Source organism: Peromyscus maniculatus, chromosome 8 (genome assembly GCF_049852395.1).
Source record: "Peromyscus maniculatus bairdii isolate BWxNUB_F1_BW_parent chromosome 8, HU_Pman_BW_mat_3.1, whole genome shotgun sequence".
Classification (NCBI taxonomy): Eukaryota; Metazoa; Chordata; class Mammalia; order Rodentia; family Cricetidae; genus Peromyscus; species Peromyscus maniculatus.
This window is the reverse complement of record NC_134859.1, coordinates 37396099-37525000: the sequence shown is the minus strand read 5'-3', so window position 1 is coordinate 37525000 and position 128902 is coordinate 37396099. Positions and strand designations below refer to the sequence as shown.

The window sequence follows — 128902 nt, the reverse complement described above, 5'->3', positions numbered from 1 at the left end:
GAGGGAGGAGGATCTGAGGTTCAAGGTCACCCTCAGCTGCATGGGGAGTCTGAGGCCGAATAGGAAACGTATCAACATCGTGTTAGCTTACTCTCCTTGTTGTGATAAAAATACAGAGGGCTGGAGAGATGGCTCAGCAGTGAAAACCATTGCCTCCTCGGACAGAGGCCTCAGATGCATTTCCTAGCATTCCCGAGCGAGACAGCTCCCTCCCTCTCCCCCTCCCTGTAACTCCAGCTCCCCTGGTTCCCACTCTGCCTTCTTGCTTTTGTCCGGGAAAGTCTGTGCTGCAACTTTGCAAACCAGGCCACGGTTGCACAAACGGCCAGCACTGCCACTGGCTGTGTTTGCTCAGTCCATGCTCCCTTGACCCAGTGCCTGCGAAACACTTCCACCGGGCACAAGCGAGACTGAGTGCCCGTGTGCACGAAGTGTGCACGTGCAGACAAGTGTCACACACACACACACACACACACACACACACACACACACTAAAAACAAATATGGTTTTAATTGAGGGGACAAAGAGATAAAAAAAAAAAAAAAAGGAAAAGGAAAAAAATAACTCTCTAAGACAAGGTCTTGATAAGTTGGCCATGAACTTGCCACCCTCCTGCCTCAGTGTCCTAAATAAGAGGGATTCACAGGCCTGGCTGCTCTGAACACTGTACGTGCAAAGGTGCATTGAATCCTCATACAACCCCATGAAACAGATATTAACACCATCTCATCTTAGGAAAGGTGAAGAGTTCAGAGGTTAATTCATTTGTCCCAAGTTACAGCCAGGATCCCCAAAGCTGGTGAGTTTAGCTCACCTCCTCCCTGGGACCTATCCTACACCCGAGCTCATCCTGTGACTGCAGTGTGTGGTAAGAGAGCAAGCCTTGCTCTTCTGGGGGTCATTTTTGCTGATAGTGGAGTCATGGGCCCTTCAGGCCCAGGAAGTGCTCAACGTGCGCTCAGTCAGTTCCTAAGAATCTGTCACCTTTGTCTCTTTCAGCCCTTTACACACGTATTTCCCAGGCGCCGCCGGTCAAGGGCAGGGACACTGGTCCAGGCAGGGACAAAATGCAGGCTTGCGATGCTTCGTGCAATCCTCCACTGACTTACAAAGTTGCAGCACAGATCTCCCTGGAGAGTGCTGAGGGATCTCCCTGGAGAGTGCTGAGGGATCTTCCTGGAGAGTGCTGAGGGATCTCCCTGGAGAGTGCTGAGGGAGCAGCCCTCTGACCAACAAACGGAAATCTGCTTTCGTTTTTTATTTACCTCTCTTTCCCACTTTTCATGTGTGTGTGTGTGTGTGTGTGTGTGTGTGTGTGTGTGTGTGTGTGTGAGAGAGAGAGAGAGAGAGAGAGAGAGAGAGAGAGAGAGAGAGAGAGATATGCATGGGCGTACATGCATGGGTGGTTTTTTTTTGATGTGTGGGAGAACGTGTAAGAGTGTGTGTGGTCTAGTGAATGTTTAGGCTCTGATATTTGGTGTCAAGAACCATCCTCAGTCACTCTTTTACCTTATTCATTGAGGCAGGGTCTCTCAATCAAAGCCAGAGCTCCAGTACATGACTAGTCTTCCTAGCCAGCTTGCTCTGGGGATCCCTTGTCTCTGCTGTCTAAGGCTGGAGGTGCAGCTGCTGCTTACTCGGGATTTTAGGTAGGTTTCTGGGGACAGTCTCGCACGGCAAGCATTTTGACTACTGAGATGTCTCTCTCCCCTCCTCTTCCCCCTTTTTAAGGCAGGATCTCTCTACATAGTCCTGGATATCCTGGTACTCACTTTGTAGATCAGGCTGGCCTTGAACTCACAGAAATCTACCTGCCTCTGCCCACCCCCAGTGCTGGGATTAAAGGTGTATGCCACCATGTCTGCAAGAGGACAACTTTTGTGAGTGAGATCTCTTCTACCTGTCCATGATTTCTGGGAACCCAATGCAGGAAAGCATTTTTACCCACCGAGAAACCCTGATTCAGGGGGGCGGGGGGAGAAGAAATAATATGGGGTTTCTCTGTGTTAACAGCCATGGCTGTCCTGGAACTTCCTCTGTAAAGCAAGCCTGCCTCTGCCTCCCGAGTGCTGGAATTAAAGACATGCGCCACCATCTCCAGCTCAAGATTTTATTTTATTTTATTTTATTTTTTATTTTTTGAGACAAGTTTTCCCTATATAGCCCTGGCTGTCCTGGAACTCACTTTGTAGACAAGGTTGGCCTCAAACTCACAGAGATCCCCTTGCCTCCGCCTCCCGAGTGCTGGAATCAAAGGCTTACACCACTACCACCCAGCTCAAGGTTTTTATTTATTTATTTATTTATTTATTTATTTGGTTTTTCGAGACAGGGTTTCTCTGTGTAGCCATGCGCCTTTCCTGGAACTCACTCTGTAGACCAGGCTGGCCTCGAACTCACAGAGATCCGCCTGCCTCTGCCTCCCGAGTGCTGGGATTAAAGGCATGCGCCGCCATGCTTAGCTCTGCATTATTTCTCACAACTACCTAGAAACCTACAGCATCTCAAAGTTTAGGTTTTAGGAAATCAAATCCAAAATGAGATGCTTCCTTCAGCCTGCTCATGTAGGGTTCCCCGGTGTGCATTCCTCTGCTGAAAGGAATTGGGGTAACACAGGAAGGTGACATGGTTTTATTGGAGCTGAGGACACTGGACTCTGTTCTTCGCCATGCGTGGCACCTAGCCTGTATGCAGTGTTCAATCAATATTTATTCAGTGAGTTCATTGTTTCTGAGAGAGCCAAGATGCCAGGCAGGCACAGGCTATAAAGGACTTGTAACACTTCCTGTCACATAGCTGGACATGGAGAGACACCTGCACCAAGGGCATCTATAAACGGCCAAGCCATTCATTCACAAAACTTATTCTTAAAGCAACAGATGCCTGAAACACACAGCCTACCCTGGCCTTCATGTCTAATTTATTCAATTATTTTATGTACTAAAGACAAAGAAATGCTGTGTCGAGCCATTCATAAAAATCTTGCTCTTTCAGGTGTCTGGAGAGATGGCTCAGTGGTTACAAGCACTTTACTGCTCTTCCAGAGGATCTGTGTCCAATTCCAAGCACCACATAGTGAGTCACAACTATTTGTAACTCCAATTCCAAGGGACCTGACACCCTCTCCTGGCCTCTGCAGATACTGTACACACATGGTGCATGGACAGGTCAAACTCCTGTACCACATAAAATGTTAAATCTTGCTCTCCTGATAGACACTGAAACAATCCTGGTCTTATTAACAAAAAAAAAAAATGACCAATAGAGTAATTCCCCCTTCTTGAAGATTTTTATTTATGCATATGTGTGTATCTCTGTGTGGGTGCCCTCAGGAGCTGGAAGAAGACATTGGATCCCTTAGACCTGGAGTTTCATGTGGTTGTAAGTGGCCTGGTATGGGTGCTGTGAACCAAACTCAAGTCCCCTGAAAAAGCAACAAGGGTTCCCGACTGCTGAAATCTCTCTCCAGCCCCACTCCCCTTTCTAAACTATAGGGTTGCATGGATTCCCAGGCTGGCCTTGAAATCACCATGGAGCCAAAGATGGCCTTGAACTTCTGATCCTCTTTGCCTCCACTCCACAAATGCTGGGGTTACATGTGTAAGCCATCTCATGTAGTTCACGCATTGCAGAGACTAGACCCCAAGGCCTTGTGCATGCTGGGTAACTCTATCGTCCTCTTTATCCACAATTTGGCTTCATTTTCAGTGACCACTGGTCAGTAAGGTAACAAAGTTGGCATCAATTAAAGGTGGCAGCGGGGTGGGGGTGGGGGCACACCTGTAATCCCAGCGCTGCAGAGGCTGAGGCTAGAGACTAGCCTGAGCTACATAGTGAGTTCCAGGACAGCCTGCACTTTAGAGTAAGACTGATCTCAAAAACAAACAGAACAAAACAAAAACAGAACAGACCAGGCAGTGGTGCATGACTTTAATCCCAGCACTTGGGAGGCAGTGGCAGGTTGATCTCTGAGTTTGAGGCCAGCCTGGTCTACAGAGTGAGTTCCAGGACAGCCAGGGCTACACAGAGAAACTCTATCTTGAAAAAACAAAACAAAACCCCCAGTGTTTGGGAAGAGGGCTCAGACAGTGAAAGTACTTGTGTAAGTCTGAGGACCCGAATTCCAGCCCCAGCATCTGTGGGAAGAGCCAGGCTCAGTGGCCTATGCCTCTAACCCCAACGCTGGAGCAGGGTCAGAAACAGGTGGAGCTCCTGGACAGCCAAGGCAGCAGAATCAGAAGCGGCTTCCAGGTTCAGTGGAAGACCTTGTCTCTGAAGACAGAGACGGACCGAAGATACTCAGCACTGATCTCTGGCTTCCACTTCCCGCCCCCAAAACCCACAAACAGAAAATTAGTGTGATTTTCTCCTTTGCAAGTTCATATATGGAAGAATTGTTTTTACCATGGGTCTTAGCAACCTTAGCAAGCGATTCTTTCCTTAAGTCAAGAGTGTTCCCCTTTTCACTTACGGGAGACAGACACTTGGTAGCTTCTTAGACCTGACTGCATTCCCTGCCTCTCTTGCTCTTTGGAGCTGTGACAAAGTAAACATTCCTCACGGAAAACAACAGGACAACAACAGTGAACTGAGCTGGCACCTGAGACAGAATGGTTCGTATTGATTATATAGTTATAACTATTTTTAGAAAATCTTTTGAGATTTATTTCTATTTTGTGTGTACGGGTGCTTTGCCTGCATGTATGTCCATGCACCACATGTCCAGAAGAGGGCATTGGATCCCCTGGAACTGGAGTTACAGATGGTTTGAGATGCCGTGTGGGTGCTGGGAATAGAACCCGGGTTCTCTGAAGAGCAGCCAGTGCTACTATCCGCTGAGCGACCACTCTATCCTAATAATAATTCTATTTTACTAGAAATTATTGCTCATCTCTTACTATGTCACTCTGCCCCACTTATTGTTTTTCAAGAAAAGGTTTCTCTGTGTAGCCCTGGCTTTCCTAGAACTGGATCTGTAGACCAGGCTGGCTTCGAACTCAGAGATCGGCCAGCCTCTGCCTCCCACAAGGTGGGATTTAAAGTGTGTGCCACTGCCTCATGGCTATTGTACCTCATTTGAATTGAAGATTAAATTTGGTGTTATTTGCCTGGGAGCTGGCTCAGCAGTTAAGAGTGCACACTACTCCAGGAGATCCAACAACCTCTTCTGGTTTCTCTGGGCAGTTACACCCAAGTACACACACACACACACCCATACATAGACACACACATACATATACTTAAAATTAAATTGATTTAAAATTTTTCTTAATGATTTACTCTTATTTTATGTGCACTGGTGTTTTGCCTGCATGTATGTCTGAGAGTGTCAGATCCCCTGGAACAGGAGTTACAGACAGTTGTGAACTGCCATGTCGGTACTGGGATTTGAACCCAGGTCCTCTGGAAGAGCAGCCAGTGCTCTTAACGGCCAAGCCATCTCTCCAGCCCCTGATTTTGTTTTAAAATTAGTATTACTGAACCAGTAAGAAGGCTTAGAAGGTAAAAGTGCTTGTTGCCATACCTGATGACCGGAGTTCAGCCCAGAGCCCTCCTAGAAGAGAGCAGACTTCAGCAAGCGTCCTCTGAGAACTGTGTGTGTACAATAGCATACCCCTCCCCGATAAATAAATGCAAAAATATTTAAAAAACCAAACCTAACCATTATCACGAATATGGAAATCTCGAAGCTCACACAGGATTCAGTGGTGCATGTGGACTTAGCCTTCTACTGTGGGGCTTGGAGCATGCTTCCCAGAGATGGATGAGGGGCACGATTGGACCTGTGGCTGAGGCGGCTTCCTCCCATGTGAAGAGAGCCTGTTCCATTCTTCCACTCTGGTGAAGGTTGAGGCATATGTATTCCTTGATAGTGTTTTGTTTGTTTGTTTGTTTTTTGTTTTTTTGGTTTTTTTTAAGGAACAGTTAATGAGTAAGGTAGAAAGTCTTGCTATTGTTTCCATTCAACCAGTTTATATACCCTAACAAATACTTGAGGGACTGACATCTTCAAAAAAATATTTAAAGTTTTGTTCTTTTTTTGTTTATTTTGTTTTTTTTTTTTTTGTTTTTTTTTTTTGACTTTTCAAGACAGGGTTTCTGTCTGTAGCTCTGGCTGTCCTAGAACTCACTTCAGGCTGGCCTTGAACTCAGAGATCCATCGGCCTCTGCCTCCCAAGTGCTGGGGTTAAAGGACGATAAAGGACTAATACCACGACAGGCAACAATATTGAACATCCCGTCCAGTGTGGGGATTACATATCTGTAATCCTAGCACTAGGGAGGTGGAGGCATGACAGGTAAAGACCATCTTTGGCTACAGAGAGACTTCCAGGACAAGTCTGGGCTACATGAATCCCTGTCTCAAAAAAATAAAAACCCAAACAAACAAACATTTTAATTTCACTTTGTCATTTTATATATGACTTTGCTACAAAGTTAAAATGAAAGATGCTTACAGGAGCGTTCACAGACGCTCCGTCCTTTCCCAAGCCCGTCCCGTCCCCCTTCTCTGTGTAACTGGACACTTTCTCCTTTTCCCCACAGGCTGTCTGCAGTGAGCCCTAAACTAGCCTAGCCGCTGCCCTTCCAGCTGACACAAAGCATTCCCACACAGATAAGAGCAGGAAACTGGAGGTACCAGAGGCTCCATCCCTGAGCATTGTCCCTCTGCCTTCCGAGGCCCTCGGCACGGTGAGGTGACGGCTTATCTCATCTGGACTAAATACCAGAACCCAAGGCATCTATTTAAGGCTGCTGAAGCTTCCTCCTTGAATTTCAGATTTAAATCTCCGATGTCCGTTCTCATCCGTTTTCTACAGTGGTGCCTTTGAGAAGAGGAACTGAAGCAGGGTTAGCCCAGAGGAGGGAGGCGATAGGGAAGTGAGCACCCCTCAAGTGTATGAGAAACTTGGACGTTTGTAGTCAGGGGCTGCAACAGCCCCCAGAGAGTCACACTGCCCTGGGATACGAACACAACTACGTTTACAAATGAATTCTAATTTTGTTGTTTTGAGATAGGGTCTCATGTAGGCCAGGTTGTCCTCAAAGTCACTCGGCAGCCCAGGATAAATCTGAACTCGGGTGAGGCAAGAAGATTGTGAGTTGGAGGCCAGCCTGGGCTACATGAGACCCTATCTCAACTCCCCTTTCTGCCTAAAAGTGTTGATACATAATACATTGAAAATATTACACTAAGTAAAATAAGACAGATACCAAAGAACAAGTCTTGAGTGTGAACATGTGTAGGAGATCTCAGGAGAGGCTAATTCATAGACGGCACAGAAATGGGGCTTACCAGGGCAGGCTAGCACTTCATGAATGATGTTTGGTTTGAAGGAAAACTTCTGGAAATGGTGGTGCTGGTTGGGTGGTGTGAATGCCAGTTAATGCCACTGAGTCATACACTTAAATATGGACAATGTGGTAAATTGTTATAATAAATGTATTTTATCACAAAAAAGGTGAGAAGAGGGCTGGTGAGGTGGCTTGGCAGGTAAGGGCACCCATCATCAAGTCTGATAATCCTTGGTTTGAACCCTGGGACCCACAAGATGGAAGGAGAGAACTGGTTCCTGAAAGTTACCCTCTGACCACCACACACACCATGGCATGGGCATGCCCACACACATATGCGTACACACAATAAGGAAGTGTAATTTTTGGAAACAGGGTCTCGTTATGTGTCTCTGACTGGCCTGGAACCCACTGTGTAGACTAAGTTGGCCTCCAGCTCACAGATCTGCCAACTGAGTGCTGGATTAAAGATGTGCACCACCAAGATTACATAAACATAACTTTAAAAAAGATCGCCCCGCATAGGTGATATACACCTTTAATTCCAGCACCCAGGAGGCAGAGAATCTCTGAGTTCAAGGCTAGCCTGGTCTACATAGTGAGTTCCAGGACAGCCAGGGCTTTGTAGAGAGATCCTGTCTCTAAAACAAAACAAAAGAAATAACAAAAAAGTGCAAATACAGGGACTGGAGAGATGATTCGGCAGTAAGCACACTGGTCGCTCTTAAGAGGACCTGGGTTCAGTTTCCAGCACCCACATAGTGCTGGCTCTAGCTCCAGGAAATCCAGCACCCTCTTCTGGACGCTCTGCTCTGTGGTTACCAAGAATGAAAAAAAAAATTACCTTTTAGATTTAAGTGAAAAGATAACCCATAGAATTGGCAAAATTTTGGAACCCATACTTTGAATATGTAAAGAATTCAACTACTAAAATACAAATGATCCAATTAGGAAGCAGGTAAAGGGCCTGAAAAGAACCTGACATTTCTTTTTAAAAATTTATTTTTAACCACAGGTGTCTGTTGGATTCCCTGGATTTACAGGTGGCTGCGAGCAAAACCCACACAGATGCTGGGAATTGAACCCAGGTCCTCTGGAAGAGCAATAAGAGCTCTCAGGAGTCTCTCCAGCCCCAGAGAAGATAAATGCTAATAAAGGCACACAGAGACACTCCAACATTATTGTCTTGAGGAGGATGCTGACTCAAACCACACTACACTGAGACACTATTTACATGCCTCTGGCTGGAATCATCATCATCATCATCAACATCATCAGAGTAAGAGGATTCAGGGACCTCAAGACCTTCCTACAGTGTTGCAGCTGCTTGGGAAAATAATCCAGCATGTCCCCAAATGGCTAAAGAGACACTGTCCAGTTACATGGTAGCATACACCTCAATGGATAAAGAGACGTTCACTAGCTGCATGGTGGCTTACACCCATGGTCCTAGCACTGGGAAGCTGAGGCAGGAAGATCCTAAGTTTGAGGCCAGTGTAGTTTACAGGAGGTATGGTGGCACACATTTTTAATCCCCATACCGGGGAGGCAGAGGCATGGGTATCTCTGAGTTTAAGGCCAGCCAGAGCTACATAATAAGACCCTGTCTTCTCAAAAATAAAAGGATGCTGGGCAGTGGTGGCGCACGCCTTTAATCCCAGCACTCTGAGAGGCAGAGCCAGGTGGATCTCTGTGAGTTTGATGCCAGCCTGGTCTACAGAGTGAGTTCCAGGACAGGCACCAAAACTACACACAGAAACCCTGTCTTGAAAAACATAAACAAATAAATAAATGGGACAGACTACATAAGCCAGCAGTTCTCCTAGGGTATATCCAAGAGAAATGAAACACAGACCTTGTTTGTATTACTAGTCACGGTAACAGAAATGGAACTGGGACAAGGGCTCAGAGGTTAAGGGCACTGGCTGCTTTTCCAGAGGGCTTGGGTTAGAGTCCCAGCTCTCATATGGATGGACCACAATTGTCTGTAACTCCAATTTGAGGGGGTCCATAGCTCTCTGTGGGCACCAGGCACACACATGATGCAGACATACATTTAGACAAAACACCCACACACATGAAATAAAAATAGCAAAAAAGAAAATGAAGTACTCGGAGAGATGGATAGCTCCACCGTCCTTGTTGCTCCTGCAGAGGCTCCCAGCTTCCACTTGGTGGCTCAGAAGCAAGTCAATCCAGGTCCAGGAGATCCAGCACCTTCTGAACTCCACGTGCACCAGGCACGCACGTAGTGCACAGACATACATGCGGGCAAAGCACTCAGATACAGAAATAAAATAATCTAAAACATCTTTAGAAATCAGTACCTCTAAGTCGCTTTCACAACAAAAATCCCATAAAAGCCCCTGGGTCCAAAGCAGTCACTGCCAACTTCACTCAGTAGGAAGTGAAGAGCTGAGCCCACCTGGAAGAAGTCCAGGCAGGAACTGAGGGAAATTGGCAAAAAGCAAGCCATCAAAGACAAAAATAAACAACAAAAACAATAACTCGAAACTTCCTTGGCTTCCTTCTATCAGGCTAGAAGTTTTTAAAATATGCAGATGAAAATACTTTTGAAGTCTTCAACCCAGAGCTGATGAGAGGTTCAGAGGGTAAAGCCCTTGTTGTGCAAGACTGACGACCTGAGTTCAAACTCCAGAACACAAATGGAGGTGGACAGAGAAAACGGACTTCAGAAATTGTCCTCTGATCTCTGCATGCACACTGTGGCACACATGTACCCTACACACACAATAAACACATTAAAAAATCTTTAATATACATGCCTGTGATCTCAACACCTGAGAGACAGAGGCAGAAGGATCAGGAGTTTAAGGGAACCTAGGGCTACTTAGTGAGTTTGAGGCTAGCCTGGGCTACATGAGACCCTATCTCATACAACCAAAAAACACCCTAACAAAAGTAAAACCAAAGCTTAGGGCATACAATACAAGGTACATTATCCCTATGTATAAAATTGTGAAAGAACAAAAGTAGTTTTTAATCGAACAATGGGGCTGGAGAGATGGCTCAGCAGTTAAGAGCACTGGCTGCTCTTCTAGAGGACCTGGGTTCAATTCCCAGCACCCACATGGCAGCTTATAACAGTCTGCAGCTCCAGTTCCAGGGGATCCGACAAGTTCACACAGACACACATGCAGGCAAAACACCAATGAACATTGAAGCCAGGCATGGTGTGGTGTACACCTTTGATCCCAGCACTTAGGAGGCAGATTCTGAGTTTGAGGCCAGCCTGGTCTACACAGTGAGTTCCAGAGCAGCCAGGGGCTATATTGTGAAACCCTCCCTCCCCCTCCCCCTCCCCCTCCCCCTCCCCCTCTCCCTCTCCCTCTCACACACACACACGTTAACATAGATTTTCATGGAAAAAAACAGAAAGCCAAATTCCCTTAAATGAATGGGATGTTATTTTATGTGACTCAACTGATTGCTGTAAGCCAGCCCTGAACAGAATTAACATAATACTCATCCAAGTCACACTCAGTAGACACTGCCCATCCATCCTACCTATAGTCTCATTGACTCTGTCTTCACCAGGATTCAGCAACAAAGTTCTCCTCCATCTGAAAAAGAGCTGACGTCAAGACAAGGCTGGTTATCAGAAATGCCTCCTGTGTCCTCCAACGCTCAGATGAAAGTGATCTTTTTAGCTAGAAGCTGGTGGCGCACGCCTCTAATCCCAGCACTGGGGAGGCAGAGGCAGGCGGATCTGTGTGAGTTCGAGGCCAGCCTGGTCTACAGAATGAGTTCATAGAGAAACCCTGTTTTGAAAACAAACAAAGTGATGTTTTAGCAGAACACATACAATTTATGCCATCAACAGGAATTTATTCAGCCTTCTGTCACATAAAACCACACACTCTAAAGTGTTCACAACTGCAATTCCACTCAAGACTTATGCTAATCAGTTTGTCCATCAAAAACACTCATGGGAAGAGAAGGAAAAGGGAGGTCTCCAAACAAACATTTCACTTGGTTTGTGGCAACAACCAGTGTGTGTCCTTTATACCCAGAAATGCTACACACAATGTGCTCATCCCCCACACACTGCCCCCTCACACAATGTGCACTGAGTGACATGGAGCGATTGCTGGTCACATGAAGCGCTCTGCCCAGGCATGCTAAAGCCCACAGGGTTGGTTCTGCCAGACAGGTTTGAGGTGCTGGTGTAGAGGGCCCGTGCTAACGACAGGTACACCTCGTAGCTATCATATCTTCGTACTCTTTGTAAGCAATGGAGCCGTCGGGTTCAATGGTCAACACACTCAAGGGGCTGTATTTGCCAGGCACACACGAAGGCCTTGGCACTGAGGGGTCCAGCTTCTCATAGATGATATTCTGGACCAGGGTGTGGACAGGAGAGCCGTACCGATGTCTGACCGCTCTGGGACAGTCCCCTTTGCAGTACCTAGGGTTGTATCTGTGTGGAGCCACGATCCAGTTGTCCCACCTGAGCTGACTAAAACTCAGTCTGAAGTCGTGGAGTTCACACTCGTTTTCGGGGAAAAGAAACTGTTTGAAGTATTCGCTGAGATTGAAGGATGCCGTAAGATGTGGCTTCTTGGTTTCTAAACTGAGGGCTTTCTGCCCTCGACGGTGCCGGGCAGATCTCTCGACCTCGGCAACCTCTTCTTTCCCCGGATAGGCAGCCACGTTGCCCTGGCCAGGATGCTGGGAAGGCCTCCAGGTGGAGTGGAGGGAATACCATGAATGGTAGGCCTGAGCGCTGGTGTCGTTGAGGTATAAGATGAGCGAGGGAGGCACTGACAGAGGCATGTTAAACACACTGTCCCCCGGGGCCTGGCCTTTTGTGCATGTAAAATTGACAGACATGTGAATGCTTCTCTCGCTGGAGGCCACCAGAGGCTGAAGGAGGGAAGTCACATCCATCTCGATCCATCTGTGTTTCTTCAAGGTAAAGGAGTATGGCACTCTTGGGGGAGCCTTGCCGGAAGACGTGGGCTCCTTTACCACAAGGTCCCCCACACAGGTCACGGTGGAGGAGGAGGCAGCCGAGTTGTTCAGAGTGTACAGCAAGACTGACTTGAGTAAGTGTTCCATGGCAGTCACCCGGTCCAGGTTAAACAGCAGGTCCACCATCGGCAGGGGTCCTGGGAAGAGAAGCCACCAGTGAGTAGTGCTGGCCGACACCCTGCAGGGAGCAGGGAGCGAGATGGAGGAATCAGGACAGGCCAAAAGCAGTTTCTCTTCCCTCTCCTCCCCTGCTTCTTTAAACCTCAAAAACAAAGGGAAGAAGAGGCTAATGAGGAAAATACAGCGGGTCTGGGGATGCAGCCCAGTGGACGAGCACTGGCCCGGCATGTGCAAGGGCCTGTGGTCAGGCCTTGAGTTGGGTGGGGAGGTGTTTGTGATGCCGTCACTTTGGAGGATTGCCATCAGTCTGGGATATGTAGTGAGCCTGACACACACACACATACACACACACACACACACACACACACACACACACACACACACACACACGGGAGCCGGGGTGGGGGTGGGGGGTGGGGGACCACACTTGGATTACATAGCAAGTCTGAGGTCAACCTGGGTTGGGAACACGAGACTGTCTTTCAAAAGTCACCCACCCACCCCCACCTGCCTGGAGCCTTGGAAAGTAGAGGTAAGAGGACCAGGAGTTCAATAGCCCCTTTGGCTACAAGCTGAGTTCGAGGCCAGCCTGGGCTCTATGAGGATGTGGGCCAGTCAGTGAGCAGAGCACAGAGCTCAGTGAGTAAGGAGGATGGCTGCTAAGTTTGAGGGCTTGAGTTTGAACCCTAGGATCTACATGATGGAGAGATCCAACTTCTGAAAGCTTTTCTCTGACCTCCATACATGACCCCCACCCCCAATTCACTCATGCAAATACATTTTATCGCCATAAAAGTGAGAACAGCTTTGCTGGAGAAGTGAAGGGAGAGCACATCATTACACCCCCAGTTTCAGACCCCCAACCAAGAGTGTCTCCCTTGGGTGCCATCCCTGCAGACACAGCCAGGAGACCATCGGAAGCGACATTCCTTAGGCCTGGCTGGAGCATGTCAATTGCGAACATTTGACTGAAACATTAATTTCACCACGTGAGATTGGAAACAAATGGAGGTGGTAAGATTGCTGCCGGAACACGGGCTTGGGGGGGGGGGGAGAGGGGGTGGCTTTCAATAGCCACACACTGCACAGTTATGATGGTTTTCTTTATGCCGGAACTGTGTTGGTGAAGGCGGGGGAGTAGTCCATGGGCACACACTCTGTGGCACACACATGGAGTTGAAAGACAACATGTGGGTCCTGGGAACCGAACTAAGGTTGTCGGGCTTGGTGGAGGCCTCCACCCGCTGAGCCACCCCCAAGGCCCTGGGGTTCTTGTTTGTTTTGGTTTTTAAAGCACCTACTTCTTCCTTACCAGACTGTCCTCATTGTTGATGAATACTTTGAGGTTTGGTTTTTCCATCTGTTTTTGTTGTTGAGACAGGGTCTCACTGGGTAGCCCTGGCTGGCCTGGAACTCACTATGTAGACCAGGCTAGCCCTGCCATGAACTCAGAGACCGGCCTGCCCCTGCCTCCTGAGGGCTGGAGTTAATGTCATGGGACACCATGCCTCACTTGACTTTTGTTGATACTGGAGGCCAAACTCCGGGTGTCTGGCATACCGAACATAAACTGTACCGTATCTCAGCCATACAGATTTTTTTTTAAAGGATGTACTGTGCCAGATGGAGACTGAAATTCTCCTCTCACAGGAAAACCAACAAGAGGGAAATGTCCCATTCACCACAGCCGTCCGTCACTGGCTCAAAGGGAGGTTTTAGGCACAGTGCTAGGCCAACAGCTTGGTAGAATAGAAAGAGATGGCTAGCTACTTTCCCTGGCCTTTCAAGACATTACTCTCTTTTAACCTTTACATATTGAGCTAGTGTGCGGGCTAGTGTGCTGTTACACACCTGTAATCCCAGCACTAAGGTGACTGAGGCAGGAGGGTCACTGCAAGTTTGAGGCCAGTTAGAGAGAGAGAGGGGGAGAGAGGGAGGGAGAGAGAGAGGAAGGGAGGGAGGGAGAGAGAGAGGAAGGGAGGGAGGGAGAGAGAGAGAAAGGGAGGGAGGGAGGGAGGGAGGGAGGGAGGGAGAGAGGGAGAGAGAGAGGGGGGGGAGAGAGAGAGAGGGGGGGGGGAGAGAGAGAGAGAGAGAGAGAGAGAGAGAGAGAGAGAGAGAGTTAAAAAATCTATCATACTAGATTCCCCCCCCCCCAATACAGGGTTTCTCTGTAGCCTTGGCTGTCCTGGAACTCGCTCTGTAGAGCAGGCTAGCCTCTTAACTTACAGAGTCTTCCTGCCTCTGTCTCCTGAGTGCTGAGATTAAAAGTGTGCCACCACCACCCAACCACACTATTTTCTTAACTAATGATGGCTTAGGCCAACAACAACAACAACAACAACACACACACACACACACACACACACACACACACACACACACACACACACATCAATGCTCCTGGCCAGGGATGTAGTAGCAGAGGGCTTAGCTAGCATATGTGAGTCCCCCAACCCTATTTGATCCTTAGCACCACCACACCAAAAAAGAATTCAAGAACTTAGGAAAAAATTGAAGCTAGGCGGTGGTGGCATATGCCTTTAGTCCCAGCACTAGGAAGGCAGAGGTAGGCACATCTCTGAGTTTGAGGCCAGCCTGGTCTACAGATCGAGTTCCAGAATAGACAAGGCTACATAGAGAAACCCTGTATTGAAAAAACTGAAAAAAAGAAAAAAGAAATTAGTATGATAGATTTTGTTTTGTTTGAACTTTCTTTTTTTCCTTCTGTTTCTCTCTCTTCCTTTTTCTCTTGCTCCCTCCTCTCTCTCTCCTTCCTCTCTCTCTTAAGACAGCTAGCGCTGTTACATAGAGAAACCTTGTCTCAAAAAAAAATTAAGCGCTAAATTTGTTTCAGTTGCATACTGAGAATTATGCAAAATAAAATTCTCATGATGATGTAAACCTGCGTGATCCTAGTACTCAAGGGGCTGAGGCAGGAGGATGCAGAGTTTGAGTATAGACAGGGTGACAGGGTAGGATCTTGCCTCAAAACAAACCCAAATCAAAGCCTGGCTCCTTTTAGTAACAGAAACATTGACGCTCCCCTCTCCTCTCTCCACCCAGTTGACCAATCTTCTCTCACCCACCTGTCACCTGGTTGCCAGGAGCCTGCTTGTGGTTGGCACAGGGGCTGAAGAGCCGCACAGTGTTGTAGAGGTGACTTCTGCTGGGTTTAGGAACCCCTTCTTTGGTAGCATACGTCTTATAGAGCTTTTTCATGTAGTAGAGTGCTCTGGAGTCGGGCTGCAGCTTAGGGGCCTCACCTCGCCTATCAGACAGGACCTTAAAGAGGGGAGGCAAGAGGTCTGCCCTGTCGGTCCCATCTCCAGGCAACAGCAAGGACCAAGGATCTGCCTCCGACTCCAAAGCTGCACTGGCTCCAGTCTGGGCTTCTCCCCTAGAAGCCTGAGAGCTGAGGCTAGGAAGAAAACACAGCCAGGCAAAACAGCAAAATCCAAACAGGAATTTGCTGGGAAGTGCCATGGCTTGGGAGAACTAAGAGGGAACGCATCTCCCCATGCCAGTCTTTCTAAAGACTGGGAAGGCCCCGGTGTGGTCCTTAAATAAAATCTAGGCGTGGAGAACCAGCCTCACGTCTGTAATCAGATCTCAAGGATGCCTAGCTGTAAGTCATTTTATCAGCTCTACAGCAGCCATCTGTTAGCAGGTTTTTATACAATGTGTTCTCATTAGACACAGATTTATCTACTTATTTAGCCTTGCCCCCCTGTCTCCCCTGACATTTACTTCAAACCCACCAAGTATCATTACCCTCATGGACTACTTGAAACCCCAAGAGAAACCACAAGAATTATAAAACAGAATCTCTTAGGGCTGGAGGTGTAACTGCAGAAATATCAGGTCTGTTTTTTCTCTTGATTCACTATCTCCACAGCCCCCACCTCCTTAGTACTGATTGCTTACTGCATAGTGAGGTGGAGACACAGAAAGGAACCCTGGGTACAGAAATTCCAGAGGGATGTCAGGCTGTTGAGCCTGTCCAGGTGGCTTAGTGGGGGATGGAAAGTTGGCACAAGACAACTGCTACTTGCAGTGTGCTTTAAAAGAGGATGGGGGTGGGGGGGAGTGTGGTGGTGCACATCTTTAATCCCAGTGCTCAGGAGGTACAGGCAGGTGGATCTCTGTGAGTTCAAGGCCAGCCTGGTCTACAGAGGAGTTCTAGGATAGCCAGTGCTACATAATATGGAGACCCTGTCTCAAAATAAAAAGAAGACATCACAGGGCTGGAGAGATGTCTCAGTGGTTAATGAGCACTGACTGTTCTTCCAGAGGACCCAGGTTCAAATCCCAGTACCCACACAGCAGCTCTCAACTGTCTGTAACTCCGAGATCTAATACCTTCATACAGATATACATGCAAGCAAAACAACAACACACATAAAATAATAAAAATAAATAAACTATTAAAAAAAGAGGACATCACCTTTAATCTTGACTAATCTAAAAATACAACATCCTGGGACTGGAGAGATGGCTCAGCAGTGAAGGGCAGTGGTTGTTCTTCCCAGAACAAACTATATGGTTCATGGCCATCTGTAACTCCACTTGCAGGGCATTGAACACCTTTCTCTGGCATCCTTAGGAATATAAACACCCATTTTTAAAATTAAAATAAACAAATTAAAATGAACACCACAATAACTATCTGGACAGCAAGATAGCTCCAAGTGTAAAAGCACCTGCCACCAAGCCTAATGACCAAAATTCAGTCCTAAAGACCTGAATTCATTCCCTAAGAGCCACATGGTAGAAAAGGAGAAGAGACTCTTAACAGGGTGTCCTCTGACCTATACCCACATGTGTGCGCCCCGCCCCTCACATACAAAATACATATTTTATTTTATTTTTTAAAGGAAGCTTTTATTTGCTCAAAGGAATCAATTGATGTAGAACAAAACCCCCAAATATCCCAACTACTGTCAATACTTTCAAAACGAGCATATCAAGCTCAATTTTCATTAGAATGATATTTTTCCACACTAGTAATTCAAAACCCAAGATCCAGATTTTATATATGTACACACACACACATGCAAACAATTATTGTGCCTTATCTTCTGAACAAGAAAGCCACATCAGTTTCTCCTTATAAAGGCAATGACAATCTGAGGACATTTCATGTCACATTCGCCTCCTTTGCCAGCATCAAGTGTGCCTAAGTCCTTCCATTTCCTGAGAAGCATTAATTCTCCACTGCTGGCTGTGGCACCGATTTTTCGTTCAGGATCAGAACCCTTGGCAAAGCCCCTGGGTCTGTCAGCAGCAGCTCTTTCTTCCTCGATTGCTATCATCCGATTCACTGTCAGATGAAGATTTCCTTTCTGTACCATCTTTTGCTTTACCAGCTTTTGGAGAACTAAGAAATGCTTCAATTAATTCTGGACAATCTAAAAGTTCTTCTGGCTCCCAAGTGTTCTCAGCATCTGTGAACCTCTTCCACTTGAAATACTCTGCCTTCCCATTCACTACATGGCGGCCCAGCATTTTTTCTACAGTACTTTTCCTACCACAAATTCTTCAGGCTCTGCCTCTTCAACTGTTTTGCTCTTTTTTTTTTCTTTCTTTCTTTTTTTCTTTTTTGGTTTTTCGAGACAGGGTTTCTCTGTGTAGCTTTGCACCTTTCCTGGAACTCACTTGGTAGCCCAGGCTGGCCTTGAACTCACAGAGATCCACCTGCCTCTGCCTCCCGAGTGCTGGAATTAAAGGCGTGCGCCACCACCGCCCGGTCCTGTTTTGCTCTTTCTATATTGTTCCTTTCCCATTTTTTGCAATGTAGTTTTACTGGAGGCCTTTTAATCACAGACTTGAAGAGTTCCCCACTCAGATGCTCCGGGCCACAGATCCTGCAGAATCTCCTGGCTGCATGCCTCAGCTCAGTCACATCCGAGGTGTAAAATACATATTTTAAAAAGTAACGAAAAGTACAATATCCTGATGTCCTTGTTTTGGCCTCCAATTCATGTGATCATGCTCTGGTTGAAAGGTTTTGAGATATCTGCAAGTGCTATTAAATGAAAGTCTTATTTATTCTACAGATGGTAGAATTCATCACAGTATTTTAGTCCTTGACTAAAGTATTTGTGTTTCTGCCTTGGAGCTGAGACCAGGCTAGATAATGTTTTAGGAAAACCAGGGGCAGGGGTACCATAAAAGGAGGGGCTCCTCAGTGGCCCTCAGAAGGTGACTTTCTTCTGGGAGAAAGTCACCCCACAATCACAACACAGGATACCAAATCAGTTTGTGCAATGCCAGATTAATAAAGCCGAACCCTTGCAAAACTGGAGCTCACTGCCAAGCCGCCCCAGTTTGATTGCCAGATTATATACTAGTCATGCCATTTACAGGCACTGGGAGGAACGGAAGGGTCCGTGAGTCCCACTGGACAGTATCAGTTAGGAGAATGCATTTTAGGGGGAACACAACAGCTCCCTAGAGAGTGGAAAGAGCCTGGGCTCCATGACACACCCTGCCAGAACGGAACGCTCCCCTCCATGGCTCCCACCACCACGACCAGCGTCCGATAACTGCCAGACGGAGAGATGATGACTTGGGACTGAACTGGGAGACACGTTAGTGTCACATCCTCCACAAGTCTTCAGGGTGCCAATGGCTTGCGAGGCAGCGTGTACGGAAGCCCTAGACCCATGTCCCTAATTAAGTACTGCAGTGAGGGTCTGACAACAGCTCTTGGATCCCCTTTTGGTTACGGGGACCCCATACACCTGACACTCCTCCGCTAAGGGACAGCCAGGAGGACAAAATCCCTTTTTGTTCATCTTTGGGCAGCTTCCAGCCCTGGTATCCAGAGAAAGGGCACTGAGCAGAAAGCACCAGTCTTGGAATACCCATTTGCTCCTAAGCCCCGCCCATTGCCATCAACCACGCCCTACGCACCTATAGACCCCGCCCCGTGCCCCCTCTAGGCCTGAACCTCGCCGATATATCCACCTAAGCCCCACCCATTGCTCCGCAAAAACCCGGGCCACGCACCTACCAAGACCCCATTCCTTTCCAAGCCCCGCCCACACGCCTTCTACGCCCCGGCATGGCACACACGCCCCGTTAAGCCCCACCCAGATGCCTCTTTCTGCACCTGTAAGCCCCGCCCCTGGCCTCTAGGCCCCCCCGGGCCCCTCCCACCCGCCCGGAAGGCCACGCCCACACAGGCCATTTTCTCTTTTGGTCAACGGCGTCTCCCCCTGGAGACAGAAAGAAAATGGTAGTCCCCGGAAATGACTTCACGACCTCCAGGACCAGCTTCCGCTCCTCCCGGAAGTGACATTGAAGCCGGGCGGCTCAGTGCGGTGTAGGTAGAGGTGACCTGGTGCCGAGGGGCCGGTACGGGGCAGTGGGCGTTCCCGGTGGGCCTAAGCCACGCTTGTGTCCTCCCTCCTCAGAGCCGCCGCCACCATGGGCCGCGAGTTTGGGAAGCTGGCGCATATTCGGCACGTGATCTCCTACAGCCTGTCGCCCTTTGAGCAGCGCGCCTTCCCAAACTACTTCAGCAAAGGCATCCCCAACGTGCTGCGCCGCACTCGCGAGTGCATCCTGCGCGTGGCTCCGCGTGAGTGCGGGGCGGGCGGGGGAGGGACGGGCAGCTTTCCTTCCAGCATCCTGCACGGACGTGGAGTTCTTCCCATATCGGAATGACTGGCCTAAGGTCACTTGGATGACTCCAGCGTCTCCCTCTGAGGTCATCGCTGTCCACTATCGGCGATGAAGTGCTGATGCAATGTCTTGGGTTAGATATGCACCGATTGTGCTGACGGTTTCATGGCGTTGGGGATATGCCAAGAACCCGTGGAAGGTACACTTAGATTTGGTGAGGTCGAGGCCCGAGCTTGCTGTGCAACCCAGGCTGGCCTCACACTTGGGATTTTACTGCCTTACCCTGGGGACTGCTGGCTGGGATTATAGGCATGCGCCAGCAGAGCAACTTGAAATGTACTTTTAGAACGGCGAAGTTTATGTTAGGTGAATTTCATCTTCGGTTATCTCATGAAATTTTTCATTTAGTGTTAAGTAGGAGAGAGACTAGGAAAGTCAGGGCCATATCTTCTGGGTTGACGTCTTAATTTTGTTTGCTTATAAAATGGATGTGTAATTGTAACCATTTTTAACCACTTATTAAAAGTAGTTTCTGGTCGTGATGGTGCCTGCATTTAATCCCAGCGTTCCCGAGGCAGAAGACGGTGGATCTACATAGTTTGAGGCCAGCCTGGTCTACATAGAGTTCAGGCCTCTAAGGGCCATATAGTAAGAGCTTGTCTCAAAACAAAACATAAACATAGGGCTGGAGACGCCTCAGCAGTTTAAAGCACTTGCTGCTCTTTCAGAGGATCTGGTTCCGTTCTCAGCACCTATATGGTGGTTCACAACCACCCGTGACTCCAGTCCTATGGGATCAGACACTCTCTTATTACCTCAGTCACGGGGCATGCATGTGGTACACAAAGCACACATACAGGTAAAACACCCATAAAATATGAAGAGCAAAGGCCGGGCAGTCACACCTTTAATCCCAGCACTCAGGAGGCAGAGGCAGGTAGGTCTCTGTGAATTGGAGGCCAGCCTGGTCTACATAGTTAGTTTCAGGACAGGCAGCTAAATAGTGAGACCTTGTCTCAAAAAACTAAAAACACCTGTAATCCCAGCACTTGGGAGGCAGAGACAGGCAGGATCCCTGAGTTCAAGGACAACCAAGACTACACAGAGAAACCCTGTCTCCAAACCAAACAAAAAAGTTAAAAGCTATGGACAATAGAAGGGCAGGCAGAATAGTTGAAAGTCAAAAATGGTGCATGACAGAGACAGGTGGACCTCTCATTTGAGGCCAGTCTGGTTTACATAGACCATACCCCGCCCCCCCCCCCCAAAAAAAAAGAGCCGAGAGATTATGTGTCCCATGTGCTCACAGCCTACTGTCTTGATTATTACAGCATTCGTAGCATTTTATCTGATCTACACATGGGGGAACCAGGAGTTTGAACGGTCCAAAAGGAAGAATCCAGCCATGTACGAAAATGACAAGTGAGCCGCAACGCATCTGGATGCCAGTTCCCTGCCTTTGAAAGACCCTTCTCTGGGAGAGGAATCTACATTGTAGTGTCTTGAAGACACAATAAACTACTTCTGGGCTTTCCTGTTGTGACTTGGTTTGCTTATTTGAGACAAGGTCTCACTCTGTGTACCTGGATGACCTATGAAATCCGACTGCCTCCGCCTCTGCCTCCTAAGTCATGGTGTTCGACATCATGCCTGGCCCCACTTTGTTTTACAAGCAAATATCCAAGTCATGATGATCCATCCCTTTCCCAGCACAAGTCCTGAATGGGGTCTGGATTGCCAGCTCTAAACCCTCTGCTCCCATTATAACTATAAAGTCTAGTAATGACACTGTGATTAGGATGTCAGGTGTTCTTCCTAGACACATTAAGGAACTTTTAACTCACGGCAGCCTTTGAAGGAAGCACTGGACTCTCCTTGCTGATGAGGAACCACAGTGGAAGTACTTTGCCCAGAATCACATGACAGTGGTTGGTAGAGCCAGGTACCAGTGTGTGCTCTGCTGCTGCCCTCCCCAAGGAAGGCCTTCCTCAGCCTGAGGGGTTTCAGCTGTGGAAGGCGATGATCCAGTCCCTTGGCTGCTACAGCAGGTGTCAGTCAGGGGACCATGGTTGGCTCTGTGTCATGGAGCCAATCCGGTGGTGGCTTTTAGTTTGTGGACCACAAAGTCTGAAAAGACTCTATAGAGTCTTTGGATGCCCCCATTTTCTCCTTACCTGGAGAAGATAGGGTGGGCATGCCTGGCAGTCCTGAGCTTCTGGCCCTGTCAATCACCTAAGGACACCTGCTGCAGACTAGCAACTCATAGTGCAATGTCTGATTGGGAGCTGGTGCCAGAAGTCCTCAGAGCAAGTGACTTCCAACAACAGGAAATCTGGAAATTGCATGGACTATGAGGCAGATATGAGAAATGTGTCTGGTAGTCTAATACCCTTGCCCTTAAACCAGTGGTTCTCAACCTTCCTAATGCTGTGACCCTTTAATACAGCTCCTCATCTTGTGACCCCGACCATGACATTGTGTTCATTGCTACTATGTAACTTTTTGCTGCTGTCTCATAGTGTAAATATCTGTGTTTCCCAGTGGTCTCAAGTGACCCCTGTGAAAGGGTTGTTCGGTCCCTTCCCAAAAGGGGTTGAGACCCACAGGTTGAGAATCACTGCCTCAGATGGTCACTTCTGGAGCCTTAAATGTCTTATCTATAAAATATGCCAACACAAAGTGCTTGAGTTAGCTGTAGTGGAGATGCTGAAATGAGTGAGCCCAGGGAAGTTCCCGGAGTTGTTCCCATATCCAGTCCAGTTGTGCCCTGTTTGGCTCTGTCCAGATTTACTCCTGGGCCTTAAAATCCATGGGTCATAGACTCCTTTAAGAATCTGAAATAAGGCTGAGTAGTGGTGGCACACTCTTTTAATCCCAGCACCCAGGAGGCAGAGGCAGGCGGATCTCTGCAAGTTTGAGGTCAGCCTGGTCTACATAGTGAGTTCCAGGACAGCCAAGGCTACACAGAGAAACCCTGTCGAAAACCACAAAGAATTTGAAATAAGGGGCTGGAGAGATGGCTCAGCGGTTAAGAGCACTGACTGGTCTTCCAGAAGACCCAGGTTCAAGTCCCAGCACCCACATGGCAGCTCACAACCGTCTGTAATTCCAGTTCCAGGGCACCTAGCACCCTCACACAAACATAAATGCAGGCAAAACACCAATGCTCATTAAATAAATCTTTAAAAAAAGAAAAAAAAAACTGAAATAAAACCAGGGTGCTGGTTGCACACGATTCCCCCCCGCCCCTTGGTTTTTTCAAGACTGGGGTTCTCTGTGTAGTTTTGGTACCTGTCCTGGGTCTTGCTCTGTAGACCAGGCTGGCCTCAAACTCACAGAGATCCGCCTGCCTCTGCCTCCCGAGTGCTGGGATTAAAAGAGTGTGCCACCACCGCCCGGCTTGGTTGTACACGCTTTTAATCCCAGCACTTGGGAGGCAGAAGCAGGCGATCTCTGAGTTTGAGGCCAGCCTGGCCTACAGGAGTTGAAAAACAGCCAGGGCTACTCAGAAAACAAAACAAAACAAAACAAAGAAACAAAAAGACAGGAAAGCTGCAGGCCCCGAGGGGGGAGGTGGAGGTATAGCCGCATAGCTGCACCCGTCTTGACTTTGGACACACCAGCTCAGAAGACTAGCTTCAGTTTTCTTAGCCCACAGCAGGAGATGAACCTCTTGGTCTGACCTTTAAAAAATATATATATTATTGTATGCGTGTGTCCATGTGCCACGGTGTGCATCTGGAGGTCAGAGGACAACTTTGTGAGGTCACAAGTCCTCCGTTCTCTGTTGCACCTTTATCTGAGTTCACCGGGGATCCAGCGTCGCTCCTGGATGGCAGGGACCTTGACTGCAGAGCTGGTCCTCCCACCCCGGGAGTGCTGAGGGGACCCTGCTGTAAGTGCTTTGATGGTCAGACGCTCTGCTGCTGACCGCTGAGATGGTGAAAGGCCGCCTTCAGCCTGTCCCTCACAGTTCCCCCGTTGAGCTTGAGGGCCGAGGGCCCAGCTGTGTGAGGGGTGCCCAGACAGTGACTGACTCTTTAGAGACTTGTTCTGTTTGTAGAGATTCATAGAGGACAACATGAATCACCCCACTCCCAACCCCGCCCCGTTCACACGGTGTGTGCGTGTGCGCGCGTGGACGTGCAGGCAGGAGGTTGACATCAGACGTCTTCTATCACTCTCCACTATTTTTTGAGACAAGGCATTGAACCTCATCGAGTCAAGCTAGCCGAGCTGGCCATGGAGCCTCGGGGATCCCCTCTCCACCTCCTCTGCGAGGACCGCAGAGCTGCTGCCACACCTGGTTGGTTATGTGGGTGCTGGTGATCTGAACTTAGGTCTTCCTGTGTGTGTGGCAAGTACTTTACCAGCTGAGCCATCTCTCTAGCTTGAGTCGAGCCTTTTAAGGACAGAGATAGCGCTCTGGGCCCATGTCTTAGATACCCACAGCCTGATACTGCTCTTCCGGCTGCTGTGATGCAACCATTTGCTCCACTTGACTCCTTTTGGAAAAGCCCATGTCCCCCCCCCCCCCCCCCGCCTCCACCCCCCATGGGCTGCAATCTGGGAAAGGGAGCTCTCTTCATTCTGCTGGTATTGTAGTCAGGGCATGGGCCTCTCTAGTACAGGCCCAGACACCTGCCAGTTCCAGCCAAAAAAACAAATGCACTTTGACCCTTTGTTGAAATTTTACCTGGAAACATTTTCCCATTTCCAAGTCTTTCATCTTTTATTAGGCACCCCCTGTTCAGGGACAACACAAAAGTGTCCCATTACCGCCAAACCTTAATGATCCCGTCTCCACCCTGCACGCATCCAGACACCCGTGTGTCTCTACCCTTTCTCCTGTTTCATTCTGGCACTTTCCCCTCAATATCCCTGGGGTTGTACCTGGCGTGAGCAGACTCTTGCTAGCAAACCTGTTTGTCTTTCTCTTCTTGTAAATTAGTCATTTGAATCCCCAGATGTGCCCATGAGGCCCGAGGCCGCCTCTCATCTCACTGTCGGAACAGAAGACTAACCCTGAAGAGGGAAGGGCTGGCCTGTGGTCAGACTTCGCAGTCTGCAGCTGCTGCCTCCTGGTCAAAAGTTCTTGCCTTACAGCTGAAATCCGGGCAGCTGAGGCCTGTGAACTGGAGGAAGGAGCTTGTAGCTCTTCAGTCATTTAACAGCATCCTTGCCAGGAGAGAACAGCTGGATTGTTTGAATTTCAGGCACAGTGTCGTTTTTCACAGGCAAGGTATACCATGGCTGTGGATAAGTGGCAATTCTGCCGAGGGCTTAGTTGCTGTGTCACCTCCCAAAGCCTGAGAGAGGAGTTTCTCTTTAGTACTAGGGATAAGATCCAGAGCCTTGCACAGACTAGACAAATACCTGACCACTGGGCTACTTTTCCTTTAAATACAACTTCCAGCTCCCACATTTCCTTTAAATACAACTACAGGTTTTGTTTACATGTTTAGTAACTTGCCCCTAACAAGTCATTCCTTGGGAAAGAGAGCTGGCCTGCAGGTGGCCTGAATCTGGGGGCCTTGACCAGTGTTGTACTCATGAGAATTAATCATCTTTTTCCTGTGCTCCTTCCCTTGACTGGGCTGTGATGAGCTTTAGACACGACACAAAAGGCTACCTTGATTCTGCTCAAGGAAAAGGACAGCAGAAATGGGAGCCGGGAGAAGAGCCATCTTTTGGATGTTACCTGCCACTGAGAGCTGGTGAAGGAGAGACTGGCACCGAGTCCCAGGCCCAACTGCTGCTAGGACACACGTTGTTCAGTCTTGCTTATCTAATCACATCGGTGTTCTTACTCAATGTTCACTGGGCCGCTAAGAGCTTCTCCCCAACTCTGCAAAGTTCCCACTGAGGCTCCTACTTGAGGTCATTCAGTATATAACCTCATGGGGCAGGAGGGGGGCTGCTGAACTGGTCCTGAACTGGTGGACTGTCTACTCAGCAACTCTTGTACTGTGGAGCTCCCCACCAGACTTCCATTTTCTACAGAGGACTGGAACCAGGGCAGACAGATCTGCAGTTGAATCCCACCCCTTCCCAGCTCTGAAGTCTAGCACACTTCTCCCTTGGCAAGTAGCTACACTTGCTTTGCCTCGGGATTGGTGACCATGCTGCTACCTTTGGCACAGCAGCAGTCCCTCCATTTTTGCTTGGGACAAAGAAACAAAAACAGGCTTTTGTCCAAATGTCCAATCATGAAGATGAGAAGAGCCTTGGGAAGGGTTATCCGTGAGATACAGACCAGGGAGAGAGAATCTATTTGTAATTTGTGTGTGTGTGTGTGGTGTCTTATGGTCACAGGGAGATCTAAGCTCTTATACATGTCCTGAATTTGAATTCAGCTTTCTCCCTCAAACTTATTAAAATACCCATGGCTGGGTGTGGTGGTCCACATCCAAGATCAGGGTGGGACTGTGAAATTGGGCCAGCCTGGGCTATGTTGTGAGATGTTCTCAAAATCAAAGGTCTGGTCACATAGTACCCATAACTACTCACATCAGTACAGTTGAGTGTTAATCTAGGAACCCACAGAGATTACTACTAAAGCCAGTGGATGTTTGGGCTTCAGACTTAGCCTAACACCTGCTGCTGAGGCTGCTGGAAGGAAGCGCTCTGCCGAAGCGCCAGTTAACTACTAAGGATAAAGCCCATGATTCATTTGGTATTGTCAGGACATAAACTGTAACGACAGAGATTTAAGAGCTTCTGCTACCTCCTCACTCATGTGTTCTTAAAAACAAAAATCTATTCATTCAGTACATCTGTGGTTCAAGCGGCAGTCCATTGCCTGTATCCTGGAGGAAGGGTAGAGTTTGCGTTCTTCACAGCCAGGTCTTCACTAAGATGGTGGTGCACATTGGTAGGATGACAGCCCCTCTTTATGAACGGGGGAACTGGACACTGTAGACGGACTGTCTGCTTAAGGACCCCACAGAAGGAACAGAGGGCCACATCCAATGGCCTGTACACAGCAGGTCAGTGGTTTTTTGCCTAGAAAAGCTCAGGGGTCAATATTACTTCTGAAGACTTTATAAGAATCCTGTTTTGATTACAACCATCTCACAGTGATATTTTAGGACTTTTTCTTGGTTCTGGAATTGAACCCAGGACATCATACTTGCCCTCACTGTTAAACCCCTAGCCTGCTATTTTAGAAGTATGGCCAAGTTCCTGGCTTTCAGAGGGAAGTCGGACAATGCTGATTTCTGATAAGATGGGTGTAAGGGTCCAGACCAGCAACATCATCAAAGTCCAGATGAGGGATCAGTAAGTGCAATGTGCCTGAAGTGTAGCCCTGGATTACATTCTTTGGGTACACATTAACCTATTAAATCGATCCTGATTACAAACAAACTTTGCCCCTACCTCACCTGGCAACCATGAGAAAGGCAGATAGATGTCAGTCTATAAAAGGAAACGGGAACTGCCCCCGGCTTTCAGGCTCCAGCATCTTCCTTTTGCCAAGATGTTACTGCTCAAACTCTTCGTGGTGCTCATGACTTGCCTGCTGCTGCTGGGCCAGGTAAGCAAGGGAAGACATGTGTGTGGGACATAGTAGCAGCAGTGGAATTCAAAGTCCAAGAGTCTCAGCCCTGAGAAATGCTGTTAAACCTCCTGCAACCTGGGTATGCAGCAGAGGGTGGGTGCTTCCCCACCTGAAGTGGATATGCCTTTGCTCTGCAGGTCAATAGCTCCCCAGTACCAGAACTGAGTTCAGCAAAAAGATCCCGGAGAATGACCCCATTTTGGAGAGGGGTTTCCCTCAGGCCCATCGGCGCTTCATGTCGGGATGATTCGGAGTGTATCACAAGACTGTGCAGGTATTTGACAAACCTGGGTGCAGGGTGGGCAAGAGAGCTCTGGGAAGCTGGGAGAGGTGAGATCAGAAAACAGAGATCCGAGGGTAAAGCTGAGACAGGGGATGGGGGGGTCGCATAGGGATGAAGCTGCAAGTTCCATGTAGGGGAGTTCCTTGACAGCCAAGTACCATTCAGATTCCTAACACTGGGCAGATGAAACCAGGGACAGTGGAGGCAGCAGAAGTGGCCTGGGGCACCTTAGGTCTACATCCGATCTTAAACACTTCTTTTCTCCCGCCCCCTCCCCCTAGAAAAAGACGCTGTTCTTTAAGTGTGGCCCAGGAGTGATGTTCACACCAGGGGAAAAGTCAACTCCAACAGTGCTCCGTTCTGTGGAATATTGGTTAACTGCATTTGGGCTGGAGATACTTAAGTGAAGCAATCTTGTGTTTTTAATATTTAAAGACAGATGCTTGCTTTAAACTGGCCTCCATTTCTTCTTAGAATGTTGTTGGTTTGTACATAGACGTAAATAAGTTTGTCAGAGTTTATTTTTCTACAAATACTATTAAATGTCTCAAATCCAAATTCTGGCAGTCTGGAATTGACACTTGACTCATTTCATACCTTATAGGAAACAGCACTATCTAACGGGTGGTACTGCTCCATCTGGGAGGTGTGGAGAACACTCACTCTTCAAAGAATCTTATACCGAGCATGATAAGCTTAACAACAGTCAGCTCCGCAGATCAGATCATGGCTCTTTACTCTGCAAAGAACTCTTCAGGCTGGCATGTGTCACCTGAGGATGTGCAAAAGTTGTCTACAGCTTTATGAACATAAAACAGAAACCAAAGAAAAGTCTGATTTAATAAAAAAAATAAGCTGGGCATGGTGGAACATGCCTTTAATCCCAATACCAGGGAGGTGGAGGCAGAGGCAGGTAGATCTTTGTTGGGTCAAGGCCAGCCAGGTCTATATAATGAATTCCAGTCTAGCCAGGGATACAAAGTGAGACCCCGTCTCAGAAAAACAAAATCCAGCAAATAAATAGTATACATAAGTAATGAATGGAACAATAATAGCCTATGTCTTAGAGCATAAATAAAGGACTGAAGAGCCAATGGTGCAGGACAATTGAGATAGATGGACAAGGACCCATAGCCATAAGTCCAAAATTTCTGTAACCAGAAAATGAGACCTGTGCTGGTGGGACAAGACCTTTACAGAGTAAGATACAAAAGAGCAACTCCAGGAGAAGGTCACAGTAGGACCTGAAGAAGTGAGAGCACATGCGTATAAACGTTATACAGAAAAGCTATCTGATATTTATTAAACTTAGTTTCTCCAGCTATGGTTTGGCATTATACAAAGCATCGTAATGACACAGTAGAGTTAAAAAGTTTTACAAATTGAAATGTGATACCCTTGTTTCCAAATATTTTAATTGCCATAAATTTGTTTAAAAATACACATTAAACGCATGTTTGACACTCTAAACTTTCTATAATCTCAATACCACAAAATACATATAATATACTATACAGATGTGGAAAATCTAGTTAGTATATAATACTTTGCTCACCATTAACAGCTTATTATGTGAAATGCACATACTGACTTAGAAATTCTAGCTTTTGAGCCCCAAAGTACCTCTGAATTTTAATGTATTGCAACAAATAAAAATCACAGTATACAATTGAAATTTTGGTTGAAAGTGTCAGATGCCTAGATGTTTTGGATAAAATAAACGTAAGACAAAGATTGGATCATGTACAAGATGAAGGCCTCCTGTCAGCCACGGCGCCTTTCTGCAGAGGCAATAGGCCTGTACTTCATCAATCATGTTACCTTCCCTCCAGAACCCTCCCCAAATAGCAAACCATTATTTACCAAACGATTTTAATTTCAAATAAAAAGATCTTCAATAAATATATAAGAATTTCCATCCTCCATATATAAAATTTCTCAAAATCATTCAAAACGGAGGCTAGGTAGAAATTTCCCTAACTGTGCTTACCAACTGGGCATCTGGCCCTCAAGTGTGGCCTTTGCGGGCCCTGCCAAGTGAGCCAGCGCTGTTGGTGAGCCCCACCCCCCAGTACTGTTGACTGCTCATGTCAGTGATGTGCCAGGTGTGTGCATAATGGGGACACCTCTGAGACGACAACAAGCTCCACAATACAGAAGCCATGGCATTGGTTTGAAAGACAGCCCTTCCAAACTGATGTCTTCCAGAGAGGTACAGAACAGGCAGAAACCCCAGTGGCTAAAAGCTGAGAAGAAACCTAACACAGAAGCAGCAAGGTCAAAGCCAAGTGTTACTAGGATTTCTGGGTGGGAGCTTGTCCACACTCATCTGCGAGCTTCTCCGTGTTTAAGGATGATGAGTTCAGCTGAGCAACGGCAGCAAGGAGAGAGGCGCATGCGGACATTTCTGAAAATCAACTTCTTCAAAATTAGCTATTTGAGCTGAGCCCTCTGACTTAGTTGAGACTTCACCCCAACGCCTTTTCTAAATTCCATCCACAAGACAGATGTAGCTTCTGTTTCCATGCCCTGCTCTGGAGACAGCAAGTTCTTGTTAATGAACCCTGGGTTTAGTTGACGAGAACTGCAGGAGTTCTGCAGACCAGTCAGTCCTCTTACTCCACTCCGCTTCTCCCCACAGGGTCCCTCTAGGTAGTGCGTGCTGGGCTCAAACTGATAGTCCAAGTGCTAGATTAAAGCACGCACCACCACAACGGGTTCACTGAATGACTTCCAAATGTATTTATTCTTGGAGAGTGGGTCTCAGTCGCTCAGGCTCACTACCCAGCAAAGGCTGACCTTTGCCTCAGGGTATGACCAGCACTCCTGGCCTTCTCTAACCTTAAGGACTTATGTTACTTGCTGGCTTGGTTTCAGGGTCTGAAAGTCGAAGCTGAATGCCTCCACTGTTAAGTATGTGAAAGGTACATTCACAAATGTGGCAACTGGGCCTGACCAGTGCATCTTCCCAGTCACTCAATCATAATTTTTTCTGCTGATTTTACTCACAGCAACAGTAGGTGTGCAATACTACTGGGAAAGAAGTCTGCCTCTCCAACTGAGATGTGAAGATGGAAGGGATTTGTATTCCACACCCTAGGGGACTATGAGTTACAGGAGTCTGCAGACTTGAACAAGGTGCTCTGGCTCCCCAGTCACTTAGGTCTCATCCACCCATCACCACCCCCGGCCTAAAACAGTCAGCCTCAGTAGATGTTCTTGGGGCCCAGACACCCATAGACTCCCATAAATCAAAATATATAATGGAGCCATTTTGTTCACTTAGCTATTGGAAAATGAACATCTTTCCCACCCTGTAAGAGCCCTATTACACTACAGAAGGGCTCAGATATATTTCAAAGTTAATTTACTACAAATCATAGTAATAAGCTTTAACAATCTAAAGGAATACACATTGCACCCTTGAATGTTAATATTCAAGGTGCCAAGAACAAAGTGTCTTAGATCAATTTAATAAATAATGTGGAAATAGTTGCACTAAGCTAAAATACTAAACACACACATTTTGACAAACTAATTCCATGTTTTCATACATACATACGTACATATATATAAAGTGTGTATGTGTACATAATTTTAAGATTCAAAGTTGCATACCCTCAGACCTAGAAGAGTGCACAGCATCTCCCTTCTCAACTGAGCTAGGCATCCTCTGATGGAGCTCTCATCGGCTGCACTACAAACTCCTCTGAGCACTGGCCTCAGGCAGCGCTTGTACTTCTGACAAGAACCTTTGTAGGCCATGGCTACACAATGCAAGCTCATTCATTAAACATCAATGTACCAAAGTTTCAGTGGTTAAATACAAATGATGCTGCCTAATCTAGCCAATTAAATCTTTAATGAAAAGAAACAAAGAACAATTAAAAACAAGACAAAACAACAAAAACAACAACGGCTACTCTAAAGCCACAAGTGTGTCATTCAAAGTGCAGCCCAGATGCCTATAACTCCCTAGTGCAAGAGCTTCCCAGAAAAACAGGCAAGTGCGGGCACGTGCACACATTACTCTGAATTGCTTTTACATTGGAGAATTAAATCAGTAGTGGTCAATCTTCTCCCTTCAGCAGCTATATCTGTGAATACATTTGAAGAATCACTGATATTAAAGTGACTTCATAGCTTCTTGCCCAGAAAAAGGTGTCACTGAGCAAGGAAAGGGCTGGTGTTCTCCAGCCAGAATGGGGCATGGGCTAGGCTGTGTAATCTTGAATGCCCAGAGGGGACTGCTCCCCACAGCCCAGCCTCTCCCAGGCAGGACTACTGTGACAGTTTTATCACTGAAATCGTGTGGGATGCTTGTCCAGAGTCTAACGGTGCATGCTGCTGCCTCCTGGCATAGGAGTGTGATCTTCAGAGCAGTGAACTGAGTATTAAAGATAGTTGCTATTCCTATTACTAACTATACACTGAATACAAGTTTCAGACTAAGTTTGTAGCCACTTGTCAAATCAGTTTTAAATGGCTAAAAACCACTGAGGGCACCTACTGAGAAGGGAGGAATGGTCACTTGTAAAGGAGTCAAGGTATGTGCTGGACATGACTAAGACAAAACGTTTGTAAAGAGACACAGAGAAAGAAGAGACTGTATTCTCACACACTATGACATCAAAATTCAATCACCTAGGATCGGATTTTGATCCATTGCCCATTTCTAACTGGTGGGGAAAATCCTCCACAACAAAAGGCTTAACAATTTCATTCTCCAAGAACTGACAGTTTTAAAGAGAAAATATCTTAAAGCAGCACCATAAAACATGTGGAAACTCTGCTTTAACATGACACCAGTGTCACTCCAGAATGTGCTGGCCGCCTAGCAGGACACACAGACCAGAGCTGGAAAGCAGAGGCCAGCACTGCAGCTGCTGAAGTCTAAAAGCCCAGAGGGCGCTTGTTCCACTTCCAAGACCTCGCTGAAGTTAAGGAGCCAGAGTGAGAGAGAAGGACAGGACAGGACAGGACAGGACAGGACAGACAACTGTTAGACCATGGAAGTCACTAGCACAAGAGAGGAGACAATGGCCTCTGAAGAAAAAGTATTCCTTAAACACACTACAATTAAATTAGCAAGGTATCAGAGGCAATTTCTCCAAGGGAAACATGTGAAATTCAGCATAAGCTGTAGACACCAACCCTCAACGGCATGTAAGAATAATGAGGTACAAAGCAGTTAAGCTCTGTAAATATGAGACTGCAGGGCAAGGTTCACTATCTTCAGAAACAGGTGGTGAGAGAGACTAGAAGAGAGGATTCACGACACCACTGCATGTGAGGATATGCTATCTCTCTTCCCCTTCCCCATTTCAAGCTGAACAATCATCTCCTAATAATAGGGAATTTTCTCCCCAATTGGATGGATTTTTGGAATGAGAAGGAAAAGCCATTTTCTGAAGCAGCATTATAGCCAATTGATTATACTAAGTCAGGTACCAAAGCACTAGCTTTTCTGAGGGAATCTGTCTTAATGTGACTCTAAAGGAAGATTTAAAATCAAAGAGAATTTAAAATTATTATTGTGGAGGACCAACCATGAACGGCTAATCTGGTCCCAGCGTAAAACTTTATCTGTAAACAATCCATAGAGTTATCATTAAAAGTTAAGATTTAAGGCACACCAGACATGACGGGGTCATTAAAAAGAAGTATAGAGGAAGAGAGACATCCCTCATCCTTCACTGCTATACGCACCTTGTTGGGAACAGTAGTTTGATAAGGAATTGTTACAGAGCTGGCTTCCTAAGCACTACCCCTATTATTTTCCCCTTTCCAAGAGAGCTCATACTGAGCCAAGTTAGGTACTTTTCTAGTATGAATTTTCTTTTTCTTTTTTTTAATGTAACAAGGCCTCATGTAGCCCAGGCTAGCCCCAAACTCACTGCCTAGCTTTATGTAGCCTGAGGATGACCCTGAACTTCTGATCCTTCTGTCACCAATACCCAGTGCTGGGATTACAGGCATGCACAACCACGCCCAGAAGCTAGTGTGAGTTTTCAGATCCCATCAGAAGCATACATCACTGATGAGGGTCTTCGGAAAGAGAAATTCATCATCTCCACATTAGACGTTGGGACACCTCCTTCCGAGCTCCAGTTACTGCATGGTCATATCTGAGCATCATAATCTCTCCACCATAGGGGAGATCTGCAGACTTCAACCTTCAACCATTACCAACGAAACAGGCTGCAACCTTCAGAAACTGGATCACCGTTTTCTGTTTGTTTTTAGGAGTAACTTACTCTGCTTCAATTAAGTGTCAAATGAGTATAAAACAAAACAAAACAAAGAATCCAAGGTTTTAATAACCCACAGTTAGATTGTCCTTTGTGAAGCCATTCAGTATGATGTGCTTCCCCAGCAAGTCTATCTGCTTTGCTGTAATGCATTAGATGCACCGTAGTCACCTTGTGATTGCTAGTGTTCCTAACACACATTCACAGTTTTGAAATAATGCATATCAAACCAGACCCACTTCATTTTTGCACCCATGTAGAATGCCACTCATATTTAAGTGACTTTTTCCATGTGGAAGAGCATCCTTATACCAAGCATACGTCCTACCATAGTAAAACTGTAGCAAGACTTGAAATAACATCAGGTAATTAGCTGTAGAAAGAACATGTCCTGTCTTGGACAAGCCAACTCTTATCTTAGAAGACATTAAGTAACACAACTCCCCAAATATATAAATAAAATGCCTACATTAAATTTATGCTAAATATTCAACAGAATAAATTTATAGGCAGGAATAATTAGGCTTAAACAAGCTCCAATCTGGGAACTTGAAAAAAATGAAAATAAATAGAATTTTACTTGATTATTTATGAATTGTAACTGGAATTCCAATTACTGAAACCATCTTGCTGATGTACTGCAGGTTTAGAAGCATTTAAATACTTGTCACATTGGGAATATTGGAAGGGTCAATTGATATGATGGCTTTGGGTTATAAGAAACAACAGTATAAACCAAAAAGGAGAAAACCATTCCTCATTCTTAGTGTCGACTAGGTGGTGTGTTATGGCAGTTTTCCTTTGTGATGTGACACAGTGTTGTGGAAAAAATCAGAGGCAACGAGAATATGTTCAGTTCAAGATATCAACTTGGCATCCTGCCGAAGCCAATGCAGTCCCTGCCGGGTGTAACGAGCCAGATCTGTCATGATGCTTGCATTAAAGATGAGAGGGCCCATGACTTTGTCCAGTTCAGCAAAGAATTCTAGAAAATTCAAAACAGTCAGTAAGCATCACATATTATTTTGAATCACAGGTTTTCTGTAAAACAGCATGTCTCTCACATTAAAGGCCTCTATGATCTCTCAAGTTCCTGAAGTCATGCATCAGTTTAAACAGAAGGTACAGTTATGAACTCCAAACTGAAGTTCCAGTGATGACAATGGTTAACTGCTATTACATTAAAGTGGAGTCCCCCCAGCACACGTGCAGCGCCCCCACTGGGTTACTCAAAGCACTCTGTCCATGTTATGTCTGTGCAAGCAGTAGTAGAAAGAGGAAACAGGCCTTTAATCCCAGCATTCGGAGGCAGAGCCAGGTGGATCTCTGTGAGTTCGAGGCCAGCCTGGGCTACCAAGTGAGTTCCAGGAAAGGTGCAGAGAAACCCTGTCTCAAAAAACCGAAAGAAAGAAAGAAAGGGAGGGGGGAGGGAGGGAGGGAGGAAGGGAGGGAGGGAGGGAGGGAGGGAGGGAGGAAGGAAGGAAGGAAGGAAGGAAGGAAGGAAGGAAAGAAGGAAGGAAGAGAGAAAGAAAGAAAAGAAAGAGGAAATAGTCTTCGCATGCTTCCCCCACTGGCCCCTGTGTAGCTCCACTGACAGTTTATAACCAACCTTTCTGCTATAATCAGATGCTATGCACCACTAATAAATCCCTTCTTCTTTTTTTTTTTTTTTTTTTTTTTGTGACAGGGTTTCTCTGTGTAGCTTTGGAGCCTGTCCTGGAACTAGATAAATCCCTTCTTTTTAAAGGATAGAAATAAAAGTATTCTTCCCACATGAACGAAAAAGGCTCATGTCAGGCAGGCACAAATGAGAAGAAAGGACAAGATCCTAGGATTTGACTCCACTGCAGTTTTGGAAGCAAACAGGGATGCGGTACTTGGATACTTCTGAAAGCTTTTAGACATGCAGAGAAAAAAAAGGTTGTTAAACAATTACACACTAACCAAACAAGGCAAGAAGTGATCAGACACCTGAGGTGAAATGTCTCTACAAAAATTCCAACTAAGAAATGCAAAAGGAATGCAGAGCAGAATACTGCTGGTGGTTTTCCATTCCCTTTTTCCTCTGGGATAGGGTTTCAAATAGCATAGGCTAGCCTGAACTCCTTATGTAACTGATGACCTCAAACTCTTGATCCTCACTGCTTCTGCGCCCAACTGCTGGAATCACAGGCAGGCACTACCATGCCTGGTCCATAATGAATTTTCTATCTCCTAACAATGGACCTAGGCAATGATCATAATGGATGTCAAAAGTGTAAGTTAAAGTTTAATAGGAAATGTTGTATCATGCTCATCAGAGTGACACTACATAAATAACCTATGGACCTTAAAAATTATAACAAAGTTTTTTTTCTTTAAAAACAGGGTCTTGCCATGTAGTTCAGACTGGCTTCCAACTTGTGATCCTTCTGCCTCAGTCTTCCAAGTTCTGAGACTATAGGTCTACTTCCCATGCCCAGGTCTGATGAATCTTACTTACTTTACTTACTTACTTACTATTTATTTGGGGTTTTTGTTGTTTATTTATTTTGAGACAAGGTTTCTCTGTGTAAAAGCTCTGGAAGTCCTGGAACTCACTTTGTAGACCAGGTTGGCCTCGAACTCAGAGATCTGCCTGCCTCTGCCTCTCTAGTGCTGGGATTAAAGGCATGTGCCACCACTGCCTGGCTCGGGTCTAACGAATCTGAACATCAATAAAGGGTAAATACTTTAGATAACTAGGTGTATCCTAAAAAGATGCACAACCTAGAATATATATTATCTAAATACTGAACTAATCTAATCAATAAAAGGGAAATAAAGAAACAGAAGAGCCGGCGGTGGTGGCCCACGCCTTTAATCCCAGCACTTGGGAGGCAGAGGCAGGCGGATCTTTGTGAGTTCAAGGCCAGCCTGGTCTACAAAGTGAGTTCCAGGAAAGGCACAAAACTACACAGAGAAACCCTGTCTCGAAAAACCAAAAAAAAAAAAAAAAAAAAAAAGAGAGACAGAAGAGCAAATGCAATGACAGTATGAGGACGTTCCCAGTCAAATGCAGAATGAAACATAGTCTATGCTTCATTTCTTCTCAACATCAATGACATGGCCAAATGAGGGGAATAGGTAGAGAGGACTCCTTAAGAGACTAACAAAATGTAGCATTTAGACAGACCTAGCCTGGATCCTATATGAAAGAAATCCAACTGCTGTAATTTTTAATGGTTCTCTCTTTTACATTTATCTGTCTGTATGTCTGTGCATGTATCACAGTGTACTGTGTTGAGTCAGAGGAAAACTCTGTGGAGCCAGTTCTCTCCTTCCACCAAGTGGGTCCTAGGCTTGAACTATGGGTTGGTGGCAAGCACCTTTACCTACTGAACCATCTAGCAGACCCAACTATTGTACTGTTTAAGGTATAGTTGAGACTATGAGGGAAAATTGATAGTGGACAAGGTGCTGCCTACTGAGATACAGTCAACCTGCCAGAATAGATGCATATTTGTCTCACATCAAGAACTACTTCCAGTTTAGCATGTCACCAGCACTACAAGAGCTGTTTGTCTGTGTCCCTTCTCACACATTAGTCCATCCATTCCCTGTCCTTCATACTAGGGACCAAACCCAGGGCCTTATGCATGCTGGGCAAGAAATCTAACAGGGAGCCATGCACAGTCCAAGGGTATTTTTAATCATGTCTAGTCACATTTAGTATGCAGCTAGTCAAAGGATGCTATTAGCAAATTGATTATAATTCCTTCTAAACCATGAAATAAAGTAAATGTTCTCCACATAGTTAACTAAATCACAGAAGTTTCTTTTAACAATCCCATCCTCAAAGTTTATCCAGAGCCCAACAAACCTTTTTGTTCTTTGGAAAGCTGTTCAGCTTGGTCCCAAATTTCAGTGGCATAGAGGAAGTTAGAAGTAACCTGGACGTAGCTTGCTGCCATCTGGTGGATCTTCTGTGGAATGGTCACTGAAGAACCACTTGCTGAGGCACTACTGCCCCCAGAAGAATAACTTCCAGAATTGCCTGGTGACAGCTTTGGAGAAACAGGAGAGGGCATCCCAACGGCTTTGCTACACACAAAGAGAGACAGGATGCTTATTCACACACATATCGTGAGCACTACAAAATCAGCATACTACAGGCCGGAAGGCCATCCTGGGCCAGCCTGGTCTACAGAGCGAGATCCAGGACAGGCACCAAAACTACACAGAGAAACCTTGTCTCGAAAAACCTAAACAAACAAACAAACAAACAAATAAACAGGCTGAGGACACTGCTCAGTGGGAGTGCACTTGCTTAGCACGCAAAAGGCTCTGGGTTTTACCTCAGCCCTGGGGATGGGTAGACAAGGGAAAATAAGATGGAATGCCAACTCATATCAACATAAGAACTCAACAAATAGACTCAGAAAATGTAAGAGGTTGCACAGTGTTTGTTCTGTTTTGGGGTGTAGTTGGGAAGGGCTAATGTGGTAATTGAAGATAAATCACAACCATGCCACTATACTCTGGCAATGCCAAGATCTTAGTGAAGTTAAAAACCACAGTAACAAGTCTAAATAACCGTGAAAATCAAACTGAGAAGAAGTGAGGTCATGTTAAAAACTCAAGCTATCTGGGGGCTAGTGAGATGACTCAGGGGTAAGGGGGCTTGCCACCAAGCCTGACAACCTAAGTACCATCCCAGGAACTTACATGGTAGAAGGGGAGAACCAAACCAAACCAAAAAACGAACTCAGACATCTGTTGGTGGCATGTCTCATTTCAAACATTTTAAGAATTATGTCCATTATATTTTAAGTTACTAGAACTGTAACTCAGTGGGAGAGCATGCAAAACACCCAGGTTCAATTCTAAACATCAAAAAATAAAATTTTTAAATACTTTACTAGAGATTTTAATCTTTTAAAAGTAGCAATTACTTTTTTATCCATTCTACTCTGATCCACAAATAAATTTACCAAAAATATTTCAGAGAACAAAATCGTACCTACCTCCCCAAGCCAGGTGAAGGTGCTTGAGAATTACTGTAAGAATTCTGCAAGGAAAAATAAATTTATTTAACAGCAATATTACACACACACACACACACACCACACACGCACGCACTCGATATCTTCCAAAGTATTGTGCTAGGGTTGATCTTCAGAACTTTAAAATCATCCTTGGCTACCCAGCCAGTTTGAGGTCAGTTTAGAGTACATGAGATTCTATCTCAGAAAAGAATGGGGCTGGAGAGATGGCTCAGTAGTTAAGAGCAACTGTTGCTCTTCCAGAGGACCTGGGTTTGGATCCCAGCACCCAAGTTAGGTAGTTCACTCTAGCTCCAGGGCTCCAGGGGATCTACGTCTTCCTCTAGCTTCTGGGAACAATGGGGACGGACACACATGGACACGGACACACGGACACACACACACAATAAATCTTTAAATGTTTTAATATTTTTTGTGTGTACAGGTGTTTTTGTCTTTATGTATATCTGTGTATTACATGCATTCCTGGTACCCTCAGAGGCCAGAAGGGGGTGTCAGATCCTGTGGAACATAGACAGTTGTAAGTGGCCATGTAGATCCTGGGAATCGAACCCAGGTTTTTTGGATTTTTTCCCCCCCGAGACAGGGTTTCTCTGTGTAGCCCTGGGTGTCCTGGAATTCACTCAGGCTGGCCTCACATTCAGAGATCCACCTGCCTCTGCTTCCTGAGTGCTGGAATTAACGGTGTGAGTGGTTAGTGAGCCACTAACGCCCAGCAAACCTGGTCTTTGGAGAGGGCAGTCAGTACTCTTAACCACTAAGCCATCTCTCCAGCTCAAAAAATTTTTAAAAACAAAGTGTGTGTGTGTGTGTGTAACAGAAAGAAGTTATTAAATGAAAGCTAGGTTGTTCTAGACGACTTCAAAGATGACACAAAGAAACAATAAGTAGCAGAGATGGATGAAAGGAAACAAAAAAGACACAAGGAAACAAGTCATAGTATAAACAAAAAAGACAGAAAAGAAAACCTGCATGACTCATCTAGGTTGTCTAAGGAGTTTAGGCAAGAAATAACAGACCCTTGAGGCCAGGCCTTGAGCCTCTAGGCAACAGTGAGTTATGGAGGGGTTCTAAAGTCCTAAATACAGCAGGGTTTGTGGAGAATTTATATGGTACTGGCTTGAATTTTTTTTTTTTTTTTAAAGACATTTTAGGAAACTACAATAACTTTGTCTGGGTTAGATGTGTGGTGGTTGGAAACTCGCTTAGCATGTACAAGCCCTAGGTTCAGTCACCAGTAATGTAAGGAACAAAACAAAACAAGATAACAATCTGATGAGGGTTAGAGGTGAAAATGCAAAGAACATTTCTGAGGATAGATATGGCTGCTGTATGCAGCTATAAAAGTTCTGTAATCCGCCGGGCGGTGGTGGCGCACGCCTTTAATCCCAGCACTTGGGAGGCAGAGGCAGGCGGATCTCTGTGAGTTCGAGGCCAGCCTGGGCTACCAAGTGAGTTCCAGGAAAGGCACAAAGCTACACAGAGAAACCCTGTCTCAAAAAACCAAAAAAAAAAAAAAAAAAGTTCTGTAATCCAATATACACATTTGAAGGCTTTTTCAAGAAAGCACTAACATTATCTGAGAATTTTCAGGCAGTAGTTTGCTCGCTCATCTCTTGTTATGTTTTACCTAAATATGAGAGCATCTCTGGGACAGGGATGGGAAGGTTTGCACAGTTTGTCTCCTAGGCAATAGACTCTATTACACATATTTATTTACCTTCAGGTGTTCGGTCAGTGTCTTGGAATACTTCAGAGCATTCTCCTTCTTCAGTTTGAACAGCCTCAGGTACAGCAATGACTGACATCTCAGGCTAGGCAATGGGAAAGGGCAGTGTATTCAGACATGGCGACATCTATAAGCAATCCTTCCATTGTGTAGGAATACAGGACTGACTTCATGTAAGCAACCATAGCCTAGGCTTAGCACTACCTCTTAGACAAAACTACAAGGTCAGCTTAATATGGAACGCACCCTAAAGAAAGTATAGTTGCTAAGAAACTTAGGACTAACATCCCCTTAGGTACTGACATTAAAACTACACCAACATATCATAATACAAAAAAGTTAAAAACTAAAAGTAGAAAACTGAAACATTAACATTACAAGTGTGATGGATCATACCAACCTTCATCCAGATCACACAGTTCAACCCACAGAATTATTGTTCCTGCCCACATACCCAGTAAAGCCTACTTTCACATTCACTGATCTTTCATCTCTGTAAAATTCCCCATTTTCCCCCACCATCCAGCCCTTGCCTATATTGGCACCTCCAGAACAAGTTTCCCAATTCTCTACTCTTACAGAGTAAGAGGATTTTTTTTTTTTGAGACAGGGTCTCTATTTTATGTCTTCCTAGATGTCTTGAAACTTACTGTATGTAGACTAGGCTGGCCTCAACTCAAAGAGATCCACCTGCCTCTACCTCCTAAGTATCAAAGGTGTGTTCATATATATTCACATGATTGGTTACTTTCTGTCTCTCCACACTGAAGTACAGACCCCATAATGAAGAGTATAATGTCAGACTTAGTTCACAGCTGCATTTCTAGTATAAACACAGTGCCTGGTCAAGTATGCAACCTGAATAAGTGAACAGATGACTTCTCTCTGGGACAAAGCAAACCAGAGCATATATAGAAAGAAGAGCCTAGAAAAGTGGTCACCTGACTCAATGAAGGGTTCTACTATCACTCCCACTCCAACACTTTCATCAAGAAGACAGTGGATTAGACTGACAGGAGCTAAAACCTTTCACCAAAGATTCTGAGCTATTTCCTGTTTGACTGTTAAGAAAAGACTTTATGGAAGACTGATTCAAGGCTAATACTCAGAAAAGCATACACAGCACAATTCATCAAGGACTGTCTGTCACCCAGCAAGGAATACACAATACTTACCAGAGTACTGTGAGTCTTTTGTCTGCAGCTGTAGCATCTGGTGCCAAATAATTCTTTAGTTTCATAGTGTATCTATGAGTTGAGATAAAAAAAACAAGTGACAAATAGAACAGAATATTTTACCTTGATTGTAAACCTTCCTATGTTCTCAAAATATCAGAATCAAACCAAAATAAAGCACCCACTAAAATTCTTCCCTAAGGAATAAGCATCTTCCCAGTTCACCTTATTCGGTTAACTAGAAAACAAACTCACAATAATAAATGATAAAGTTATTCCAACAAAATGCCAAGTTTCCACTTACTTGATGAGCTCCACAGTGTCTGAGTACATTGGGAACGGGGACTTGGATTCCTGAGCATTCTTCTCTAATGCATTCCCACACTCAATGAAAGACACTACAGCATCAAGGTAGTACACTGCTTTCTCAAACCTATCAGACTAAAGGAGAACAGTGCTAAATAAAGACTGACCCACTGCAAGCATAAACAAGAAGGACACTTTAGCTTGATGAAGCACATTATGAAGAATATTTACGTACCAAAGCATCTGCATTGTGTTTGAGTTTTTTTGCTTCTTGTAAATAATGATCTGCTGAATAATTTCTGCAAAATAAATTTTCTTTATAAATAAAAATGGTCAACATTTCTTAAGATAATTACTAAGTTATTTTAGACTCTAGTATCTTGCAGCTTTCACATTCTCAAGAAGTGAATAATTATAAAACATTTCTGTTTTATGAGAAATATATATAAAGAACATAAACTATGGGCTACTGTGTCAAATCTTCTACTCAAGCCCACAGAGATCAAGCCCCCTAGTATTCAACATCAGCTTCCTCAAGTTGCTTTTTCAAATCAAAAGTAAATATGATGGAGGGAAGAGAAGTACCTTCTAGCAGAAGGCAAGAGAAAGCAATATTGTGTATCTGAGAAGACCTCTGTTATCCACAGTGCACTGGCAGTAGGAGCAGCTCCAGGAAGCACACCTTTCCTGTCTTAGGGGAGCCACTTGTTGTTAAAGTAGTGGCTGGACTAGCTTTTCAAGTTAGAACCTGAATATTCTATAGGTCAGATACAAGTACTAACCCTATAGGAACTGACATATTTAAATGAGTTTCTTACATGCTGACTGGAATTTCTTAAATGCACACACAAAAGTATATTTTTCTCTTTACAGCTGGCACACTGTTGCATGCTTCTAATTCCAGCACTCAGGAGGCTGAGGCAGGCCAATCTCTAAGAGTTTGAGGCCAGCCTAGTCTACATAGTGAGCTCCAGGCCAGAAAAGACTACACAGTGAGATTCTGTCTCAAAAGAACAAAAACCAAACATGTCTCACCTGTCATCAAAGGCAAGCTTTGTTCTCCGAGGCTTCGAAGAATCAGGAGTTGGTGTAGATGGAGGACAATTAGAAGAACTATTTGGAGCCTTTTCCTGACCAAAAAAAATATATATATATATATATAACTAAGTTGAAAATTGTCAGGAGACTAAAAATGAAGCTAATCTCACTTTCCTCAGCCACTGCTAAAACAGAAACAAAATTCCAGTCTTCAAGTTTCTTTGTTATTACAGTCCATAGTACTTACAAAAGAGAGATTGGGTCCATTTTATATAACCAGAATACTATTCTTATATTTACTAAGACTCTACTACACGTGGGCACTTAGGCTAGGTACTTGTTAAGAAGACACAAACTGAGTATCAATGTGGCAGCACTGGGTTGGGGAGATTGGCTGAGTGGGTAAGCACATGTGCAGTGAAGCAAGAGAATCTGAGTTCAAATCCCCGGCACCTGCACAGAAGCTGGGCATGGCTGTAGGTTCCTGGAACACCAGGGTTGTGGGGCAAAAGCAGGTAGATCCAGGGAGCAGGGGAGCTTCAGGTTCAAAAGATAAAGGGCTGGAGAGATGGCTCAGCAGTTAAGAGCACTGGTTGCTACTGCAGAGTACTTAGGTTTGGTCCCAAGCACCCACATGGTGGCTCACAAATCGTCTGAAATTCTAGTTTCAGGAATCCAATGCTTTCTTTTGACCTCTGTGGGCATCAGGCACACAAGTGGTACATATCACATATACATGCACGTAAAACACTCATACACATACATTTTTTTTTAAAGCATTTAAAAAGAAAGCATTTTAGCCAGGCAGTGGTGGCACATGCCTTTAATCCCACCAGAGGCAGAGGCAAGCAGATCTCTTTGCCCAGGCCAGACTGGTCTACACAGAGAAACCCTGACTCAAAAAAAAAACAACAACAAAACAAACAAACAAACAAAAGAGATAAGTTCAGTAGGGAATGATACCTAAGGCCCTCCCCTGGCCTCTGTATACACGCATAGGCACACGCCTAAGCCTACACATACACATATACACACACACACACACACACACACAGACACACACACACACACACTCCTTTAAAAAAAGAATTAAAGGGCAGTACCACTCAGGAAAACACAAACTGGGTGTGATGGCACAGGCCTTTAATCTCTACACTCAGTCAGGAGGATTTCTCTAAGTTTAAGAACAGCCTGGTCTACACAGCAAGTTCAGGTCACTCAGGGCTATACAGTGAGATCCTGTTTCCAAAAACAAAACAAAAACAGAAATTCATTAATAAAGCCTAAGTTAACTACTTAGCATGGTTGTTCATTCTTCAACTATGCTACGAAATAAGTGTTAGGGTTAGATAGGTTTGTTGCTGTTGTTTTAAGGTAGTCTAATCTAAAGGGCTGGAAAGGAGTTTCAGTGAATAACAGCATTTCTTGCTCTTCCAGAGGACTTGAGTTTGGGTCCCAGCAGCTCACAACTGTCTCTAACTGCAGCTCCAGGAATATTTGATACCTGTGGCTTCCAAGTGTAGATATTCATGTCTACACAAAATACACAGATACATACTCATAATTTAAAATGGGAAAACAAAACAAAACAGTCTGAATACAGGGGTAGGGACTGCTCCTTGGGACACAGGCAATACTATACCCTGGGGTATTAAGAAGGATCACAGCTGTGTCATTTCAGTGGGGCACTGGTTTTCAGCTCTTTCCTTCTCTGAGAAGATAATGCTCAAACTTCTAGAAACCCAGTACCATTCAGCTCTGTTTCTATCAGCACCCGTCTGTGGTGGTGCCATGGCAACTTTGGCTAACGAATACAATCATAAGCTCACTAGACGGCTCAGGTTGAACTTATGATCTGTCTTGCAAAGCTCTGATGCTTTGTTCTTTCTATACCAGTGGTGGTCTCTTCTTAACCAACATCAATGTACTACTTGTACGCATTTATTTAGCAAGAACGGCTTACTGACAGTATCAGCTAAGACAGTATTTACTGAGTACTTACACGTCACCAGGTAAAGAAAGCATCACGTGAATCAGTTGAAGTAAGCAAAGGGCTAAGTAAATAAGTCAGCTATTTAAGTTCTACTCCTGACTCTAGGCTTTCTTTAAACTTCACTTCCTGTGGAAAAATTCAAAGACTCTAACTCAGACACCCACTCTAAGATTTGCTATAGGGTTCTATGTTTACTTAATCATGATTCACTATTGATCAGTCCCAAAACTGCTGGTTCCTCTCTCTCTCTCTTTGTTTCTTTCTTTCTTCTTTCCTTCTTCCCTTCTTCCTTCCTTCCTTCCTTCCTTCCTTCCTTCCTTCCTTTCTCTCTCTCTTTCCTTCCTTCTTTCTTTCCTTCCTTCCTTTCTCTTCCTTCCTTCCTTTCTTTCTTTTCTTTTTTTTTTTTTTGAGACAGGGTTTCTCTGCGTAATAGCCCCAGCTGTCCTGGAACTAGTGCTATAGACCAGGATGGCTTCAAACTCACAGAAATCCTCTGCCTCTGCCTCCCAAGTGCTAGGATTAAAGGTGTGTGCCCCATGGCCCAGCAACCTACTGATTTCTTACACAGAAAAAAACTACACATTTTCATTTCTTTCTTCTCACCACCTTGTAGAATACAGAGTGTGCTATATGTAGTAAATATTGTTTGTTGTTCTCATCGGGGAAAAGAGTAGTATCAAGGAGAGTGAGTAGCCTCTGTAAAGGTAAGTTCAAGCAACTCAGAATTGCATTCCTGCAATCTGAATTTAAAGCCCAGGTCCAACCACTTAAATTTTATTCTGCTTCCCATTAATGTATGCTTTCATGCAAGGGTTGTCTTTGAGGTGAGTGTGTATGGTCTCTCTAGTCTGTCTCTCTCTCTCTTCAACTCTTTCTCACCCCAAATGCCTCCAATTCAGTGCCATCTTTGATAAAATGAAGACACACTTCCCCATAGATTAGTAGAATGTATGAACGGTTCTAAAGTAAAAAAACCTGGGGACTAGAGAGATGGCTCAGCAGTTTAGAGAGCTTGTTGCTCTTGCAGAGGCCCTGGGTTTGATGCCACCCAAAACTTCCAGGTGACCATGTGGTACACATTTATACACATAAAATAAATATTGAAAAAAATTTTAAGTAGAAAAAATTGGTAATACATCAACTTATTACTTGTGCTGAAAAATCTGTTTTCAAAAGAACTAGAGAGTATTTCCATTCCACCTATTACAGTTTATGCCAAAGAATAAAAGTCTTGTGATGTGAAAACATGGTCCATTCTTTATGTTAAAGTCTGTGTGCTCCCTGAGCATGCTGCACTGTAACCTGCTCACAGGCTCTTTCATATTTTATACATAGTTCTAAAGTCCTTACATTCAGAATATAGTAATAATAGTAATTATTATTATTATTTGAGATAAGGTTTCACTGTGTAGTCCTGGCGCTGTCCCGGAACTCATTCTGTAGACCAGACATACAGAGATTCTCTTGCTTCTGCCTTCCCAGTGCTAAGATTAAAGGCATGAGCCTCCATGACCTGACCAAAATTTTATTTTGAAAAGAAAATTCAACTTTCCTGAAATTTTTTTTTTGGGGGGGGTGTGGTTTATTTCAACAAACTTTTTATTTATAAAAATCTGTAACTCTGGTTTTTTTTATATTGTCTAATTTTTCTTTGGTTGACAGTAATAACATCAAGTAGGTTTTTTTTTTTTTTTTTTTAAGAAAAGAGGATCTAACACTAGCATGTTTTCTGAATTACAGATTTTTCTTCAACAAACATATACATAATTGCCTGAATTATAAACTGTCAAGACTAACATTAACAACTTTAATAACTGTTAAATGTTGTAAAAACATGATATCAAACTAGTAAGGGCCTGTTTTATATTTTGTCAAAAATAATAAAGTAGCCAGGCAGTGGTGGGGCACATCTTTAATCCCAGCACTTGGGAGGCAGGGGCAGGTGGATCTTTGTGAGTTCAAGGCCAGCCTTGTCTACAGAGCGAGATCCAGGAAAGGCGCAAAGCTACACAGAGAAACCCTGTCTCGAAAAACCAAAACAAACAAACAAACAAACAAACAAAAAAAACAAATAAAGTAAAAGGTAAAGGGTAAAGTGATAGTAAACATGTCTATAATCCCATAATTTTGGAGGCTGAGGCGAGATCAACTCCCAGGTCAGCCTGAATTCTATGATGAGACTCTGATCTCATATACAAAATAAAACAAAAACCAATAAATACCAAGTATGACTCAACATATTCAACAAAAGTATTTCCTAATTTCTTAATAAATTAAACACTGGCAAAAACATTAAGACATACAAATTCCTGCTTTCAAGGACAAAGTTACTGAAAGAAGCCTCCTTTATAAAGATAGTGACCTCTACCTATAGACACAAGAAGCCAGATGAATGTGAGCTAAAGGAATGCACTTTTCGAAAAAGTACTAATTTAAGAAACTGGTGTGGAAACCTCAAAATCCTGTATTGAAAAAGATGAGAAATGGATAAAAAGCTGGTAAGCAGGTAAAAACAGGAACAGTGAAGGAGGCAACAGAACAGTCAGTGTCCTTGGGTGCTGGGTGAGCTCCTCAAGTTACTAAAGAAATAGGGTGCTTATTTAGAAAGAAATCCATCTGTACAACTCAGATTGAAAAGCTCATAATTTGACTTAAAATATTTTTTAATAATTAATTTTAGTTTATATGCATTGGTGTCAGATCCCCTGGAACTGGAGTTAAAGACAACTGTAAACTGCCATGTGGATGCTGGGACTGAATGTGGGTCCTCTGAAAGAGCAGCTGGTGCTCTTAACCACTGAGCCGTCTCTCCTGTTCTTAAAATCTTTAATTAATGCATTTAACAGCCTGTAGCAGTCTAGTTGATTTCCAAATTTTTGTTAACTCAATTAACAACAATCCAGCAGATTATATTTTTAAAAACTTAAATATTTTCTTAATTTTCACTTTAATACTGTAATGTCATGAACTTGCTCTTGACCAGAACAGCTTAGAAAGCATATGAACAACCTGGTCATTTGGGAGATTGGGACAGTTGGATCAGGTTTTTTTCACATCCAAGTCAGGATACATAGTGAGATGCTGTCTTAAGAAAAAAAAAATAAAGATAATATCATAAACAGATTTAAGTCTACGAAAGACAGCTTTGAAAAACCTTCTTGGACCAAATCTTCATCAGTAAATACCAAGACTATTCAACTATACCATTGCTATGTTAATAAAGACGACCATTTGAAGCCAGGTGAGGTAGCACACACTTTTAGTCCCGCATTCAAAAAGCAGAGGCAAGTGGATTTCTTTGAGTTCCAGGCCAGCTAAGGCTAGCTACGTGGTGAGACCCTACCTCAAAAAAAAAAAAAAAAAAAAAAAAAAAAAAAAGCCAGATGTGGCGGCACAATCTGCAGCTCTGCCTACTCCTATAGAGGAAAACTGCCCAGAAACTCCAGCCCAGCTAACCTGGGGTATACAGCACTGCAGCAGCAGTAGAGAGAGCCTCATCAACAAGATGAGAAATGAGAACTAATTCCTGAAAGCTGTCCACACACGCACGTGCACGCTCACACTCATTTTAAAAACACCTTTTTAAAAAACGAAACAGGCCTCTAACTTTAACGAGACGCTTACAACCCTGAAGAAGACGTGGCAGGGGGATTTTCAAAGGCTCAAGCCCTAGCACCATACCTTGGCCTCTTTGGAGCTGCTGGAAACCTTCCCTTCGGTCTTCTTCTGCTTTGAAGTCGAGGAACTACTCTTGCTGCTGCCACTATTCTCCTTGTTGTTGGTACTGCTGGATTTTAAGGAAGATGACTGACTGACAGTCCTCTTCCGAGAGCCATGCTCTGGTTTTGCATCTTTTGAAGGAACAGGCCCAGCAGGTGAAGGTAGCAAGTCCTTTTCTTTTGTACTACTCTGCTTAGATGACCTGTCAAACAAAACAAATGCCCTCATTTCTGCAGAGTGAGATGGGAGTGAAGGATTTTCCCACCTATTTCACCAGCCTTTAGGACAAATTTGCAAAGGCATTCTCCATATGCTTGCAAAACAAAAAGACTGTAAATTCCATAAAGTAGTCATCTGGTTTCTTCCTCCACCTGCCCAATTTACTTATTTTCTCTTTTCTACAATCATGCCCAGGGCCCGAACAACCTGCCACACAATAAATATTCTGTGCTGGCTAGTTTTATGGCAACCTGACACAGGCAAGAATCATTTGAGAGATGGGAACCTCAATGGAGAAAATGCTTCCCTAAGTTTGGACTAGCCCTATAGAGAATTTTCTTAATTAGTGATTGATATGGGAGGGCCCAGCCGATTGTAATGATGTCTGGGCTGGTGGTTCTGGGTTCCATTAGAAAGCAGCCAGAGCAAGCCATGGAGAGCAAGGAAGCCAGTTAGCAGCACCCCTCCATGGCCTCTGCATCAGTTCCTGTTTCCAGGTTCTTGTCCTGCTTGAGTCCCTGTCCTGACTTCCTTAAGTGATAAAATAGTTGAGGTGATGAAGAAGCATAAGCCAAATAAATTCTTTCCTCCTCAAGTTGTTTTTTGTTTTGTTTTGGTTTTTGGTTTGTCGAGACAGGGTTTCTCTGGGTAGCTTTGCGCCTTTCCTGGATCTCACTCTGTAGACCAGGCTGGCCTCGAACTCACAGAGATCCGCCTGGCTCTGCCTCACGAGTGCTGGGATTAAAGGCATGTGCCACCACCGCCCGGCTCAAGTTGTTTTTTGATCATGGTGTTTCATCATAGCAATAGTAACCTAACTAGGATATATTCTTATCTCACTATAAAAAAGAAGAGAGTAAATGCTTCCCATTGCTATTAGCTAAAAGCAAAGCTCCTACTACTTCTGCATGTGCATATATATATGACATTTGGTTATTAAAAAGAATACTCTGAAGTATGTCAAAAAGTACCCAACAACAACTAGCCAATAATGGCATGCAACATGATTTGGGGACATACTCTCTGTTGCTGGATGGCTTGTGGCCTGATGAGTTCTTGTCCTCCATTTTGGGTTTTTTGCTCTCACTGGCTCGGTTATCATCATCATTCTGGACAAAAACAGAAACAGTAGCATGAGAAGGGTGTCCTATGTTAGATCCACACAGCCTAAACACTATTAACAGATTTCCCTAAAGTCTTAGAAGGTGTATCTCTTTTATGTTATAATTCTAGAGGCAGACAGATTCACAGAAATGTAATTAAGATTTAACTCACAAACCATAAAATCCACCCTCTAAAAGTATATAATTCTGCCAGGCGGCGGTGTGGCATACAACTTTAATCCCACCATGGAAGGCAGAACCAGGCAGATCTCTGTGAATATGAGCTAGCCTGGTCTACAGAACGAGATCCAGAACAGGCACCAAAGCTATAGGAGAAACCCCATCTTGAATAAAACAAACAACAACAACAAAAAGTATATAATTCTCTGGCATTTACTCAGAATTATACAGTCATCATCATAAGCAATTTTAGAACATTTTTATCATCCCTCAAAGTCATTTGTGTCAGTAGTCAGTTCACAATTTCTTCTTCTCCAAGGCCCTGATAATCTTTAATCTGCACATTTAGTCTTACTAGACCTCACAAATAAGCGGAATCATATAATGCGGTCTTTGATACCTGGATCCTTTTTTAACATACTCTTTTAATGATTCATATCATTTATGGCTAGATAGCATTGTACTATATAGCTATAATATATTTGATTTATTCATCAGTTAATAACCAATTTTTGACTAATTGATCGTTCAGATATGGCTATGAGCTCTATAGTAATAGTTTTGTGTTTATATTTCCATTACTTTCTCGGACATATACCTATAATTGGTAGATCATAAGGTAACTGTATATTCAGCTTTTTTGAGAAACTGCCAACTGTGTTCCAAAGCAGCTGCATCTCCCAGTTCTACTAGCACTGCATGGAAGTTCCAACTCTACAATTTCATCAGCACATGAACATACTGCTACTTGCTAACAGCTACGCCCTATCATATCAAAACTTCTTGGCCGAATCACAAGTGGAAAGCCTAACTGCTGTTGATGTTACTTCCATAGGTAAATCTAAGTTTTCCTCTTGCTTCAAGTAGTAAGCAACAGGAATGCAAACAAATATTCTACCTCTACTGTAACAGAAGTCTGCTTGACACCAAAAGATTAAGTTCAGATAAATGAAAACATGAGAAAAAGTCACCTACCAACTGCTTACCAGTGACTGGGTCTCCTCCCAGTATTATCAGCACAGCCTCCAGGAACTGCACCGACATTTTACCAAAATAGCATTTCAAAAATCCTAATTCTTGGGGAATGGCTGGAAAGATGTCTCAGTGGTTAAAAGCCACTGGCTGCTTTTGTAGAGGATCTGGGTTCTAAGCACCTACATAGTGGTTCAATCATCTCTAACTCAAGTTCCAGGGGATCTAACACCCTGTTTTGACCTCCTTGGGTACTAGGCACAATATGATGCACATACATATATAGAGGGTCTATATAAAGCTGATCTTATATACTATGCTTTGTCTTTAAGTTTGAGGGATGAGAGTGAGCTATGTGCCAACAACTTTCTTTCTATGTTGGACTGCATCCAGAGCTTCACACATGCTTAGCAAGAGCAAGGCTCTGTCACTGAGCCGTAGGGAATGTTCTCAGTTCTGACCTTTGTTAATGGAAAAAAAGCTAGGCGCAAGGTGTGTATACATTCTCAAGGATGTACATGTCACAAAATTAGTGAGTCAGTTTTACCCACATTACTTACAGTGACTAATGTAAAGGCAAAACAGCAAGTACTTGGGGATAGAGAGGTTGATCAGCAGTTAAGGGCACTTGCTACTCTTCTAGCAGGACCAAAGTTTGGATCCTAGTAACCATCAATGTCAGGCAGCTCACAACTAGCTATAACTGGCTCCAGGGAATTTGACACCCTCTATTGGCCTTCAAAGGAACATACACAAGCATGAGTATATATACACACACAGAAACAGACACAAGACAGATAGACAGACAGACACACACACACACACACACACACAGCATATACTCACAGACACACATAAATAAAAATTTTTAAAAAATAGCTAGTGTTTTAATATCAAGATGTTTAAAGACATGGAAAGTGGGAACAAAATTATTAAAAAAAAAAAAAAAAAAAAAAAAAAAAGAACCACAACCCCTTACATACCTTGTGTTTCCTCTTGCCTTTGTTGGAAGCCTTTTCTGAGGTTTGCTTCTGTGCCTCTCTCCCGTGTTTTTCTGGCACATTTTTCTTTTCCCCCTTGGGAGGTTCTGTTTCTTTGTAAGGCTTTCCTGGTATTCTAGTCAAGAGATTCAGGTCAATCTTGACAATAAGTGGGTACCTGTCATCGGGCTCACTGAGTGGGGAAAGGAGCTCCTTCTCTTCCATAGGAGAGAACATTCGTTGCCGAAAAAAGCTATCTTCTTCCTCCACGGAGGAGGGCTTGACAGGAGTCCTATTGCTTTCGGGGTACTTGGGAGTCTGTGAGGAAGGAGGGGGGCTCTCACTCTCATCTGAATCTGAGGACGAGGTATCTGTGTCTATGATTTCCCTAGATTTCTGGGAGGATTTACTTGATGACTTGTATTTCTTTTTCTCTGCTATAGGTCGAGGAGAGGATTTCGATTCCTTTTTGATGTTGGGTTTCCTCGAGCCCTTGGTGGCGGCTTTGTGCCGGCTGGAGGGCATGCTGGTGGCCATGTCTACAGGGGTTTCACTTTCTATCTTCAGGCCTCCGCGGGGCTCTTCAGCAGCTGACTTCTCAGCCTTTTTGGGTTGCTTTTTGCCGACAGTTCTCCTCTGTGTGGTGCTGTCACTCTGTGCAGGAGACTTTTGCCTCCCGCGTCCACTTTCTGATCCCTTTTGGATGGTTTTAGAGTCTCGTCCTGGAGTAGCAGAACTTGTTTCTTTTGGTCCTCCAGGATCAGTATAGTTATTCCCAGCACCCTGTTCTCGGCCTTCTTTTTTGTAGGCTTGAGATGATGGGACATTACTGTCTACAGAAGAAGCTGGGGACACTTTATGTGGGTTCACTTTGTTCAACCAATTATCAAGTTGCCACTTGTTTGTTGGTGGTGGTTCAGGCTGGAAAAAAAAAACAACAGAGAAATATATAAATGTAGTTTTTTTTTCCCCAATATTGAAGCCCCTCCCCCCCCTTATAAAGTCAAGTAAGAGGAAAAAGAACAATGCTTAATGTAACAAGCATTTGTTTGCCCAGTTTCTGCCAGGATTAAAGCACAGGTAAAATACGATTACCTCTAATCACTTGGCCTCCTGAGTGCTAGATTACAGGTAGAGCTACCATGAACAGCTTATTACAAATGGCCTTTAAATGACCAATATTACAGTAAGAAGTTCAATTTGAAAGGCAGTATTGCAATAATTCTAGAAAGTAAAAATGATGTTGGTACCAGGAGAGACTTTCAGTTGCACCTTATCAATCTACAAAACAATTATACAACATGAGACTCACTTTATTCACAGTAACTACATAACATAAATTCCCTGTTAAGAGGCAAAAGTAAGGACTAAATCCTAATTTTTTTAAAAGTTGTTTTTTTTGGGGGGAGGGGGCTGAGGACCGAATCCAGGGCCAGCGCTCTACCACTGAGCTACATCCCCAACCCCAAGTTTTTTTAAATAAGAAGAAAACCGAACTGGTTTAGGTTTTCTGTAAGATAGCTACATGGTTCCACTGCCTTGATCAGACTCTGCGGTGACGGGCTGGGTGGATCTCGTGACAAAGCTTACGGAAGCAGCCCCCCCCTCACCTCAGGAGATGCGTCCTGTGAAGGCTCATTGGCCTCGCTGTCACTGGAGCTGCTCTCGCTCTCCGAGTCGGAGCCAGAGCTGCTTTCAGATCCACTGTGGCTGCTCGAGTCATCCCTGGAGTTCTCTGCTCCCTCACTGTTATGATGTGAAGGCTCAGAGTTACTGAAGGAGAGAAAATAGAAATGATAAAAGTTTCCTTTACAATGGCAACAGAAACTCACCCAAACCTGCAACCAACCTGAGTAACAAAGTGTGCCCACACTGTTACATTTAAAAGAACCCAAAACTTCTACAAACAGACATCCCCCAAAAGTTTCTTATATATCACTCACCTAATAATACTCACTTTTAACATACATTAAAATTCACCCAGTCTGAGTACATAATTTAATAAATTTTAGTTAATTAATAGAACTACAATCACCATCATAGCCGACATTATTTATAAGGCCACTTATGATACCACCACAATGTTAAATCAAACCAATCTCAGCCATAAAAACAAGACCACAAAATAAAAGGATCTCTACCTTCCTGGTGTACTCCTTGGCATTGTCTTATCACAATCCTAAAAGTAAAGCATAAGAAATATGTGAAATGACAAATAATATGAATGTCTGAACTCAAAAAACAAAAACTGGCTTCTCTAAACAATAATGAATTAATGTTTACTTAATAGAGTGATTAAAAAAACAAAACCTAGGCCAGGTGGTGGTGGCGAACGCCTTTAATCCCAGCACTCAGGAGGCAGAGGCAGGCAGATCTCTGTGAGTTTGAGGCCAGCCTGGGCTACCAAGTGAGTCCCAGGAAAGGTGCAAAGCTACACAGAGAAACCCTGTCTCAAAAAACAAAACAAACAAACAAACAACAACAACAAACAAAAAAAACCTAGTCCATCATAGCACTCAAAAGGTGGAAGCAGCAGGATCATGAGACTGAGGCCAGCCTGGGCCACTTGATGAAACACTGCCTCAAAACAAAACCAATAACCAAAGCACCACAAACAATACCAAACCAGGATCCTGTGTTTACTTAAAGAAGTAGTGCTTGCCTACCTCAGTCTCCAGTAGTACTCTACTACAAAAAAAAATTCTCTAGGATAAGACTTAAAAAGTTGGGGGGTTGGAGAGATGGCTCATCATTTAAGAGCACTACCTGCAAGTACTCTTGCAGAAGATCCCAGAACCTACATGGTGCTCACAACCATCTGTAACTCCAGTTCCAAGGGACCCATTTGTATTAAAAAAAAAAAATCATTTTTTAAAAACTTTTGAAAATATTTCTTGTAAGTAACCTCCTGCTTCAAAAGTATGTTCTGGTCCATAATAAATGTTAAGGAAAAGTCAATTAAAATAACAAAAAGGGAAGCTTAATGACATTACAGAAGACTACAAACATCCAGTATAAGAAAACTTACAGGAAAATGTACTGATCTTAAAAACTACGACACAATCAAACAGTAAGTATAAAGGACTGACAACAGACTGTATAGTAGACACACCTGTTCCCCATCACTGTCTTCACTGCTGCTTAGTTTTAAGTCATCTTTTAACATACTAGAGGGAAAAGGCAGAAAGGAACATTAATCACAGCAGGCCAGAGTACTAAATATTTACCATAATTCTAGGACTAATCATTGTGTTAGCCAAAAATTTAATTGAAATACACATGCACACACTGTCTTTATCCTGTTTAGATTTGCTCACATTCTAGTAAAAAATTTAAGCCAGGTGGTGGTGGTGCACGCCTTTAATCCCAGCACTTGGGAGGCAGAGGCAGATGGATCTCTGTGAATTCGAGGCCCGCCAGTCTGGTTTACAAAGTAAGTTCCAGGACAGCCAGGGCAGTTACACAGAGAAACTCTGTTTTGAAAAACCAAAAAAAAAAATTTTAAAAAAAGGAAGAAATTATCCATTTTTATAACCTCAACTTTCCATGCATTAAAAAAAATTTTTTTTTTTTAATTTAAGCCAGGTGATGGTGCACATGCCTTCAATCCCAGCACTCCGGAGGCAGAGGCAGGTGGATCTCTGAGTTCAAGGCCAACCTGGCCTACAGAAAGAATTCCAGAACAGCCAGGGCTACACAGAGAAACTTTGTTTCAAAAAACAAAAACAAAAATTAAAGAAAGCAAAATGTAGCATTCTGCAAAGAGAGCAGTGGGCATGGTAGGACGGTAGGAACAAAGCTGCTGCCTCCACTAGTAACATGCTCACTTCCTTTTCTAGTTCAACTCTCACATGCACTCCTGTTACAACAAACTTGTCTCTCATTGGACACAGGCATGAATACTAACACAGTTACTAAAGCGTGATCTACCCTCTCATTGGACACACGCATGGATACCAAAACAGTTACTAAAGCGTGATCTACCCTCTCATTGGACACAGGCATGGATACTAACAGTTACTAAAGCGTGATCTACCAGATATGAGTCCTAAGGAGAAGCAAGAGAGAATGGAACCATCAAGCAACTCCTCCCTTGTCTCCAATGGTCCATGAAGACAAAGAGCTGAGTGACTGCTGGCAACTGGTTAACTGAAAAAAGTTCTGGTTCACAATGCCTTGCTATGAAGACAAGTGACACCAGCACTAGAGTTTGGGGTAAGAAATGGCTTTGTATGAATTTTTAAATCCAAGTTCTAAATCTTCCTTCACCGAAATTTAAATTGAATTAAAAATATATAAATACAATAAGCTGACAATTTCTACAATTTTTTAAAGTAAAATCAAAGATTTAAGTTTTCCTTAAGTCCAAAATCATTAGATTTAAATAAAATGTGAGTAACACGAAACATTCTGTGGTTTTGGGGTTTTTTTTTCATGAAGGAAAAATTAACATAAAGTTTGGGAGATCTGTATCTAGAAAATATTGACTTCCTCATTACCTTTCTTTTTAAAGTGTTGTGAGTCTCCAATCAGTAGGAAGAAGTCTTCTTTCACAGCAGTAACTACTTGTACTCTCCCCTCAAAGCCTAATCTGCATTTCTAAATCTGACCCCCAAATTCGAAATACACACACACACACACACACACACACACAATCACCTGAAATAAGTAACCAGATGACTATGTAATATGAGAAGTGGTTTAAAATTAGTTCAGTAAATGGAATTTTTAAAAAGTTTTCTTTGAACAAGGGCTTAGCATATCTCTATGACTGATCCAGTAAGGAAAATGGACTTCCTCTGAATTCTCTCAGCCCTTATGATTTAATAATGGCAGCTCAATGAACCTGTTTACATATGTAAGTATGTCAAAGCCTTTACGACACCTCTCTAGGTCCAGCATGTTTTTGTTTCCTCAGCAACCAAAGTGGTATGCCCATATGGAGCAGACAAGCATTATTAGTTTTTGGCATAAAGATATGATAACAAAGACATAATGAGTTTCTCAGCAGTGTATGGAAGTTGTTTTTGTTCATGTAGTTTCTTCTCAGTCCTCCTTTTGTTACATGAAGAAGCTGTTAGGCTGAGGTTAGTGCTGTGGTCTGTGGCTGTGGTACAGGAAGCCACATAATTGCTGTTTCTTTGGAACTTTGTTCTAATCACTGATTTAAATGGTTAATCTCAGGATTCAGGTGCTCACACTCTAGATGTAATTTATTATCACCTAATACACCTACCCCTACTGTGATACATACTTCTGATTCTACCAACAAAATATAATAAAAATATGAAAACTTCAAAAAAATAGAAATGATGCTGCATTCAGTGGCTAAATGGAAGGTTTACTAAGAAGAATCCCATCTTTAACATAATTTTTTTTTATTAAATGTGCAGTGCTGGTGCATGCCTTTAATCCAGCACTCATGAAGCAGAGGCAGGAAGATCTCTATGAGTTCAAGGCAGCCTAGTCTATAGAGTGAGTTTCAGGACAGCTAGGGATACACAGAGAAACCCTGTCTCAAAAAACAGGACACGGACACACACTCACACACAAACTATGAACTCAGAATAGAGGTGGGCAAACCACGGCCTGCATGGCAAACTTAGGCCACTACTGTTTTTTCTTTTCCTTTTGTTTGTTGAGATTCGTATTGTTTTTGTTGTTTTGAAGAAAGGTATTACTACATATAGCCTAGATTGGTCAAACTTGCTTTTGTAGTCCTGGCTGGCTTTAAACTCATGGCAATCCTCCTGACTCAGTCTTTGGGAATGCTGGGATTATAGACAAGTATTTCCATAACTAGTTTTTCACTACTGTCTTGTAAATAAATTTTTATTGGACTGGAGATATTGCTCAGTAGTATGTTACTTGCCTAGCATGTGAAATAACCTCAATCTCTATTACCACAAAAAAGAGAAAACCCAGGTATAATGACACTTGCCTATATATAATCTGAATACATGAGAAGTAGAGGCAAGAGGATTAAGTTCATGTCATCCTTGAATACATATGGTAAGTTTGAGGACAGCCTAGACACCATGAGACTTGGTATCAAAAAACAAAAACAACAAAATTAGTATTATTAGATGGAGCACAGCCATGTCTGTGGTCTGTACAGCTTTTATACTGTAATGACAAAACTGAGTACTTAGGACATAAAATCTATTATATGCTCTCTGGCCCTTTACAGATAAAGTTAGCTTATGTATGCCATAAAACATTAGTGTTTCTAGATGGGGATGTATGTAGTTCAATGCACAAGGCCTCTGGTTTCACAGTGAAAACAAAACAGATCAGTAGTGGGTAAAGGGGCTTACTACTATGCCCAACAACCTGAACTTAAGCCGAGACCAGAGAATGACTCCCACAAGTTGACCTCTGACTTCCATATGCATACATATACACATACAAAATAAATGGTTAATTTAAATTTTTAAAAAACAAAAGAGTAATATTTCTAGCATTTAAAATATCCATCTATTACAGATAACTTCTAGGAAAAAAAAGAAACCCATTAAACATTAAACTTACGATTTTGACTGGTGCCCATTTGATGTTTTAGCAGAAGCACTGTATCTTTCTAAAACAAAAAGATATAGAAGTGAGCAACTGTAATTGGTTATTTAGATTATAAAATGTCTATACAAAATGTGTATCTTCAAAAATATAAATCAAAATAAATACATTACACATAGTGGACAGGAGACACAGGCATTCTCATAAGCAATGATCTTTCACAGCCATTTTAGAAGGTAATATGCTCACATTATCTTATCAATACTGTAACTATCCTGCTACTGATCTAGTTCAATGAAAGGAATCTACCCAGTATCTGGAGGAATGCTCACACATACATAGAAACATGATATTAATAATATGGCTTTACTGATATTTTTTTGAAGATAGGGTCTCACTACACAGCCTGGGCTGGCCCAAATTCATAATGCAGAGCCTGGACCGGCCTTGAACTTACAATCTTTCTGTTTCAGCTCCCCTAAAGTCAGGGTTCTAAGTGTGTGTCACCACATCCAGCATTATAATAGCACAGCTTTAACAACAAAAGCTAGGAAATAAAATACATGTCCATTAGTAGAAGGCTAATTAAATAACTGTAATTATTTCATGTAACATGGTTTAATGTTACAAGAGAAAATTAGAATTCATACTGATAAACATTTAAAATAAATTTAGTATTGGGGTAAAGATGGTGCAGAAATTATGGGAAGGGCCAACTAATGACTAGCACAGCTGGAGACCCATACCCTGAGGAGTTCATCCCTGAGGGCCAGGAGCTCCCCCCCAAAAAAAATAAATAAAAATAAATCCAGTGAAAAATACAATTAAAATCAATTAAAAAAGATGAAGTTTATGATCCCATTTGCCATAATTAAACACTGGGGAAGTAAATGAAGGTGGAGCAAAAATAAGGAGGAGATAGTTTTAAGAGAATATCAGAAACTTTTGGTTTATAGCTAGCTATTTTTGATGTATCAATATGTCACAGATGGGTGTGGTGATGAATGCCTTTAATCCTAGCAGTCCAGAGATAGAGGCAGAAGGGTCTCTGAGTACCAGGACAGCCAAGGCTACACAGTGAAATCCTGCTTCAAAAACCACCGTCCCTTTTACCCAGAACTACAGCTGTAAGGTAGAACTAAATAGACATACAGATTTAAAGTTTGACTACTATAAGTTGTCTTGTGACCTCCACATGTATACTGTCGCATTCCCATGCCTTCTACACACATGATAAATATATAAACAGAGGAGCTTTTTTTTTTTTTTTTTTTTTTTTTTTTTTTTTTTTTTTTTTTTTTCTGAGACAGGGTTTCTCTGTGAACCAGCTCTGGCTGTCCTGGAACTCACTCTGTAGACAAACAGATAAATTCTTGTTTTATCTCTTGCATTAAAATCTCACACACATACACACATACACACACAAAACCAACTAGCAAAAGGTAAAAAAAAAATCTTATTTGTATTTTTCAGAATACTCTTAGGCCAGCATAAATCTATCTAATGGACTGTTGTTCACAGAATTCCTTTTCCGTACCGGAGTACATGGCACCACTCAAACACCTGCCCTGACCTTGACCTCAGCACTATCAATCTGCACGTTTCTTGGTTCCACATATATTCTCTACAGCCATCTTCCACAAGAGTTCTGAAAAGTGAAGAATGGAGGTGAACTTGAGGCTGCAGAGGACACCAGGCTTCCTATCCAGATCAGAATGCATAAAGAGCCTGTGGTAGTGCTAACATAACCATTTCTGCCTTTGGTTTTATCACCACAAAACCAGTACCATGAAGGAAGTGGAAAGACTGAATGGCTCTTGACTTTGTGAGGTGTCCACCAAACTGATTTTATGAAATTTCAACTATTAGTTCAGATAAGTAAGTTTATTTTGATTTTTTGTTTGTTTTTTGAGATAGGGTCTCTCTTTACATAGGCCTGGCTAGCCTGAAGTTCACTCTGTAAACCAGGTTGGCCTTAAACTCACAGAGATCCTCCTGCTTCTGCCTCCTAAGTACAGGGAGGGACTAAAGGCATGTGCCACCATGCCCAGCTTATTTTGATTTTTAATGACTTATAGTTTTTGAGTTTTCTTAAGACTAAGCCTGGGGCTGGAGAGATGGCTCAGAGGTTAAGAGCACTGGCTGTTCTTCCAGAGGTCATGAGTTCAATTCCCAGCAACCACATGGTGGCTCACAACCATCTGTAATGAGATCTGGTGCCCTCTTCTGACATGCAGGTGTATATGCAGACAGAACACTGTATACATAATAAATAAATAAATAAATAAATAAATAAATAAATAAATAAATAAATAAATAAAAAATACTAAGCTTACCTTGTTATTTTTTTATCAGATCATAAAATCAGAGTGAGAAATATAAAAAAAATTAAACATACTATAAGGCATGGCTATATTTAAAAAAAAGGCCCAATAAATAGGCTAATTTGAAAACCAGCAAGAAAACAAATACTTACTTTGTTCCCCAGGGCCAAAGTTAGACTGCTGAGACTCCTAAGAGAAAGGAACATAAAATTATACAAAATAATGGCACCAGAGAAAGATCCATTAGTTGAGAAAAGCTCCAAGTGATAAAAATGCTTCAACATATATGAAAGAGAAAATACTGAAAGAATGGAATGGCTGCATCTAAACAAAAGACTTTACCAGAGCTTACAGAAATAATACAAAGCTACTCAAGAGTCTCCATTTCTTTTCAGCACACCTATGATACTCATAATCTAATTCAGAGACCTACAGAGTTCAAATAATTTCAAGATTCTTGGTCTTGGGGCTAGAAAGATATCTCAGTGTTAAGAGCAAGCTCTTGCTGAGGATCTGAGTTCAGTTCTTGGCACCCATCCATATTGAAGGATCACAACCCTCTGTAACTTCAGTTCTAAGGGACATGACATCTCATAGTCGTCTTGGGCACCTGAGGCCACTTGCATATACTACACACACATACTTTTAAGCAAAAATAAATTTTTTATTCTTGGTCCTGACAAAATGCTTGGACTACAGGTGGGAATAAGTAGTAGACAGAACTCATTTACTATACTCCAGGTCCTGGGTTCAATCCCCAGTATCCAAAAGAGGAAAGAAAAGGCTTAATTTGAAAAAAGAGCTAGGGATTTAGCTCAGTTGATAGAGTACTTGTCTAGAATATGTGAACCCTGGGTTAAATCCTTCAAACCCCATAAACCAAGTACTGTGGCTCATAACTTTAATGCCAGTACTTGGAGGTAGAGGTTAGAACACTGGAAATTGAAGGGCATCCTCAGTTATATAATGAGTTCAAGGATAACCTGTGCTACATGAGAGCCTGTCTTAAAAAAAAAAAAAGCATACTAGATAAAAAAAAATAGCCGTGTAATCTATAATACATTAAAAATCTACTACTTCTCTATTAAAATATAAAGCCTCCACAAGGGTGTCCCATGCAACTCTACTCCCTTCCCACCTTCTGTCCCTAGTATCTTACAAGACCATTAGCATTGTGAAGAAAACACTGTCACATATGTCTTTTTATTATTGGTTTGTTTGCTGTTCTTTTCAAATAGGGCCTCACTATGTAGCTCTGGCTGATCTGAAATTCTATGTAGACCAGGCTACCCTCAAATTCAGAGGTCTTCCTTCCTCTGCCTCCCCAACATCCAGCACATACTTTTTTAAAGCTCTACAATAGTATAGAACATGGCATTAGAGAAGCTTTAGCAAACCAGAAACATAACTTTCCAAATAACTTCATGTAGAAAGTGTTAAGTCTGCACTATAAGATATAATGTCAAATTATACACAGACTCATATAAAGTCTACTTAAAAATAAGCATAATCTTCCTTCAAATTTCTGGGAAAAAAAGCAACCCAAATAATAAGAAAGCTAAAATATACTGGTCTACAGAGCAAGTTCCAGGACAGGCTCCAAAGCTACATAGCAAAACCCTGTGTCTAAAAAAATCAAATAAAAACAAAACAAAACTTTTTAGCTGCTGTTAAAAAGAAGTCAACTAATTTTCAAAGAGGGTGCCAAGATCACTCAATGAAGAAATAACCTTTTCAACAAATTGTATCAGCACAACCAAAGAGCCACAGCCACAGGAATGAAGTTAATGTGAAGACTAAAGAAAACAGTGCCAAATCCTAATGACTTTGTATTCAGCAGAGAATTCTTATTTACAAATTAGATACACACAAAAACAGATCAACTGAATTTCAGAGGCAGAGGCCGGCCTGGTCTATGGAATGAGTTCCAAGACAACCAGGACAATTACACAGAGAAACCTTGACTCAAAAAAAACAACCAACCAAACAAACAAGCAAACAAAAAATTCAGTCTCTGTGGCAGTATGAATGTACTTGCCCCATAAGCTCATAGGGAGTGGCACTATTAGAAGGTGTGGCTTATTTGCGTGGGTGTGGCCTTGTTGGAGGAAGTGTGTCACTGTGGGGGTGGGCTTTGAGGTTTCCTATGCTCAAGATACCACCCAGTGTCTCAGTCGACTTCCTGTTGCCTGAAAGATGTAGGACTCTCAGCTACTTCTCCAGACCATGTCTGCCTGCACACCACCATGCTTCCTGCCATGATAATGAACTGAACATCTGAACTGTAAGCCACCACCTCAATGAAATGCTTTCCTTATAAGAGCTGCTATGGCCATGCTGTCTCTTCACAGAAGAGAAACCCTAAGACGATCTCCAAAAAGAACACAAAGTTAAAAGCCCTGAATTCTAAGTAATCACTGAATCCTCTCTCACCTTTGACAGCTGTCAGCTAGTCACAGAGCATTTCTACATCCTCTCTAAAATACCACCAAGATGCAAAACTACCTCATCTCCTTCGGCTATCTTTATTTTTCATCTCAGATGGCTATGCAATGGATCTTCTTTATTGAAGTGTCCTCCCCTTTCACTCAACTACGGCTTCCATTTTGTTTTTTGCAAACCCAAGTCTTAATGTGTCATCATGGCTTTCCTATTTTTCACTCAATGTACCATCATTCTTTGTTTTTCCTAGGTATAACCCCTCAACCTTCTTTTGGAGACAAGGTAATCCAGGATGACCTTGAACTCCTTGACTGTCTCAATCTTGAATGAGGGCTAGGATTGCAGGCCACCTTTGCATCATATGCACTCAAAGAGCTAGGTACCAGTGAAACAGAATAACAAAAAGTGAGAAGACATTATTAGCCCTATGAAGGCCTTATCCTCAATGACTCAACTACTAATAAAAATAAATGCAGCCAGGCGGCGGTGGCGCACGCCTTTAATCCCAGCACTGGGAGGTAGAGCCAGGCAGATCTCCGTGAGTTCAAGGCAAGCCTGATCTACAGAGCAAGATCCAGGAAAGGCACCAAAACTACACAGAGAAATCTTGTCTCAAAAATACAAATATATATATATATTTTGTTTGTTTGTTTGTTTTTATTATTTTTGATTTATGTTTATGGGTATTTTGGCTGCCTGTATGTTTATGTAACATTTGCATGCCTGTAGGCCATAAAGGCCAGAAAAGAGTGTTGGATCCCCTGGAACTGAGTTATTATAGGTGGTTTTTATCTGGTCCTCTGGGATAGCAAGCCAGTGCTCTTAACCAGAGACATCTCTCCAGAGCCCCTCCCCTTGTATTTAAATATCCCCTTTAGTTAGAGAGGAATGTATCTAAATGGTGTAGTGTTTTGCCTACAGCACCCAGAAAACTACCCAGAGGCCACTGCAATAAGCAACAAGTGCAGCCAAGTGTTAATAGCCTCTAGACTCAAACTGGAAAATCTAACATGCTAGCCCAACTGTACCCAAGGACTCTGCCTCTTCCTGTGACAAAGGATGACCTAGTTGTGCTCAGATTCAAAAGCTACTGTCTTCTATGTTTGTACCAAATCTCAAAGCCTTTTAAAATTTTCCAAGGTTACCCTCTCTATTTCATGTATCAGTTGATTTCCACTTTTCACCACATCATTATGCTCATCATATAAATATGACTAAATATTCTATTCTTGTAAAATCATTCTCAATATTCTGCTACTAGCATATTCAACTGATCTTCTTTTATATATCCACCATCGCCCAGTATCTTTGTAGCTCGCTGCAATCATTTTGTCCTAGCTTTCTATTAGATATGTTTGTAGATTGGTGTGGTGTCGAATATCTTTAAACCTAGCACTTGGGAAGCAGAGGCAGGTGGATTTATGCATAGTAAAACCCTTTCTAAAAAGCAAGCAAGCAAACAAACAAACAAAAAACATTGTTTAAAGAGGTTGTCATCAACAAGAATGATGGTCAAATCTAATGCTTGGGATAGAACTTAATATGTTAAATAAATAAATAAAAAGCAGAGATTTAGACGTGTAAACCCTACCTGAGATCACAATACATAACAGAGATCAACAGCAGAACCTGATGGTATTGCAGCAGAAGAAATATAAAATAGAACAACAAAACAGAAAACTGCATTAACTAATTGGAGTCCTTGAAGCAGGGAGAAGGAAGGAAACATAAAAGAACCTGAGTACTGAAAATAACTGCAAAGGTATTCCTAACTTGATAGAAACTACAAATCACAAATATCAAGCTCAACAAACCTCAAGCACAAGAAAAGAATGACATATACATATAGACTATTCAATCCAAAACATCTACAAGTTAGAATTCTATAACCAGAAGGGAAAAACAATAACAAAAGAAAAGCCAAGCTTGGTAATACCTGTAATCCCAGGGATGACACTGGCAGGAGGACATCAAGGTCCAGGCCAACCTGGGCTCTAGAGTGAGGCTCTATCTAAACAAACTAAACAGCCAGGCACTGTGGCGCTTGCCAGTAGTCCCAGCTACCTTGAGAAACTGAGGCAGGGGATAACTTGAGCCCAGAAATTCTGGGCCAGGCTGGATAATAGAGCAAGATAATATCAGCCCCTACACACAAAAACATTAAAGATTTGTTTTAGGTACATAGCAAAAAGTACAGAAGGATTAGGGAGGACAGAAAGAACTGGCACCAGATAGAAAGCTCAATGAACAGAAAGGAGTGAGAAGGAAAACAAATACTGGCTACAGGGGAAGTGTTTTTATCTTTGATACTGATTCTAGATAACAGCCAAGAATGGTGGGGCATACAACCCAACACTTGGAAGACAATGGCAAGAGGATCAGACCTTCAAGGTCATTCCTATCTATATAGAGTCTGAGACCAGCCTGGGACATGATGGAAGATGAGAGGTTAGGTAGGGATGGGGGAAGGGAGACAGAGACTATTAAGAGGACATGGAATGAGAAAAGAGACCCCATTCCAGAGTCTCGCTGAAATTTCTCATCAGAACCAATAATTCCAGCACCATTAACATTTGCTGTGCGATTGTTTACACAGAGGTAATACTCCTTTTATGCAGAGCTATTTTCAAATAAAAATGTTAAAATAGCAATGAACCATTTTTTTTTTTTTTTTTTTTTTTTTGAGACAGGGTTTCTCTGTGTAGCTTTGCGCCTTTCCTGGAACTCACTTGGTAGCCCAGGATGGCCTCGAACTCACAGAGATCCGCCTGGCTCTGCCTCCCGAGTGCTGGGATTAAAGGTGTGCGCCACCACCGCCCGGCTCTGCAATGAACCATTTTTAAGGGCTGAGTATATATGAGTTTTTATACTCCTTTCACAGATATAAATGTGAAAATTTCTAGAAATCATATAAATAAATCTGTAAACTTTATAATAAAAACACCTTAATTTCCTATGATCTTTGTGACCTAGGATTTTACCTTATCAACAGAAATCCTATTCATCACCAGAACTCCTCTATGATCTCACTGACGTTCCTTAGCAACTGCTGGGATAACTTTAGAAGCCACCAAAATGCAATCTACAGCTAATATGAGCTTATGGGAGAGTCTTCAGAAGCCTACAACCATGCTCTTGGATGTGTTCCCTATGTTTCCTGAGTGTATCTCTCTCTTCCTAATGTGTATGCTTAACTCCACTTAAAATTTTCTTCCTAATACAGTCCAACTCTGCTTCATTCTGAATTGTACGGAAATTCCTTTATAAGGCCAAAAAATCTTGGCTTCACCTGAGTACAGGTCACTGAAAAAAACCCAGGCTGCTACAAGACAGAAGCAGAGCTATTGTTCTAGCTCCTGCCCCACTGCTGCTGACAAAATAACAGAGAAAAACTGTCTAGCATTCTAAATCAACCTGGCTTGGCACACACAGAATACTCTATGCAGCAACAGCAAAACATATATTATTTACAAGTGCACAGAAAATATTTACAAAAAAGGAAAATATTCTGGGTCATTAAATAGATCTTAATAAATATAAAATGATTCAAGCCATGTAAAGTACACTTTCTGACCCAAATGGAATTAATCTACAAATCAGTAACATATGTGGAAAATCTCCCAAATATTAACTATAAAATATTTTTAAAAAACACTTCAGCCAGGCAGTGGTGGTCCATGCCTTTAATCCCAGCACTGGGGAGGCAGAAGTAGGCAGATCTCTGTGAGTTTGAGGCTAGCCTGGTCTACAGAATGAGTTCAGGACAGTCAGGGATACACAGAAAAACCTTGCTTTGAAAAAAAAAACAAAAACCTAAAATCAACCAACCAACCAACCAACCAACCAAATAAGCAAACAAAATCTTGAAATAAACCATAAAAAAAAGTTATTAAAACACAGGACATTAAAATTCGTGATGCTTTGCTTAGAAGCATATTTAGATAATAAGGAAAACCACATTTTAATGACAGTACTTTCCATTTCAACCAAAATTTTTTTTTAAAGAATAGTAAATGAAAGCAGAAGAAAAAGCATAAAAAATTAGGGTAGAAAAAAGAAAAACTAGGGAAAAATATGAAATTTAAAAAATCAACCAGAGAAACCTTGTTGGGGCGGAGAAGAGGACAACTCTTCTTCCATTATGTAGGTCCCAGGAATCAAACTCAGGTCATCAGGCTTGGTGGCAAGCACCTACTGAGCCATCTCCTTGGCCTCAATCCTTGGTTTTGTGTATTTCTCTATTTATTCATTTTTTTCGAGACAGGGTTTCTCTGTGTAAAAGCCCTGGCTGTCCTGGAACTCACTTTGTAGACCATACTGGCCTCGAACTCACAGAGATCCGCCTGCCTCTGACTCCCAAGTGCTGGGATTAAAGGTGTGTGCCACCACTGCCCAGCCAGTCCTTGTTTTTTTTTAAAGATTTATTTATTTATTAATGTATACAGTGTTCTGCCTGCCTGCTGTAAGTCTGCAGGCCAGAAGAGGGTACCAGATCTCATTACGGACGGTTGTGAGCCATCATGTGGTTGCTGGGAATTGAACTCAGGACCTCTGGAAGAGCAGTCAGTGCTCTTAACCTCTGAGCCATCTCTCCAGCCCCCAGTCCTTGGTTTTATATTTTCATCTTTGTTAAATGTATTGGTGACTTTTCTTGTTGCAGTGACAAAATATCTGACCAAAGCAATGTTAGGAAAATTACATACCTAACCTTTTATGATGGATACAGTCAAAACGCCAGGAAAATAAAGCCCGGTGTGGTGGCCCACACCTTTAATCCTAGCACTGGGAAGGCAGAGGCAGGCAGATCTCTGTGAGTTCTAGACCAGCCTGATCTACAAATTTCAGGAGAAACCCTGTCTTGAAAAAAAAAATTGCCATCAGGCTATGTGTATAAGTTATATATGAAACATAAATCAATTTTCTGTTCATACTTCAGTTCAGAGTGCTCATTTCCTATATGAAAGTATTTTAAAAACACTAAAGTCAGAAACACTTCTGACTCCAAATATATAGAATTATTCAACCCATATAGGAACAGTCAATAAACATAAGAAAAAAGATGGTTCTACATCAGTCTTTAAGGAATTCTAAATTAAAATAAGAAGGATGGACCGCTAAAATGACTAAATGCAAACAGACCAAAACCAGTGAGCTGGAGGCACAGACAGAACAAGTGGACTACCATGCACTGGTGAGTGGCAGAGGGTGGGGGTTAAAGCAGGAGTGTCACAACTACCTACCATAGAGAACAGTGATCAGCTTCTTAACAAGGTAACACACGGTTACTGCATGACTCAGCAATTCTTTTCACCATATAATCTAGTATTTGCCCATGGGAAAAGAAAACAGCCAGGCGGTGGTGGAACATACCTTTAGTCCCAGCACTTGGGAGGCAGAGGCAGGTGGATCTCTATGAATTCCAGGACAGCCTGGTCTACAGAATGAGTTCTACACAAAGGACTACACAAAGAAACTTTGTTTTGAAAAAGAAAGAAAACATAAGTCTACAATATATACAATAATGTTTATCGATTTTTTTAAGGTTTATTTATTATGTATACAAGTATTCTACCTGCATGTATGCAGGCAGACCAGAAGAGGGAACCAGATGGTTGTGAGCCACCATGTGGTTGCTGGGAATTGAACTCAAGACCTCTGGAAGAGCAGCCAGTACTCTTAACCTCTGAGCCATCTCTCCAGATCCATTTATAGATACTTTAACAACCTAAAAGTAACTTATAGGTTCATTAACAACTGAACAGGTAAAGAAATTTTGGTATTTTCATTAAAAGCTTACTAGGAAAAAAAGCTACTGATATACTCAAGAACAGGGAAGACAGCTTTTTTTCACAGGCCTGGGTTCTATCTCAACACACACACACACACACACACACACACACACACGCGCACGCACGCACGCACGCACGCACGCACGCACGCACGCACGCACGCACGCGTGAGGATGGCTGTAATGACAACAGTAAAATAACTGGGGCTTGCTGCCCACTAGCCTAACAGAAAAACAGTGAGCTCTAGATTCAGAGAGAGCCTGTGTCCAGGGAGTAAGGCAGAGAGCCATATAGGAATAGGAGGAGGACATCAATTTTCTCTCTCTAGCCTCTACACACATGAATGGGTGTACATACCTGCACATACATGTGTACACACACAAGCATACATACAAAAGAAGTTTAAGATCACTATAAGCTACACCAAGTTCAGGGTCAGTCTGGGCTACATGAAACACTGTCTCAAAAGTAAGAAACATAAAGTAGAATACAATAGAAGAAGACATTGATGCAGACCCCAGCTTCCACACCCAAGTGCACAAGATGTGCACCCCCCCACACACACACACAAATGTATACACATGCTCAAAACACACACACAATAAAAAAAAAAAGTGAGAGCTGGTGAAATGGCTGGGTGAATAAAGGTACTTGCTGCCAGCCTGACAATCTGAGCTCCATCCCTGGGACCTACATGGTAGAAGGAAGGAATCAGTTCACAGAGCGCGCGCGCGCACACACACACACACACACACACACACACACACACACACAAATAAATGATTAAAAATGCTCACAGTAATTAAAACTGATAGTAAATTAAACACCAAAGAGAAATGGCTAAGTAAAGTCAGATAATTCATACTTTAGATGAACTTAGAAGACATTAAATACCTCTAAGTAAACAACATGGAAAGGACTCCCAGACTATAAGCTGACAGATTAATGATATAAAACAATTTATCTGAGTAGAAATAGCATATTGATATGGAATGGGTCCACACTTATGAGTTTGTTTGTACACATGCATGCAAGTGCTTATGAAAAGGTTTGCAAAGACACATGAAATTGGATGAGCTAGAGAACAAGAACCAGGGAAGGGCTGAGAATGTCTTTTTGTCTGATTATTTGCGGGAGAATTTTTGAACTCTGAAAATGTAACCAGGTTGGCCTTAAACTCCTAATCTTCCTGTCTTTGCTTCCATGGTACTGGGGTTCCACATCCAGCCTTGTGCTTTTGTATTATTTGTGTGAGTATAAATTCATGTTTAAAAAAATTAATCTGCAGATGGGCTAAAAACTGCTGTGTGAGGGCCTTTTCTCATAGTATGTAAATAAGTTTGTGGCTAGGTTCTGAGAGGCTCCTCAGAAAACAACCTGAATAGCCCTAACCACCTTCAGAATAGAATATAATGAGTTTGCAATAAATATCAATCAATATCTCTCTCTCTCTCTCTCTCTCTCTCTCTCTCTCTCTCTCTCTCTCTCTCTCTCTCTCTCTCCCCCTTTCTCTCTCTCTGTATTGTCTTCCAAATTTTAAGTACCTCTCAGTTCAAGATGTTCTCAATTCTATTATTAGTTTAAAATTTCTTCATAGAAATCATTACTACTTAAAATTATTTATTTTTTTAAAGTTTATTTATTATGTTTCCCACTAGGGAAAGGTAAGACAATTTGAATTTATGTGATTTTAGTTGAGCCATTTAGAGTTTTCTTACATTATCAAAGACAGATTTTATTTACTTACCTTAGTTGGAAAAGGAAATTTGGAAGGTTCTGTTTTGCATGGTGTATGAATAGCCGTTAGAGGGGGAGGCCATGAATGCGTCATCTCCTGAAATGTAATTATTACAGTTTGTTTTCAACCAGGACAAGGTTACAAAACTATACAGCTAAAAACCAGCTTTGTATTTAGAAATACTGGTTTTATGACTGTCCTCCAAAACTATGCATATTGGGTACAATGGGCATTAATAAGGCACAACTGTGTGCAGGCAGTAGGGCTGGCAGCGGGGCAGAGGATAACAAATTCTCTCGGACTTTAAGGGGTATATGGGTAGGATGATAAAATCTGTGGACAGTTATGAAGGTCTGATGGCTTTGTTTGCTTGTTTTTTGAAACAGGGTCTCATTACATAGCCCAGGCTCCCTTAGCTTGTTATGTAAATCAGACAGGCCTTAAATTTGTGCTGATCCTCCTGCCTCTGCCTCCTGAGTTCTAAAGTAGAGGCATGAGCCACCATGCCTCCCAAACACGTATTATGCAATACTGCTAAAAAAGATCTTGCTATAGGAATGGAAGGAAGAAGATAACAATAAGAAAAACAGCTAACATTAATCTTTACCATTAATGGATCAGAAATGATGCTAAATGTTTTGCTTGTCAATCATTTCTTCAAATCATGAGATAGATATTATTACCTTAACTTATTTAAGGTGAAACTGAAGCAAAAGTCAACATCTTTATTCAAGGTTGCATGATTAGTAAATACTGGACAAAGAATTTCACTGTAGGAAGTCTGACCACAGAGTCCACATGCTAACTAAAAATTTTGGTCACTTTGATCAGAATAGCTGGGCATGGTTATATATGCCTCTAATCTCAGCTCTTGAGAGGAGGAGTCAAGGCAGCCTGAGCTATGTGACACCCTGTATAAGAGGGGAAAGAAACCAGGCCAAGTGAATTTGGATAACAATGTATGTCAGAGGATCAAGGAAGAGAGGTATCAATACTTAGAATTAAGGGAGTATTTTATTTCCTGCTTTTTTTTTTTTTTTTCAAACTTAGCCATTAGGTAAAAAGGTAGCTGGTGGTGCTTAGGAATTTATACTGTGACTATAACCACAGTTATATAAAGATGCATTAGATTATATAAAGATTCCAAGGACTCATAGACCAAATGTTAACAACTCTAGTATTCAACATATAGTACTGATTAAACAAATTAGCAGACATCCACACAATGAAACACAAGACAGACATTAAAATGAGAAATCCAACTATGATATGAAATGAGGTCCATGGCATATTACTGTCAAACACAAACATAGTCTATGTGCTAGTAAATAAAGTTTTAAAAGTCAAGCCTCTAGAAGGATGCTCAACAGTAGTTACTTTGGGCACCAGATGACAGAGGGGAAGAAACAGGGCAGTTGACATTGTGTCTACTAAACCTCTTTAAGCAGCCACTTGCATAGGGCAGAGAAGGAGGTGAGCCTAAAGTCCCGCCCTAGTTGAAGAGCTATTGACAACTGAAAGCTAGCTGCTGGAAGAGTGAGTCAGTTTTCTTTAGGGTGGTGGTCCTTGGTAGGTCAGCCAAACTCTGGCAGATGGTCACATGTTCAAGATTATATGGGCAGCACAAGGTGGACTTGCTGGGAAAAAGAAAAAATATAGGGGTTGGGGATTTAGGTCAGTAGTAGAGTGCTTGCCTAGCAAGCACAAGGCCCTGGGTTCAGGCCTCAGTCCTGGAAAAAAAAGAAAAGAAAAGAAAAGAAAAAGCACAAAAAGTTAGGTGGGTAGGGAAGGGGTAGTGGAACTTCAAGGAGTTGTGGGATGAGTATGATCAAATGCATTATATGAAATTCTCAAAGAACTAGTAAAAAATGAGGACCCCCTCCCCCCAAAAAAAACTAGCCACGTGCATGTAATTGCTCTCTGTCCTCTTACAATACTTGTATTGTTTCCTACAACCAGCCCTGGAAGGTCAGCTTAAACAGTACAACTAGCATCACCACCACATCACTAGCACTTGACACATAGGTGAATCACTGACAATTGAAATTTTTCAATAAACATATATTATTTTTAGACAGATATCAAGTTTTTGACAGGTATTAAATATTTTTAATATTTTATATTATTTTCCTATGTTCACAAAAGAGTTCCTAGAAACTGTGATTACAAGTTGAATGAAAACAAAAACCTATGAAGGGAACATGGAAACTTCTGCACCTCAGATTTTCAGTAATGCATTTCACAAATCAAATGCCAAAATATATTCAACTGCTAATCTTTCCAACAATCAACCTGACTGGGCAATAAAACACTGAAAGCCACATGCCAAGTTCATACATAGAAAATGTAGGCTACATGTTTAATAAAAACAAAGAGACAAAGAAAGTCTTCCAGGCACTTAAGTTCCATATATTGTTAAAACTTCAGGGGGAAGTGTGTATGTTCCCTTAGAACATACAAACACACAGAGAGAAACACATGAAAAAACAAAACAAAATCCCCAAACAAAAACAACACACACACAAACACACAAGCATTTCATATGCTCAAGGTTCTCGTGTGTGTGTGTGTGTGTGTGTGTGTGTGTGTGTGTGTGTGCGCGCGCGCGTGCGTGTGTGTATGTGTGTCAAAAATATGAAAGATTGGGGCTGAAGAGATGGCTCAGTGGTTAAAAACACTGGCTGCTCTTCCCAAGTACATCGGTTCAAATCTCTGTAACTCCAATTCCAGGAGATCTAACAGCCCCTTCTGACCTCTTTGGGCAATGCACACACACACACAGTACACATACATGCAGGCAAGACAAGACACTCATTAAATAAATGTGTGTGTGTGTGTGTGTGTGTGTGTGAGAGAGAGAGAGAGAGAGAGAGAGAGAGAGAGAGAGAGAGAGGGAGAGAGAGAGAGAGAGAGAGAGAGAGAGAGAGAGAGAGAGAGAGAGAGAGAGAGAGAGAGAGAGAGAGAGAGAATGAATGCTTTATGAGATTGAAAGTGAAGAGTTTTCACTGTGTCCTGACAAAGGAAACAGAAAAATTTATTTCCCTGGGATTCTACAGAAGACAACTATGTATGCACTATTATAGACAGAGGAGGGAAGTGTTCCAAAGAATTTGACTTTAAGGAAGTGATGAGAGTGCTTGGAAGGTGAGGCAGGAAGGAGGACAGATGTTCGAAGCCAGCCTCCACTACAGGAAACCCTATTTTCAAGAAAAGAAAAAGTATGGCTTAGGAAAACTAGTTTGGCAAAAGTGGTCAGTCAGAAGCAGGAGTTCTGGGGACTGGCTATGGGGTGTCTGGATGCTCAATTCTTCCTCAGAACTGTGGTTTTAGTGATCTTAATCTCTCTTAGAGAGCCACTGAAAACTTCTAGCAAAAGCAGTGAAGTCATGAAGGCCAGAGGCTGAAGTGAAGACTTGACACACTATAAAAGGACAGCTAAGAGATTTTAAAGGCAGAAACAAAAATTAAGACTGTCTTAAGGTTTATTATTATTACTACTACCACTACTGCTACTATTTCTGTATGAGCTGGATGTGGTGGTGCAGCTTTAATCCTAGCACTGGGGAGGCAGAGCCAGGTGGATCACTGAGTTCGAGGCCAGCCTGGTCTACAGAGTGAGTTCCAGGACAGGTTCCAAAACTACACAGAGAAAACCTGTCTCGAGAAAAAAAAAGAAAGAAAAGAAAAGAAGGTTCAGTAAAATGGTAAAGGAAGATTGTAGCAGCTAAAGGAAAGAATGTGAGATTAAATGGTGGGAACAGATTATAGGAAATAGGCCAAAACAGGTAGCTGAGAAGAATATGCCATAAAATCCAAGTATAGACAAAGAATTCAGTAGCTTCCAAAGAAAAAGTCATATGTGACTGATGTTGTTCTCTTAGAAGCAAAAAGCAATCCTTGTTGCTCACTCATTAACTGGCCCTTTCCTTATTTCCAGCAGAGGAATATACTGTTTTTAGTCATGGTAGACTTTCAAGTGTGTCTGATAAACACTCCAGATCAATACTCAGAGGATAGTTTTTACTATAGTACCTGATCAGAATAGAATGTACAGGTAAATTATAAACCAAACTACTGTCAACATGGCTTGGTAAGTATTGAGATTTTTTTTTAAGCCTTTAAATCATAAGCCTAAGAAAATGCAGTTGTAATTGGCTTCTTCCCCTTTTCAAGGCTAAAACTAGAATATATTGTACTTATAAACAGTAAACAAAGCATGTGACTAGAACCTCAGAAAAGTTATTTATGATGGACATGACATAATCAAGTTATACACATAAGCAATCTGTGTTAAGAAGTAATTAAGAATATGAAAGAGTTGGTAATATAGGCATCAGAATTAAATAACAGATCAGAATGATTAAAAAGAAGCTTACTTTAAGTATTTCATCCACACAGCTTACATCACCAGAAACTGATGCCTTAAAAAAAAAAGAGAAAGAAAAAAGAAACAGGCATTAGATTTGATGTAATTTGCTGCTAGAATTTTAGTATTTCCTAAACATATTAAAAACATTATTAGAAATTACATAAAATTTGAGGAAGTATTTATGATTCCATTATTTTAAGTCACAACATTAGCTAGACCTTTTGAAATAGCTTTCCTATACAAAATTTCTAAAAAGATTTATTTAAGCCAAATGAATGGAAACACATGAACTATGAACCAAAGGCTGAGGGGCCCCCAGCTGGATCAGGCCCTCTGAATAGGTGAGACAGTTGATTGGCTTGATCAGTTTGGGAGGCAACTAGGCAGTGGGACCAAGTCCTGTGCTCATTTCATGAGTTGGCTGTTTGAAACAAATGGAGCTTATGCAGGGAAACTTGGCTCAGTCTGGGAGGAAGGGACTGGACCTGCCTGGACTGAGTCTACCAGGTTGATCTCAGTCCTCGTGGGAGGATTTGCCCTGGAGGAGGTGGGAATGGGGTATAGGCTGGGGGTAAGGGGAAGGTGTGGGAGCGGGGAGAATAGGGGAACCCGTGGCTGATATGTAGAACTGAATGGTATTGTAAAATAAAATAAAATAAAAACCTTTAAAAAAAGATTTATTTTTATTTTATGTATATTAACTGTTTTGCCTGAATATATGCTAATGCTTGCCTGGTCCTGCAAAGGTCAAAGGAGGGTACTAGGTTCCTGGAACTGGAGTTATAGACAGTTGTGAACTGTTGTGTGGACGCAGGAAAATAGAACCTGGGTCCTTTCCCTCTAGAAGAAAAGCCAGTGCTCTTAATCACTGAGTCCTCTTTCTAAGATCCCAGATTTATTTGTTTTTATTTTATGTATATAGTTGCTTTGCTCACACCTAGGTCTGTGAACTGCTTTAGTGCCTAGTACCTATAGAAGCCAGAAGAGGGAATTCTGATCCCTTGGAACTAGAGTTAGAGACAGCTGTGAGCCACCATATGGGTGCTGAGAATTGAACCCAGATCTTCTGGAAGGACAGCCAGTGCTCTTGGCCCTTGAACCATCTCTCTAGCCCCTACAATTTTTTGATGTAATTTTTTTAGATGATCAAATTTCCTAAAAATTTCAAAAATTATTCATATACAAAAATATAACATGACACTGAGACATAAACTGAGTAAAGTGAGCATTATTGAAAGACTGGAGATACAGACCACAATGGACATTTTACACGGCATTGTATAAACTATAGAAGGCAGACTGGTAATTTTAAGACATAATTAAGAATCAAAAAACCAAACCCAAATCTAGTTCCAAAGATGTATTTAAAGAACAAATTACCACTTTTCTGAATGCTGGGAAGCAACTCAGGTCCTCTGTAAGAGCAGCAAGTGCTCTGAACCACTGATCAATCTCCTCAGGCCCCAAGATTCTTTTTATTTCATTTTATTATTATTGTGTGTTTATGTTATGGGCGGGGCATGTGAGAAAGAGTAGGTGAGAGAACAACTCTTAGGAGCTGGTTGTCTCCTTCCACTATGGGATCCAGGACTGAACTCAAGTCAGCAGGTTTATACTTTAGCCACTGAACTACCTTACTGCTTCAAGATTGCTAAATGTTCTTAAACATCTTCTTTGACTTTGATTCCTTCTTATATTCTGAGCTCTGAGCTATGCATTTTGTCTTTTTAACCTTTTTTATTGTATAAACTACATTAAAAGATAAACCCTGCAAACTGAGGAAATGTCTCAGTGGTTAAGAGTATTGGCTGTTCTTCCAAAGGACCCAGGTTTGATGCCAAGTAATTACATGGCAGCTCACAACATCCGTAACTCCAGCTCCAGGGGATCTGAGGCCCTCTTCCTTCCTCTATGGACACCAGGCATACATATATATATAAGATATACATGCAGGTGAGACACTCATAAACATAAAATAATAAAATAAATCTTGCCTATATGACAATGTTTTGCTGAAACCTGTTATTCTACACTTCAGTAAATGAAGATACACTTTCAGCTATTTCACTCTGAATGCTTTGTTCTTTTGGTCATTTTGAATGTCAGTTTTTGTACACAGTCACAGTGGCTGTCTCAGCCCTTCAGCTGGGAGCAAAGGAAGGAGGAGGCATCGGAACTATACAACATTATCACTTCTGTAGACTCAAAAGTCCCACCATTTATCCCCATAAACCATGACCTGCATTACTTGTAACACTCTAAAAACAGACAAGTTAATTTTCTCTTTAAATAAAAAGAAACAAACTACACTATCCCTTAAAACCAAAAAGAGGAGTGTAAGCTATCAATAAATTTTATGTTTAGTCTATAACTTGACTTGTCATTTTATTTTATTTTTTTTAAATATAATTTATTTATTTTTATTTTATGTGCATTGTTATTTTGCCTATATGTATGTCTGTTTGAGAGTGTCAGACCTTGGAGTTACAGACAGTTGCCAACTGCCATGTGGGTGCTGGGTATTGAACCCAGGTCTTCTGGAAGAGCAGTCAGTGCTCTTAACCACTGAGCCATCTCTCCAGCCCCTGACTAGTCATTTTTAATATTTGAAAACCTATGAATGATATTTTCTGTATTATCCAAGAAGGAAGTGCACAGTTTTATATCTACTTGGGAGTCAATTCCCGAGTTGTTCTTTAAACCATTTTTTCTTAAACTTCTTAATTTTTATGTCTTACTATTAAGGCAAAAAGACAGTTCCAATTCACTGAAATGTCTACAAATTACTTTATACAGTCACAATGCTAAATACTCTGAGTGTGAGACTTACATCCAAAGGTCGAGAAGGTATTTTCAGCTTGGTGAGATGTGCTTTGCTGCTGGGCTTCAGCTCAGTCATATTATTACCATGAGACTGGCTGCTGTAGTGCTCAGAGGACAGCTTTGGTTCCACAGACTCCTGTCCATCCATGGGCCGAACATAGGCAGTGGGTTTTTGTAACATTGAACTAGATTTTGACATCAAAGAAGGTGGGAAAGACTGATTTGAATGCTGCCCACTTGAAAAGGGGACACGGGAAGGAGAATCCCAATTGGCATCAGGGTCCCGAGGTGATTTGGAGCGCTGATGTTCCTTGCTATGGTGATCATTCCCATGAGACCTGGAATGACTAGAACTTAATGAAGAAACAGCCTGGGGTTTTCCAGGGCTTGAGGATCGTGATTTGGAGTGCTCTGACCCATGCTGGCCTTTTTTCCGGCTACTGCTGTAGGAGTCGCGGTCATGTCTCTGGCCACTGCTACTAGTGCCACTACCACCTGCACTGGTCCGCTGGCTACTGTGTCCACTCTGCAAGCCAGAGGACCGTTTCTGAGACTGAGAAGTGCTGGGGGCAGGTCCTACAGGAGTCCATTTGTTACTCTGATGAGAGCCTCCATGTCTCTGTTCAAAAAAATTTGGGTTTGCTTTCTCGTCTGTTGTCGTTGGTACTGCAGGCTTGGGAATTGCAACAAGCTTTGGTATAGATCTGTCTCCTATGTAATCCTTCATTTCATCGTAGTTTCCAAGCATACTCTGAATACGACTTGATAACTTATCTTCTTTGCTAGTCTACAAAAAAAATAAATAAATAAAAGAATATACTGTTAGTATAATTTGAAACAAAATATTCTTCCAAACTCATTTTATAACCCTCAGTCAGAAGAGGTCAGTAAAGACAGGTCTCACTTTTTATCTTAAAGTTAACATTTACAAATAAACACCAAATATAGCACAAAACAAACGAAGATAAAATAAATTAAAACTAGACCCTCTCACATGCTAGGTGAGCACTCTACCACTGACTCTACCACACACTCTCAGTCCAGATAAATATTTCTCATAGTGAAAAAAATTTATTGAAAGTATCTGAAGAAAAAAATGCAAAGAAAGTACATGAAAATAACCATGCTAAAATACAAAAGAAAGTCTACAGATTACATTAAAAAGAAATCAAGACTAAATAACCAGGGCTGGAATGCAGCTCAGATGGTAGGTAGAGTGCTTGGATGGCATGCATGAAGCCCTGTATTCAATCCCTAGCAACACATAAACTGACTTGGTGACATATTCCCAGCATTAGGAAGGGTCACAAGTTCAAGGTCATGCTTGGACACATAGTCAGTTTTAGGCCTGGAAAACTTGAGACATTATCTTAAAAAAAGAAGTTCCCAAAGAATCAATAAAAAAAAGTAAATAAATAAAAAGGAAAACAAACAAACAAAATCTGAACTACCACTATTTATTTTGAGATTGGGAAACATTAATAATAACTTTATATTGTTTCAAAATCTGTCTGATCTTCTTAAAGAATCAAGATAAATATACGGCTGTTCACAGAAAACATCAACATCAGAAAACAAGTCCGATTCAATATTTTTTTATTGTGTAATGAATATTAGCATGATTCACAGATTCTGAACTTTAAAGTTTTAACAACCATTGAAACCCAAAGGCAAAAGAAATGCTAGAAAGACATGTCATCACAAAAGCTACCTTAGAGCCATGAGAATTGCCATTATTCAGTATTCTTTTTTTTTTTTTTTTTTTTGGTAATATCAAATCAGGAACAATGCTAGTAATTAAAAAATAGCAATTGGGTTTGGAAAGTGACTCAGGGATTAAAGGCACTTGGCTTCTCTTCCAAAGGACCAGAGTTCAATTCCCAGCACCCATACAGTGGTTTACAACTGTCTGTAACTCTAGGACCAGAGGATCTGATGCCCTCTTCTGGCTTCTTCCAACACTACACACATATAATACACAGACACACAGACATACTGGCAGTTTAAACATTCATACACATAAAATAAAAACAAAATAAACAATTTTAAAAAATTAAAATAGTAATTGATTCAATTTATTTTCTCTTAATTTTTTTAAAGATTTCTTCATTTATGATGGGACATGGTGGCAACATGCCTTTAATCTTAGCACTCAGGAAGCAGAGGCAGGTAGCTCTCTGTGAGTTTGAGGGCAGCCTGGTCTACAGAGTGAGTTCTAGGACAGCCAGAGGTATGTAAAGAGACATTGCCTCAAAAAACATTTTAAAAAATCATTCATTTACTCATTTTATGTGAAAGTGTTTTGTCTATATGTATGTGTGTGTAACCACATGTGTGCCTGCTGTCTGCAGAGGTCGTAAGAGGGTAAGGTGCCCTGAAACTGGAGTTACACATGGTTATGAACCTCATGTGGGTACTGGTAATTGAACCTGGTCTCCTACAAGAGCAACAAATGCTCTTAACTGCTGAGCCCTCTCTTCAACCATTTATTCAATTTACTGAATGCCTCCAACAACGTGCTCCAATGTAACTGACAATGATTAAATACATTGGAAGAAATGTCAGAATTTAATCTATGATAACAGAAAGAGACAAACACACATAAGAAACAGTCAACAAACTAATAGTCAATAAAACTTATTAAATAAACAAATGGCAAGAAATGGAAAAACACAGCATCTGTGAAAGTCATTTTTAACCGATGTTATTACCAAAGAATACAGACTACCTAGCAAACAGTAGGTAATGTAGACTCACTGACCAAAAAATATTCTTTTGAGACAGGGATGTAGTCCTGCCTAGCCTTGAACTCAGAGCCTGCTTCCGCCTCCCAGAATGCTTCAATGAAAGGCATGCACTGAGCTAAAGGAGTGGCTCAGTGGTTAAAAGCATGCATGTACTGCTCTTCCAGAAGACCTGAGTTTGGTTCCCAGCCCCCATGTCGGATGGCTCAAAGCTGCCTGTAACTCCAGCTGCAGGGCACCGGACATCATCTTCTGGCCTCTGTAAAGACCTGACAGTGTGAGAATCATAAAAGTACCTACAAAATCAAATCTTTAAAAAAAGACAATCGCTAAAAGCACAAATGTCATGTAAGTGAGGTGAAAAAACAGTCCAAGAAAGATAACTTACAACTTTATATGGCTCAGCAAACAGAGGAGAGCTAGGTGGGAAGGCGTCTTCACCCTGCTGAATTTCCTGATTCCGCCTTTCCCGTTCTTTCATGCGCAGCACATTCCGGTCTTCACGGTTCATGTTGCTATGAGAAGAAGTACAATTTTTACATCACAAAAATAAAAATGTCATATTCTGCACCGACTGTCAATGTAACACTCCAAATGGAGATTTCAACTACTTTCAACTTCTGGGTAGTTACCAAGCATTTGTGCTGAAGCTGGATTCTGGCACTGGTTTTTAGCAACTAACAGCATTATCATCTTCCACAGCCACCCATAAAGAAAACACTATCTAGAATATGAGAAACCACTACTCCACCAAAACAACCTCATTTTTTTTTTTTAAGTTCTGGGAATTGAACACAGAGCCTCATAAATTCTAGGCAAGCATTCTTCTACTCTGCTGTCCCAAACATGACAATTTTAAGTACTCTGCTACCTGAAAATCAGTTAAAATTTGTACATTCAGAGGGAAAGGACTATTTAAACCCATTTCTCAGTATTTCCTCTTCACAATGCTAGCTGGCAATATCATTGGTGGCATATAACCCATTCCTATCTACCACCCAGACCCCATGTCCAGCTCTTTTCTCTACTTTGCATCTACCTTATCTTGATTTCTTTTTGTCCCAAACACAGCTTCCTTGATGTCCATCGTGATTGCAGTTTGACCTCAGCTTTGCTGTTGTTCTAGGTTCCCTAAAAAATGACATTTCTGCGCTAAATACATTAATATTTCAACTAATGCCTCAATAAATGGCAAACTGAGGTTTTCAGTGATAGAATCTAAAATTAGCATGTGTTAGTAAGTGTAACTAAAAACTGCATTAAAAAGGAAAAAAGTATTTGGGGTCAAAGGGAAAATGGGAATGTTATTTCTGCAATCATGATAGTATTATATTGTCACTAGAATAAACCAAGAGGAATGGCTTATTATCTATAACCGCCGAGATTTTTGTCTAAATAGACAATAATAAAAGAAGCTATAAAATGCTAAGTAAGTGGTATCAGGGCCTCTGCTGCTCCTTTCCCTGAAGTTGAATCTAGATTAAACCTCTATCTTGGTTATGTTTTAAAAGAGGAAGAAAGAAAGAGAGACAAACACAGTGACACAGAGAGAGACCAACCAAAGAGGGAAATTAGTATATATCTGTGGAACCTATTTTAAAACAAATAAGAGCCGGGCGGTGGTGGCGCACGCCTTTAATCCCAGCACTCGGGAGGCAGAGCCAGGTGGATCTCTGTGAGTTCGAGGCCAGCCTGGGCTACCAAGTGAGCTCCAGGAAAGGCGCAAAGCTACACAGAGAAACCCTGTCTCGAAAAATCCAAAAAAAAAAAAAAAAAAAACAAATAAGGACACAGAAGTAAAGCTGGACAGTGGTGTGGTGGTGGTGGTGGTGGTGGTGGTGGTGGTGGTAGTGGTGATGGTGAAGGTGGTGGTGATGTGGTGATGATGGTGGTGGTGGTGGTGGTGGTGGTGTGGTGTGGTGTGGTGGTGGTGGTGGTGGTGGTGTGGTGTGGTGTGGTGGTGGTGGTGGTGATGGTAGTGATGGTGGTGGTGGTGGTGATGTGGTGATGTGGTGATGATAATGGTGGTGGTGGTGGTGGTGGTGGTGGTGGTGGTGGTGGTGGTGGTGGTGGTGGTGGTGGTGGTGGTGGTGGTGCACACCTTTAATCCCAGCACTTGGAGACAGAAGCAGGCAGATCTCTGAGTTCGAGCACCAGGACAGCCAAGGTTACACAAAGAAACCCTATCTCAAAAAAGAAAACAGAAGTCAATGCGATCAGGAAAACACTTATTGTTTAAGATAATCAGTAAACCCATACATTCTTGGGACTGAAGAGAAGGCTCTGTGGTTAAGAACACTTGCTGCTCTTACAGAGGTCCAAGGTTCCCACATAACGTTTCACAAATATTCTTAACTTCAGCTCAGGGGATCTGGCACCCTCTTTTGGCCTTCCCAGGCACCAAACATGCACACAGTGTACATACATACATATACACAGGCAAAACATTCACAAACAATAATGGACAGAGAGATAGAGATTCTAAGTATTTGAAATGTTTTTTTTTTTTTTTCAGACTAAATGTGAGATTTATTACTGAACATGAGGGCTCCCAGGAAGGAAGGGCTCACCACTTGTCCAGGGGACCACAAATGGGGTTGTATTTGACCCCACAGACATCAGGAATGAACTGCTTCTCAGCAACCAGGTCTTCAAACTCATCTGCATTAAGCTTGAAACCCCACTTTTGTGGGATGTGGATCTTCTGGCAGCCAAGGAACTTGAACCTAGCTCTACTCAGATCCTCAATCACATGTTCCTTATTTTGCAGCTTGGTATGAATGGACATGATGACCTGATCAATGTGAACCCCTGGTCACTGTGCCCTGGGGCTTCACAAAGGCACTACACATACCTGTCCAGAGTCTATCAGCCCCAGCACAGGAGAATAACATCTAGTTGATTTAGATGACACAGAAAGTGTGGAGCCTCACTGGAAGATGAAAGTCATCCTTGCCACAACTCTTTACCATGTATTTGTTGGCACAAATACCAGCAGCCTCCAGGGCCTGAGAAGAGAGTTGCTCATCTGACACATGGCCAGAAAATGGGAATTCGCCAACTTTTGACTTCTTCTGCCTCAAGTTAAAGATGCAGATCTTAGCATCAAGGACACTTTCATAGAAGTCAAACTTTGGGTACAGCTTGTTGTTTTGTTGTGTGTGTGTGTTTTGTTGTTGTTTTTGGTTTTTCGAGACAGGGTTTCCCTGTGTATCCCTGGCTGTCCTGGAACTCGTTCTGTAGACCAGGCTGTCTTTGAACTCAGATTCACCTGCCTCTGCCTTCTGAGTGCTAGGATTAAAGTCGTGCCCCACCACCACCTGACTACAGCTTGTTCTTACAATACCAGTATACCGGGTGGGGCAGCAACCCATCATGACAGTAGGATCTTAGTTGGAGAATAAGAGAAGAGACAAGTTGTTTCTTTTTTTTTTTTTCCTTCTGTCTTTTTTTTTTTTTTTTTTTTTTTTTCTTATTTTGGTTTTTTTGAGAGAGAGTTTCTCTGTGTAACAGTTCTGGCTGCCCTGGAACTTGCTTTGTAGACCCAAGGGGCTTCAAACTCACTCCGTAGACCAGGCTGGCCTTGAACTCAGAGATCTACCTACCTCTGCCTCCCAAGTGCTGCAATTAGAGGTATGAGTAACCACAAGTCGTTTCTTTTTAAATACAAGATATTTTACATTTCTTTCTCTCTCTCTCTCCTCTCTCTCTCTCTGTCTCTCTCTCTCTCTCCCTCTCCCTCCCTCCCTCTTTCCCTCCCTCCCTGTGTGTGTGTGTGTGTGCGCGCGCGCGCGCGCACATGCTCTTGAGTTCTAGTGCACATGTATGTTATGGCATATGTGTGGAGGTTAGAGTACAATTTATGGGAGTCAGTTCCCTCCTACTGTGTGGGTTCCAGAGATTAATCTTAAAGTGTCAAGCTTGGCAGTAAGTGCTATTTACCCCTCTGAGCCACTGCCCTAATGGCTTGTTGTTTCTTATGTGTATAATAGTCTAGTGGAGTTAATATATAACCTACTGCAGTACACAGAAATACTGTTGTGAAGTCGGGCAGTGGTGGCGCACACCTTTAATCCCAGCACTCAGGAGGCAGAGGCAGGTGGATCTTTATGATTTTGAGAACAGCCTGGTCTACAGAGGGAGTTCCAGGACAGCCAGGGCTACACAGAGAAACCCTGTCTTAAAAAGTCATTTAAAAAAAAAAGAGATGGGGGCTGGAGAAATGGCTTAGAGGTTAAGAGCACTGACTGCTCTTCCAAAGGTCCTGAGTTCAATTCCCAGAAACCACATGGTGGCTCACAACCACCTGTAATAAGGTCTGGTGCCCTCTTCTGGTCATACATGCTGTATACATAATGAATAAATAAATCTTTAAAAAAAAAAAGAAAGAAAGAAAGAAAAGAAAAGAAAGAAAAAAGATATACTGTTGTAGTTTATCTAGTTTCCCTAGTGCCTAGCACTCTATAGAACGGTATAAATTGTTTGAATCTTCCTGTAATGAATATCAAAAGCATTTGAAGGATAAAACCAAAGAAAACATCCTTTAGCACATTTGGACAAATTAACAGATGTTATTGTATTGACAATCAAGTCAGTTAGGCTTCTTGAATTATGGTACTGCCAAAATACCAAGCTATTTAGAGCCTAAGGGGCATATTAACTCCCAATGTCCTAAATTCAAATCATGAAAAATAAGCCTGGGATGGAAATCATAATTAGAGTGCATGTTCATCATGTTTAAGCTTGGAATTTCATCCCCATCACCAAAAACAAAAACCCTAAAAGTTCAGAAAACATAAATATGACTTAATGTATTACATTAAACAGCATTAAAATAATTCAAAAACTATGAAGGGAAAAAAAACCACCTGTTTTTCTTTGTAAAGAAAGGAATTATTATCATCTTAAAAGAGAATCCTTGGTTCTATCATTTGTCACCTCTTCCTCTGTCCTCATCTTACTGATGATGGGTTTTAGGCCAATGAACACCTGCAAATCATTCAGTTTCCCAAACCCTTCCACTTAAACTTAAAACTATCAGAAACAACTGTGGTCTTTTATCACTGAAATATTCTAGCGCTATTCAAGAAATAAAGGTCATAAAGAGAACGTATATTACAATCTCCCAGGATTTGATATAATTCATATAAACCAACTAGATCTAATGGTTACTAAACAACACTTCAACAAAAGAATACACATTCCTAGCACATGCCTTTAATCCTAGCACTTGGGAGGCAGAAGCAGGTGGACCTCTGAGTTCAAGGCCAGGCTAGTCTACAGAGTTCCAGGACAGCCAGGACTACACAGAGAAATCCTGCATTGAAATACAAAAAGAAAAAGAAAGTTCAAGGGAAATAGGAAATCCTATAAGCTAATGGAAACAAAAACAAAACATCAAAACTTGTGAGGTTCAGTAAACATCAACTTTAAAAAAGAAAGGATTTGCCGGGCAGTGGTGGTTCATGTCTTTAATTCCAGAACTCAGGAGGCAGAGCCAGTCAGATCTCTGTGAGTTCACCCAGCCTGGTCTACAGAGCGAGATCCAGGATAGGCACCAAAACTACACAGAGAAACCCTGTCTTGAAAAACCAAGAAAATAAAAAATAAAAAAATAAAGAAAGGATTTGAGGCTGGAAAGACTTTTTAGTAGTTAAGAGTACTTACTACTCTTGCAGGGAACAGAGTTAAATTCCCAGCACACACATCTGACAGCTCACAACCCCCATAACTCCAGTTCCAGGGGCTATGATGCCCTCTTCTGGCCCCTGTAGGCACTGCACACATGTAGTGAACTTAAATACACACACTCAGGTACACATGTACATACATAAAATAATTTTTTTTTAATTAAAAAAAAAAAAAGAAAAAGAATTTAAACTGGGCATGATGTAATCCAGCTCAGGACTTAAAAAAACAAAAACAAAAACAGAAAACAGTTATGTGTCTTAGTCACTTTTCTAATGCTGTGAAGAGACACCATTACCAAGAAAACTTACAAAAGAAAGCATTTATGAGTTCATGGTTCCAGAAGGTCAGAGTCCATCAGGTGGGAAGCATGGCAGGTGGGAACGCAGGCTCAGGCTGAGGAAGTAGCTGAGAGCTTATATCTCTATCCACAAGTAGGAGGCAGAATGCTAATTGGAAATGGTTTGGGCATTTGAATCCTCAAAGACTGCCCACAATGACACAACTCCTCCAATAAAGGCCATACATCCTGATCCTTTCTAAACAGTTCCACTAACTAGGGACCAAACATTTAAATATGTGAGCCTATGGGGACCATTCTCATTCAAATCACCACAGTGTTGATAAAGATAGAGGAACTAGTGTTCCTTGTGTACTGCTGTGCGAACACACAAATGGAGCAGCCACTATGGAAAAAAAAATGTTGAGAGATCCCTCAATACCTTTAGCATAAGTCTGGAGAGATGGGTCAACCATTAGAAGCACTAACTGCTCTTCCAGAGGACCCAGATTCAATTCCCAGCACCCACATAGCAGCTCAAAACTGTCTGTAAATTCAGTCCCAGGGGATCCAATCCCTTTTCTTGCCTTTGCAGGCAATGCATACACATGATGCACATACATTCAGGCCAACACATAAAAGTAAATAGAATCTAAAAAACTAAAAACAAAACTTCAATATGGGAAGTAAGAAAGACACCTCAATGGTTAAGAGCACTTAACTGCTCTTGCAGAGGACCCAGGTTCAGGTCTCAGAACTCATATGATAGATCACAACCAGTCCTAACTCCAAGTCCACAAGATCCAATTTCTCTTCTGACCTCCACAGACATGAGATACACATAGGTATATATACATACATGCAGGCAAAACACTCATACACACAAAATAAATAGATTTTTTAAAAATTTAAAAACTGGCAGGCGGGAGAGAACTGTCCGTTTACAAGAGAATTACCAAATGATGCAGTAATTTTACTTCTAGGTATACACTCTAAAAAATGAAAAGTAGGAACGCAGATCCTTGAACACCAACATTCATAGAAGCATCATTCACAACAGTCCAAAGATGGAAGCAAGGTGTTCATCAGCAAACTAACGGATAAGCAAACCAGGTATATAAATATAATGAAATGCTCTTCAGCCATGAAAGTAAATGAAATTCTGCTACATACTACAACAAAGATGATCTCTGAAAACATTAGGCTATGTGAAATAAGCCAGACTCTGAAGGTCACATATTATATAATTCCAATTAATATGAGATACCCAGAATGAACAAATTCATAGAAACCAGAAGACTAGAGGTAAGAACAATGGGAAAATGCCACTTTAAAAATAATTTATCTATTTTTATCTTATGTTCACTGGTGTTTTGCCTGCAGGTATGTCTGTGTGAGGGGGTCAGATCTTAGAGTTATGGACAGTTGTTAGCTGCCATGTGGGTGCTGGGAATTGAATCTGAGTCCTCTGGAAAAGTAGTCAGTGTCATCTCTCCAGCCTCAGGAAAACACCATTTTATAGTCTGTCAAAATTTTTGTTTGGGATGATGAAAAAGTTCTAGAAAAGGATAGTGTTGGTGGTTGCACAATACTGTAAATATACCATGAATTTATGTATACATAAAATGACTAAAATAATAAAATTTTTATGCTATGTGTGTTTTGCCATAATTAAGAAAAATCTAACAGGGGTAAATATGATCCAAATACTTTGTGTACATCTATAAAACTACCAGAAAATAAATTTTCAAAATTACTTATATTTTTATGTGTATATGTTTACGGTTGTGTGAGCTTATGTACCCACATGCATGCAGGATGCATGTAGAACAGATGAGGGCATTGGATCCCCTGGAACTAGAATTACAGATGGTTGAGAGATGCCATGTGGGTGCTAGGAACTAAACCTGGGTCCTCTGGAAGAGTAGCCAGTGTTCTTAACCCCTGACCTATCACTGTAGCCCCCAAAATAATTTTTCAACTGAAAATAACCCAAGAAGCATACAGTAAAAATAAAATTCAAAATATTCATTCCCAATGAATCAGAAATAATCTATTTTTTTAAATAAATAATGACATTAATTTTACAATTTTAAAATTTTTAAGTTAAATTTTTTCAATAGTTTAAAAAAAATCTCCTGGGCAAGGCAGGGTGGTACCAGCTTAATCCCAGCACTTGGGAGGCAGAAGCAGGTGGAGCTCTGTGAGTTTAGCAAACATAGTTCCAGGACAGCTGGGGTCATATATAGAGACCCTGCCTCAACATAAATAATAAATAAATAAACAGACAAACAAATAAATAAAATGTTACTTAATATGCCCCTTTCAAGTAAAACTCGGAATCTGTTATGCCTCTACCCCCATTACTACCTTATAACAATATTCCTACTAAAACTAGGACGATTTAACTACCAGATTATTGATGGTTTAAACTCCAAAAGTCAAATTGAGACCTGAGCTGATATTTCAATTAATTTCAAACAATAGCTACTCCACTTTAACTTCACCACACCGCCCTACGTTAAAGCACAAAGCCTCCTGGACTCAGAAACCCCTCTTGGCCTCATTTGCAGGATTTTTCTACCCAGGAGAACTTGTGAAGAGGTCGCTTCCTACCAGGGAAAGAAACAAAGACTGCACACCTGGAGATCAAAGCCAAACTAACAAAACATCAGGTCCCAAGACAGTGTTTTATACAGAAGGGCTCTTGTCCAAAAGGCAGTGCGGAGAAGATGGAGTTTATCGTTTTATTTTCTCAGTGTCATGGATCTAACCTAGTGCTTCAGTCATGCTAACTAAGCAAAGAATTCACAACTGAGCTGTCCCACTAGTCTCTCATCTTCAGATGTAAAATGCAGTAAAAATTATAAGAACAAAGATAAGGATTCCATAGCATTTTTGCTGTTACATGTGTTGTACTTCTTTGTGTGAATATATGCCTGTGTGCTTGTGGAGATCAGAGGTCAATTTTGGGTATCTTCCTCAAGCACTTTCACCTTATTTTTTTGAGCCAGGATCTCTCACTGAACAGAGGAGCTCCAGAGATCTGCTCCTCTCCTCCTTCCCAATCCTGGTGAACTTTTCTCACTGAGTTATCTCCTTAGCCTGTCATTTTTATTTTCTTAATCAAAAGTAACTTTCTTTTCTTTTTCTTTCTTTCTTTCTTTTTTTTCCCCCCATGAAAAAAGTCAAGAACTCATGAAGTCCAGGCTGTGCTCAAAATGGCTAGGGAGCTCATGATGACCTTGAAGTGGATGACTCCACTTCTCAAGTGCTGGGAAACAGATTTATACCACCATGCCTAGTTCTTAATCAAAGTTCTATGGGTCACCTCAAATGTCTATTATCCTGCCTCATAAATAATTCTCAACCAGATTCTCAAAGCTTCCTAATAGTTGTAGTCTTTCTCCTTTCCTATTTCAAAAAGTATCCCATTGAGTCCTGTGACTTTCCCTGATCCTAACTTATTCCACAAATGACTTTTTCTTATGGGACATGGATTAAGAAACAGAATATTAAAAATAAGAGACAGGGGCCAGGTGTGGTGTTGAACACCTTTAATCCCAGCACTCAGGAGGCAGAGGCAGGCAGATCTCTGAGTTCCAGGCTAGCCTGGTCTACAGAACCAGTTCCAGGAAGGCCAGGTCTACATAGAGAAACTTTTATCTTGAAAAAAAATTTAAAACTTTATCTTTTTATCACCTAGCTATCAATTCTCTGAACCTATTCTCTTCTTTCCTCCTGGTTACAAAGGAAAAAATATAGTTCTTCCTATCAAAGAACAATCTCCCCCAATTTGCTATCTTCTGGATCTTCACCAGTTCCTGCCATCTCTGAAGCAACTTAAACTTCTTTCTCAATAATGAACCCTTTTAATTCTACCCATCAGCATTTAAATATATTTTCTTTTTTAAAAGGCCAGGGCAATGCATCATGTTGGTACACACCTTTATCTGACCACTGGAGAGGCAGAGGAAGCAAAACTCAATGAGTTCAAGGCCAGCTTGGTTTATATAGAGAACTCCAGTTCAGCCAGAGCTACATAGAAGGATTTTGTCTCAAAAGGACATAAGCCAAAACAAAACAAAAAATTGTCTCATTTGAGACTTCTGTAACACATATATACCTGTAGTTCCTTGGGAGGTAAAAGCAGGAGGATCAAGTTCTAAACCAGCTAGGGCTATATAGTGAGATCTTGGCTCATATCAAGAAAGTCAGCCAGGTGGTAATGGTTCACACCTTTAATCCCAGCACTCCCAGAGGCAGAGCCAGAGGATCTATGTGAGTCCAAGCCCAGCCTGGTCTACATAGGGAGATCCAGGACAGCCAGGGCCACACAGAGAAACCCTGTCCCCAAAAACAAAAACAAAACAAACGTTTATGAGTTTGAAAATAACCTACATACATTCAGCTCCACGTCTGTACTCATACTATTCTCTCTTTTTTTTTGGGGGGGGTGGGGGTGGGAGTCAAGACAGGGTTTCTCTGTGTAGCCCTGGCTGTCTTGGAACTCTGTAGACCTCAAACTCAGAGATCCGCCTGCCTCTGCCTCCTTAGTGCTGGGATTAAAGGCGTGCACCACCACCACCACCACCACCACCACCACCACCACCACCACCACCACCACCACCACCACCACCACCACTTGGCCAGACTTTTCCCTTTACCCAGATGACTGTCCTTCATTCTGCCAGTTTCTACTATATCCACCACAAACCTACTTCCTCTAAGAACCTTCCAAGACTTCTGTGTCACTAAAGTCACTTAATTCCCCCCCCCTTTTTTTTCTTTTATTTTACAATACTATTCAGTTCTACATAACAGCCACAGATTCCCTTGTTCTCCCCCAAATCACTTAATTCCCAAAGCATTTCTTTGTATTTCATTTGGCACTTAGCATTTCCCTCCATTACAGTTCCTGTATTTACTAGTACTCCATTCCCTTAGCAGGAGTCCACTCCCATATCACAAGCTCTGGAGAACGAGTAACATGGCTGTTATTTTAATTTCTACTTTCTTCCCTCCAACGCTTAACTCAGTGACTCGCATACAGAAATTCAAACAAACTGTGATTTTTATAAAGGTTACAACTGGAGTATTGCTGCCTCAAGGCAAAGCATGTCAGGAGTACCACTAAAGGCTGGGTTTAAGAATACCATGTTGGGCTAGAGAGATGGCTCAGTGGTTGGGAGCAGTGGCTGCTCTTCTGGTAGACCTGGGTTCAATTCCCAGTACCCAGATGGCAGCTCACAACTGTCCCATTTCCAAGGAAAAAAAGACTATTGGGCTGTCTCTCTCCAGTTCATAAAAAAAAAAAAAAAAAGAATACCATGTCACTCTTCTTTTCTATCCACAGATAACTTCCCATTTCCTAAGACCTGAGCTATATTTGATAAAAGTGAGAGGGTAAATCCTTTTCTTATAATTGTTATTATCCAATAAAAGCATTAACAATAACACTATGCAAACTTTGTTTTTAAGGCAACTGTCCTCAAAGTTCACACCTAATAGAAAACCAACATCTATACATACACAAAAAAATTACATGTACAACTAGGTATGATGGCACACACTTGTAATCCTAACATTCAGGAAGCAGAGGCAGGACAATCAGCTAGAAGTTCAAAACCAGCCTACACTATGTTTAAAAAAAAATGACACAAATGATAAATTTTTACTTTTATTCAACTCCCCCATGCTTGCTGGGTGTGGTGGTCTATGTCTTTAATCTCAGTCTGGCCTCTATAGTAAGTTCCAGGAAAGCTAGGGCTATGTAGAGAGATCCTGTCTCAAAAAGGAAACGAAAGAAAAAAGCAACAACCATGTAGAATAAAACCATGTTCTCAAATATTCACCAAGTACAAATAAATGCTGCCTCTTCAGGGTACCTGAATATATATACACACATATATGCATGCATACACACATACATAGATGGATAGATGTGGATTGTTTGTTTGAAATAAGGTCTTATGTAGTCCAAGCTGGCTTCAAACTAGATTTGTAGTTAAGGATGACCTTGAATTTCTGATCCTCCTGCCTTCACCTCTCAAATTGTGGGAGTGCTAGGATTACAGACATTCACCACCAAGCCTGGTTTATGTGCTGCTGGAGTGATAGCTAAGCACTCTACCAACTCAGCTACATCCCCAGCCCTAGACCTGAAAATATAAACTAGTGTTAATCCCGTACTTCATTCAATGACTACTTAGTGTATATACTAGGCCATACACTATACTAGATTAAGGATTTAAAAACTAAAAATACCTTTCATCTTTAAGATTTTGTTGCAGTTTACCTAATTAGAGGCAGGAGGAAAGAAGAGGGTTATATGAGTTGTAGGCAAAATAAAGAAGAGGGAGGAAAGGCATACCTCGGGAAAGGATGTGGACCACGTGTAGTTGGAAAATAAGTTTGGGGAGCAGAGGTGCAAAACAAAGACATGAATGACAACATTCAGGGCCTGAACTGACCTGTAAGTTTGTCTCTCAAATCTTACAGATAGATACTATTTCAGTGCAAATGAAATATCCCAGAGTCTAAGTGATGACTTCAGTGATTTTTTTAAAATAGTATACACATTCAAATAGCCATAAATTCATCATTACAGCTTATATAACTGTAAAACTCAAATCAAATCCAAGTTTAAAGTAACAATGTAACAAATGACGTTTCACAAAAAAAAAACTAGACTAACATTTAAGTATGAAAATATGTACCTTTAGGACTGATTTGTTGTTCCTTTTGTTTTTTTAATTTTTGAGACAGGGTCTTTAGCCTTGGATGTCCTAGAATTCACTTTGTAGACCAGGCTGGCCTTGAACTAACAAATCCACCTGCCTCTTCCTCCTGAATGCTGTGATCAAGGGTATGTACCACTACACCCAGCCTTAGATTTTACTTTTATTATTTTGCAGTGCTTGGTTTGGGATAGGAAAGTGATCTATCATTGAGCTACATTCCCAGCCCTAGGTTTCATACCTTTGTGATTTGATTTCAATAATACTAATATATAACATGCATAAATGATAAATTAAACAAGTTTAATAATTATAAGCCTTAGCCAGGCATGGTAGCGTATACCGTCGTTAATCCCAGCACACCAAAGGCAGAAGCAGGCAGATCTCTGTGAGTTAAAGGCCAGCCTGGTCTACAAAGTGAGTTTAAGGAAAGACAGGGCTGTTACAGAGAAACCCTGTCTCAGAAATATAATAATAACAACCGTAAGCCTTTATAAACTAGTTCATGGGAATCCAATCTTATGATGCCATATCAGCTTCTAAGGTTGTTTACTGTGGTGTTGTGACAGTCTTGCTTGTCTAGATGACCTCAAGTTTACTTTAGCCTCTCAATGTGCTGGAACCATAGGTTTACACCTCCACACCCAGCTTTAGCTGGTAATTCTTGATCTGTTTTTTTGTTTTTTGTTTTTTGTTTTTGTTTTGTTTTGTTTTGTTTTTCGAGACAGGGTTTCTCTGTGTAGCTTTGCGCCTTTTCTGGATCTTGCTCTGTAGACCAGGCTGGCCTACAACTCACAGAGATCTGCCTGGCTCTGCCTCCCAAGTGCTGGGATTAAAAGCATGCACCACCACTGCCCGGCTGTTTTTTGTTCTTTTGAGACAGTTTCACGTAGTTCAAACTGGCCTTAAATTGCTAATCCTTCTGACTCCATCCACTGGACAGGCATGCACCACCACACCTGGCAAACTGGCCATTCTTAAACACTAATTTAAAGAGCTTCCTTCTCCTGTGAATTGTAGCACTCCACTTTGTTCATTTAAGATTAAGGGCCTGACTGTGTTTCTAGTGTCACTTCTAAAGTTTGTAACAAACACTATGTAGAAACAAATTGTTTCAAGTTTATCAACTACAAAGAAGACCTACACCACATACATCACAAACATGTCACTAAGCTGGGCGGTGGTGGCGTATGCCTTTGATCCCAGCACTCGGAAGGCAGAGCCAGGCAGATCTCTGTGAGTTCCAAGGCCAGCCTGGTCTACAGAGTGAGATCCAGGACAGGCACCAAAACTACAGAGAAACCCTGTCTCAAAAAAACAAAAAAAAAAAAACATGTCCCTAACTGCTATGCCAGGGGTCCTACTTGCAATAAATAACACATCATAATCCAATTTTACCCAACATCTTTCCCAGCTGAAACCACTTACAAAATCACTAGTGAAACAGCACAAACACAATAAAGAACAAAATCTGAACATGATTTTAAAAAGCCCCCAAAGAGTATAAGGCTATAACTCTTCCTTCAAAGTTTTATAAAACTCATTCATGCTCAATAAGCCTTAAATGAAATGCTAATACAAACATGTAAAAATTTTGGTTTTTCGTGACAGAATTTCTTTGTGCAACTAACCTGGCTGCCCTGGAACTCACTTTGTAGACCAGGCTATCCCTGAACTCACACAATTCCACCTGCCTCTGCCTCCCAAGAGCTAGGATTAATGGGATGTGTTACCACTGCCCAGCTAAAAATAAACTTTTAAAAACAGAAAAGAGTGTTAAGAAACAAAGACTTAACCTAATCTTGAATAGGGGTCAGATTCAAAGACGTTAAGGAAGTAGAATCTTGGATGCCAGTCAGATGTGAGTGTAAAACAGAGGGATGAGGGACAATTTATAGGAAAAAGTTGTGGAATTCTTCAGGACAAAGAAAAGAGTAGAATTTGGAGATGAGTTGAACATTACTATCGGACCATCTTCTAGCCTCATCTCAACTTCAGTTTTTCTGGATTTCATCCCCAAGCAGAGCTGTACTAAAAGCAGACATGTGCAGCGTGACTCTACCCTAAGAATACAGTGGACAGCTAAGACAATGCCCAGCCCCTACTTGTTTTATATGATATGTGGTATAGTAATGCCTATTATGTTATATAGTTATAATATTATATACACTATTCAATATAAGATAGCATCATATTCAATGCTATATATTATGTAAGCTATCTACTACATTACATGATGCATATTATTTGTGTATACAGTATCCCAATACTGTATACACATACAAATATATCCTAAAAAACAAAACTCCCAAAGGCCACTACAGTAAACCCATATATCCATTAAAGTCCATTTGATCTGCTAAAGCAAGAATCAAACTTTTTAGGGCAAGACAGTATGTTAGGTTTGGCAGTCAATAGAGTCAGTTACTCAATTCTGTCCTCGGAGCAGCAAAACTCAGCCACAGACAATACATAAACAACTGGGTTGACTGGGTTCCAATACAATCTTATTTATGGACACTGACATTTGAGCTCCCTATAATATTCTCTTCCCAAATAACATTCTTTTGACTCTTTGCTACTATTTAAAAATATAAAACAAAATAAAAATACAAAAGCCATTCTTACCTCATAGGCTGCACAAAAGCAGGCAACAGGCTACACTGGGTCTACTGGGCAGAGTTTGTTGACCCTTGTACTAAAACAACATAGACCTGCCCTCACCTAAACTTTCCAGATACCCTTTCAGTGTTAATAGAAGACAAAAAGGAAAAAAAAAAAAAAAAAAAAAGAAGGAAAATCTCTCAGTTGACAGAACAGAAAACCTTTACTTGGCTAATCAAATAATACACTCTATTTTGCAAGAAAGTCATAAACTTTTGTTATGCTCAGAAAAACAAGACAGGCAGTGATGGTACACGCCTTTGATCATAGTGCTTGGGAGGCAGAGGCAGGAGATCTGTGAGTTCGAAGCCAACCTGGTCCACAGCAAGTCCAGGACAGCCAGGGCTATACAGAGAAACCCTGTCTGGAGAAAGAAAAAGAAGAAGGAGAAGGAGGAGGAGGAGAAGGAGGAGAAGGAGAAGGAGGAGAGGAAATTCAAGGCCAGCACCAGCCACACCTCCAGTTTGAGGACAACTACATGAGACCCTCTCAAAATTTTTAAAAAATTTTAAAAATAAGATAACTACACAGAGAAACCCAATCTCAAAAAAAAAAAATGTTAAAACACAAAACTTAAAACATACTGGTCCACAGTAATCCCAGCATTTAAGAGATGGATGCACGAGGATGGGAAATTTAAGACCAGGCCACCCACTCACTCACCATGCCAAGTCCGCTAAGGGGTAGCCATGAAGCCACTCCCAAACTGAAGGAGCCACGAACCCTCCCAAACTGAAGAAATTTATGGACAAGAAATTACCATTGAAGTTAAATAGTGGCAGACATGTACAAGGAATTCTATCGGGTTTTGATCCCTTTGTGAATGTTGTAATTGAAGAGTGTTGAGATGGTGACTAGTGGGCAACAAAATAACATTGGAATGGTGGTCATACAAGGAAACAGCATCATCATGTTAGAAGCCTTGGAAAGAGTTTCAACAACGGCTGTTCAGCCTAGGAGTACATATCCCTCCCCAAAGGGCCTGTTTGACTGTGGTGTAGAATTGGGTCGTGTACATTTTCCTTGAAAATGAAACTTTTTGCTAAATAAACTTTTGTGATACTCAGAAAAACAAACAAGCCGGGCAGGGATGGCGCAGTCCTTTAATCTCAGCACTAGGGAGGCAGAGGTAGGCAGATCTCTGTGAGTTCAAAGCCAGTCTGGTCTACAAAGGAAGTTCAAGGAAAGACAGGGTGGTTAGAGAAACCCTGTCTTGAGAAACCAAGGGAAGAGAGAGAGAAATTAACCAAGTCAAGGTCAGCACCAGTTTGAAGACCCTCTCAAAATTTTTTAAAAACCTTAAAAAATAAGATAAAAAGTAATTCCAACATTAAAATACTCTAGACTATTATGGTACTAAAGTTGCTTAGCTCTTCCTCTCTCTGTATGTCAGTAGCACTGAAATTCCAGTGAAAATTAATATCAAAACAAAATGGATCAGGTGATAAGGCAAGAATTAACAACAGGAATATTGGCCAGGTGGCAGTGGCGCACACCTTTAGTCCCAGGAACACTTCAGAAGCAGAGGCAGGTGGATCTCTGAGTGTTCTAGGCCAGCCTGGTCTACAAAGGAGTTCCAGAACAGCCAGAACTGTTACACAGAGAAACCCTGCCTCAAAAAAACCAAAAAATAATTTAAAAAAATAACAGGGATATTTATTATTGCTAATCCATGTACTAGACAGCGTATCTCTTCAAATAACCAAGATGGATACAGAGTTAAAACAGGGAGTAGGGTATTGAAACAAAGGAGAAAGTTACAAAGTAACAACAGGGAAATGTAGCTAATCAGTCTTGAACCTTTAACTACAATGTATTTCACAATAACTGAGACAGGCAAACACCCTCCCAGAAATGGAATCATTGTTTCAATTTATCAGGGGAAATGAAAAGGAAATGGTAAAAATATGAGTTACAGAGAGTTGTGAAACGTTTATAATAAGCACCAAAGATTTTTATCTAGAATGTATGTGGAATAGAGACATAGCAAAAAAAAAAAAAAAAAACTCAGAAGCCAGGCATAGTGGAGAATGCTTGTAATCCCTGGCAATCTGGGAGGCCAAAGGAAACAGTTACCAACCTGAGGCTTCTGGGTTTGGTTGTGCCTTCAATATTTAAGAGTATACCTCTTGCCGGGCGTTGGTGGCGCACGCCTTTAATCCCAGCACTCGGGAGGCAGAGGCAGGCGGATCTCTGTGAGTTCGAGGCCATCCTGGGCTACCAAGTGAGTTCCAGGAAAGGCGCAAAGCTACACAGAGAAACCCTGTCTCGAAAAACCAAAAAAAAAAAAAAAAAAAAAAAAAAAAAAAAAAAAAGAGTATACCTCTTTGAAGCCAAGTGTAATGGTACATACCTTTAATCTCAGCACTTGGGAGGCAGAGGCAGGTGGATCTCTATGAGTTCAAGTCCAGCCTGGTCTACACAGCAAATTCCAATCCAGTCAGAAACATAAAGTGAGACCTTGTCTCAAAAACAAACAAAACAAAACAACCTTCTTTGATTTTTTATGAAAGGTACTACAAAGAAAGGGGAAGGTTTCATACATTTTTTTACTCCATTCTAGGCCAGTAGATAGTCAAAAAAGAAAAAAATACCTGTTTTTTAATACTTGTTTTCTTTGTTCCTATCAGGTATACATAAAACTATGACTTCTACCTTACCACCTCAAAAAAAGGAAGATCCATAAAGTCTAGCAGTCTTCATCTTCTATAGCATTTTCTGAAGCTGATCCCCATTTTCCTCCTTTCAAATATTGCTCACTTGCTTACATAACTTTAGGTTATCTGTAAAATCTTAGATCAGACAGATAAACAATTTCAACTTCAAAATGCTATCAAAATCCATCTAATTGCATAAAACATTGGAGAGGATAAATGCAATAAACATGGTACTCATTCTAAAGACAACAGACCTTTAAGAAAAGTACACCCCACAAGTGGATTCACTGTCCCAAAAGGGATACAGTAACTTGAATATAGAAGAGAATGCATAAACCTCAATGTGAGACTCTGACAAGTAGAACATTAACTGAAATAAAAATATTCTCTTCTTAGGAATTAACCACACAGCTTCAACAAAGCACTGTAGTCCACCTTACACCCCCAAACTGTCTAGCTCGGTCGAAATCACACACAGCCAAGCCCATCCCAACCAACCTGTAATGATTTGTCTATCGGCTATTCTCAAGACACCCTACCTTGTCTCCACATGAAGCAAAATTTTACCTAAAGTAAAATGTACCAACTGTTCCTACTGAGCTAACAAAAATCAGCCTGCAAATGACCACAAACATGACAGCTGCTGGTATTAATTAATTTTTTAAAAAAGACTACTTCTGGGTTTTCAGAAAGTTCATCATGAAAGGCAATTAAAAATAACTTTTGGAGACTTTTTGTTTGGAGACTGAGAAATGTAGTGACGAATAAGGAACATAAACCTGAAGAAGTTGAAGAAGCCAGCTTTGTTAAAAACCAAGTGGCCACCTGCCAACACTTCTTTATGCGTATATGACCAAAGATGATGATTCTAGGCTATCTCTCGAACCACATCAGCTTCTCATCAAATCTCGAATTAAGAAGGATCTCATAAACATTTCAATTTTGAAAAGTTAAAAGGACTTTGATAAGTCAAAACAAAAGATTTTGTAAAGCTTCGGAGAATCAATATGGAAACAAAGCTTGAAGCGTTTCACGATCTGAGCCTCCCCTCTCATGCCCACAAAAAGCACACATTTTAAATGTCACACAAACAGCCTATTCACGGGCACCTAAGGCTTAGATCCCGGCACTGGAAAGGGGGCTAGCTTCAGTTTAAAATCTCAGCGGGGAAGAAAAAAAAGCAGAATTCTGACTTGCAACTGACGAAACTCGGGAGAACCCTGAATCGAACTCTGCGTCCTAGTTCGAACTTCACTCACAACCATTTTCAGATCAGGGCTCTCGACTCCCTGTAAAGGTGTCATCTGTGAATGAAATGGCTGAGAAGGGCACCCCCCCACACACAGCCTGGACTCCTGTACCCCAGGATCGGTTCTCAGAGAGTGGAAGCAACAGCAAAGTGGATGGAACAAAGCACTGACGTCAATTACGAGATTAACCCTGAGCACAGGCAGCTGGAGGAGAGGCCTAAACACCAATACCCCAAAGCCCGGCCATCGCGATCGCCAGGTACCAGGCCCGTTCCGACTGGGAAGGAGGGTTTCTCCTATCCTAACCCAGGTCCCCATATTTTCAGTCAAGCCCCCATCGACAATCAAGGACGGAAATCCCGTCCCCCCCCCCTTTTTTTTTTCTTTCGGTGGAGGGGAGATGGGGGAGCGGGGGTGGGGGGAGGTGCGCAGGATCGCGAGAAGGAAGGCGAGAACTAGTAGGGAGATGATGGCCAGAATCCGGGCCTATTTTTCTCTCAAGTAGGAATGACTTGAGTCGGATGAAGCATCAGTTTTTCAAGGGATGAATCCGCCGACCGAATCTGAGAGAGGAATGGAGGAAGGGACGACGGGGGAGGGGAGGGGGAGGGGAGCGGAGAGGAGGGGGGAGAAACGGCCAGAAGATGGTCGTCTAGAATGTTGGTTGGGAATGGGTTGGCCTTTATTGATTTTTTTTTTCTTGTTTGAAATGTATTTCTGAGAGAGAGTGGGGACGAGAAGACAGCGCGCAAAGCAGGCTCCAGCGCTCCCCCCCCCAGCCCCCGACCCCCCGCCGCCGCCCCGAGGGTCTCCGCGAGCGTCCGCGGCCCGAGCCTCGCCTTCCTGGCGGCGCGGCCGCGCCTCGGCCAGACGTCAGTCAGTCCGTCTGTCAGGCGGCTTCTCACCTCCAGTCCCCGCTCCGCTAGGCCCGAACCATCTCCCGACCGCGGCGGCGGCGGCGGCGGCGGCGGTGGCAGCGGCGGCGGCGGCGCCCGGCCTGCACCTTCACCGGACGAGCATTCGGGCCCGCCCAGGAGGCGGCGACCGGCTGCCAAGGGCGAGGGGCAGCGGCGGATCCCGAGGCCGCGGGTGAGCGCCGGCGGCGCACCTCACTCGGAGGACGCCGGGGTTCCGCCCCGCTCCATGACGGCCCGGCCGAGCCCGGGACGGGTGACTGAGCGGGCGGCGGCGGCGGCGGCGGCGGTGACGGCGGGGGCGGGCTGACGGGGAGGGGGGAGGGCTGGCACCGAGATCCCCGCCCCGTCCGCTGGGGGCGGCGGCGGTGGCGGCGACGACTCGACTCCCGCAGCCCGCACTGTGACTGACGCAGTGGCTGCGGCCCATGTGACCGGGGCCGGGGCGGCTGCGAGAGTCACGTGACCGGGCCGGGCCGCGCCCCTCCCGCAGGCAGAGCGGGGGCTGCCTGCCTGCCTGCCTGGCTGCCTGCTGGCTCGCCCGGCGTCGCCCGCGGGGTTGACGTGCGGACTGACGTGCGGGACGCCCGCCTGCGCCCGCGGCCTAGGGGACAGGCCGCAGCGGGTTCTGCGGGAGCGGCGCCCGCGTCAGGCCGGCGACCGAGCGAACGAACCCGGCTCCGGGCACACGCCCTCCTGCGCAGCCCGCTAGGGTGGCGCCCCGGGGCGGGGCGGGGCGGGGCGCAGCCGGGCCGACCGGTTCTGGGGCTCAGGTGAAGGCCGGGCCCCCGGCCGGCCGCGCGAGTCCCGCAGCGCTCCGCAGGGCTAGGGAGGGAAGGGTGACGTGGATGTCCGCAGCACGCCGTCCAAAGCTGCGTGCGACTTTAGTGTGGGAGGATGAGCCGGGCCCGCTGCAGCATCTAAAAAAGAAAAAAAAAAAAAACATCGGGAAGCCTGGCGTCGTGGCAGGCATGTAGTTCGAGCACTCGGGCGGCCGCGGCCAGCAGGATCGCCACGAATTCGGCCTCTGTGGGCTTCTTAGTGGACTCGGGGCCAGTCTGAGCTGCTAACAAAACCCTGTCCACACAACAGGCGAGAGCGAACACACACACACACACACACACACACACACACACACACACACACACACACACACAGCCTTTCTGAATACTCCATCACCGCTCAACATTCTGCCAGTCGGGACAAGACCTACTTTAATTGAGATCGGTGATTAGATAGACAAGGTTTTAAGGTCTCCTGGAACCCAGTAATGGTACTGCAAGAAAGGTAGCCTCTCCGTGTTGATCTGAAAAACATACAATCCTGCCATTGGTGTCACAGGTCACCTAACTTGCTTTATTTATTTGATGGCACCTCGTGAAGATTCCCCACCACTAACATCTTGAAACGTTTCACTCGTTATTTTTAAATTAAAGTTTTCATAGTTGGTAATCTCACAATTTGGGTGTCCAATCTCAACTACACACTGAGTTCTAGGCCATGTCTCAAAAACACTAAATAGGCCTGGCCTGGTGACACACACTTTTAACCCCAGCATTCTGGAGGGAGAGGCAGGAGGATCGATGTGAGTTTGAGGTCAGCCAGATCTACATGCATATCCAGCTCCAAGTCAGTCAAAGATAGATAGTGAGACCCTGTCTCAAAAAACAAACACTAAATAAATCCTAGAGTCTTTAAATTTTTATCTTTTATTTTTTGAGATAGATTTCTTTCTTGGCGGTCCTGGAACTAACTCTGTAAACCAGCCTGGCCTCAGAGATCTCCCTGCCTCTGCCTCCTGAGTGCCTGGATTAAAGATCTGTGCCACCACTACCAGACCTGAGAAAGATTCTTTTTTTTTTTTTTTTTAAGATTTATTATGTATACAGAAGAGGGCACCAGATCTCATTACAGAAGGTTGTGAGCCACCATGTGGGTGCTGGGAATTGAACTCAGGACCTCTGGAAGAGCAGTGGGTGCTCTTAACCTCTGAGCCATCTCTCCAGCCCCGTGAAAGATTCTTGTTCCTCAGTTAATTATCTCTGGAAACACCAGACACAGACACACCCAAAGTACCTCAAAAAATGTCCCAGGCATTTCTTAATCTAATCAAGTTAACAATAAAAATTAATACAGCCTGGTATGATGATACCCACCCAACCCTTGGGAGACAGAGTCTTACCTAGTTCAGGAGAGCCTAGAACCCACTGTGTAGCTGAGAATGGCCTTTGCCTCCCCTGGGCTGGGGTTGCAGATGTGTACTGTTACGCTTGGCTTAACAGTCCTAACATTGTTCGAAGATCTGAGACTCAAGGCAGTCTTCCTAGTTGCTCCTGTAAAATGAAAAACAAGTTACATACTTCCATTGTACAATGGCATAGAGAAAGCATTCACATTCCAAAAGTGGGCAATAGGAAAACAGCGAGGAAAGATCAGACCAAAGCAAGACCCAAGCCCAGCAGGGTAAATAAATGTCCCGTCTTGCTGCTCCATGTTCAGTAGCTGGGGTTTATAGTGGCACCAACTGTGTTCCAATAGCCGTGGGTAGTCTGGGGTGGGGTGTAGTGGGAAGGCTCTTGCTTAGCACACACACGGCTCTGGGTCCAATTCCTAGGATCACAAACCCCTAGTACCTCTGCAATATAAAAAGGAAGAGAATCCTACTATTCTGTGTGTTTGTTTGTTTGTTTGTTTGTTTTTTAAGATAAAAAACATGGGCCAGTGAGATGGCTCGGTGAGTAAAGGCCTGACAATATGATCTCTATTCCAGAAGCCCAAGGTGGGCAAAGACCGATTCCCAAGAGTCATCCTCTGGTATCTATACGTGCCCTGTGGCTCTTGTAACACATGCAATAATAACACAAATAATTGTGTTTAAAGACAGATTCTCACTATGTGGCCCTGGCTTACTTAGAACTCACCAGGTAGACCAGCCTGGCTTCGAATTCACAGAGATCCACCGGCCTCTGCCACCCAAGTGCTGGGATTAAAGGCATGTGCCACTACCGCCTGGCAAGGATCAGGAATTTAAGTTTATTTTCAGGTACAGAGCAAGTTCAAGGCCAATTTAGGGCACATGAAACACACCTTCACCTCCTCCGCCCAACAAAGCAAATTTCAGGATGAGTCAGTCAGTTCAGAGTCAAGTTAGTGAGTTCATTGAAAAAGGTTTTTGTTTCTTTGAAATAGAAGAGTCTAATACAGTCCAGGCTGGCCCTGAAGGCCTAACCTCTTTGCCTCTATGTTCTCTAAGTGCTAGGATTACAATCGTATCCCACCATGCCCAGCTTTTAAGTGTTTTATCAGTGGCCACATACACAATCTTGTCAGCCTCTGAAGATACATCGTTTAAAAGGTTTCTAAGGAACTTTGTTTCTTTTAATCAGCTCCTAGGCCTGTTCCTGAGGTGCTGTGGATATGGATAAAGGCTGATAAGACAAAGCTACAGACCTGGGCTGTGGAATGACTTAATAATTAAGATCACTTGCCGCTCTTTGCAGAAGACTCAGGTTTGGTTTCAAACACCCACAGGGCAGCTCACAACTGTCACTCCAGTTCCAGGGAATCTGACACCCTCTTCTGGCCTCCACGGGCACCAGGTGGGCATGTAGTGCACAGACATACATGCAGGCAGAATATTCAATGGCAAAAAATAAAAAAATAAAATAAAAATCTAAAAACAACAATCCACAGGTCACAGAAGTCTGAGGAGTCCCTTACCATACTAGGTCACAGTTCAGAAGTGTTTTAATCATAAAGTTTGCCATCTCCATTGTGAGATTTTTAGAAAATTGCAAGGTCACAACTGGGAGAGTCATAAAATTAAACATTACATGTGATTAGGCCTTAAATATGACTACTGCTGTTTTAACCCTCTTATGTGCCAAGGCTTGCCAAGTGCCTCCCAGCCCTCAGGAGGCAGAGGCATGAGGGTCCTATGAGTTTGAGATCAGCCTGACCTGCATAGTGAGTTCCAGGACAGCCAGGGATACAAAGTGAGACTCTGTTTCAAAACAAGAAAAAAACAAAAAAATCTCAAACTAAAAAGACTCATTTAAAAAGGAAATGTCTCTATTACACAATCTCAATAGTGAATTTTGTTATCTGTGACAAAATTCTTGACTCTCAGCCCATGAGAGGATTAAGCAGTCTCAGGTGAAGGGAACTCCGTTCCTCTCCTTTCCTGAGCTCTCCATTTCTCTCCATTCTGCCACACCCTGTGTGGGGGGTTGTGTTTGTTTTTTGTTGCCCCCCCCCCAATTGCCTGCCTGCCGCTTTTCACCCTAATTTGCTGGCGCTCTTCCATCTGTTTCTGATTTCTGAGAGGTGACACAGATCTTATCTTTAGACCTTTCCTCTCTTTCTCTCCGCATTATCTTTATCTAGCCATCAGGGTCAGCACATTTTCTGAAAGGCCTAAAATTTTCAGTACTATTTTTTTGCTTTCATTACTTTTTTTTCTTTGAGATGCAAGTGTCTTTTTCTTCTACAATTTTTTTTTTTCTAAAAAAAAACCTACGTCCTCCGAGTTTGCACCAAGACTGTGAAGAAGGCGGCCTGGGTCATCATCGAGAAGTCCAGTATGAGCCTGGGTACCAACTTCCATACCAACAAGCCAGGAGATCACCATTACCCCCCAAGGAACTCATAATGGGGCTGGAGAGATGGCTCACTGTGAGAACGTGGGGTGGGGGACCTGAGTTCACTTCCCACACCCACAGGGCAGCTCACACTGTCTGACTCCAGTTCCAGGGGACCTGACACCCTCACACACACATACCTGCAGGCAAAACACTAATACACATAAAATAAAAATAAATAAGTTATGAAAAAAAGAAACTGCAATAAGGTAGCTAGCTATGTCAGGCATCTGATGAAAGTGGATTTAGAGAGCTCCTTCGAGAGGGAGCTCTGTAAGGTTGCAGGAGGAGGAAGAGAGGGAGGAGAGATAATTACGTTCCTGAGATCTCAGCCCTAGATCAGGAGATAATTGAGGTAGGTCCTGACTCCAAGGAAATGCTGAAGTGATTTGGCCGTCCCCAGCCTGCAGGTCACTCAGCCTACAGTTGGGATGAATTTCGAAATACCACGTGGAGCTGTTTGGGTCTATCCTGTAATGTTTCAGTAATTCTGGGAGCAACTTTAAAAAATAAAAGCATTTCTTTTATGTGCGTGTCTATGTGTGGAGAGCAAAGGACAGCTTGCAATGGTCAGTTCTCTCTTTCTACCTTGTGGGTCCCAAGGATGGAACTCAGGATGTCAGGCTTGATAGCAAGGGCCACTGAGTCATCTTGCAGGCCCAAAGTTGTCTCTTTAATTTTTTTATCGATTGATTCACCTTACATGTGTGCATGTGTGTGATGGTGAATTGTATTGTCAGCTCTCTTTTTTATCTTACTGAGACACAGTTTCATTCTGAAGCTCAGAAAGGTGTGGAATTTATTATGTGCTCCAGGCTCGCCTCTAACTTGTGACAGTCCTCTTAAGCCTGGCAAGTGTCAGAATTACAGGCATGAATCATCACACACTTTGGGTCTAAAATATTTCACAGGAGCTGGAGAGAGAGCTCAGGAGCACTTGCTGTACAATCATAAACATGGAAGTTCAGATCCCAGAGTTCATGTCAGAGCCAAGTATGGTCCGACCAACGTCTGTAATCCTAGCACAGGGACTGAGACAGGAGGGGCTGAGAGGACTTCTGGGGCACGCTGGCCGACAGCCAGGTTATAAAAAACCACCAACTCCAGGGCCGGAGAGATGGCTCAGCCATTGAATGCTTAGGCTCACAACGAAAACACGAGTGCTGGGAACCACAAGAGGCCCTGCCTCAAAATAAGAAGACTGAAAATGATACCAGCAATCCTCCTTTGGCCACACATATATGCGCATACAACACACACATGAAATTATTTTGAAATATTTTAAACTTTCAAAGCCAAGTGGAAAAACCAAGGATTTTATGCAGCTAATTATGTATAGTAGGAACAGTTCCATAAAATCTGTACTGGTAAATACAAAATATGATAGTTAATTAAATTTGGTAATTCAGTATTACCACTGAGTAAAATGAAATAGTTTTTACCAGGTGAAAACATGTCACTAATTATGATTCAAAGAAAATGTTTCTTATCAGCAAAAGTGATTTTAAGGTCAGAGAGGTGGTTTATTCATAGCTATAATTCCAGTACTCAGGAGACTGAGGCAGGAGGCTTGTTGTATGAGGCCATCCTGGAGTACTGAGTAAGAGACCAGTCAGGGTCACAGGTCAAGATCTTGTCTCAAAAAAACACACAACAAAAAAGGAAGGCCAACAAAATGGCTCAGTGGGTAAAGAGCTTGCTGAGAAAGTCTGGCAACCTGAGTTTAGTCCCTGGAACCCACCTGTGTGAACACAGAAAGAAAACTGACTCCCCCAAAGTCACAACCCTACTCCCTGTTGATGCACTGGGGCTGTAACCCAGGGCTTCCTGCATGCTAGGTAAGCACTCTACCTGCTGAGCTACATGCCAAGCACTATATTTTTTATTAGCATTTATTAATTATATATAATGATGGGCTTCATTGTGATGTTTTCATTCATGGAAATAATATATTTGATCATATTCATCCATATACGCACTTTTGTTACCCTTCCCCTCTTACTAATTGACTTTTCTCAATTAGTCTCCCCTCTTATTTTCATAGCCTTTTGGGGGGGTGGTATGAGAGACCTAGTGAGGTTAATTTAGGGTTGCTTACAGAAGCATGGATGACTGGTTATTCACAGGAGCATAGACAACAACTTCTGCATTTTACTTCTGAAATAGTTTTACATACAAAAATAAGTCACCAGGTATCTACTATTAACACAATAGCATACAATGCTGAGCTTGTGTCTTGCTTGAAAGACAGTTTTCCAACTCTCTTACATTCTTCTCTGTCAGCACATGTTACATGGAAAAGTGATCAACTCCAATTGAAAACTGGGTGGGAGGAGCTGGAGAGATGGCTGAGAGGTCACAGGAGTAACACGGAAGCAATCAAAGGTTCTTGACCTTGTACATGAACAGTAGGCTAGTCATAACACAAACAGGAAACCTCTTAAGTAGCAAACCAAAGTAATGAGACGTAAACAAGTCAGCCAGCAGTGAACAATCACAGGAGTGAACAACTGGCCGAGGGGCTAAGTCCATGGAATCACTTGCGACATATTTCCAATTGATATATTTCCACTTAGGTACATAATTCCATTTTATAGTCTTCTTCAGAATCACATCATTGTTTGCTCCCAGGATCAGGAAAAAAAAAAGTAGGGGAGGACTCAGAGGTTAAGAGTACTGTCGGCTCTTCCAGATGACCTAGGTTCAGTTCCCAGCACCCACCCCAGGTGGCTCATTATCTCTAACTCCAGCTCCAGGGGATCTGATGTGATGTGAATCACATTCATACAGATACATACATGTATACATCACTAATAATAATAATAATAATAATAAAAATCTTTAAAGACGGAGTGAGAGAACCTTAATCATATAGCTAAATGGATTTTTTCTGGTTCTGTGAGACAAGGTCTCATGTAGCCCAAGTTAGCCTCAAACTCATTATGTAGCTCCCAAAAACCTTGAACTTCTGATTCTCCAGTCTCCACATCCTTTATGCCTGAAGTCCAAAGCAGGCGATGTACACTGTAGCGTGAACTCTGGAAATAAGCCTGCTGCAAATGTGTGGCAATGGTCATATTCTTGTTTTTAAATGGGAAAGAAATACATGTAGCAACCCAGTTGTCCTGTAATTTAAACTGATTAGTTGCTGCAGTGACATTTCTTCTGCAAAAGCTTCACAGAGGAATATTTTGATTTGTGGACTGAACACCTTAAAAAATGTGATCACACTTTCAGCAGAAGCTAATTTCCACAATTATTTAGTGTCTGGTAACAGTGGTGTGGTAGTTCTCCTAAGAGTTTCAGATCTCACATTATTTACAATTGCCAAAAAGCAGAAGTAACCAAGTGTCTAGCAGTAGGTAAATGAATGAACAAAGTGTGTTACACGATACAACACACTGCCATTCAACCTTAAAAGGGGAAGGAATTTGACTTGTGCTACTACCAGATGGGTGAATATGAAGAAGACATCATGCAAAATGAATTAAACCAGTCACAGGAAAACCAACCACTGCATGCTTGCACTTAGCTGAAGTAGCAAGAGGAGTCAAGTTTGCAGAAACTGAAAACAGAATGGCTGCTGCCGTGATTGGACAAGAGAGGAACGGGAGACTTTTAAAATAGGCATAGAGCTGCAGTTTTGCCAAATGGAAAGATCTCCAGAGCCAGATGATGGAGACGGAGAAGATGGTTTCAAAATGATATGAATGGCTTCATACAGCTGAACTGCACGTGGAAAAACAGAAGGGGAAAAAAGAGAGAAGACAGGATTGAGGATGCAGCTCCCTGGGGAAGCCATACAAGGCCCACAGTGTGATCCCTACACTGTGCCACAGACAAAAGCAAAGCAAAAGATGAACAGGGTAAGCTTTATGCTTATTCTACTCCAACAAATGAAATTCACAAACAGGGCATGGTGGTGCAGTTCTGCAACCCAGCACTTGGAAGGCATGGGCAGGCAGGTCACGAGTTCAAAGTCATCTTCTACCACATAGCAAGTTTGAAGCCAGCAAGTGCTACACCAGTCTCTGTGTGGTTGTTTGAAGGGGAATTGCCCCCACAGGGTCATAGTTTCCATTTCAGGGATGTTGAAAGGGCTCACTGGGTAAAGGTGCTTGCTGCACAGCCAGGAGACCTGAGTTCCATCCATCCCAGAACCCATGTAAGGGTGGGACAAGAAAAACAATTCCTCAAAGTTGTTCTCTGATTCCCACGATTCCCACATGCATGCTGTGGCATTTGGACCCACATACACATACATCACATGCATGCTAATAATGAAGAAAACTAAAAATCTACCCTCTCCTTGCCTTAAGTACAGACAATCCCAATAATAATTTACCCTGTTGTGCCGTCAAACTGTGTATGACAGATAAAGCAGGGTATGCTCAGCCTTATCAATTTCATTTGTTTGAAGTTTGTTTTGGTTTTGGAGGCAGGGTCTCATGCAGCTCATGCTGGCCTCAGACTTGTTATATAGTTAAGGCTGGCCTTGAACTCCTGATCCTCCTGCTTCCACCTCCCAACTGCTGGGATTACAGGTTTATGATCTCTGGTTTAGAGCAAAAGAAAAATTTCGAAAAATCCTGGAACACAAAGACCACTGTCAGTATATTGTTTAATAACACATGATAAAGCCTTCAAATGTCTGTATTATCAGATGCCTCATAAATCTGTTCAACTAAGTTTCTTCTGCTCCATACAGTTTGGTATCTTTTTTTTTTTTTTTTTGGTTTTTTGAGATAGGGTTTCTCTGTGTAGTTTTGGTGCCTGTCCTATAGCTCGCTCTGTAGACCAGGTTGGCCTCGAACTCACAGAGATCCACCTGCCTCTGGTATCATCAACAGTAACACATCTTAGCCAGGCAGAGTGATCTCATACCTGTAATCCCAGGGCTTAGAGGCTGTGTTGAGGCAAGATGATTACTGGATGTTTTAGGCCAGCCTGGGCTACATAGAGAACTTGTCTCATAAAACTAAAGACAATAAATAAAAACACAATTTAGCAGACTGCACTTCCAGTTGAACTGAGTTAGTATTTTCCTAATTTGGCAAACATTCTCACAGGTATTGTTCCATGTAGACTACTCTTAGTGGCTAATTCTCCGATCGTTTTGAGCTCAACATTTCCTTTGTACAAACATCTGAGCAGTTCTAGTAGCACCCATCAATTTATTAAGTTGATGATAGATCAATAAAATAAAAATTAGTCACAAAATAAATCTCATGGGCTAGGGAATGTAGCTCAGTTTGGAAAGTACTTGCCTAGCCTTGGGGGAGGGGACAGGATGGGGTGACCCTGTGTTCTACCTCCAACATTGACTATGGTGGTGGCACTTGCCTACAACCAAGGTACTCAGAAGGTAAAGGCAAAAGGATCAGAAGAAGTTCAAGGTCATCCTCTATCATAGATACCTGGGACCAAGTCTTTAAGAGGAAAAAAAAAAAGAAAAGCTACTTCAAGTTAATTACCTCAATGATGGGCTACATTACATATTATAAAAAAATATTATATTAACTACTCTGCCAGGACTCTTTTGAACTTGGCCTGCCCATATTAAGACATATCATGTCTGGATATGTAGTTTCTGGCTGTTGCAATCCAACATGATTTAATGATTAACTCTGTATCAGTAAATGACTATCATTGTTTGGCTACCACATGAGTCATTCAGAAGCAAACTTTGGTGTACACCTGTAATCCAAGGACTTGGTTGGCTGAGGCAGGAAAATTGAGAGTTTGAGGACAGCCTGGACTATATAATGGGTTCAAGGGTAGCCTGGGCTACATAATGAGACCCTGTTTCACAAAGAGGAGGAGGAGGAAGAGGAAAAAGAAAGGAAGGAAGGAAAGGAAAGAAGGAAAAAAGAAAGAGAAACTTAGCAGCCTCCTTTTCTTTTTTTACTTTTTGTAAAGAAACTTGGGGCCTGGAGAGATGGCTCAGAGGTTAAGAGCACTGGTTGCTCTTCTAGAGGTCCTGAGTTCAATTCCCAGCAACCACATGGTGGCTCACAACCATCTATAACAGGATTTGATGCCCTCTTCTAGCATGCAGGTATACATGCAGAGCACCCATATAAATAAAAAATAAAATAAGAAACTTGGTTCAGCTGGGTATGGTAGTGTACACCTTTAATCCCAGTGCTCTGGAGGCAGAGGCAGAGGCAGGTGGATTTCTTTGAGTTCTAGGCCAGTTTGGTCTACAGAGTGAGTTCCAGGATAGCCAGGGATTACAGAGAAACCTTGTCACAAAAAACCAAACAAAAGAAATTCAGCTATGATGGGATATTCTGTGAGGATTCTCAATGTCTTCATTCTAGTGGTTGCATAAATCAGTCATATCTGGGAGAGGCTGGAAAGGGTCAGGGGTTAGGGATCACCAAGGGCAGTTTACTAGCTATCCACTTCATTACTCTTTGGAGAAAAGTGGATCAACAGAAAATGCAGTTGGAAACACTGTCTTCGTTGTGGCTTTGAGATGCTCTTATGTAGCCCATTTGGCCCTGAATTCTCTGTATAGCCAAGAACAACCCTGAACTCTTTTTTTTTCCCCCTGGTTTTTCAAGACAGGGTTTCTCTGTGTAGCTTTGGTGCCTGTCCTGGATCTCGCTCTGTAGACCCGCCTGGCTGTGCTGGGATTAAAGGCGCCACCACCGCCCAGCTCAACCCTGAACTCTTGATCCTCTTGCCTGTATCACTCAATACTGCACTCCATTTAAGAGGTGCTGGGGATCAAAGCTAGGTCCTCATGAGTGCTAGGAAATCACTCTACCAAGAGAGTCACATCCAGAGTCCTATTTTTCATTTCATTTCATTTCTTTCTTTTCTTTTTTTTTTTTTTTTTTTGAGACAGGGTTTCCCTGTGTAGCCCCAGCTGTCCTACAACTTGCTATGTAGATCAGGCTGGCCTGGATCTCAGAGGTCCACCTACCTCTGCCTCAACTGTTGGGATTAAAGGCATGCTCCACTACTGCCTGGCACTATCTTCCATTTCTTAAAAAGAAAGATTTGGGGGCTAAAAAAATAGCTCAGGTAAGAGCACTGGCTGCTGCTCCACAGGACCTGGGTTCAATTCCCAGTACCTACATGGAGGCTCACAAACCATTTGTAATTCTAGTTGTGGGGGGGGGGGAGGGTGAAGAGGCACTAGGCACATCAATAGTGCACAGACATTCATGCAAGCAAAACACCCAAACACATAAAAGGCAATTAAAATATAAAAGTGAAATTTTGTTATAAGGATTCTAATGTCAACATTTAGTGTCAGTTCACACAAGTTCACAGACGAAATGCTTCCCTCATTCAACTAAGAATCCAAATAACACTAAGGCAAATATGAATGCTGATGACTTTGCCCTAATCCATTTATTCATTCTGCCAACAGTTGATTCATTGAGCTCCTTTAGAGGCCAGGTAACAGTCAGGGCCTCAGAGGCAGGAGTGAGCAAAACTAAATCCTTATCTTCATAAAGTAGAACGCCCACATTAATGGAGAAGACAGGGTTGTGAATATCCTCCCCCGCCCCCGTACACACAGTCACATAACAGACAGTCAAGTATAAGTGAGGGAAAATCAAGGCAAAGGCGGTGAACCAGGGGAGGGACTAATTTAGGTAAATTTGCAGAGAACCCTTTCACAAAAAAATTTTGAACAGAAACCTGAATGTAGCTTTTCAATAACCACAAGCTTCAAAATACAAAAACATTATTAGGTCTTTAAAGAAATTATTATTGCGTAACAGATTACGCAAAGCCCAATGGCTTAATAACAGAATTTGCTGGACAGTGGTGGCACAAACTTCTAATCCCAGCACTTGGGAAACAGAGGTAGACAGATCTCTGAGTTTGAGGACAGCCTGGTCTACAGAGTGAGTTCTAGGACAGCCGGGGCTACACAGAGAAACCCTGTCTCAAAAAGTCAAAAAAAAACCAAAACAAATAGGAATGAAACAAAACAGTATTTATCATCTCCCAATTTCTGTGAGTCAGGAATTCAGGTCTGGCCTGGGGTTTTAGGTTACAGTTATTAGAGCTTCACTGAACATGGAAGATGTGGCTTCCTTGTGGTTCTGACATTTCTGATGAGTCAGGGCTGGTAAGGCGACTTAGCACTTCCTCAGGAGGCGTCTCCCCACGGATGCTTGTGTATCCTCATGTCTCAGAGACTGGCCTATCCTACAGAGTGTTTGAAGAGACAAGGCGGAAGCTATCATGCCTACCATGGCATCACATCCTGTTACCTTTGTTCCAGTCTATTCACATAGATTAGCCCTGATTCAGTTATGAGAAGCGATTACGTAAGATAACGCATGCCTGGAAAAAAAAGGGTCACTAAACTACCTTGGCATCATTTTCTCTCGTGTCTTTTTTTTTTCTTTTTGTTTTTTTGAGACAGGGTTTCTCTGTGTAGCTTTCTCTCATATCTTTAGGATGATTTTAAATAATTACCCAGGGGCAGGGAACCCATCTATGAATAGCAGTCTTTTACACTGGTTCAATTTATTTCCTTATCTACAAGTACACCATATATATATGCACACCCTATGTACATTATTACTCTCAGTTCAAAGTTTATTTCCTCTCAGGATATATATTTAAGTGTTTAACTTTAAAGTCCAAAAAAACCCACATTTAATAAATGGAGCTCTCAGTGGTTAAAGTTTTAAACTATAAATTGAGTTTAATATAGGTTAGCATCCATTTACTCTCCCCCCCCCCCCGCCCCCCGCCCCCCGCCCCCGTTTTTTCGAGACAGGGTTTCTTTGTGTAGCTTTGCGCCTTTCCTGGAACTCACTCTGTAGACCAGGCTGGCCTCAAACTCAGAGATGCTCCTGCCTCTGCCTCCCGAGTGCTAGGATTAAAGGCTGGCGTGGGTACTGGCTCTGCCATTGCCGTCAACATCGCTGCCACCACCACCGACCAGCTTGGCTATCCATTTACTTAGTAAGTCTCAGAAGATTGTCTTTCAAGGAATTTTTCCAGGGCCAAGTATAGTGGTACATACCTGTAGTCCCAGCTACTTGGGAGACTGAGGAATGAGAAGCATTTGATCCTATCAGTTGAAGATAGCAGCAGCAGGTAATATGAGAGGCTTTGATCTTATCAGTACAAGATCACAGTAGGGAATATTGAGAGACCTCTTCTAAGAAAAACAGTTTTTAGGCATGGGAGTGCACATCTTTTATCCCTACGCTTTCTAGGTAGCGGCAGGTGGATCTCTGAGTTAGAGGCCACTCTGGTTTACAAATCAAGTTCCAGGACACCCAGAGAAACCCTGTCTTGAAAAACCAACAAAGAAAAGAAAAACTGAGCTGGGAGATAGTGGTGCACACCTTTAATCCCAGTGTTCAGGAGGCAGAAGCAGGTAGATTTCTGTGAGTTCGAGGCCAGACTGGTCTACAGAGTGAGTTTCAGGACAGGCTCTAAAGCTACATAGAGAAACCCTGTCTCCAGGACGGAAAAAAAACAAACAAAACAAAACAAAACAACTATTTTGTACTGTTAGTTAAGGAGTAAAGCTGTTTACAGTATCATTCCCCCAGTTTCCTTCTTTGATTTTTTGAAACAGGGTTTCTCTGTGTAATAGCCCTGGCTGTCCTGGAATTTGATTTGTAGACCAGGCTGGCCTCAAACTCACAGAGATCCACCTGCCTCTGCCTCCTGAGTGCTGGGATTAAAAGCCTGTACCACCCCTGTTCCCCTCAGACTAGTCTTGAAAGCCAAGGATGACCTTGAACTTCTGAAGTTCTCCCAGATTGCTAGGTTAACAGGTTTGCTGACATCCCATTTGGTTAATATGAGGCTGGAACTTGAACCCAGGGCCTCAGGCATGCTAAACACATTTTACCAAATCCATTCCCTGCTTCTTAACTTTTAAATTTGTTTAAAAAGATTTACTTATTTGTGTATGTGCAGAGACCACAGAAAGGTCAAGTGTCCTCCTCCATCTTTCTCACTGTTCCTCTGAGACAGGGTTTCTTCCTGAACCTGAGGCAGAATCTTAGCTAGGCTGGAAGCCAGCAGGCCCCTGTGAGGCCCCTATATCTTTATCCTCCCCACAGCCAGGAAGACCTCCTCAAAGCTTAGAGGACCACAGGAGGTTTCTCATGTGGAAGCCAGGATCAGAACTCCAATCCTCATGACTGCTGAAAGCTCTCTCAACTGCTGAGCTATCTCTCCAGCTCCTCTATTTGATTTTGAATTTATTCATCTATTTTTTGCAATAGGGTCTTACTATGTAGCCCTGGCTGTCCTGGAACTCACTAAGCAGACCAGGTTAGTCTTGAACTCAGAGATCCAACTGCCTCTGCCTCCGAATGCTGGGATCAAACAAAGGCGTGTGACACCATACCTGTCCTTAATTTGATGTTTATTTTCTTCTTCTGCTTATTCAGGGATTTGTTTTATTTTCCTAACTGCTAAAGTTACAAACTGAAGTCATTTGTTTCAGATATTCCCCCTCCCCTAAAATTATAGCCAGGTAAGGCTGCTCACACATCTTTCATCCTCACACAGGGTGAGTCCCTGGATCAAAAATTAACAGTAACAACAAAAGCCAAAAGTGAACTTTAGGGTTATAAGTTTCCCCAAAGTACTGCTTTAGAGACATTCAACAAATACTGATGTATTTAGTTTTCATCCTCATTAGTTAAAATAACTTTCTAAGCTGGGTGTAGTGCTGAATGTTGTTAATCGGAACACTTGAGAGGCTGAAAGATGTAGAATGTGAGGCTAGACAAGGCCACACAGTGAGACCCTGCCTCCAAAACACCTGACCACTTTATTTAACAATTGACCTTGTCTATTCCTTCTTATATTCTTTTTCTGACATCTAATTTGACATGATATAGTTTGAATTCTTGATCCTCTTACCTCCATCTCCAGAGTGCTGGGATTATTACAGGCTTGCCCCAGACACACATCTTTAATCCTAGCACTCAGGAGGCAAGGGCAGAAGGATCTCTCTGAGTTGGAGGTCAGCCTGATCTACATAGTGAGATCTTGTCTCAAAAAAAACCCCAACCAAACAAAAAAAAAAAAACAAACAAAACCCACAAAACAAAAATAAGCATATAGCATCATGTCCACTTTATGTACTAAGAATCGAACCCAGACCTTCCAGCATGTTAGGCAAACACTCAACCAGTTGAACTACATCCTCTGCCCCCAAATCAAGATTGTTGAACTAATTATATCTCTTTTCTAAAAAGTTTAAGGCCACAGAATTATGTGGCTAAACCTCACATTATAGTACATTAGTTTACTTTTTAAAAATATTGTACAGTATTTCCCTATCCCTGTTAGATTTAAACTGTGTACGTGTTATGCCAATATAGCAGTTTATCCCTAGTTATTCATACTCATGAAGTCACATGGGATCAGTTACCATACAACCTGTCACACGTTTTGCCTAGCGTTCACCAGACTGAGGGTTTGGATTGGAAAAAAATATAAAATGCAATGTTTATGAAAGCTTATGTGTCTATGTGTAGGCCAGAGGTCAATGTCACACATTGTCCTCAATTGCTCTGCTCTCCACCTCATGTAGGACAGTGTCTCATGGAATCTGGAGCTCATTGACTGGGTTGGCCTCCCTATGAGCTCCATGGATCTGCCTACCTCGGTCCCTTCCATTTTACTGCTTGAGACATTGCTCTCACCCTTAAAAAACAATCTTGTAAATATAAAGTGAGCGGGGGTAGGAGAGATGGTTCAGCAGTTAAGCACACTCTTGCAGAAAATCTGAGTTCAGCTCCAAGCATCCACATCCACAGCTCACAACTGCCTCCCTCCCTGGGCTCCCACACAGATGTAGGGCGGATAGACCTAGACAGACGCAGACCCGCTAAAAGAAAAGGAATGCCAGGAGTGGTGGCCCAGCAATGAGGTGGAGGAGGGGGGTAACAAGTCCAAGGTCACCCTCGGCTACTTAGGGAATTGGATGCCAGCCTGGGTTATATGAGACCATGCCTCAAAAAACCAACCAAGAGCCCTCCTGAGACGTTTGGTTCTTCAGCCAGGACTCCAGCGTGGCATCAGTTGTACCAGTGAAGAAGAAACTCATGGATGCTGAGCTGGGAGATATGCCAAGCTGGGTGGTGACTTTATCCAAAAGGCAAGCCATGGAACACTAGGGCTGTGCCCAGTCTTACCAATCCAGCAACACGAGGGAAGAGCACAGCCGGGGTCATCACCGTGCGGCACCCACGTGCTCTTCAGGTGCTGGCTTGCTTTCTTTTCTTTTTTTCCAAGACAGGGTTTCTGTGTGTAGTTTTGGTGCCTGTCCTGGAACTCACTCTGTAGCCCAGGCTGGCCTCGAACTCACAGAGATCTGCCTGCCTCTGCCTCCCGAGTGCTGGGATTAAAGGCGTGCTCCACTACCGCCCGGCTAGTTGCTGTCTTTCTTATGTGCAGGAAGGGCCAGTAGAGTGGACTTTCTGCAATCCTGAATATGACCAAATGCTCAGTTCCATCTATGAAGAATTCAACTATGGCTGAATCTTCATAACATGACAAAGAACTAATGTCTAATAAAAAGTGACTGGTACATGTAGAAAAACACAGACAACAACAACAACAAAAAAAAAGAAACCAGAAGGAAATGAATGATAAGCAAAGGAACAACCTTAACATGGAGCTGGAGAGGTGGCTCAGCAGTCATGAGCACTTGCTGCCTTTGCCCAAGGCCCAGGTATGATTTCCAGCACCCACACTGCAGTTTCCAACTGCCTATAGCTCCAGCCACAGGGGTCTGAGGAGGTATGGGGGTCTGATGCCCTCTTCTGGTCTCCGCATGCTCGCATACAAATGTGATGCACATCAACACACATATAAACAAGTAAATCTTAAACAAAAAACAAAGAAACATAAAAACTTGAAACTTACATCATTCCAATATACTGTATTAGGTTCCTTGAATTTATATATTCAGGACAGAAAAATCAGAATAATTTTCTGAGCACAAACATAAAAATAGAGCACATTTATTAACAGTAGGAAAGCTATACTTAAAATAACAATGTATCAAATCTCACTGTTGCTCGAATTCCTAAAGGTCTTATAATAAAAAAACCTGGAGCCAGATATTGGGGTAAATGCTGAAAGATCAGAGAGACAAAGGAACAAGCCACAGCTACTTCTCATCTCGCCAACTCCACGAATCTTCTGACTGAATGTCTGAATCCTCAGCCAAAAGGGGTCCAGCTGAAAGGGTCTTCAGCTGAAGAAGCCTTTAGTCCCTGTTTCCTCACAGCTTATATACCTTTCTCCGCCCAGCCATTTACTTCCTTCCTAGTGCTGGGATCAAAGGCGTGTGATTCCTAAGTACTGGGATTATAGGTGTGCCACCACTGCCTGGCTCTGTTTTCTCTCCTAGACTGAGTATCTTATGTAGTCCAGGGTAGCTTTGAACTCACAGAGATCCAGAAAGACCTCTGCTTCCCAAGTGCTAAGATTAAAGGTGTGTGCCACCACTGTCTGGCCTCTATGTTTAATCTAGTGGCTTGTTCTGTTCTCTGATCTTCAGACAAATTTTATTAGGGCACACAATCTATCACCACATCTCACATAATAAACACAGCAAAAAGAGCAACTTCTTACTTGATATTCTGATGCAGTCCCTTCAAAGCCTGTCCTACATACCTTAATACATACCCACATAAGACATTCATTTCAGAGGCAGAACAAATGACTTATCATTGAAACCGATTTCCTGGTTTTCAGCTTTGATTATGTTCTACAGATGTATTTCAAATACTTAAAAAAAAATGTCAACAACAAAAGTTGAGCATGGTGGCACATTATCTTTAATCCTGTACTAGAATCATCAGCAGGCTGTGAAATCAAGGCTAGCCTCCTCTACATAATAAGTTCCAGGCCAGCCAGGCCTACAAAGTGAGACCCATCTTTAAAAGAAGAAAAACAGCAAGAACACAATATTCATTCCTAAAATAAATGTCTTTATATATATAATATCCTTTATTAATATTCTATACAATGGCAAATACTTATGAAGGTCTGAATTCTAACAAGCTGATCCAGCTAACCTGCTTGCTTGAGCATGTTTTCAGTTCCCCTGCGAGTCACACTGATGTTTTTGGTCCACTGGTCCAGTGTAGAGAGAGTTCTATTTCTTTTTCCTCTTCTTTGGTGGCTCATCATCAGAGCTGCTCTCTGTACTGTAACTGCTGCTACTGGAGGAGCTGGAGTCCGAGTCTGAGTCCGAGGAGGAGGAAGAGGAGGAGGAGTAAACTGAGGACGAGGAGCTAGAGGGACTGCCTTCCGAGTCACTGTCCTCTGAGGAGGATGAGGCAGATGTCTCGCTCTCTGATGAAGACTCACTGGCCGAACTGTCACTGTTAGAGGTACTGGAACTCGTGACACTCTTCGACCTATTCAGGTTAAACAAAGCATGCGCACATGAGAAGCTGACATTTAACACAGTGCTTAAAGACCGCTCACGCTGAGCTCCTGCGACTAGCCCTAGGCACAATCGATGCTCGGAGATTGCCTAACTGCTCTAACACATGCGTCCCCACTTGACAAGCTCGCTACCACTTCAGCAACTCTCTTGGATTTCACAAGGTATACCTCCCATACTATGTCACACTGAGCATGCTAGCACATGGCTATAATCACAGGAGGTAGAGGCAGGAGGATGAGGAGTTCAGCTACACAGTAAGGTCCAGACATATCTGTCTCGCCCAAATATAAAGAAACAAAAGGAAGAGCAGGGCATGGTGGCTCAAGTCTGGAATCCTAGCACTCAAGAAGCTGAAGTAGAAGGATCACAAAGAGTTTGAGGCCAGCCTGGGCTACAGAGTGAGATCTAGTTTCAGGAAAATAAAACAAGGGCTAAAGAGAAGGCTCAGCATTTAGAAGCCTTACTGTTTTGTCAGGGGACTGGAATTCGGATCCCAGCACCCAATCCGGCAGCTCAAAAAACATCTTTAACTTCAGCTCCAAGGGATCCAATGCCCCCTCTGGTATCCAGACGTACCCCTATACACGTAAATAAAATAAATCTAAGATGGGCAGTGTTAGTGCAAGCCTTTAATCCCAGCACTTGGGAGGCAGAGGCAGGTGAATCTCTGTGAGTTCGAGGCCAGCCTGGTCTGGTCAGAGTGACTTCCAGCATAGCCAAGCCTGTTTAGCAAAGAAACCCTGACCTGAAAAACCAATAAACAAAACAAAAAACAAACAAACAAGTAGATCTACAAATCAAAAGCAAAACCAAACAATAAAAAACAAACCAATAAACAAGCCAGGCATGGTGGCACATACCTTTAAACCCTGAGCTTGGGAGGCAGAGGCGGGCAGATCTCTGAGACTGAGGCTGGCCTGGTCTACGTAGCCAGTTCCAAGCCAACCAAGACTATATAGTAAGTGCAACCATGCCTAGACTTAACAGAAACATTTTTTTTTCATTTATGTGTCCAAACTTGTGTTTGTACACAAGTGCATGCCAGTATGCATGCTTGTGTATGAAGAGCAGAGGTCAGCACCAGGTGTTCTCAACTGCTCTATACATTTCAGAGGCTGCAGCTGAACCTGGAGCTCACTGGTTCAGCTAGGCTGGATGCTCAGTGATTCACCAGGATCCACCCATCTCTACCTCTGCCCCAGTACTGTGGCTGTAGGAAACGCTGATGCACCTCGATATTTACACACGTGCATGGCAAGTACTTTATGTAACTGGGCCATTTTTCCAGTCCCCTTTAGCAAAATTTTGGTAAGATTTTACTGTGAGACCCAGAGGAGGAAGTCATTTAGTATTTTCAGGTATAAGGGTTCTAGAGCACTACAGAAAAAGGAAAAAAAAATGGAGCTAATAAATTCCACAGAAGAAGAAAAGATTAACAAAGACACTTCCGTCCCAATCTTCCTCCCTCCAGGTAGTGTCACCAAAATCCACCTACCTCTTCTTCTTCTTGATCTTTTTCTCTACGTTAGTCTCTCCCATGCTGAAGGACATAAGGGGAACAAAAGCTCCCATCAGTAAGAGTGATTTTACAATCCTCTGCTAGCCTCCGAACACTCTGCCTTCATTACATACGCTCAAGTGAACACGATTTCTTGCTAGAATCAAGTGGAGTTTCCTGGGACAGGCTACACGCAGTACAGTTATGGTTGACTTAGTGCTTAACATCACATCTTATCTCATGTACATCAAAGCCAGTTGGTAGTAAAGATGACTGAACACAGGAACTTGTTTCTTTTTTTGTTTAGAACTTTACGTATTGACCAAGGCAAACAACAGCACAATAGCTGTAATCTGAGTTCCTAGAACTACACACGGTCATTTCATACTTTTATAAGAGCAAATTTAACAAGTTTAGTTACTGTTTAAACAAAAACAAACTCAAGACTGTATTCCCTAACATCATACAGAGCAGTCTAGTGAGCTTGAGTGGAATATACAGATGTGCAAAGCTCATATGTGTGAGCACACAAACAGGTTAATAGCTACCTTACTAGAAGAGATGGGAGGTTTAGATATGCTAATACTTGTGAAAAGAACAGTATAGTGTCTGACACAGGGTAACCATTCATTAAAATCAGCCAATGCTTTTAGAAACTGGATTGGAGGTATACACTTGTAATCCCAGCACTCAGGGCACTGAGACAGGAGAACTTCAAATTTGAGACCAGCCTGAGCTACACAGTGAGACAATCTCCAAAACCCAAAATAAACAACAACAACAACAACAACAATAACAACAAAAATCCCAGCTAGTATTATAATGAACCTTTCAGCCCCTAGTCAATTCTGTAAATATTTGGGCAATTTCCTCTGGATACCATATGTAAACTCACCTTTGCTGCAATAATCTATTTTCCTTTTCTTTTAAAGCTTTCTTCAGCTCTGCTGTTCTTGAAGGCCTGTGTAGGTACTTTCTTTTTCCTGTGCATTCATACGTCCAATGTCCAAATTCCAAGCATTTCTGACATCTTACATGTTGCTTATTGGCTTCACTACAAAGAAAAAACATAATAAATACAAGCCTTAGAAGTTTTGTTTTAGCTGGGCGGTGGTGGCGCACGCCTTTAGTCCCAGTGCTTGGAAGGCAGAGCGAGGCAGATCTCTGCTGTGGATACCACTCTATATAAATAAAACACTGATGGCCAGTGACCAGGCAGGAAGTATAGGTGGGACAAAGAGAGGAGAATTAGGGAAACAGGAAGAAGGAGGAGAGACACTGCAGCCACCGCCAGGACAAGCAGCATGTGAAGACGCCGGTAAGCCACCAGCAACGTGGCAAGGTATAGATTTATAAAAATGGGTTAATTTAAGATAAAAAAAAAAGTTAGCAAGAAGCCTGCCACGGCCATACAGTTTATAAGTGATATAAGCGTCTGAGTGATTATTTTATAAGTGGATTGTGGGACTGCGGGGCTTGGGGAACCTGGAGAGAAGCCCTCCAGCAACAAATGGCGCCCAACGGCTCGAGTTTCCACCTTAAACCTGACAATATTTAATAACCAATTCTAAACAGAGCCAAAACCAGGTTCCTGCTTTTTGTCTCATACGGGCAGCTAGACAGCGCAAAACGCAGGTTTGAACACTGGCGGGTTCCTGGCGTGTGCGTTTGACCGACAGTATGGTAGGAATGAGGCGTCTGCCAGCAGCACATTACGCTATGTGGTAGATTTAGTCTTTACTAGTATTTAAAAAAAAGAGAGAGAGGTTTCTGGACTACACGCTGCTTTGATAAAAGCTTAGACCTACTATTTCTGAGAATTGATGGCTCCTCAAGCTGGCAGAAAATGTACCACCGCCATGTTGGGAAACTGAAGTGGGCGGAGCCAACAGCCACAGTGCTGTTTCAGTCTTAGAATGGGGCAGCTTAAAGCAATAGGCTCGAGGTAATATAAAACATAAGCCACGTAAAGATGGCTACCACACAGAGAATCTGGATTATGTTCTCTTTGATATTCGTAACTGAAGAAAAACATTTGATTACAAAAGCTGTTGAGTTATGCCAAAATGTATATTTTAAAGGTACCTTCATTTCAAAATTTAGATTTAAGGATATGTTGCTTTGGAAAAGAGATTCTGCTTTTGTTTCCACAGAAAGCCAGAGGCTGTGGATTTGTTCCAGATTAAGATACATCAGGTTTGACCAGCCAAGACCCCCTGAAAGGTCTCCGATGACACCATGGCACAGATGATCCAACATCCAGAGCGGTTTCAAGGCAACTGGTTCACACAATACAGCCTCAAGGACTACCCCATAGGCCTAAAATTTTCTTTGCGTCCCCATAAGATACAGCGCCCCCCTCCAGCAGGAAGTAGTAAGAGATGCTACGCCCAAATTCCCAAATATACCAAGCTGGCTTTAGAGGTGGAATTGGCTCACTCCTCCTCTAAACCCAGACATATTGCTTTAAAAAAAAAAAAAATGGTTAAGAGATTCTTGTGTCCCAAATCAAAAGAGCCCTCTGGTGTGGGACAGAGAAAAACCAATATTTTTATTTAAAACAGGTTGATTATAAATGTGATCTCTTTCTAAAAAAGAAAAAGGAGATATGATTAGATATATAGGAGGATATAGAGATGATAAGATAAAAGGGTAGATTAATGAACCTACTTTTAAAAAACAACTTGTTTAAAATGTTTTACATTGGTATAGATTTTAGTTTATGTTTAAAATGTTTTACATTGGTATAAATTTTAGTTTGTTGATACAAACTTGAAGTTAATTTTGTTATACTGTATATATATATTTCTATTCTTGTTTGAGGTATTGTTTATGTAACTCATTTAAAATTGTAATAGATAATTAAAAATAGATTAATAATTAGTCATCTATGATAATCATATTTGTAGCCATGTTAGTTAAGTCTTCTAGGTATACATAGATATATTTCAGATAGATAGGTAATCTTCAAACACTTCATAGACCTAGGGAATATGGCATTTAAATAACTTAAAATTCTGTTGACGTGAGACACAATTGCTCCTGGCTGCACCAATTGATCCCGAGAGAATGTTGGGCTTCTAAGACATTTCCATTTGGAAGTTTGTCTTTTTGGCACAAAATGGCCTACTGGTCAAAGAACTGCCCTTGCCTTGACGGCTGACAGTACAAATGCAATGCTCTCCTTTCTGGACAAGGGGGACACAAGGAAAGCGACCACTGTACTCTGCCAAGACAGGGTAAGATGGTCTCTCAGAATTCCTGCTTCTGAAAATGGTCTGTCAGATACTCTAGGCCTGTAGCCAATTTGAATGCACCAACAATGCTGAGAAACATTAGGTAACTGTCCAGGCTGCCAGCTGTCTTGGTCTACTTTTGCAAGATTCCCGAAAATTGCTTGCATCCATCTACCATTTCTCAGGTACCATTATGTTCCTTCTCAGGTCTTTGATGTGGTTGAAAACTAGATAGTTGTAATTTCCTCAGTTATAATAAAAGATAAGTTAGATATAAAACTTTAAATTCACAAATATAAGATAGATAGGACATCTTCTTTAATATTGTAACTGTAATTCTTGCTCAATAATTGTTTTATTATATGTAATATTACCATGTTAAAGTTAAAACCTTTCTTTTAAAAAAAAAAAAAAGAAAAGGGGAAGTGCTGTGGATACCACTCTATATAAATAAAACACTGATGGCCAGTGACCAGGCAGGAAGTATAGGTGGGACAAAGAGAGGAGAATTAGGGAAACAGGAAGAAGGAGGAGAGACACTGCAGCCACCGCCAGGACAAGCAGCATGTGAAGACGCCGGTAAGCCACCAGCAACGTGGCAAGGTATAGATTTATAAAAATGGGTTAATTTAAGATAAAAAAACAGTTAGCAAGAAGCCTGCCACGGCCATACAGTTTATAAGTGATATAAGCGTCTGAGTGATTATTTTATAAGTGGATTGTGGGACTGCGGGGCTTGGGGAACCTGGAGAGAAGCCCTCCAGCAACAGATCTCTGTGAGTTTGAGGCCAGCCGGGGCTACAGAGTGAGTTCCAGGAAAGGCTCCAAAACTACACAGAGGGGGGGGGGGGGTTTGTCTTGTGATACTTTCTGACCTGAAAAAGCATACAGTGATGTTTACTCTAACAGACACAGACATAGTATAGTAAGTGGATCAATGCATGCGTCCTGGGGCTCAACAGAACAAATCTTGGCTCCTCTAAGCCCACCATGCTGTTTCATGCTTACTATCCTTCACTTTTCAGGAAGTAAAGTAGGAAGTATGGCTGCAAGTTAAAGTTATCCTGAGCTAAAGATTGAGAGACCCTGTCTCAAGCAAAACACATAAAAACAAGAATTAAGTTTTTCCATTCCAGTAATGATGCATTCGGACCAACTTTTTTTTCCCCAGACAGGTTTCTCTGTGTAGCTTTGGAGCCTGACCTTGAACTGGCTCTTGAACTCACAGAGATCCATTTGCCTCCACCTCCCAGGTGCTGGATTAAAGGTGTGTACCACCACCATCAGGTTCAGACCAACATTTTTAGTTCAGAATGCAAAGAATACAGATTTCTATTTTCCTTTATTTATTTATTTTTTGTTGTGCTACATATTAAACTCAGGGCCTCCTTCATGCGCATGAAGCAAATGCTCTACCACTGAAGTAGACTCCTAACCCATTAAAACATTTTAAGGACTAGACAGGGCTGGGCAGGTAAGGGTGCTTCCTGTAAGCCTGAAGATCTGAACTGGATCCCTGATTTGTGTGGCGGAAGGAGCAGAGAACTGACTTCAAGTTCCTCTGACCTCTATTCTTACTTAGACACACACACACACACACACACACACACAAATTCCCCCCAATAGGGTTTCTATATGTTAACAACCCTGGTTGTCCTAGAACTCACTTTGTAGACTAGGCTGGCCTCCAACTCAAAGATCTGCCTGCCTCTGCTGTTGGAGGTTTTTGCTCTTTTTGGGGGCCTGCCACCCAGCTCCCAAATAAATTCACACACGGAGGAGGCTTATTATAAATTATGAATGCCAGTGGTGGCGCACACCTTTAATCCCAGCACTCGGGAGGCAGAGCCAGGCGGATCTCTGTGAGTTTGAGGCCAGCCTGGGCTACCAAGTGAGTTCCAGGAAAGGTGCAAAGCTACACAGAGAAACCCTGTCTCGAAAAAAACAAAAAACAAACAAACAAAAAAAATTATGAATGTCTGGCCTTAGCTTGTCTTAGTTTCTAACAAGCTTTACTTATCTTAAATTATCCCATCTACCTTTTGCCTCTGGGCTTTTCCCGTTCTCTAACTTCTGGAAATCTTACTCTTACTCCGTGCCTTGCTGGTTGTGCAGATAGGTGGCTGCCCCTGGAGTCTTCCTCCTCCTCTGGCTCCTTCTCCTGCCCTCTTCCCAGATTTCTTCTCCTATATATCCTCTCTGTCTGCCAGCCCCACCTATCTTTTCTTCTTCCTTGCTATTTATTGGCCAGTTCTTTATTAGACCATCAGGTGTTTTACATGGGCACAGTAACACAGCTTCACAGAGTTAAACAAATGCAACATAAACAAAAGTTAACACCTTAAAATAATATTCCACCCGCTTTGGTGGCACACGCCTTTAATCCCAGCACTCAGGAGGCAGAGGCAGGCGGATCTCTGTGAGTTCGAGGCCAGCCTCGCCTACAGAGTGAATTCCAGGAAAGGCACAAAGCTACACAGAGAAACCCTGTCTTGAAAAACAAACAAACAAAAAAAATCCACAAAACTCTGCCTCCTGTGTGCTGGGATTAAAAGCATGTGCCACCACTGCCTGGCAAGCCTCCTGAAAACACTCAGTGATGTTTTTCCTTCTTCTTCTTCTCCTTTTTGCAGACGGGGTGTCATATATAGCCCTGGATGGTCTGGAACTCACTATGTAGACCAGGCTGGCCTTGAACTCACAGAAATCCACCTGCCTCTGCCTCCTGAGTACTGGGATTAAAAGCATAATCCATGACATCTGGACCAATACCCAGGTTTTTAATCTAATAAATCACATCTTAGGTGAAAAACAAGAACATTAAAAGCAAACGTGTAGCATGAATCTTAAAAGTCTTATTAGCCGGGCGGTGGTGGCACACGCCTTTAATCCCAGCACTTGGGAGGCAGAGGCAGGCGGATCTTTGTGAGTTCAAGGCCAGCCTGGGCTACCAAGTGAGTTCCAGGAAAGGTGCAAAGCTACACAGAGAAACCCTGTCTCGAAAAACCAAAAAAAAAAAAAAAAAAGGTCTTATTAATAAAATCAAACCTGAAGCAGGTATTGGGGTGAACGCTGGAAGATCAGAGAGAAAGAACCAGCCACAGCTTCTTCACCAATTCCTCAGATGATCCTGTTTCCTCAAACTGGTAACCTCTGAGTCCTCATTTGAATGGATCTCAGCTGAACTGCTGCTAAAAGCCTAAAAGCTTAACCAGCCAAAAGCTTCTAGTTTCTGGACCTCACACCTTATACACTTTTCTGCTTTCTGTAGTTTTGGTGGCTGTCCTGGATCTCGCTTTGGAGATCAGACTGGTCTCCAACTCACAGAGATCCTCCTGGCTCTGCCTCCCGAGTACTGGGATTAAAGGTGTGTGCCACCACTGCCCAGTTTCACCTGGGCCCTTATCTTTTCTTTTTGTTCCTTTCCTTTTTTTTTTGAGACAGGATCCCATTTATCTTAAGGCTGGCCTTGAATTAAATGAACTCCTGATCCTCTTGCATCCACCTCCCATATGCTGGGGATCAATCCCAAAACCATATGCTTGCTAGGCAAGCACTCTACCAACTGAACTACATCCCCAGCCCTCTTA

The 128902-nt window shown here is 42.6% G+C and overlaps 5 protein-coding genes and 3 pseudogenes across 7 annotated transcripts in view; 3 read left to right on the top strand and 5 right to left on the bottom strand.

Moving 5' to 3' along the window:
• Positions 1-11354: 11354 nt before the first annotated feature.
• On the bottom strand, positions 11355-15895 carry Gdf9 (growth differentiation factor 9). The gene is made up of 2 exons (XM_006995887.4): positions 15499-15895; positions 11355-12429 (listed from the first exon to the last, which is right to left on the bottom strand). Exons 1-2 carry the CDS (start codon positions 15893-15895, stop codon positions 11501-11503), a joined length of 1326 nt encoding a protein of 441 aa, XP_006995949.1. The 3' UTR covers positions 11355-11500.
• A 1441-nt stretch (positions 15896-17336) lies between these two features.
• LOC102918959 (chromobox protein homolog 3 pseudogene) lies at positions 17337-19604 on the bottom strand (annotated as a pseudogene).
• Uqcrq (ubiquinol-cytochrome c reductase complex III subunit VII) lies at positions 19592-21573 on the top strand. The gene is made up of 3 exons (XM_006995885.4): positions 19592-19739; positions 19831-19997; positions 21373-21573. Exons 1-3 carry the CDS (start codon positions 19666-19668, stop codon positions 21465-21467), a joined length of 336 nt encoding a protein of 111 aa, XP_006995947.3. The 5' UTR covers positions 19592-19665; the 3' UTR covers positions 21468-21573.
• A 5847-nt stretch (positions 21574-27420) lies between these two features.
• On the top strand, positions 27421-28443 carry Leap2 (liver enriched antimicrobial peptide 2). The gene is made up of 3 exons (XM_006995884.4): positions 27421-27578; positions 27740-27876; positions 28167-28443. The coding sequence occupies exons 1-3, from the start codon at positions 27453-27455 to the stop codon at positions 28201-28203; spliced, it is 300 nt and encodes a 99-aa protein (XP_006995946.2). The 5' UTR covers positions 27421-27452; the 3' UTR covers positions 28204-28443.
• Positions 28444-29152: 709 nt separating this feature from the next.
• Aff4 (ALF transcription elongation factor 4) lies at positions 29153-101642 on the bottom strand. 3 transcript variants are annotated; one of them, XM_076578359.1, is made up of 22 exons: positions 101505-101541; positions 82360-82451; positions 81709-81835; positions 78584-79363; positions 75761-75805; positions 71394-71480; positions 61568-61604; positions 59107-59155; positions 55688-55742; positions 54717-54754; positions 54186-54348; positions 52579-53496; positions 50361-50449; positions 49083-49323; positions 43406-43500; positions 42606-42669; positions 42369-42505; positions 42065-42136; positions 40881-40974; positions 39122-39165; positions 37978-38198; positions 29153-35121 (listed from the first exon to the last, which is right to left on the bottom strand). In XM_076578359.1, exons 3-22 carry the CDS (start codon positions 81829-81831, stop codon positions 34994-34996), a joined length of 3480 nt encoding a protein of 1159 aa, XP_076434474.1. In that variant the 5' UTR covers positions 81832-81835; positions 82360-82451; positions 101505-101541; the 3' UTR covers positions 29153-34993. The 3 variants fall into 3 exon arrangements, with proteins under 3 accessions (XP_076434474.1, XP_076434473.1, XP_076434475.1); XM_076578358.1 differs by lacking the exon at positions 82360-82451 and having other exon boundaries at positions 101505-101642; XM_076578360.1 differs by lacking the exons at positions 71394-71480; positions 82360-82451 and having other exon boundaries at positions 101505-101642.
• LOC102918652 (large ribosomal subunit protein uL16-like) lies at positions 83755-84802 on the bottom strand (annotated as a pseudogene).
• LOC107399856 (small nuclear ribonucleoprotein G pseudogene) lies at positions 97431-97821 on the top strand (annotated as a pseudogene).
• An 18451-nt stretch (positions 101643-120093) lies between the features above and the next one.
• Zcchc10 (zinc finger CCHC-type containing 10) overlaps positions 120094-128902 on the bottom strand; it is a 10634-nt gene continuing 1825 nt past the window's right edge. Inside the window, exons 2-4 of the mRNA XM_006995881.4 lie at positions 122972-123130; positions 122074-122118; positions 120094-120546 (exon numbers count right to left, since the gene is read on the bottom strand). Of these exons, the coding sequence (XP_006995943.1) occupies positions 120282-120546; positions 122074-122118; positions 122972-123130 (469 nt within the window). The 3' untranslated portion in view covers positions 120094-120281. The remainder of the gene's footprint in view (positions 120547-122073; positions 122119-122971; positions 123131-128902) is intronic.

Bases quoted from the DNA above. Each gene is read 5' to 3' on its own strand.
- Aff4 (XM_076578358.1), bottom strand. From the start codon at position 81,831: ATGAACCGTGAAGACCGGAATGTGCTGCGCATGAAAGAACGGGAAAGG. The intron at 59,156-61,567 runs GTAAGTATTTGT...TTTTTGTTTTAG, and splicing joins CTTTGGCCCTGGGGAACAAA to AAAGATACAGTGCTTCTGCT. The intron at 43,501-49,082 runs GTATGGTGCTAG...TTTTTTGGTCAG, and splicing joins GCAGCTCCAAAGAGGCCAAG to GAAAAGGCTCCAAATAGTTC.
- Uqcrq (XM_006995885.4), top strand. From the start codon at position 19,666: ATGACTTCACGACCTCCAGGACCAGCTTCCGCTCCTCCCGGAAGTGAC. The intron at 19,740-19,830 runs GTAGGTAGAGGT...CTCCCTCCTCAG, and splicing joins GCCGGGCGGCTCAGTGCGGT to AGCCGCCGCCACCATGGGCC. The intron at 19,998-21,372 runs GTGAGTGCGGGG...TGATTATTACAG, and splicing joins CATCCTGCGCGTGGCTCCGC to CATTCGTAGCATTTTATCTG.
- Gdf9 (XM_006995887.4), bottom strand. From the start codon at position 15,895: ATGGCACTTCCCAGCAAATTCCTGTTTGGATTTTGCTGTTTTGCCTGG. The intron at 12,430-15,498 runs GTGGGTGAGAGA...TTCTCTTCCCAG, and splicing joins TCCTGGCAACCAGGTGACAG to GACCCCTGCCGATGGTGGAC.
- Leap2 (XM_006995884.4), top strand. From the start codon at position 27,453: ATGTCAGTCTATAAAAGGAAACGGGAACTGCCCCCGGCTTTCAGGCTC. The intron at 27,579-27,739 runs GTAAGCAAGGGA...TTTGCTCTGCAG, and splicing joins GCCTGCTGCTGCTGGGCCAG to GTCAATAGCTCCCCAGTACC. The intron at 27,877-28,166 runs GTATTTGACAAA...CCCTCCCCCTAG, and splicing joins TGTATCACAAGACTGTGCAG to AAAAAGACGCTGTTCTTTAA.